General features: G+C 37.2%; 1 protein-coding gene across 1 annotated transcript; it reads right to left on the bottom strand.

The window, feature by feature from the left end:
• Window positions 1–25,951: 25,951 nt before the first annotated feature.
• ZNF804B (zinc finger protein 804B) lies at window positions 25,952–134,936 on the bottom strand. The gene is made up of 4 exons (XM_047694364.1): window positions 134,862–134,936; window positions 133,964–134,107; window positions 34,687–34,817; window positions 25,952–29,615 (listed from the first exon to the last, which is right to left on the bottom strand). Exons 1-4 carry the CDS (start codon window positions 134,934–134,936, stop codon window positions 25,952–25,954), a joined length of 4,014 nt encoding a protein of 1,337 aa, XP_047550320.1.
• Between the last annotated feature and the right edge of the window lie 9,243 nt (window positions 134,937–144,179).

The raw sequence follows: 144,179 nt of genomic DNA, 5'->3' as shown, positions 1-144,179 counted from the left end.
GCAAAAGAATGAAACTGGATTAACTTTTTAAACCATACACAAACATAAACTCCAAATGGATTAAGGTCCTAAATTTGAGGCCTTAAACCATAACTCCTTAAAGAAAATATAGGCAATAGTCTCTTGGACATCGGCCTTACCAACATTTTTCTAGACATGTCTCTTCAGGCAAGGGTAGTAAGAGCAAACAAACAAAACAAAACAAAAACAAAAACAAAAAACCCAAACCCAAACAAAAGAAGCAAACAAAAATTATTGAGACTACACCAAAATAAAAAGCTTTTGCATAGCAGAGGAAACCATCAACAAAACTAAAAGGCACTCTACTGAATGGGAGAAGATATTGATATTTGCAAATGATATATCCAATAAAGGGTTAATATCCAAAATATAAAGAACTTATACAACTCAACACCAAAAATAATAAATCCAATTAAATAATGGATAGAGGAGGAGGAGTCAAGATGGCGGAGAAGTAGCAGGCTGAGACTACTTCGGGTAGCGGGAGATCAGCTAAATAGCTTATCTAAAGATTGCAAACACCTACAAATCCAATGGGAGATTGAAGAGAAGAAGAACAGCAATTCCAGAAACAGAAAATCAACCACTTTCTGCAAGGTAGGACTGGCGGAGAAGTGAATCCAAAGCGAAGGGAAGATAGACCGCGGGGGGAGGGGCCGGCTCCCGGCGAGCGGCGGAGCAACGGAGCAAAATCAGGACTTTTAAAAGTCTGTTCCGCTGAGGGACATTGCTCCAGAGGCTTAACTGGAAGCCCAGGCGGGGTCAGCGCGGCCTCAGGTCCCGCAGGGTCTCAGAAGGATCGGGGGTGTCTGAGTGTCGCAGAGCTTACCGGTATTAGAACGGGGAAGCCGGCTACAGAGACAGAGCCGAGGAGTGACTCTCAGCTCGGGGTTGCCTTGAACCGGTCGCAGGCTCGGTCAGCTCGGAGCGTGGCCGGAGGCCAGGGTGGCGGGAGTCATTGGGCGCTGTTCTCTGAAGGCACACTGAGGAGTGGGGCCCCGGGCTCTCGGCTCCTCCGGGCCGGAGACCGGGAGGCCGCCATCTTCATTCCCGTCCTCCGGAACTCTACGGAAAGCACTCAGGGAACAAAAGCTCCCGAAAGCGAACCCGAGCGGATTACTCAGCGCGGCCCCGGGTAAGGGCGGTGCAACTGCGCCTGGGGCAAAGACGCTTGAGAATCACTACAACAGGCCCCTCCCCCAGAAGATCAACGGGAAACCCAGCAGGACCAAGTTCACCTACCAAGGAGAGCGGCGGAATTCCAGAGGAGAAGAAAGCAAAGCACGGAACTCATGGCTTTCTCCCCATGATTTTTTAGCCTTGCAGTTAATTTTTTTTTCTTTTTCTCTTCTTCTGCTGAATTTTTTTTAACTTTTACCGTTTTCTTTTTTTAACGTTTTTTAAATAGTTTATCTAATATATATATTTTTTTCCTCTTTTTATATTTTTTCTTTATCGGCTTTCTTTTTTTTAATAGTTTTTTTTTTTCTTTCTTTCTGAACTCCTTTTTATCCCCTTTCTCCCCCCTCACAATTCGGGATCTCTTCTGATTTGGCTAAAGCATATTTTCCTGGGGTTGTTGCCACCCTTTTAGTATTTTACTTGCTCCTTCATAAACTCTTATCTGGACAAAATGACAAGGCGGAAAAATTCACAACAAAAAAAAGAACAAGAGGCAGTACCAAAGGCTAGGGACCTAATCAATACAGACATTGGTAATATGTCAGATATAGAGTTCAGAATGACGATTCTCAAGGTTCTAGCCGGGCTTGAAAAAGGCATGGAAGATATTAAAGGAACCCTCTCAGGAGATATAAAAGCCCTTTCTGGAGAAATAAAAGAACTAAAATCTAACCAAGTTGAAATCAAAAAAGCTATTAATGAGGTGCAATCAAAAATGGAGGCTCTCACTGCTAGGATAAATGAGGCAGAAGAAAGAATTAGCGATATAGAAGACCAAATGACAGAGAATAAAGAAGCTGAGCAAAAGAGGGACAAACAGCTACTGGACCACGAGGGGAGAATTCGAGAGATAAGTGACACCGTAAGACGAAACAACATTAGAATAATTGGGATTCCAGAAGAAGAGGAAACAGAGAGGGGAGCAGAAGGTATATTGGAGAGAATTATTGGAGAAAATTTCCCCAATATGGCAAAGGGAACAAGCATCAAAATCCAGGAGGTTCAGAGAACCCCCTTCAAAATCAATAAGAATAGGTCCACACCCCGCCACCTAATAGTAAAATTGACAAGTCTTAGTGACAAAGAAAAGATTCTGAAAGCAGCCCGGGAAAAGAAGTCTGTAACGTACAATGGTAAAAATATTAGATTGGCAGCAGACTTATCTACAGAGACCTGGCAGGCCAGAAAGAGCTGGCATGATATATTCAGAGTACTAAATGAGAAAAACATGCAGCCAAGAATACTATATCCAGCTAGGCTATCATTGAAAATAGAAGGAGAGATTAAAAGCTTCCAGGACAAACAAAAACTGAAAGAATTTGCAAATACCACACCAGCTCTACAGGAAATATTGAAAGCGGTCCTCTAAGCAAAGAGAGACCCTAAAAGTAGTAGATCAGAAAGAAACAGAGACAATATACAATAACAGTCACCTTACAGGCAATACAATGGCACTAAATTCATATCTCTCAATAGTTACCCTGAATGTTAATGGGCTAAATGCCCCAATCAAAAGACACAGGGTATCAGAATGGATAAAAAAACAAAAACCATCTATATGTTGCCTACAAGAAACTCATCTTAAACCCGAAGACACCTCCAGGTTTAAAGTGAGGGGGTGGAAAAGAATTTACCATGCTAATGGACATCAGAAGAAAGCAGGAGTGGCAAACCTTATATCAGATCAATTAGATTTTAAGCCAAAGACTATAATAAGAGATGAGGAAGGACACTATATCATACTCAAAGGAATTGTCCAACAAGAAAATCTAACAATTTTAAATATCTATGCCCCTAACGTGGGAGCAGCCAACTATATAAACCAATTAATAACAAAATCAAAGAAACACATCGACAAGAATACAATAATAGTAGGGGATTTTAACACTCCCCTCACTGAAATGGACAGATCATCCAAGCAAAAGATCAACAAGGAAATCAAGGCCTTAAATGACACACTGCACCAGATGGACATCACAGATCTATTCAGAACATTTCATCCCAAAGCAACAGAATACACATTCTTCTCTAGTGCACATGGAACATTCTCCAGAATAGATCACATTCTTGGTCCTAAATCAAGTCTCAACCGGTATCAAAAGATTGGGATCATTCCCTGCATATTTTCAGACCACAATGCTCTAAAGCTAGAACTCAATCACAAGAGGAAATTTGGAAAGAACCCAAATACATGGAGACTAAACAGCATCCTTCTAATGAATGAATGGGTCAACCAGGAAATGAAAGAAGAATTGAAAAAATTTATGGAAACAAATGATAATGAAAACACAACGGTTCAGAATTTGTGGGACACAACAAAGGCAGTCCTGAGAGGAAAATATATAGCAGTACAAGCCTTTCTCAAAAAACAAGAAAGGTCTCAGGTACACAACCTAACCCTACACCTAAAGGAGCTGGAGAAAGAACAAGAAAGAAACCCTAAACCCAGCAGGAGAAGAGAAATCATAAAGATCAGAGCAGAAATCAATGAAATAGAAACTAAAAAAACAATAGAACAAATCAACGAAACTAGGAGCTGGTTCTTTGAAAGAATTAATAAGATTGATAAACCCCTGGCCAGACTTATCAAAAAGAAAAGAGAAAGGACCCAAATAAATAAAATCATGAATGAAAGAGGAGAGATCACAACGAACACCAAAGAAATACAGACAATTCTAAGAACATACTATGAGCAACTCTACGCCAACAAATTTGACAATCTGGAAGAAATGGATGCATTCCTAGAGACATATAAACTACCACAACTGAACCAGGAAGAAATAGAAAGCCTGAACAGACCCATAACCAGTAAGGAGATTGAAACAGTCATCAAAAATCTCCAAACAAACAAAAGCCCAGGGCCAGACGGCTTCCCGGGGGAATTCTACCAAACATTTAAAGAAGAACTAATTCCTATTCTCCTGAAACTGTTCCAAAAAATAGCAATAGAAGGAAAACTTCCAAACTCATTTTATGAGGCCAGCATCACCTTGATCGCAACACCAGACAAGGATCCCAACAAAAAAGAGAACTACAGACCAATATCCTTGATGAACACAGATGCAAAAATTCTCGCCAAAATACTAGCCAAAAGGATTCAGCAGTACATTAAAAGGATTATTCACCACGACCAAGTGGGATTTATTCCACGGCTGCAAGGCTGGTTCAACATCCGCAAATCAATCAATGTGATACAACACATTAATAAAAGAAAGAACAAGAACCATATGATACTCTCCATAGATGCTGAAAAAGCATTTGACAAAGTACAGCATCCCTTCCTGATCAAAACTCTTCAAAGTGTAGGGATAGAGGGCACATACCTCAATATTATCAAAGCCATCTATGAAAAACCCACCGCAAATATCATTCTCAATGGAGAAAAACTGAAAGCTTTTCCGCTAAGGTCAGGAACACGGCAGGGATGTCCGTTATCACCACTGCTATTCAACATAGTACTAGAAGTCCTAGCCTCAGCAATCAGACAACAAAAGGAAATTAAAGGCATCCAAATCAGCAAAGAAGAAGTCAAACTATCACTCTTTGCAGATGATATGATACTCTATGTGGAAAACCCAAAAGACTCCACTCCAAAACTGCTAGAACTTGTACAGGAATTCAGTAAAGTGTCAGGATATAAAATCAATGCACAGAAATCAGTTGCATTTCTCTACACCAACAACAAGACAGAAGAAAGAGAAATTAAGGAGTCCATCCCATTTACAATTGCACCCAAAACTATAAGATACCTAGGAATAAACCTAACCAAAGAGACTAAGTATCTATACTCAGAAAACTATAAAGTACTCATGAAAGAAATTGAGGAAGACACAAAGAAATGGAAAAATGTTCCATGCTCCTGGATTGGAAGAATAAATATTGTGAAAATGTCTATGCTACCTAAAGCAATCTACACATTTAATGCAATTCCTTTCAAAGTACCATCCATTTTTTTCAAAGAAATGGAACAAATAATCCTAAAATTTATATGGAACCAGAAAAGACCTCGAATAGCCAAAGGAATATTGAAAAAGAAAGCCAAAGTTGGTGGCATCACAATTCCGGACTTCAAGCTCTATTACAAAGCTGTCATCATCAAGACAGCATGGTACTGGCACAAAAACAGACACATAGATCAATGGAACAGAATAGAGAGCCCAGAAATGGACCCTCAACTCTATGGTCAACTCATCTTCGACAAAGCAGGAAAGAATGTCCAATGGAACAAAGACAGCCTCTTCAATAAATGGTGTTGGGAAAATTGGACAGCCACATGCAGAAAAATGAAATTGGATCATATCCTTACACCACACACGAAAATAGACTCAAAATGGATGAAGGATCTCAATGTGAGAAAGGAATCCATCAAAATCCTCGAGGAGAACACAGGCAGCAACCTCTTCGACGTCAGCCGCAGCAACATCTTCCTAGGAACATCACCAAAGGCAAGGGAAGCAAGGGCAAAAATGAACTTTTGGGATTTCATCAAGATCAAAAGCTTTTGCACAGCAAAGGAAACAGTGAACAAAACCAAAAGACAACTGACAGAATGGGAGAAGATATTTGCAAATGACATATCAGATAAAGGGCTAGTGTCCAAAATCTATAAAGAACTTAGCAAACTCAACACCCAAAGAACAAATAATCCAATCAAGAAATGGGCAGAGGACATGAACAGACATTTCTGCAAAGAAGACATCCAGATGGCCAACAGAGACATGAAAAAGTGCTCCATATCACTCGGCATCAGGGAAATACAAATCAAAACCACCATGAGATATCACCTCACACCAGTCAGAATGGCTAAAATTAACAAGTCAGGAAATGACAGATCCTGGCGAGGATGCGGAGAAAGGGGAACCCTCCTACACTGTTGGTGGGAATGCAAGCTGGTGCAACCACTCTGGAAAACAGCATGGAGGTTCCTCAAAATGTTGAAAATAGAACTACCCTATGACCCTGCAATTGCACTGCTGGGTATTTACCCTAAAGATACAAACGTAGTGATCCAAAGGGGCACATGCACCCGAATGTTTATAGCAGCAATGTCTACAATAGCCAAACTATGGAAAGAACCTAGATGTCCATCTACAGACGAATGGATAAAGAAGATGTGGTATATATACACAATGGAATACTATGCAGCCATCAAAAGAAATGAAATCTTGCCATTTGCGACGACGTGGATGGAACTAGAGGGTATCATGCTTAGCGAAATAAGTCAATCGGAGAAAGACAACTATCATATGATCTCCCTGATATGAGGGAGAGGAGATGCAACATGGGGGGTCGAGGGCGTAGGAGAAGAGTAAATGAAACAAGATGGGATTGGGAGGGAGACAAACCATAAGTGACTCTTAATCTCACAAAACAAACTGAGGGTTGATGGGGGGAGGGGGTTGGGAGAGGGGGTGGGGTTATGGATATTGGGGAGGGTATGTGCTATGGTGAGTGTTGTGAAGTGTGTAAACCTGGCGATTCGCAGACCTGTACCCCTGGGGATAAAAATATATGTTTATAAAGCTGTAAAAAAAAAAAAAAAAAAAAGAAAGAAAGAAAGGATGAATACCCAAGTTTTGTAGCAACATGGACGGGACTGGAAGAGATTATGCTGAGTGAAATAAGTCAAGCAGAGAGAGTCAATTATCATATGGTTTCACTTATTTGTGGAGCCTAACAAATAGCATGGAGGACAAGGGGAGATGGAGAGGAGAAGGGAGGTGAGGGAAATTGGAAGGGGAGGTGAACCATGAGAGACTATGGACTCTGAAAAACGATCTGAGAATTTTGAAGGGGTGGGGGGTGGGAGGTTGGGGGCACCAGGTGGTGGGTATTGTAGAGGGCACAGATTGCATGGAGCACTGGGTGTGGTGCAAAAATAATGAATACTGTTATGCTGAAAAAATAAAAAAAAATTAAAAAAAAATAATGGATAGAGAACAGGAAAGACATACAGATGGCCAATGGATACATGAAAAAATCTTCAACATCATTAATCATCAGGGAGATGCAAATCAGAACCACAATGAGATATTGCCTCCTACTAGAAAGAATGGCTAGATCAAAAAGACAGGAAATAACAAACGTTGGTGGGGATATGGAGAGAAGGAACCCTTATGCATTGTTAGTGGGAATGTGAATTGATGCAACCATTGTGGAAAACAGTATATAAGTTCCTCAAAAAGTTAAAAACAGAAATACCATCCAATCCAATAATTCCACTACTGGCTATTTATCCAAAGACAATGACTACACTAATTCAAAAAGATATGTGTACCCAATGTTCATTTCAGAATTATTTAAAATAGCCAAGTTATGGAAGCAACCTAGTGTCCACTGATAGATGAATGATAAAGAAGATATGACATGTATAACAATGGAATATTACTCATCCCTAGAAAATAATGAGAACTTGCCATTTTTGACAACATGGATGGACATAGAGAGTATTATGCTAAGTGAAAAAAATATGAAGAGAAAAACAAATGCCATGTGATTTCATTTATATGTAGCATTTAAAAAACAAAACAAATGAACAACAACAACAATAAAAACAAACTAAATATAGAAATAGAATAATAAATACAGAGAACAAACCAGTGTTGGCCAGAGGAGAAAGGTGAAGGAGAGATAGGTGAAAAATGTGAAGAACATAAAAAGGTACAAACTTCTAGTTTTAAATAAAGTCATGAGGCTGAAAAGTACAGCATAAGAAGTAGAGTCAATAATATTGTAATAACTATATGGTGACAAATGATAACTGTACTTATTGTGGTGAGCACAGCACAGTGTCGAGAACTGCTGAAACTCTATATTGTATACCTGAAACTAATGTGACATTTTATGTCAATTATACTTCAATTAAAAAAGAAACTTTATTGTTTATTAAAAAAACTTCTGTTAAATTTGCATCATTGTAATTTCTGGAGTCTAATTGTTATGATAGCCCAGCATTCTATAGAGTGTGGCACTGAGTCAGCACAATTATTATTATTTATTTTTTTTGAGTCAGCTCAATTATAAAAAAAAACCTAGAAGTAAACTTTTTATTCCTCCTCTTTTACCAATAGAACATCAGACCTACGTTTTAAGTGACTATAGCTGTCACACTTTCTTCTGGAAAAAGAGTTTCCAGACTTAAGCTTATTGCATTATAGTTTGAGTGTGTCTATTTTACCATTTACTATATTTCCTTAAACAAATAATTTGAGAAAATAAACTTATAAAAAGCATCATATGGAATAGGCTACTGCTTAAATAAAACATAGCATGTAAACAAAAACTCGTTATTATTCGTGCTAGTATATTTATGTCATGGAGAATGAGAACCTTTAGTAATTGCAAGTGTAGCTAACACTTGCAGAACATTTATTGCACACCAGTTACTTTGGAAGCATTTTTACTTATACCGAACCACTTAATTCTCATAATAATTTTGAGATATTGCAAAGACTTTTGACACCAACCACCTACAACATGTCTGTGAGAGACATCACAGAGGAAGGGCACAGTCCTCCCCAACATTGTCCTCCCTTCAGGCATCAGTCCCGGGGTGCGGGGGGCCTAGGTCATTCTTACTTCTGACCCACCAAAAATTCAGAAATTCCTACTACCTCCTCAAGTTCAATAAATTGCAAGAATATGAGGAATACAATGGCAAGAGACAAGATCCTAGATTGTATTTGATTCTTAGTTAATTAGACGTTTGGGTAGGGTATAAAGTATAACTATGCAAGGCAACAATAAAAACATGAAGCATGATGACAAAGGCATGACACTCTCTGTAGCCTATTGAAAAAAAAGAACTACAGGATCTCATAAATGTACTCATTTCATGTAAATTTCCAAATGTATAATATAACTGTATAGTCACATACAAAACATAGGAACTATAGTTAAGAGAATTAAAAAAAGAAATATGAGGTAAATGATAGGTAGTTCCTGACTTTGCTCCCCAGCAGAAAAACTATTCATGCACAACACAGCACTGGGAGGACCTTAGAACACAGAGTTGAGGCTGAAGCACACCCCCTGCTCCAGCAAGACCAAGACAAACTGCATTAGAAGGTTAAGAAGAGGAGCTCCATTCTGATTCAACTGCCCCTCCTACAGTCAAGAAGAGTACCATGCATGGTTCTCCCCTCAGACTATGGTTCCTCCAGAGGAGAAAGAGAGCACAGGATAGACATTCAGCTCCTGGTCCCCACGTTGTGGGTTGCTTCTTAGGAACACCCACTTTGGTCTCACCCCATGGGGACTGCAGGAAAATCCACGAGACTTGACCATAGGGAATCTGGCTGGGATAGAGAAGTCGGGGGAGGGACTTGAAATGACCAGTCCTCAGATTTTAGCAGACTGGGTTCCTACCTGCCGTGCTCATGTACGATTCCCAACCAGCAGCTTCTCGTCTGCAGAACCAAGACGATGGTGCAATCTGACCAGGAAACGTGGTGGGGAGCAGGCTTGCCTGAGTGAGGTCTTCAAAGAACTTTGCCAGCTCTGGAGCCCTGTCAGCCATTTCCCTGCCCAGGCAGTGTTGCTGAGTCATAGTCTGGCCCAAGGCTGAGGGTAGCTTCTCAGAAAGCCTGATGGGGAACAGCTGGAGGCTGCATAGCCCAGCAGTGCTTGCGCAAAGGGTATGACAAGCAGAGCTGACCATCCACAGAAAAAAAATGCAGTGGCACCAAGCGGCCAGGGAACTTGGAGACTGGGTCACTTGAGTCAAGAGCACAATCTAAAAGCTTTGCTGGGCTTGGAGACCTCGCTGGCCGGCCTCAACTTGGCTAGGGAGCTAAATCCTAGCCCGGACTACAACTGAATAGCTCCCAGCCTCTCCTGACCAGAAAGCCTGACTGGAAACACCTGGGAGGCTGCTCGGGGCTGACCTCCAAGTCCTGACCCCATCAAAACACTGTCAGATCTAATCAACAAATTCAGTCAGGTTGCAGGGTACAAAATTAGCATAAAAAATCAGCTGTGTTTCTATCCAACAATGAATTACCTGAAAAAGAAATAAAATGATCCCATTTGTAGTAGCATTAAAAATAATTATATACTTAGAATTTAATATTTAGAATAAAAAAAAAATCCCTGGAATTAATTTAACCAAGGATGTAAAAGATCTCTCTATTGAAAACCATAGACATTGATGAAAGAAATCGAAGAAAACAAATAAATGGAAAGGTGTTCATGGATTGGGAAAATTAATATTGCTAAAATGTCCATACTATGGGGTATCGTTAAGCTCAGGGTATGATCCCAGCCCCACATCCAGTTCCCTGCTCCTTGGGAAACCTGTTTCTCCCTCTCTCACTCCCCTTCCTTGTCTTCCTTCTCTCACTGTGTCTCTGTCAAATAAGTAAATAAAATCTTAAAAGATGTCCATATTACACAGACTTCTATAGATTCAGTTCAATTTTATCAAGATTTTAATGGCCTTTTTTAGGAAGGCCAGAAGTAGAAAAAAATCCTAAAAATTACATGGGTCCACCAGAGACCCTTAATAGTAAAGCAAGCCTGAGAAAGTAGGAGGCATCACACTTACTGATTTCAAGCTATATTATGTAGCTGTAGTAACCAAACAATATGGTAATAGCATATAAAACATAAAAGCAGACACAATGACGGCACAGAGCCAAAAATTTAGAAATTAAACCATGCAAGTATGGTCGGCTAATATTTAACAAGGGAACTAAGAATACTCAGTGGAGAAAAGATGTCTTTTCAATACTTGGTGTTGGGAATATTGGATATTCTCATGTAAAAGAATGAAACTATTCCCCTATCTTAAACCATTCACAAAAAAATAAACTCAAAATGGATTAACAACGTCAATTTAAGACTGGAAAACTATAAAACTCTTAAAGGGAAACACAGGGAAAAAGCTCCTTAACATGAATTTTGGCAATGATTTTTTAGATGATTCTTAAGCCACGAACAGTAAAATAAAACATAAACAAGTGGGGCTAAGCGAAACTCAAAAGCTTCTGCATAACAAATGAAACCGTCAACAAAATAAAAAGACAACCTATGGAATGGGAAAAAAATATTTGTAACCTATGTATCTAATAAGGGGTTACTATCAAAAATATAAATAGAACTCCTACAACTCAATAGCAAAAAAAAAAAAATTAATCCAGCTAAAAATATGCAAAGGACCCCCTAGGCATTGTTCCACAGAAGTTACACTAATCACCAATAAACAAGTGAAAAGATGCTCAACAACAGGAATCACAAGGGAAATGCAAATCAAAACCACAAGGAGATACCACCAGGAACCTGGTAGCCACCATCAGAAAGACAAGAGGCAACAAGTGCTGGTGTGGATGTGGAGAAAAGGAGACCTTCGTGCACTATTATTTGGATTGCAAATTGGTACAGCCATTCTGGAAAACAGGAGGGAGATTCCTCAAAAAGTTAAAAATGGAACTACCATATGATCCAGCAATTCCAATTCCGGGAATATATCTGGAGGAAATGAAAACGCTATGTCAAAAGGTATCTGTACTACCGTGTTTATTGCAGCATTATTTACAGAGTAGCCAAGAGGTGGAAATAACCTAAGTTGTTTTTTTTTAAATCTTTTTGATTGGAATCTTAAAAGAAAAAAAAAAGAAAGAAAAAGAAAAACCAAACTCATAAAATAAGAGATCCTATTTGTTCCCAGATGTCAGAGGTGGGAGGAGGAAGAATTAGATGGACCAAAGTTTCAATTATAAGATAAATACATACTAGGGATGTAATGTACAACAGGATGACTACATTTATGCCTGTTATATGAGGTACATGGAAGTTGAGATAATAAATCCTAAGAGTTCTCATCACAAGGAAAAAAAAACATTTTTTTTTCTATCTACACAAGATGATGAATGTTGACTAAACTTATTGTGGTAATCATTTCAAAATATATGTAATTTAAATCATTATGCTGTACACCTTAAGTTTATATGCTACTGTAAGTCATTTATATCTCAATAAAAATGGAAAAAACAGGGGCGCCTGGGTGGCTCAGTGGGTTAAGCCGCTGCCTTCGGCTCAGGTCATGATCCCAGGTCCTGGGTTCGAGCCCCACATCGGGCTTTCTGCTCAGCAGGGATCCTGCTTCCTCCTCTCTCTCTGCCTGCCTCTCTGCCTACTTGTGATTTCTCTCTGTCAAATAAATAAATAAAATCTTTAAAAAAAAAATGGAAAAAACAAAAATAAAAATGAAATTTATAAGGAAAAATCCACACACCAACATTTTTTTAGTCTTAAGTTACCATATCATTATGGCATAATAATAGTATAGGTGGAATAATGATAGTAATAGTAATAATAACAATTGGCAGAAGAAGAAAGAGTTGAATAAATTACAGCACATTACTGTAAAAAATGTTAATGTATTTCAGACCTTGATAAAACTTACTGGAATGCAATTAGGGAGTGTACAAAAACAAACAAACAAACAAAAAATCCAGTAGTATATGTGGGGTTTAATCCCCATTTCAAAGAACTGAACTTATATAGGTAATGATGGGAGAAAAACTACATTTATGAAAATGTTCATTGAAATGCATCATTTACATTAGCATAAAGCTGGGGACAGTCTAAATAACAGTAAAATGGAGAATGGCTGTACAAGTTATGGTATATTCACTCCATGGAATTTTCCATGTAATTTACAATGCTGATTAAGAAACAACGTAGCATGAAAGAGTTATAATAGTAGGTCAAAATAAAAAAAAGTAGGATACAAAATCACGAGTTAAACCATTATTCTAGAGCTTGACAATCTTGGCATGGCCAAGTAACGTTTTTATCATTCTCATGGGTGTAGATGGGACAAATAGATTGTGACTATTGTCTTTTAACCTGCTGGTTGGCTATGGTTTGCTACACTCTTTCCTGCTATCTATCCACACATCCTGATTGAGGAAACGTGAGTAACGCTGGCAACTTTTGAATTAGCTAACTCTATGAAAATATTTAAATTCTTTTCTTTCTAAAATCTTGATTAATGACAGGTTCCTCAAATTGCCACCTGAGCTCATCACCTTGTAATGAACCCTGTCCCGGGCACGGGATCCCACATCCAGACCCAAATGGACAAAGTAATAGCGTGGTCCCAAACACTCAATCTTTGAGAATTTTTCTCCCTATCACAGTGGGTTACTGAATTCTAATGCAAATACCACCCCCACAACCTCAGCAGGCAGATTAAATCCCCATCCATCAGTCAGGGTTCAGAAATCATTTGCTTCTTTGAATTTGACACAATGATTGTGAAAACTCAACTCTGACAGGATTGGCATGTGAGGAAAATTGATGAGGGCAGAACATCTAAGAAACAGAAGGAGAAGAGGCATGCCCAGGATGGGTGCTTCAAGGACATGCCAGAACTCAGCCCGAAGCCCTGAAACATCTCTATCAGTAATGACAGAACCAACCCCTTGCTGCCGTCAAGGTAGGACAGCTTAATTTGAAACAAAGAAACCAAGGCTGGTGCTGCAATTCAAAGTATGACCTTCCAAGGAGAAACACTGAATATGGACCCAAAAGACACCTTTGCCTGTGAAACAAGGATGCCAAAACGTCTCATTTATCAGCTACAGTTTATTGATAATAAATTCCTTGGGGCGGCTGGGTAGCTCAAGTCAGTTGAACATCTGACTCTTGCTTTTGGCTCAGGTCATGATCTCAGGGTTGTGAGATCAAACCCTGCAATCGGGCTCTGCACTGGGCACGGAGCCAGCTTAAGATGTTCTCTCTCTCCCTCTGCCCCCCCCACCACACACTCTAATAAAGAAATCTTAAAAAAAAAAAAAAAAGCTGACTAAAAGGTTGCCAACTATCAGATATGTAAGAGAAGGGACTGCTCATTAAGGGCATATGAAACAGTCATGCCCTCATAATAACAGAAGCTAGTTAAACTGAATAGCAACAATCCTGGAACGTCTATCCTCTTAATGCAATGAAATTTCTCTGGAGAGTTTGCCAAACGCCAGAAGTTTGCCTCATACAAAACTGCTTTTCTAAAATCGAGATCTCAAAAGACCAACTTCAACTCTTTTCTCTGAAATCAGATTTCTTTTTTTCCACCTTCTGGACCCCCATTGATTGTTGCCAACAGCAGTAGGACTCTAACTGTAACTAGGTATCTCTGTAAATACATCATCAGACCATATGCCATTATTCTCTCTTCTGTGCATATCCATCACGTCTTAAATTATTCAATAGCAACAGACTTCGCACTAGTGTAGTCACAAGATTCCAGTCTCAAAGTCAAGATATGCTTAACAGGAGGACACTCAGAAAATTCTCTGAAACCCATTGAAAAGAGATGTGTTTTTCTCAACCCATCATCTTTCTTTGAAGGAACTAACCAAACAGGCAATTATCTTTAATTAACCAGACAGTAATGTCTTATCTTACACTGTTTCATGAAATAGACCAAATGTGGTTTTGGGAACAAGACTTCAGTACAAATACTAGCTCTCCCATTATGCACAGAGGGATATTAACTTCTTTAGCACTGAATAGTATTTATCCTAACACATAGTTTGATTTTTATTTTTCTCTCCCTACTAAAATGTAAGCTCCATAAAAACAGAGCTTTTTGTCTGTTTCTGTATTGGTGTATCTGTGTCTTACATCTAGTGGCTATTTTATGCATATTAGTAGAATGAGTAAGTCACTCTCCAGAGAATTCCAGCTTGCCCTACCATATGGAGAGAGGGATAGGAACATTATGTATGAGGAAGTAGAAATACGCACCCAAAAGATATTGGTAATACGGTCCTTGACAGGATCAAACATAATTCTTGAATTTATAGAAGTTATATGGTAAGCACTTTTACAAATCAATGTAAAATTTAAAGAATGTTTTAACACTTCATTCATGTCTGTAAATTTCACATCTTTAAGGAAATACATCATGACCTATGGGTGATTTAAAAATTAAAATAACAAAATAACAAGAATTTTGTCAATCAATCAAGATTTTTTTTTTCACGTTTACCCTTTGGTTGAAACTATAGGCTTTAATTTTGAAATCATAACCTATTTAATAAATCACATCAAACTTGGCACACTAAATAACATTGTCTCAAATCAACCGGAAAGCTGAGAATCTTCTTCAAGGTCTGCATTCATTATATTACTCAACAATTATTTATTGAGTGCCTAGTATGTTCTCAGTATGAGTCTCAGAAGCTAACGAAAAAAATGTATTGAACAAAAGAGGAAAATATCTTTCTCCCATAAAATTTCTCCTTTCAAAATTTTATTTAAGATGAAATTTTAAAACAGGTAAACAAAAACATACAGTAAATGCATAATAGATTAGTATGGTATTAATTGTAAGAAAGAATTCAAAGTGAATGGTATGAAAAAGTAAAGTAGACAGTCTTTTTTTTTTTTTTTTTTTAAAGAGAGAGAGAGAGAGTGAGAGCATGCATGCACACACGTTTGAGGGGAGGGACAGAGAGAGAGAGAGAGAGAATCCCAAGCAGGCTCCATGAACAGGAAGGAGTCCGACAAGGGGCTTGATCTCACAACCTTGAGATCATGGCCCAAGCTAAAATCAAGAGTCAGAAGCTTAACTGAGCCACCCAGGTACGGTGGTAGTAGATATTCTTTTTAGATTGGATAAGAAAAGCCTCTTAGAGGAGGTTTTATTTTTTTTTTTTTTTTAATAAACAGATGAATGAAAAAAGGGAAGGAGTTATGAAAGTGGCTTTGGAAAGAACATTCTTGTCAGAGAAGACAACAAATGCAAAGGCTCTGCATGGGAAATGCTTGCTTTGTTTGAGGAACTACAAGATCAGAGACAGATAGAGGCAATGGGAGAAGATGAATATAGGTTTCAACACAGCATAATAGGTTTCAACAAAGAATACATCTAAAGAACTTTTATTTTATTTATTTATTTATTTATTTATTTTTTTTGACAGATAGATCACAAGCAGGCAGAGAGGCAGGCAGAGAGAGAGGAGGAAGCAGGCTCCCTGCTGAGCAGAGAGCCCGATGCGGGGCTGGATCCCAGGACTCTGAGATCATGACCTGAGCCGAAGGCAGTGGCTTAACCCACTGAGCCACCCAGGCGCCCCTAAAGAACTTTTAAAATGGGAGAAGATGAAGTTGTAGAGATTATCAGAGGTCAGATGAAATTGGATCTTTAAGGCTGTTGTCAAAACATTGGATTTTATTCTAAAAATAATGTGAAACTATTTAAGAGATTTTTTTTCTTCAGGATAGCACTCTGTCTCCACTCTGTGGATTGGTTCCTAGAAACCAGAGATCCAGAGAGACCAAGCAGGAGGGTGTTGCTATATTACAGGTGGGAGAAGATGGAGTATACTGAGAAGGTAGCCATGGACATGATGAGGTCAGATTCGGGTTATATTGTGTAGGTAAAACTGACAGGTCATGCTGATAGGTTGGTGATAAGATGTGGGATGTGAGACAGATCCAAGAGGATGCTCAAGAGTTTAACATGAGCTCTTGGGAGACTGATAGAGCTCTTTACTGATATGTGGGGCCCTGAGGAAGGAAAGGATTTGAGGAAACAAAGAGATCCTTTTTGGACACCGATCTCCTGATGACTAGTCAACATTCAGTGGAGGTTTGAGTGAGTTATCAAATAAATAAATGCAGAAACTAAGGGAAAGTCGTACCTGAAGATATAAAGTTGAGAATCATCAGGGTATAAAATGTTCTTTAAAGCCTGATACTAAATAAGATGTGTGTAATAGAGACAAGACAATGTCTAGAACTAAGCCCTTGGGTTACTGCAACATTTAAAGATTTTACTTATCCATTTTAGAGAGAGAGCATGAGCAGGGAGGAGGGGCAGAGGGAGAGGGAGAAGCAGATTTCCAGATGAACAGGGAGCCCCGCAGGGGCTTGATCCCAGCCCTCTGAGATCATGACCTGAGCTGAAGGCAGATGCTTAATCCAGTGAGCCACCCAGGCACCCAAATTAGGTAGAGTTAAGTACCTAATTAGGTAAGAGTTAAGTAGAGTAAGTTAGGTAAAGAAACTTTGAGCTTTGACTGGATGAAATCAATTCATTGTCCTAAATTGAGAGATTGGTAGTCAACATTAGTGCATGAGATAAAGATACAATAAGGATAGAGGTCCAGATGAATAATTCCCCTAACTACTCAAGGAGTGAGTAATTTAAAGAGGGAGTAACTTAAAGAGGGAAAAATCATATCCCAGTTATTTCCTAATGAACTATTTCTATGAAAAATTTTCCTCTTTTGAAGACTTGGAAATGTGGAAGAAATCTATTAACCTCCAAACAATAAGTAATGACAAAGGACAAGAGTTTACAAGAATGTCTTGATGATGAATGAAACAATCCATGATATCCTACTAACATCCAGTAAATGAGGTAGAACAACACATAATATCCTACTAAGATCCTGCAAATGAGGGCAACGGTAAAGAAAATAAAGAAAGAAGTTAAATCATGTTCCCGCCCTATTGGTCATGCTTGATTAAAAAGATTTCCTAGTGAGTTGAGTCCTTCTGGAACAAGAACTTATTGGTGTTATTAATTAAGGTATTTTCAGAATCTACATTAAAATTATAAATTTGAAGAATACCATCATGTCTGTCTTATCACTTACAGAATGCATTCCAGAAACTAAACTTTGTTAGAGCATTTCAAAATACTGTTTGTTTTTGAAGCTACAAGAAACAGAAGAACTTCACATAGTATTTGCATAATAGGTTTCAACAAAGAATACATCTAAAGAACTTTTAAAATCATATTTATTTTTAGTTTGAGGAAACAGCTTTATAACACTAAATTTTTAAGAAATAGTCTAAGAAATCCCAGCCTTTAAATATATAATATAAATATATACAATAATAAATAAAATGTTAAATGCATTTTAAATTCAGTAGTGTAAAATACAGAATATTTCCATACCATTTTGCTTTCTATTTCGTTTTTATATTTGGTATGTTTTTGTTAGAAATGCATGACTAATACTCTTATACCATTAAGCATTTTATTGAAAAAAAATATTATTGCATTGAACTACAGTCCGAGTATTTATCTAATAACCTAAAAAAGCTACTTTGCATGTACAATAGTGCAATTTACTTAGCCACACTATAATTTAAAAAAAAAAATTTTGTACGGAGAATACAAAATAAAATTATTGGATGTTTCATATTGCCAGACTATCATTGCCAGTTTAATTACAAAGTAAATACTTTAAATAGAATTGAATTAGGTAGGAATTTTTTTTTAAATGGCTACATAACCAATTTACATTATCAACTATTTTATAATCTCCCACAAATAGAAGAAACTGACAATTTTGAGCATGGTGGGAAGGAAATCTTTCTTGAAGCTGATTGTTTCCATAAGTGAGTATGTTTTGAAAAACACGATTTTGAACCCATCTTTTGAACAAAGATAAAGGTCTACAACTAACGACTAGAGTATATTCATTAAGGACACACAGTGGCATACACGTGTATACATGTATACACACATGTATTTTTTTTTTTTAATATTTATTTATTTGACAGAGAGACACAGCGAGAGAGGGAACACAAGCAGGGGGAGTGAGAGAGGGAGAAGCAGGCTTCCCACCAAGCCGGGAGCCCGATGCGGGGCTCGATCCCAGAACCCCAGGATCATGACCTGAGCCGAAGGCAGACGCTTAACGACTGAGCCACCCAGGTGCCCCTACACACATGTATTTTGTATTTCCAATTTTCCTGCTTTGTGTTTCTGCCAAAATAATGTTGCTATTTAAGAAGGGCAGTGGGGGCGCCTGGGTGGCTCAGTGGGTTAAAGCCTCTGCTTTCGGCTCAGGTCATGATCCCAGGAACCCTGGGATCGGGCCCCGCATCGGGCTCTCTGCTCGGCAGGGAGCCTGCTTCCTCCTCTCTCTCTCTGCCTGCCTCTCTGCCTACTTGTGGTCTCTGTCTGTCAAATGAAATGAATAAAATTAAAAAAAAAAAAAAAGGGCAGTGAGGTGCAAAAGGAAGGGAATTAAGAAAGTGGATTGGGAGGTTGCCCTCCAATACAAAGCTGCATAAAATGAAAAAAAGACCCTTTGGCTTATCTCTCCAATATTGGTTTATTCTAAACCCTACCGATTCAGCCACTGCTTCCATTTTAATATAGCTTAATCCAAAGCAATACAACAATCACCTTCAAATGTCTACCTAATAGAAGCAGTGGATAATATTTTTGCTGGAATGAAATGATAACCTTTGAAAATCCTCTAGACCCAGGTTTATTGGCTGGGAAACTCATATTTTAGTAGGAAACTCCTATCTTATTGAAGTAGTTTCAGTCTGAGACACAAAGGGAAGTAAACTCTTTTCTCTATTACTCTATGGAAATGGTCACTCACTTGCTTTTTAATAATTTTTCTATTTTCCAATGACAGCACATGTCTCTTCAGGAGTTCACTCATTTAAAGATTCAGCATTAAATCTCTTCATGAGTCCTGCTAAGCCAGAGATAAGCACTAGGCCAATTTTGCCCCTAAGTACATTAGCTACATACACTGATGTGTGAGATTTGGGTTCTTTCTATTGTGCTTTTAGAAAATTGGATTTGACATTTACGTAATTTTTCTTCAGACTGCTTAACCATCTTTCTGAAAACTTGTGGGGAAATTTTTAGGGAAAATTGAAAAACGTGCTACCTGTTGGAGATCACCAGCGATGTTATTTCACTAACAAGGAGGCAGCGAACTCCCCACACAGGCTGGAGGGCGTGTGAATGTTTCCCTCATATGTATCTAAAACACTGGGAGAACAAGCAGTCCCCTATAGGCTGGACCATATTCATATCTCCCATTAGCGTTCCAAATGCTTGAAAAGCGTGATGTCTTTGGATCGTTTAAAAGTATTATGGTCAAGGTTAGAAGCCACGTTGCTGCCTTCACTGGAAACCGTGCAGGTAAGCAGCAACTTCGTGCACTAATGAAATAAACAGCCCAATCCAGCAATGCGATGCCAAGTACTTTCATTGATTAAATACTCCATTCAATGCAAAAGCTTTATAGGATTTATTTCTTTGAATATATTTCTATTCAGGGAGAACGGGGAGATTCTAAATCCTGGCAGAAACCAAGCGAAAATATAAACCGTTAAATCCATGTTCTATAAATGAAATCAAAAGTTTAGGGGATCTCTCTGAGAAATGTCTAAGGAAAAAAAGAACAACTCTGGGGACTGGGAACTTTCCAAATGACTTCCTATATTCTAATCATTTCTTATGTTTTGTGACATAACATATATAAACATACATAGAACATATGTATTATAAATATTAAAAAAACATACGAACTCATAGAGAATCCCACTGTCTTCTTTCTTGCTGAATTTGGTACGGAATTAAGAACATGAACTTCCCTGAATTTCCTGTTCTTTGTACAAGGATTTGTTTTGTTTACCCATACCCCACATTCAGGAAGGCTATGTATCGGCGGACTGGTTCTTAGTGTCTCAGAAAAATATATAGCGTGCATGTGCATATGTGTCTATACATGTGTGTGTAAAGATCTCACAGACTCTTTTAAAACATTTTCAGTTTTTAATTAAGCATTTATCATTTAAGACAGATACCAAAAAGTACTTCAATGAGCCAAAGGTGGAAAAATAATCCCATAAAGGGAATTGCTCCATAAATATCAGACTATGGCCATAACAGCCATTGGATGCTGAAAATCAACTGCCAAATAATTGTGTAAATGAAAGGAAATAATCCTGAAAATATCATCCATCACAATGACACTTTTTTAAAAAAAGGATCCATTTTAGAATTTAATGTATATTTAGAATTCTATTTCATTTTCTTCTAGAGTGTGTTTCACTTAAGTAAAAAATAAATCGTTCAGGCCCATGCTCACTAATTGTAAGAAAGTAAGAGTTTGGCTCAGAATATTCTCCATAGCAGCAAAGGCATTTTGAGTATTATCAGAAGAAAAAAAAAATAGTCCTAAACTAAGCACTATAAATCAGCCACCTGAAATTTGGAAATTATCCTAGAGGATAATTGAATAGGTCATTGTTCACAAGCAAAATTCTAGTAATCCTATTCCAAAAATCCTTAAGCATTTTACTCAACCAAATTCGCAAACATTCTTGAATATTTCAGTGATGGAAATTTTACAACTTTATACAAATAATTTGTCAAGATTTTCTTCATGTTGAATCAAAAACTACCTATTTGTAGTGTGTACCTTCTCCACCCTAAAGAGAATAGAGATGATTTTCCACAAACACAGCTCCATGCTGCTATCCAGATATCTAAAGTTAAGAAGGTTAATTCTCATTTTCTTTCCTCACCAAGTGTTCTTTTCTTTGGAAAATACATATTAGTCTTTGTTTTCCACATGGCATCTACCAGGTTCTGTTCTATAGAACATTAGTTCCATGAGATGGTCCACAGGGGGTAAAAAATGTCTCTGACATTATTATTTTTGGAAATTCAATATAGTCTATCCTCCTCCTGGAAAAGTCTGGTAAATATTGCCTGTCAAATGGTCTGAGATACATTGAAGTAACAAAATAAGCCAAGTAACCCAACACCCCCCTGAAATATATGAAAATGGATTTATGTCAGTTAATTTTTGTTTATTCACAAAAGTCATGTTATTTGTGAATCTAAAAACTTAAGATTGATTTGGTGTCCTAATTAGTCAAAACTGCCATTTATGGACACAGTTCAGTTTACCAATAGCTCTCTTAAATTGTGGCCCAGAACAACACTGAGTTTTCCACAAGTGGTGTATTTTTTCCCCAAGTGCTAAAAAAAAAAACCCTTTTTCCAATTCTGTATAATCCCTTTAATACAATCTAATGCCTCAGGACTTTTTCACCAGACTTTCCACATCATTGGGTTATATGGCATTTATAATCTACTATGCCCTTCATATTATTGATGAATTGGAATTAGGCTCTATGTATATAAGATTTTTTAAATTGAACATAAATATAGGATCTAACATCTATTCATGCTAAATTGAACCTTTCAAATTTTGCCCTATTTTATGTTTTTAAAACCTTTTCACATTGTATTTTGCCATTCACTACATTTGGTAGTCCTCTTGGGTTTGTGTTTTCCTCCTCTTTGGTACATATTGTTCCATGATTTTGTCCATGTTTTATGAAAGTTTATATGACAGAGTATAAATACAAAGCCTTATAATCAATCCCTACAACCCTCCCTCCAGTTTGGAATTAATCTGTTTTACTACTCTCTGGATATAGTTGTTTAGCTGTAAAACACGTTTATCACACAGTGCTATTATCTGTAAGGATAATTTTAAGAATCAGAAAATGTCTCTGGGTAAAACTTCGCATGTATTTTACTATTTTTTGCCCCAACCACTCCACCACAATGTCTCCAGTCAAGGCAACAGGGGAGCACTACATAATTGAAGGAATCCTTAATTTTCTGTCCTCTTGTTAAGTCAGCAACATGTGACAAAATCGATTATCCTTGCTTCTTTGAATCATTTTTGTAATTTGCCTTATGTAGTCCTGATGTTTTCCTATGTAACTTGAAGTTTCACCACGGTTTCATTGTCCTGATTTTTTCCTACATCACTTGAAATTTTGTCATGTCCTCATTTCTTAGTTCTTTCTTCACATCCATTCTTAGATGTAAATTCTAAGGGGCTCAGTCTGGAAAACTTTATCTACCCTACCTAGCCCTGATGATAGTACACAAGCCGATGGCTTCTGTAGACTTACTATATGTGGATGATTCCCAAAAGTGTATTTCATTTTCACACCTCTACTCAAACTTCACACCCATATTTCCAACTACCAACTCGTATCTCCACTTCTATAATTTTAGGAATCTCCAACAGAGTATTTAAACTGACCCTCTCCTACCCTGCCCCTCCCACAGTGCCCCGCATTTCCATCCACAGTAAATCCAACCTGGTGCAAAGACTATTATGTCATTTCTAATTTCTCTCTTTGTCTTACACCCTATACTCAATATGAAGCACACTTTCCCAGGTCTGGTGTCACGATAAATCTAGAATCTCAGCAGTTCTCAACATTCCCGCCAGACTATGGCTGAGCACATTACTTTGTTCTCTTGTCTGCCTCCAATCTACTAATCAGCCGCCCCATCCCCACCCTGACTCTCCTGGAGATTATTCACAGTGAAATAACCAAATGACCCTGGTAAAAATCCAAGATGAAGCAATCATGTCTCCCCTGTGGCAAAATTCTCCAGTAGCTTCTCATCTCTCAGTAAAAGCCAGTCATTCTAATGGTGGACAAGATCCTACTAGATTATCTTCCCCAGCAGTAAGCAGCAAGCAGAAGCAAAATATTAACTTCTTTTGATATTTCCAATAAATGAGATATTAAAAAGACATTAACCTAATCTCTGTTCATTTTGACTCATAGATGTATGGCACTTTAAAAATTATTCTAATGTTTCCCCCATTCAGTTTATATTGGAATGTTTAAAGGACTGTTTTTCTCCTCATTGGAATATTTTGTAATTGTAGATTTCCACATGTGATGTCACAACTTATAATTTCTCACTCTGTGGTATAAGTTATCTCTTATTTAAATGGTGAAGTCTCTTTCCCAAAGCCCAAGATAGCATAGCCGGAGAACATTGTCATCACTGATAATACAAGACAGTCATTTCCATGCCATCAACTCATATCAATCTGTCCTTGTTAGTCAAAATGAAGTGCTCAATAGAGATTTTCTGGTCTAACCTTCAGAGAGATGAAATTGTCACAAAGACAATTACAAAAATTAATCAGATACTTTCTTTTTCCTAATAAGATTTTAGTGTGTTTCCATAATTACTCTGTCTTGGCTGTATGTCAACTTTATAATCTGTTTTAAGAAATTGTCATCCACATTATTATTTTTTAATCTGCTGGTCCAATTGTTTTTTTTTATAATAAATATTCTATTTATTTTACTTCCATTACATTCATCCAATGTTTCTTAATGTTCTTTTATAATGATTTTTATGATGTTCCATGCAAATACAGAGGGCTTTTTTTGCTATTTGATGCCTTTCCTCTACTTTTCAATTTTTTTTCAGGTAAGTTAGACATTCCTACTGCCATATCTCAGTCAAAATCCCCATCCTGCAACTTTCTGATGATATCTAGGAAACTACATAAATTCTATACATTACAATTTCAAAATCATGTTATCTCCTTTCTCTGTCTTTGCCTATCTGTCTCTCTCCCTCTCTCTCCCCAGGATCAAAGATATCCTTTCCTAACATTTACTAAGAATTTATGCTTTCAACTTCATTTTCCTCACCTGTACAGAGGAATGATAACATTCATCCCAAAATACATTTGTGAAGATTAAGTAAAATAACAGAAGAGGTGTTTAGCCTGACTCTGCCTGATGCACTAGAGAATTTCAGTGAAGATGGCTGTCTTCCCTATGAAACAAGGCTGAAGAAGATACCCATCTCATGTAACAGAAACACTGCCATCATCCTACATGCAGGAGATGGCCGATCACTCCATTTCTGTTTAGCTGATTTTCTCTGAAACTTGTATTATAGGAAATGTGCGGTCATACCAGTTTTTGTTTCATTTTATGAATATAAAATAATAACTCTAACTGGAGAGCCATTCAGAATACTGATGTAACAAATGTGATTCTGTGGGCCAGGAAACATTTTTGAATAAATATTTAAGATCACTTGCAAAACTATGTGAACAGTGATTTTATTCAGCACCATTCACTGTGTTTTACTGATATCTACTACAATTGAGTAAAATACACAAAGTAATTTATAAGACTTTCTCGATAAAGATCATGTAAAAATTCTGACACTTCCAAATGTTCATCTCTCTACTTATACATAATTTTGGGTGAACACAGTAAGATTTGTTAAGTAGAAGAATAAAGAAAACTTAATATTTTAATCCCTGTAATGTTTGAAAGATTAAGCAATATATTCAAAATGGTATTGAGTGTATTTTATTTTTTATTTTGCATTATCAAATACTAGTGATAGCTTATATATGTTTTCTTATACAAAAATTAAATATTCTTAATTTTAGATGTTGATGACTCTTACGGTTACAAAATTCTCTTAACACAGATGTATGTGAAACGAAGATAACCCAACTTTTCACGGAAACTCAATGATACAATCTGTGTAAAGATTGGTTTTCATTGAAGAGTAATTTTCAACTTGAATTAATCCGAAAATTTCTTGCCATCTCTTATTTCCTATGAAAATATAAATTATTTTAACTGAAACAGATTATATTGATTGAAAGCTTGGTCAGTAGTTAACCATAGGAATTATTTTTGATAAACAGTTTAATTCACTGACCTTTTATTATTACCTGATGCATAAAACCAAATGTGTGATCCATTCATTCACTCGTGCAGCAAACACCTAGAACATACAATATTATGTTCCAGTTTATTTTCTTTGTAATATCAATGACCTGCCTGAATGTTTTGTTATCATTTTAAAATATTGTGTGAGAATTCATCCAAATATACCTTTAACACATTTCCCTCTACTCTTCCACAGAGTTACTTTAAATTTGCTCTGTTATTTATTCAAGTTAAAATAAATTCTTAAAATGCTCCTGTTTTGATATTGGCAATTCAGTTCAGATTTGTATACTGGTCACATTTTGAATTGGCACCAATATTTAAAATCTTAATAATAATCAGATAGATCACTTTAAATATACCATTTCTGTAGGTAGTGACAATGTGTTTTATTTATCCGCAAGAGGGGCTTGGACACCTGTTAGTTCAAGTGCGCTGATACATTTAAGGCCTCTTTCACTCCATTTAACGGTTGCATCTGACTGGAGCAAGAATGATGGCAAAGATCTTGACCTTGAAACACCGGTTGGATTAAAGGGTTCAAGTGGATGATGGAAGCAGTGGCGGGGTTTAAGTGAGGGCCAAACAACGTGGGGATCAGAGCGGCCGAGGGCAGGGGCTGAAGTGTGATGTGGGATGGGTGGAAGGGAGCAGTGGTGACCAAATGTAGGGGGTGGCCCCCTAAGAAAGTGGGGTGCGCTGGGATGATCGTGGGAGTCAGAGGCGAAAATGTGAACGGAGTGAAATGTGGCTGGGGAAGAGGATGCAGATGAGCTATGGGGAGGGGGCCGCCATGGGAATTTAAGGAAGCAGAAACAGCAAAATGTTGCAGGAACGTGTGGTGGATGGTGGTGATGGAGGCATGCTGGTGAACCGGGACCGTCTGGACGGCCGAGGCCGGGGAGAAGGCAGTTGGCCCTGAAGCAGGCAAAACTCGAAGATGCTTCGACAGGAGCTGTTTCTGCATGTGCTGCTGGGCTTGTAGCTGGAGGAGCTTGTATTTATCTATTTCTTCCGGAGAAAAAGTGATTGGCTGTTGAATTAAAGGGGGCGAGCTGGATTTATGGCACACTTCTGATTCATCTTCTACTTTGTCATGCTTCTGCATAGTTCTGTCACAGTAAGGGTTTATGTTTCCCTCTCCATGATTCATAGGCAGGCTCACATCCTCCAAGTCTAGTTTTATCTGGTCCTCTTTGGTCTCTGTTGAATCAGTAACACCAGTGTATCTGTTCGATGGAAAAGCACCAGGGAAATCATTTGGTACTGGGTCACGGCTCTGAATAAAATGCTGGACTTCACTAATTAAAGGTTTTACTTGTTCTTTTGTTGTTGGGTTCTTTTTCATGTTTGGTGACTGAGAATCTGCTACCACATGAATTAGACCTTTAGAAAGATGGTTATCACAATCAGGATCTCCTAAAACAGCGACATTATTTGTCGGTGAACTTCTGACGTGGTCTTTCTCTAGAGTCCTTTGAATCGCACTGCCTTGATCATTCATTTTTTTACTTGCGATCTGTGTTTTTTCAGACAAAGGCAATGCTGGTGGGTGACAGCCCAGTGGTGTGAATTGAATTGTGCATTGAATTTGTGAATGAGCCTCTGATTCGTTTTTGTGATTCTTTGAAGAGACCTCAAAATTAGTTGATTGTTCCTGACACCACTTGGCTTGCACTCTTTCTAAAAGACTTTTGGCTGTCAAGGGGGTCCTCTCTCCTTCCGTCAACTCTGTGGTTTCCGAAGGGCTGCTGGAACAGTTTCTTAGAAGGCAGCTGATGTTCCCAGAGTGACACTGCATGGAATTTACTTTTCCCAGGTCACAAATATGAGGGCTGTCCAAAGACTCTTGACTTCTCTTGCTTTTGTTTAAGCAATAAACACTCTCTCCTGAGTAAGAGCCCCATCTGCCTCGCCGAGGTCCCTGGCCATGTGGTGGCTTTTCACTGTTCCCAGGACAGGACAGCTGTGAGCTAGAATCATAGTGGGGGATTCTCCTGGATTTGGTCCCTGAAAACTGCTGCTGATTTTTGCCTGGTTTAGGTCTTTGTCTACAGCGACCATATCTATGTGTGGAGTATTTTTCATTCTTAGCCGATTCCCACGATCTGCAATTCCGATCTCTCTGTATTTCAGATGGCAGGCAGGTGCCCTTGGCCATCTCCTCAGATGGGCAGAGGCAGCTGTGTTTTTGATGTCTCCTTTTGTGCCCTTCAGAGGAGTTGTGTTCCCTTTTGCAAAAGAAGAGCAAATTACCTCGGCCATTCCCCCTGGACTTAGGACTTGAACAACCACTTCTCAGGCTGGATATGCTGCCGGGGCATGTGTCTGAAGGGCTAGAAAGTCTAGTCAGAGACAGGTTTGGGGAATCTCTCTTGAAAGTTTGGTTTCTACATCCGGAAGTCCTGTGGGTCATGCCCGTGTGGTTACTATTCAAAATTACACTGAAGTCCTTCTCATGACCACCGTGACCCCTTACTGGGTAAGAACTAGAATTCCAGGTGAACTGATTTGCATCTTCAAAATCTGAATGAGGATTGCGAGGAATCAGTTTTGGTTTCTTAGTCCTCGAGATGTAAGGAGAAAAAGCTAGGCCCTCACTTGCTTCATTTAGGACGACCCTTTGACAGCTTTGCCAATGGGCCCTGGAAGGTTCCTTAAGTTGCTTATCACTATTATTGTTGTTTTCTACACAGTTCTTCAGAGAGATATCAAGGTAAGCAGGCACTTCAGGATTTTTCATTTCCAAATCACTTGCGCTAAAATTATGATGATTCATATTTGGCTTAGAATCATTGCAGCTCAAATTATATTTTCTCTGGAAATTTTCCCAATCTGGATTAGCTATCATCATCTTTGGTTTCGGAGACCGATCACCTTCCTGGATCAATTTTTGTTGGTCTTCGGTTAAACCTGAGACTTGGCTCTGTATTGTTGTCTTCATTTCCGAGGGCTCCTTCATCAATTCTGTTTTTAGGTCCTCTGAATCATGGTCACTCTTTGCGTTCCGAGAAAGCTTAAAATCAAAATACAATGGGTTGCATCCGTAAGAGATGCAGGGCTCTGTTTTTGTGAAGAGCAGAAGTTCCGTAGGCCACTGGAGAGTGGTGTGGCCATCCTTACTTTGTACGTGGAGAAAAGGCAATGGTTTTGACTTCGTATCGTGGGGACACACGTCTCTTACAAGGCTCTGTACATTTTTGCTAACTCCTTCTGTTTCATCTAAAGATGCTTCTCTCGTCTCCATTCCGGAGTCGGGAATCAGATGCACTGTACTGTTTTGCTTACTTGGTGCCAGTGATGGAAACTCATCCAGACACTCAAATATCCTGCCATCACTGTGCTTGTAAATGTTTGGTAGGCTGGAGGAAGCTCTTGCTTGGCATGAGTGATGAATGCAGTTTTCTGAAGAGTTCTTCAGTGTACTTCTAGTTTCTTTTTCTCTGCTGCAAGGAGTCAAATCCACACCCGAAAGATGAACATCAGATTTAGAGAATGAAGCATGAATGCCAATCGAATCTTCTACAGTTTCATCAATAGAGTCATTTTTGTCTTGCAGGATTTGAGAGGTTATGGAGAAGGTATTGTGTAAGACACTTTCCAGATGGCGTGGTGTGATGTTTATATCTTTTTCCTTAGCGAGCTGCGTATTCTCATTTGCAAACCTGCGGCACTTGCATTTCTCCGCAGTTTGTTTTGCTTTGTAGGTGGGTGACTTGTTACAATCGTGGCTTTCCTCTGTGTTCTCACTGAAAACGGAGGCTGAAGATTCTAATTTCAGATGCACTTTTTTGGAAAAAGAAAATGATACTCCTGTCCTGTGGTTTGCATTGCTGAGATCCGAAGAGGTTTGTGGTACCCGATTTCCGAACAAATAACGTCTGTCCGTTTGCAACTGGTGTCGGTTTTGCATGGCAGACCGCTGTTTATCGGCAATGCTTCTGGGCAGATTCTTTCCTTTAAGGAGAAGAGCGCTTTTCATGCACGATACCTTCCTGCCATTCTTAACTGGGAAAATTCCTTGCTGGAGTTGCTTTTCTATGGCTATCCTGGGAGCTTTGTATGCTGGTCCATTTCCAGAAACACTGTAAATACAATAAATAGTTACATGACTAAAACATTAGATTTGAAATTTTATCTATATGTGAACATTTGTTAGAGTTTTTATGATGAATTACTTTATTTATGAAAGATAACTATTTCAACGTGTTTATACAACTCGCAACACCCATGTTTCAGAGTGGCTGTTTCTAAAATGCGTCACTGAAGTGTGTTCTTTTGAAATTAGCAAGAAACAATAGCAGGTGACTATCTTACGCTTGTGCTGCAGAAGAAATTAAAGTGCTGCATTTACACCCCAATAGGTGTTCTGCAGAACCTATGGGGTTTTTTTTTGGATTTAACATTGTTTCACAAAGAGTTTTTCAATCAGTGACTTCACATTAAATAAGAAATGAAAGGGAACGAAAAGTCACTTCCAACGTGACTTTTGCCTTTTCGTGTAATGGCTACCAGTTTATAATGTTTGTTGCCTCTGTTTTAAAGTCCCTCCTGTTTGCTTCCCTTTGAAACAGTGTGGCTAGTTCTTCCTCCTTGACTGCTCTATTCTGACCAATTATACCGAATGCATAATAAAGTAACCCACATCTACAAGCCATAGCTTGTACAAGCCACATCTCCATAGCTTCAATTATTTAGAAATCTTTTCTTTTGCATCTTCCTCACCTAAATATTTTCTACATTTTATGCATATATCTGTTTTATCTTTTAACAGCTTTGTAGACATTATTCATTCCGCTGAGTTTAAATTAGTAATTTAGTCAGAAAACTGGAAACAACAGTAGCATAAGAGATGAAAGTCTTTAGGTTAAAATTGTCTCTTTAATGTTCTGCCTTAAAACTACAAAACAAGGCCTTCCTGGGGGGAGGCCAACACAAATCACACCATTTATCTAATCTTTTTCTTTGACTTGGCTTTGATGTATGTCTGTTTGCCTTTTCCTAGTTTAGGTTCTTATTTATTTATTTTTTTATTCAGTCATTTGTTACCTGAATATACAATACTAAAACGAGTGATATCTTTTCCATATGTAGCTTCGATTCTAATGGAGAAGTGTGTTTTCTGAGCCTTCCTCTGAGAAACTCTTTCTTGTTGCCTTCAGTTATGACTATTTGGCCAATTAGTATACAACTCTGGAAGAACATTCCTTTTGTCTACCAAATTCCATATACTTTGCTTTCTCATGTTTACATGTTTAATATTGTAGAAAAATACTTAGCCTCCTTTTATTCACTTTTGAAATGAATCCACTGAGGCACTTGTATGATTTTGCAATTTTCCTTTTCACTTATGTATATATATTTATTATATTTCCAATCTATAATGTATTTTTATTACATTTGCTATCGAGGATCTATTTTTATTACTATTTATTATTATTATTTTTATTATATTTGTATATATTGATATATATATATCTTTTACTATTGAGGATCTATTTTTATTATTTATTATTATTATTATTTTACTGTGTATATATACCTATACATATATGTATGTGTGTGTGTATATATATATATATATATATCAATATCACATTTTGCCAGACCATAGTTACAGATTGATTTCTTTGGGTTAATATTTGCTAGTACTGCTGGGTACTTCCAATTCAACTTCTTTAGTTCGGTTTTATTTTCTTCTGATTTCTCTGATTACTGCTTCTTCCCTGCTTAGCTTTTCATCCTGGAATTTACATGTTAAGGCTCTCCTGAATATATCTGTTAGGTCTTATTATTTATCTCAGTACTTTAGTGTCTTTAGTGTATTTCTCTTGTTCAGAAAGAACTTCTTGCTTTTAATTTCTATTTTACCAGTTCAATTTTTTACAATATCCAATCTATCACTTACTATGCCCATACGGATTTTAATTTACAATAGTTTCAGCCACCATTCATTCTTTAATACTTTCAGGTTGTTCCCTCTTCATAAACTAATGGCCGTAGCTTTAGAATTACAGTGTTCTCTTGACTCTGGTGGAAAATAAATTTTTGAAAATTTCCAGTAACTGTTTGATAACGAAAACTTTCTTCTTATTCATCACATTAACCTTCTTTTTTTGGATCATTTTTAAAATGCTTTTTTAGAGGGGGGGTTTAGGCGTATTCAGCATGAGGAATGGAAAGGAACACCCTAACATAGGGCACCTGTTGTGATGTGTACTGGGTGTTGCATGCAAGTTGCTAAATTCTACTCCTGAAACCAATACTATATACAATATGTTAACTAACTAGTATTTAAGTAAAAACTTCAAAAAAGAAAGGAAAGGAACACTCTGAGATAGCGTATGGCTTGTTAAATATTTCTTTCAAACATAAAGGGAAATAGATAGCACAGAGATTAATCACAGTTATTGGTCTTCTAAAGTGCCTGCAGTCTGGGGCTAGAAGGATGAGGCCCGGAGAGAGCCACAGCTCTGGATTTTGCCTCAGGGCCAAAGAGACACTTTAGATTAAGTTGCAGCTATACTTCTGCTGAGTTACCTTCTCTAGGAATGTCAGTTAGTCTGATAACATCAGCATGTAGCAGAAATTATTTCAAAGGTCTGGTGTATGAATATTATCATTCTACCTCTCATGATTCCATCATGACTCAGATATTTTACTATTTTTATATTACTTCTATTTTTCCCTTAATAATATTTTTGCTTATTATTGTGGCACTATTTGCGTGTTTTCTTGCTTTGATTTATGTAAGCCTAGATGTTCTTTTCTGTATTGCTATTTTATTTTACCGTTTATCTCTCGAATGTGTAAGCTTCTTTCTTTTATATTCTTTTAAATATTTTTAGTCCTCTTATTGTCTTTGTATTATATTTTGTTCTTGTCCCTACTTCTTGTTCTTGCTTTATAATCCAATCTACATTTATAATTGTTTTTACAAGTATTAGCATTTTACCCTCATTATTAATCTTTTCTACCCACTAAGGTATGTGCTTTAAATTCTTTATCCCATTTCTTTCTACAGTTTAAATTCCCTTATCTTAAATCTGGTTTATTTTTATTACTTTGGAATAATCCCACTTTTCTATCTTTGTGTTTTTCAATTCTATTATTTTAATAGAAATTTATGCCTTTTAACTAAGGGTTTAATTTTTATAGTTATATTCTTATTTATGATTTTACTTCCTTTCCTAGAACTTCCTTTAGTTTCTTTCTATATTTTTTACATAATTGTTTTTATTTATAATAAAAAAATGACTATACAGGTACCCCTTCATTCTTATTAATTGATTATCCATTCTAATAGCTCTCCCAAAATTCTAACTCTTGGCAACTAAACACATGCACAATTTAATTATCTTCTGTGCAAAAGTGTGCTTTCCCATATCAAAACAACATAATTTCTTTCAATTATATAATATCCTAATGTCCCACATTATCCAGCTCTTATATAAGGAATTCCATTTTTTCAGAGTCAATGGTCCTATAATTTTTGAATTTTGGAAAAATGTCCATATCAATATGCACTATAGTTAAATTTATACATAGTAGAAGTTCACAAACAGAATGACTCTCCACCCCCATATGATAACTAGGCTGGCTGAGGAACCAGGTTGTGTTGAATTACACAAGATATGGCCAAAGTTGACAGCCCTTCATAAGCTCCATTACCAGTTTTCTGCCATCATTTTTTTTCATCAGTCTGATTCGAATATTCTTACTACTAGTAAATTCTCCTCCCTTCTCTATAGGATCATAGAAGAATTTTCTTGTTATCTGAATCATCCTACTTAGAAGCCTTTGTTATGAGAATAATGGACAGAGAAATGTTGTTCATTGTTGGCAGGTGGAAAGCTCAGTACCAGTTATGTGTCCTGTTTCTATGATTATAGAGGACCTCGAACATGCACTTTTATACTAACCTCACCTCTGGACACATATTTTTTCAAACTTTATTTTTTTTAAAACCAAATTTCTCACTGAATTTTTTCATGATCATCTTTTATGGATTTTGATAAGTTAATTAAATTAGTCTAAGATAGCTACAAATATAAGAATGTATTTAAGGTGAATACTGTGTTTTTACTCATAAATTGATCCTTCAAATAAATATTTTCTTAGAATCAAATTTGAGCTCTAATATTTTATAGTACTCAATAATTCGAGTCATTCATTCCCAAATTTCTCACATATTGTTTTTCATTTCAACAACAGCAGTTTACATTGTGGCACGGAGCTATAAATTTCACAATTCAGGGGCGCCTGGGTGGCTCAGTGGGTTAAGCCGCTGCCTTCGGCTCAGGTCATGATCCCAGGTCCTGGGTTCGAGCCCCACATCAGGCTTTCTGCTCAGCAGGGAGCCTGCTTCCTCCTCTCTCTCTGCCTGCCTCTCTGCTTACTTGTGATTTCTCTCTGTCAAATAAATAAATAAAATCTTAAAAAAAAAAAATTTCACAATTCACTAGGCTGCTGTCAACTGCATTAATTACCTACATTAGGTGTTCAACATTATGATTCATAGGAACACAAATCACAACCAGCAAATTTAATTGAGTTCCAGGTAACAATTGCCTCACTTTGAAACATTTGGCAGTTCCAAGCTTCTGCAAAACAGCTATTTTTAAGCTACAAGGATGTATTAGTATAACGTGTTTTATAATTATCAATTTAAATGTCACGGTGTGGTACTTTCAACCTCATTAATTACATCTTCTTTTGTCATCTGGACAACGGTGGCGCTATTTATTCCAAGTTCAGGTGTGTACAGGGAAATGTACAGATTTCTTTCCTCCCCAAAAGATGCACTGTTCTTTATGTTTTTTTAAAATTATTATTATAAAACTTAAAATAATTACTTAAGAGCTATACGGGTCCATTTAAATCAACTGGACAGAATAAAGACCAGTACATTAGAGTCATCCTTAGATAATTTCATTAAAGTGCACGTAAAATTAACAATATTGAGAAAGAAAAAAGTCAGATACGAAAGAACTCATGAGCGTTTAACTACTAGACCTCTTTGTCCCCAAATGTATCTTTTGATTAATTACAATTTGTTTACATGTAACAGTGGATCAAGCAAATTTATCTTTGACATTTTCCTGATGACTGAAGGGAGTTTTGAACCATCCCATCCCAGACACCTCTAATTCTTACCATTCAGACTGTTGTCTTAACTCGGCCAGCTGGTGAAGCCTTTTAAGTGCTTTTTCTTGTTTCTTCTCATCTTTCCATGACTTAGAAGCTACGTTTCGAGCAAATTCCCGTTGCTTTAATTCCTTCAGTCTCTATGGACAGAGAAGCAAAACAGAAAGTGTGCTATAAGTAATATACTTTTCTTTCTCATCCATCAGCCTCCTTCTTCAAGTTTGTCCCGGGTGCAGAGGTGACTTTCTGGATAGACAGAGTAAAAAAAGTGCCTTTTCCATCGATGTTATTCTCTTCTCCAAGATGAATGTAGTTGTCAGCTTATTTATCAAAGCTTGTCACAATGACTACAGAAGTGTGCTGCCAAGCTGAACCCCAGTTCTTGTTGGGACCACCCTGGCTATCTATCTGCAGTCATTTAAGTGCCTGTGAAAATGTAAGTCAAAAAATGTGTGATATGGGAATGGGTGAAGGGAGACGAGGTTATAGGGTGCACTTTCCTCTCCACATTAACCCCACCCCCTCACTTGCAAAACATACCTACTCTTCTTTGTGAAAATTGATACTATTAAATACACTTGGTGAAATGAGCTTGTTTCATTTAAGAGCATCTGTTAAATTGTGAAAGACTTAGTTCAAAGGTCTAAATAAGATTCTTAACTCCTTTTTTTCCTGGTGGAGGTATTTACCCAATGCAGATTTCTACATCCTATCCAGGAGGATAAAAATGGGTGAGGGATTTACACTCAGGATAGATGCTTGGCCTTGCTTGATTTAAATTAACCTGCCACTTCTTTTAATTAATCTTTTCTCAAAAACAATTGGCTTACATGCAAATTGGATGTTGCTCATTACCTGTTTGGATTTCCACTTCCGAAGTGGCCACTAAGCACACCTAATGAAATTGAACAAATTGAGAAACAGCCACAATCAAATGAGCCTCTTGAAGTTTGGCACTTAATCCTGAATTGAGAAGATATTTGAAGATTAGTTTCTCTTAACCCATGCAAAGTGATTTTAAACTATCTGAAATCTATATCCATTTAATTTGTTTTCATTTTCTGAATCAGGTAGAGAAGATAGCTCCCAGGAACGGCAAAAATCACATAGCTCTCCAGTGAGGCCCTAATGCAGGAATGGACTATTGCCCACCTCTAAATCAAGAGCTCCAAACTTCAATGACCATCAGCTCTTTCCTAAAAGGGGACATGCTTATGAGAGAAGGTGATCAGATAACCACATCTGGGCTAAGTATCTGAAGAAGGAGGCAAGACCAACCTTTCAAAGAGAGGATATTTCCAAGCACAAAGAACAAGGGGTGCCTGGGTGGCATAGTCTGTTAAACATCTGACTCTTGGTTTCAGCTCAGGTCATGATCTCGGGTTGTGAGATCGAGCCCTGCGTTGGGCTCTGCTTGAGGTTCTCTCTCCCTCTGCCCACCCCTCCCAGCCCTCTAGCTCTCTCTCTCAAATAAATAAATAAATAAATAAATATTTAAAAAACATAAAAGAGTTTCACAGAACTAGAGACAGACACAGAGGGAACATTGGAGGCTTTTAAATAAGAGAGAATTATAAGAAATAAAAGTATGGCCCATATGTAGAAAAAAAACAAAGCAAAGCAAAACAAAACAAAACAAAAACCATTGACAGTTCTCTAGAGCTGATAAACAGCAGAGTGTCTAAACCTTAAGAGATAGCAATGGTCAGAAGGGAGAAAGGCGTTTAAAATCTCCAGTCCTATTTGCCCTCCTGTTCACTCTTCCTTAGCCTCCCTATACATAATAATCTAGTTGTTTTTTTTTTTTAAGATTTTATTTATTTATTTATTTGTCAGAGAGAGAGAGAGAGAGAGAGCGAGCACAAGCAGGCAGAGTGGCAGGCAGAGGCAGAGAGGGAAGCAGGCTCCCCGCCAAGCAAGGAGCCCGATGAGGGACTCAATCCCAGGACCCTGGGATCATGACCTGAGCTGAAGGCAGTGGCTTAACCAACTGAGCCACCCAGGCGTCCTAATAATCTAGTTTTTGAAGTGAAAGCTTACCTTATGAACAAAGATCTTCTGGAAATTTTTCTACACAATTTAAAAGCCCACATAAATACACTATATTTATTTAATATTTGATATTACTCATATATAAAACCTGGATAGCCTAGAAGAGGAAATGTATTCATTTGCTCACAACAACTGACACTTGATTGGAATCTTGTTTGAAGCTTCCAGGTATGACTCTGTTTCTTTCACGAGCATCTCAGATACCCAGATGGCACTGTCTCAGAGTTAAAGAAATGATTGAGAATTCTGTCTTATTTACCCAACAACACATACTGTCAACTACTACTATATAATAGGGACATCAAATTGTCAAATCAATAATTTTCCCTTCAAGGAAGACAGACAAGTAAATAGATATTTTTATAAGATGGTATTGAGTTTCTCAATGGGGGTAGACACAAAATGCATTCGAAGCACAGAGGAAAAGTTAAGACAGACTGGAGAGGTAGAGATTTGTTGTGTTAAGGAAGTCAGCAAAGTTAAACTGTGTTTAAGGAACACAGAAAACTGAAAGAGATTTTGTTTAAAGACATCTAGCCACAGATTTGGCTTAGCAAATGCTGGGTGCTCAAGTCTGCACAGAGAAAAACCCTAGAGATCTATGGAGGGAACCCCTCAAATTTTCAGCAGTCTGAATTGCAGTGAAAAGACTACTCAGAGCCCGGAAAAGGGCCACCTGAAAGAATCAACGGCCCCAGTGCCTAGCGTTCATACAGAGTCAGGAACAGCACTTGTTCTCATCAAGGAAACTGGAAAAAGTCATGGAACAGTGAGTTTAGAATTCAGAGAAATCTTGGGGCATCTGGGTGGCTCAGTCAGTTAAGCATCTGACCCTTGATCTCAGATCAGGTTTTGATCTCAAGGTCATTGAGTACAAGCTTTGTGTTGAGCTCCATGCTGGGCATGAAGCCTATATGTAAAAAAAAAAAAAAAAAAAAAAAAAAAAAAATCAGGAAAACCCTGCTTCAGTAGACAATAATTTGCTATGGATTGAACACTAACTTGGATTTGCCTGGCAAACCATAAAAGCAAGAAATCCAAGTGTAAATCTGACTATAAGTAACTTAGTTGCATTTCAGAACCAAATTTAAAGAAATTTATATGAATACAAAAATACTCAGCAAGAGCAAGGAGAATTTGATAACATCTAATATCCAATCAAGGACTATCAGGCATGCAAAGATTATCATGAAAACACAGCCTAAGATGTGGAAAATAATCAGTTGAGACCAATAAAGAACTGACACATGTTAGAACTGGCAAAAACGTACATTAGGACACATAACTATATCCTGTGAGCTCAAAAATTAGATAAAAGATGGTGATCAACTGGACAGTTGCACAATCTGATTCTCTGAAAAAGGGAGAGGGAACATTTGCAAATATAATATAATATATAAGTTTTCCAAATTTCCTGAAAACTAAAAACCCACAGATCGTCCTCAAAATCTCAAGCACAAGAAAACTATACCAACACTTGTTATTATCAAATTTTTATTTTTATTTTTAAGGGTCATTTATTTTATTTTTTCTACAGTGTTATGTTAGTCACCATATGGTCCATCATTAGTTTTTGGTGTAGTGTTCCATGACTCACTGTTTGTGTATAACACTCAGTGCTCCATGCAATCCGTGCCTTCCTTAATACCCGTCACCAGGCTCACCCATTCCCCACCCCCCCCTCTAAATCAGTAAACCAGTGGAATTTTTTTTAAACATCTAAAGAGAAATGACATATTCTTACACAGCACAAAGAGTAGGATGGCGAAAGAGTTCTTATTGGAAACAATACAAGTGAGAAAGCAGTGGAGCAACATATTTAAATTTTGCGAAGAAAATTAAAAACTTCTCAAAATAAAATTTTATACTTAGTGAAGATATCTTTTTTTTTTTTTTAGAGATTTTATTTATTTTATTTTAGAGATAGAGAGCATGAGCAGGGGCAGAGAGATGAGCGAGAATTTCAAGAAGACTCTGCTGAGCAGGGAGGCCGACACAGGGCTCAATCTCATGACCCTGAGATCATGACCTGAACTGAAACCAAGAGTGCGATGCTTAGCCAACTGAGTCACCCAGATGCCCCCCAAACTCTTTTTTTAAAAAAAAGATGAAATAAAAATATTTTAAGACAAGAAAAACTGGAAAAATTCAGGAACACAACCACAGAGTATGTTAAAGAATATCACTGGGCAAAAGGAAAATAATATCAGATAGAAATGCACGTCTAGGGGCGCCTGGGTGGCTCAGTGGGTTAAGCCGCTGCCTTCGGCTCAGGTCATGATCTCAGGGTCCTGGGATCGAGCCCCGCATCCGGCTCTCTGCTCGGCAGGGAGCCTGCTTCCTCCTCTCTCTCTACCTGCCTTTCTGCCTGCTTGTGATCTCTCTCTGTCAAATAAATAAAATCTTTAAAAAAAAAAAAAAGAAATGCACGTCTAGCTGTGAAGTGTGTAAACCTGACGATTCACAGACCTGTACCCCTGGGACAAATAATACATTATATGTTAATTTAAAAATAATAAAAAATATCTTACAAAAAAAAAAGAAATGCACATCTACACTAAAGAATAAATACCAGAAATAGTAACTACAGGATAAATAAGACATATGTCTTAGAATTTGAATATATTTAGACCATGTAAGCAAAAATAATAGCTATGTTTTAGGGAATTTATAACAAATTTATAATTAAAATGTTTGACAACAATAGCACAAAATCCAAGGGGGAGAAATAACAAATATGTTGAAAGATCTTATTAAATACATGAAACGGTGGAATAACAATTGAAGGTAGACTGTGATCAGTAAAGAAGTGCACAATATGCTCTATGGCAACCATTAGTATTAAGAAAACAATGTGTTTTAGCCAATAGGATAACACAGAAGATAAAGGAAATCACTACATTTATTCAGTCAGAAGGCAGAAAGTAAGTAAAAAGGAAGGTAAAATAGATGGGACAGTTACAAAACAAATAGCAAGGTAACAACTAAAATCTAAACATATCACTAATCAAATTAAATGTAAATGGTCTAAACACTGAAATTAAAAGTTAGTATCATTTTGGATTAAAAAGTAAGCTCCAACTATATGTTGACTACGAAAACAAACTTTAAAATACAGATACAATGGGTTAAAAGAATATAAAAAGATATATTATGTCAACACAGTGAAAGAAAGATGGGAGGGCTCAATTACTCAAAAGCAGAGTAGATTTTAGAGCAGATTTATTACCAGGAATAAAAAAGGATTATTTCATAATTATATGGAATAAATAAATCAGAATGGCAAAATAAGCCTAAATGTTTCTATACCTAATAACAAAGCTTCAAAATACACAAAGCAAGAATGGATAAAACTACAAAGAGAAAAAGTTAAATCCACAATTACATTAGGAGTTTTCAGTGACCTTCCACCAAACAATAGAATGTTAATCTCAAATACCATACTTCTGGAAACGGTTACACCAAGGTGATCATGCCTGTTACAAAAGACCCTTCCAACAGCTGACTTGTCTAATGAAAAGAGAACTGCACAGATAAGGAAAACTTCCAAGGATCAAGGGGTCAAATTTTGCCAACTTCATGGTTTAGCTTGGGTTTTTCTAAGTTTCTACTTCTCTTCTCCCATTCTAATAAAAACTCACTTCTTGAAACAATGGGAGGTACTAGAATTGTCAGTAATCTTACTCAGTTTAAGCAGAAGACAAACCAGTTGGGAATAAATAAAAGTTCTTTGAGGGTATATAGTGGATCGGTACTTATCAAGAACAGCACAAGACAAACATATTTCAGGGAAAAAAAGTTGCTACCTCACACATTTATAAAGAACAGCAGAAAGCTCAGCAATCATTGCTTATCAGCAGGGACTCTGGTTGAATTGGTTAGAGCAGGTGAGTCTGAAGTTCACTGGGATGGAGAGTAAGGAAGATAGAGAGTAGCACCTAACAATAGGGAGACAATAAAACAAAGTGTCTCATGTCCAGAGGTGTTGATGGTGGACAGCACAGTACAGGGGTTAAGAGAAAGATTCTGAAATCAGTCAGACCTGACTTTGTATCTTGTCTCTGTCACTCACTAGCTTTGAGTCTCTAAGAAGGTTACTCAGTCTTCACACACTCCAGTTTACACACTTGTAACATGGCAAACTATCACTATTTGCCATGGCGGTTCTTGGAATTATTATTCGAATTGGGAAAGGTAAAAGTTAGTATCAGTTTGGGTACTCGCACAGCACCTGATACATACAAATGCTCAATGAGTATGAACTATGATCACTTCTAGAGGTCAGGAATGGTCAGATTTCATGGATCTTTGGGAAGCAACATAAATGAAAAGCCCTCGATTTACCTGGCAAAGGGGAGCTATTGAGAAAGAACACCTGATTGATATTTTTACTGAAAACAGAGTGTTTGAGTGGTTTTCATCTGGGTTTTACAAAACTGGTAGGTATAGTCTTCTCTACAGGAGAAGATAGGAAAAGGAAGCATGTTCCTTACCCTTGTCTTGAACAATTTATGTTTCATTGAACAAGCAACATGCAATTTCTGTAAGCCTATGATCTTTGTTACAGAAGAAAATTATAAATTTTGGATTCAAGTATGATTTTTTGGGAGACTTTTCTTTGACAGATTTTATTTGAAGTTTGCTCTTGGGTATTATTATTATCTAAAATGGATCTCAATCAGGAAAGAGGGTAAAAATATTTCCTAGAGGGAAATGGAGACAACTAGTTCATGTCCTTGTATTTTGCAAAGGAATTTAAAAGAGAAATTGCAGAACAGATGGTCTTCCTGGTCCTGAAGAGAGGCTACCTGCCATGGTCCTTGCCCAGATCAAAAGCAATTTAATAAAAGACAGATGCAGGGGTCAAGTTGAAGGAAGTAAAGCAGTCCTCACATATCTTCTCCAGTTTCACAAGGTATTTCACTCGCTCTGAACAAAAAGTAGCATAAGGCTTATGGAGATACAGCTGCTAAAACAAACTTATGAAATATTTGGAATTTAATTTTTTTCTCAGCTTCATTTTAAAAGCACAAACTAAGCAATCTTTATTTCCCTACCTGCCAACATGAATGCTTGGCACATGCATTGCAAGTGGAATTCAGCTGTGAATAAATAAATGAAGAGGCAAATTGATCAGGTCAGTGAATCTGTGTGTGCTTGGAATGGTAATATCCCCAATATTATTGCGTACCAGTCAGAACACGCGTGTGAGCCTCTGCCCACGCTGGGAACCGCTCTCCATTCACCTTCACTGGAGCAGAACAGCACGTGTAAAATAGATTTACTCATGTGTATCTACCTTTTTTCCTCTCTTAAATAGAATAATTCCTTCCATCCCTGCACTTTCATCTGTAGATCTCAGGGTACTTTGCTGGCATTCATGATTTTCTTCACAGAGGAGCAAAACCCCAATGCAAAAGGTCAAAATTTATTAACCTCAGTTTAGAGATGAAGAAACAAACATAGAAGGCTAAATGGCATGATCCACACCAAAGCAGACACCCAGCCAACAACTGTGACTTGAAAACAGAATGTCTGATCCTCACGAAAGGAAAAGTTAGAAAAGTTTATGTAAAATTCTAGACATTTCTAATAGTTCCATTTTGTGAAATTAAAAGTCTATCTAGTTCTTAAATATTGTTCATTGTTTGGAAATGTTTTTATCAAAATGATGTGGGCGACATTTATAGATAATTAAGAATAACCTAAAACAGGAGAGGGCATAATTTGAACAATAACATGATCAAGACATAAGAATTAAGTTATATGAAAAGTCTTTATTATTTCTCAGAAGAATTCTATTGTTAAAATGGGACTTCCCTTATTTTTTGCTTTTTTTGCGTGTTGTCTTTTATGTGATCTGGTAGCTATACAAACACAGAGAGTGAAATGAACTAAAATATTTGAAGGTCTCAGACCGATCTTCTTAGAAGATGCAGTCTGGGCTACTCACCAGGACGAGTTCTCTGCTGTGTTCCAGAATGAATCCCCTGGTAGAATTTATTCCACTGAGGACCAGCGGAGCCGCAAGCAAGCCAGAAATAGGTGAGAAGAAATGAACCTGGAGCTGATACTCCGCCCCCATTCATTTCTTCACAAATGTGAAGTTAAATACTTTCCAGCAATACCCGGAGGATTCTTCATATCATTGCTGAACTAGAAATTGCTGGACTCTAAATATAATTGTTGATGGTCAGCCCACTGTGCTGCGACAGACAGGACCTAGAGATTCCTTGTTGGGTCATTTCTGGTCTCTTTCACTGGCTAAGCCCAATATTTAGGAGAGATATGTCCAGGAAGGAAGATACTGCTTATAAGTGCGAGTTTGGGGATGTTTGTAGATTCTAAAATAACCTAAAAATGTGGCTACAAAAGGACATTTCTTTGTAACCCCAATACCCTGAGGTACCTCTGTGGCTTAAGGAGGGGAATATACTCGGTATGTAAAGTATATGCCCCTGACAAGACACCATGCCGCCCCCTTCCAAGGCTCAGGATCCCCTGAGAAGTCCTCAAACAGCAAACAGACAGCTCTGGTGTTCCCCTTTTCTTCTGAGAAGTTCTGTTCATCCTCAAGCTATTAGAGTCAGGATTTAAGTCAATTGTGATACAAGGTGCAAACATTTATCGCATTTTTAATGGTAGGATTTATTTATTTTCTGTGCCATGGCAAAAAATTTGTAGTGCTTTTGTGAACCACATTGTATCAGGCAAGAATATAGCCAATAAGATAGCAACATCAATATGTCCAGTGATTCTTGTGAAATGATTAGCAGCATTGTAAAGGAAGTGCTTTGGTGATGAGTGAATGGAAATTGCTTTTCAAACAGATTTAGTAGTAAAATTCAAGGAGCTTTTAATCCCCACCCTTCTCCGTGAACACATATTAGAATAGTATTAACTCCCATTAAGTGTCTGCAGGAAGTGTCTAGGTATGGAGAAAGCCAGCATTTCTGGAATGAACAAATAAAAATTCATTAATTAAAGGTTATGACTAGTATAAACATCTGATTAGATTAATGCTTAGTTAATAAGACCTGAAAAAAATAATTTTGCATTCCAAAATGTAGATTAAGAATGTTGATTAAGAAAATCCAGACACTTTTTCCTCATGCCACAGTGTCTGAAAACTGCAACTATTTCTATGGACAAAAAGTAGAGAGTGTCAGAATGTTTCAGAAGTTCTTTTTATAGCCTAGTATGTCAATTATTTGTAATTTAATTATTTATATTTAATTATTTGTAAAATTTGTCTTTAAAAAGTGTTATTTACGCCATAAAAACGTTCAAATAAAGTTTACAAATCTCTGTGGTTGAGAAACACCTCCAAGTGTCAAAATGTAGAGTCAGAATTGTTCTCAGAGGTTAACACGTTGAAGTATCAAATAGGTTAAGGATATTTTGGAGATCCCTAGTCAACACGTGGACCAGAATGAGGCCTTAAGGGAATTTTTAAAAATTTTTTTTATTTTTTTATTAACATATAATATATTATTAGCCCCAAGGTACATGTCTATGAATCGCCAGGTTTACACACTTCACAGCACTCACCATAGCCCATACCTTCCCCAATGTCCATAACCCAACCACCCTCTCTCTACCCGCCTCCTCCCAGCAACTCTCAGCTTGTTTTGTGAGATTAAGAGTCTCTTATGGTTTGTCTCCCTCCCGATCCCATCTTGTTTCATTTATTCTTTTCCTACCACCAGAATCCTCCATATTGCCTCTCCACTTCCTCATAGCAGGGAGATCATATGATAGTTGTCTTTCTCTGATTGACTTATTTCGCTCAGCATAATACCCTCTAGTTCCATCCACGTTGTCGCAAATGGCAAGATTTCATTTCTTTTGGTGGCTGCATGGTATTCCATTATATATATATTATATGTATATAATATATATATACCATATCTTCTTTATCTATTCATCTGTTGATGGACATCTAGGTTCTTTCCATAGTTTGGCTATTGTGGACATTGCTGCTATAAACATTCAGGTGCATGTGCCCTTTCAGATCCCTACATTTGTATCTTTAGGGTAAATACCCAGTAGTGCAATTTCTGGGTCATAGAGTAGCTCTATTTTCAACTTTTTGAGGAAACTCCATGCTGTTTTCCAGAGTGGTTGCACCAGCTTGCATTCCCACCAATAGTGTGGGAGGGTTCCCCTTTCTCCACATCCTTGCCAGCATCTGTCATTTCCTGACTTGTTAATTTTAGCCATTCTGACTGGTGTGAGGTGGTATCTCATTGTGGTTTTGATTTGTATTTCCTTAAGGGAATATTTTATCTGTTTATTTCTGAAGACCAAGAGAATTAAACACATTCTTTTCTGGGAAAGTTTCAGGAAATAAATTATCTGCACTGAGCCCTAAAAGTCTAAAAAGGAAATCTTAGGAAAATCCCATGGCAAATCTCTCTCCTCCTGCAGACCGTGTGGTTGCTGTCATGATGCCATCTTTATTTAGCAGATTGTTATCTGCTCTGCAACAGTATTTCCCAGCTAGGTGCCTCCTTCACGGTTACCTGTTCCCCATTCAGATCCTAAGGAAAACTTGACCTGCTGCCCTCTGACCCTGCCATCCTACTGCTTCTCCAAGAGCAACTCCTTATATTGTGACATCTTGTACAACCTCACATTATATTGATTTTCAAAAGCTCTTTCAATTTCTACTGCATCCTCCTACTCTTTCATACCTGAGTTTGGGGTCAGTGACACCTGCTGCAGGATTATTTAATTCTGAACATACCTGCTAATGAAGACTGTCTTAGGACAGGGAAAGTGTTTTCGAGGACTCTTCAATTTCCTAATCGAATGCTATTTTGAAATAGAACTGTCTTTGAGAAGAAACTATTAAAACAGAGACAGAAACAGAAATGAGACATTTATGAAATTAGACTCTGGTGCAAAATTAAATTTTGGAGCATGTTACACAATAAATAGAGATGATATTTTGAAGCTAAAGCTACCAGGGTTCAGATGGGCTGTGTGTGTCAGACATTTGGCTGCAGTGGCTTTATCTTATAAGGTTAATTTTACTCTCATTCAAGAATCTATACTCAAGCATTTAGCACAGTCCCTACACCTTCTCTAGAAAGGCCACACCTCAATTTCCTTTCAGCTTGGAGTTCCCTCCAACCAAGACATGTGGCTTTACCATCCCAGCTGTAATATGCTCGAGAAATGTCAGACATCAAAACATCAAAAACATGGTAGGAAAAAAGAAGAGCGAAGGGTAAAAGCTGACTCTGTACTTTTTTTAAAGTCCGATAAACAACAGCTTTTTGGAAGCTGCTCTGAGTAGACTTCCCTTGTATATCATTTTGCTAGAAGGATGCCACATGCTGTTAGCATTTACATCAGGAATATGGCGAATCCTGGTTTTCAGCGAGGCATACCGGCACCCACTCGAATCAGCCCAGGCTCTATTAGCAAGGAGAGAGCGCGGAAGGGAAAATGACTAGGTAAACACAGCGTCCCCTCTACTAAATTTGCTAAATGTTGGCACAAGGCATGGCCACAGTGAGTTTTCAGCTAAGGGCACTGCTTCTTTTCAGATATAAAATTCATCTCTACAAGCTCTAAGCCACTAGGGTGAGAAACAGGATACAGAGAAGTTTCCAGACCATTTTACTCTCCATTCTCATAAAAGCCTAAATTTAAAGGCATCAATTCTCTTAAAAGATTTGAAATTGATTTACCACTTTAGTGTATTGAATTAGAAGCAGAGGTCAGCAGGCTAAGACCCCTGGGTCAAACCTGGCTCGGCTCTCTGCCTATTCCTATAAATAAAGTGATATTGAAATACAGCCATGCCCCTCTGTTTACATCTTGTCTCTGGCTAATTTCATGCTAAAATGGCAGAGTTAAGTTTTTGCAACTGAGACCAGATGACTTGCAAAGTCAAAACCATTTGCTGTGTGACCGTTTCCAGAAAGTTTGCCAACCCCTGTGAAACTACCCTCTTCCTGTTCAAGATGAAGGAGGTGGTTCGTTCCATATTTACACACTACATGGGATGTTCTCATAGAGAGAAACAACGAGATCCAGGGAAAACAGGAAAACAGGTACTACTGGGAGAAAGACAAATGGTATTTGGAGGAAAATACCAGTTTTATTTAATGGACAATAATAAACATACAACACTGAATGCAAAGCTACCACTGGTTCCGGGATAACTTCGAACATTCCAATGAAGATGTTGACTTAGCTTTAACATTCCCAGTTTCCTGTGGGAAGTCTCACTGAATAGAGCCTAACTTCGTTAACAAATCAAGTCCTGAATATTCTCACTGACTAGGATCCCGCAGAGCTATTAAATGCACAGCTAATTTTCTGAACTCAACAGATTGAGTCATTTTTTTTATTTCAAGTGTTTCCCTGATAGAGCTCCCAGAAAACATTAGGCAGTTACAAGATTCGTGGTCTTTCCTACACTTTGCCTATCTTTGCATGGAGGTACTGCTGAGGAAAGAAATGAGGAAAATGTGGATAGTCCCGTCAAGAGTGTTTGGATTCTCCAAGAATAAAGAGCATCATATTTGAATAACACTGAAAAGACTCCCTGGTTCTGGGGCAGGGGAGTTTTGTAAGCAAAACTGATAAGTAATCTTTTAAAATTCTTTTATCCTGTTCCTGTTTTTCAAAAGTATAATGCCACTTATTAAGTGCATTGTGGGAAACTCATGATAAATGCCGCATTGCTAACTGCAGAAGGCTTGGGAAACTAAGGAAGGTCTTAGCTGACTATGTACTTGAGAAAAAAATAGATTTTAGGCAAGACTGTGGAAGCATCTCCTTTGATGTGACTCTTGATTTCTTTATCTTCTTAAATAAACAAAGTGTTCATTTATTTTTGGAGTACAACTTATCTTAAAATTTATCATTTCCTAGACTATAAAAAACAAGTATTTCTTTAATTATTTTCTCAATAATTAGTGACTCTTTGATAAGCAAATACTCTGACTAGAAAGGTATTATTTTTAGAGATTTTATTTATTTATTGAGAGAGAGCGCACAAGGGTAGGGGAGGCAGAGGTCGCGGGAGGGAAGGGCAGAGGGAGAGGGAGAAGCAGACACACCGCTAGCTCGGGGGCTCAGTCCTCCAGAGTCTAAGGTGGATTCTTAGACTGAGCCACCTAGGCGCCCCAGAAATACAGTATTTTTAAAATCGAAATTATTTGAACAAAACTTGATCAACATCCATAGTTGCTACCACTGAAAAATAGCATATAAGATGTTCTTTCTATTAGTGATTGCAAATGTTCTTGAAAAATACTCCACAGAAATGTATTATTACCACTAAGATCAAAATTATACTTTAATTTGAAGTGACAAGACACTTCACAAACTTCCAAAACACTGAAAGAGTTGCATTGTTTGCAAATTGGCTACTCTCCGATATTTTAGTAAAGTATGACATTTAAGCAGAGCATAAGCATAAGTGCATTTAGGAAAATTTATAATAGTTGTGTAAAATTTGGCCAGGGTTCAACTGACTTAAAATTTGATGAATGCTATTCATGATTTCCAAAATATTACTACAACAGAGGAAATTTTTAGTTGTGTCAATGTTTTTTGTAGGACTGTACGCATTATTCATTTTGTATTTTAAATCTTCAAAGATATTTATTACACAAAACTTTGAGGTTGAATGCAGGCACACTAAGAAGGCTGCTTAGATTTACTAGGACTTTTAAAAGGAAAATAATCATAAAGAAATGTAATGTAACCATCAAAGAGACGACAGTTTTTCAATTATCAAACTAATGAAGTCATAAGGTTTTATAATATCTGGTAGCATTGGGTATGTGGGAAAACAAGCACATCATTCGTTCACTCTCGGTGTGAGTTACAGACTGGAGCAATCCCTTTGGAAGGTAATTTGGCAATAGCGATTACATTTCTACATGTACCATCCCCCTGACTCAGCAATTCTCCCTAGAAATGCATCCTTCAGATATAATTACATATTTGAACAAAGGCTGTTTTTTGTAATACTGATGGAAGTATGTTTAGAAAAAAAGAAAGAAGCTGTATAATTCTTAAGTCCTTGTTCCTAACCACTACTCAAATCGCCTGTGGTAGCTTCCTTTTGGGAATGATACACAGTTTTAACCATGTCTGTATGCTAGATTATTTTCTATTCTTTTTTATGGAAGTCTCTTCCTTATACTTGATCCAAAATTAGTCAAATTAAAGTTTTAAAAGAAGTTTAAAAAAAAAAAGAGAAGTCTACCGTACTACTTTTTTGTTGCCTTAAGAAATATTTGAGTATAGAAAAGAATTCATCCAATTCAGGGCCTAAAGAATCCGTGGCCTTGAATTTTACTTTCTTTTTTTTTTTTTTAAGATTTTATTTATTTATTTGACAGACAGAGATCACAAGTAGGCAGAAAGGCAGGCAGAGAGAGGGGGAAGCAGGCTCCCCGCTGAGCGGAGAGCCTGATGCGGGGCTCGATCCCAGAACCCCGAGATCATGACCTGAGCCAAAGGCAGAGGCTTTAACCCACTGAGCCACCCAGACACCCCTGAATTTTACTTTCTTAAGACCAGAGTCAAGTGATATTATAGTCTTTATTCTCCAGAAGCTTTTAACTTTTCTATAAAATAAAATAAAATAAAATAAAAGCATCAGTGGAGATGAGGGTGTTTCAAGGAATTAAAAATTAAAATGTTCAACACTGAGTCAAAGTAAAATGGAAATAAGAATTGGGCAGAATAAGAGCAGGGCGAGAGATGGTAAGGTCAAGGGTAGGATTTTGGCCTTGGTTAAAATATCATGGAGTTCTTTCTATTCTCTTCCTTTGAAGTGCCCAACTGGCTGTTACATTCAGATCTCCAAAAAATATCACAAAGATACTATTTTAACGGAATAAAATATTTAATGTGATTATGCAATGAACTGAAATATGTTATTGAGGTGAAAACCATCCACTTGACATCTGAATCAGTTGTTGATTGGGGACAAATTTTGCCTGGAGATGAACTCTGTTTGCATCATTCAGCTATCAACAGCTCTTTAATGATGATGTTTCTTTAACCCTTATTTCATTTAACCTAGTTTTAATTGAATTCCCTAAGCCTTATTAACCATAGTAATTCAAAATTTGGACAAAAATATTATTAAATTTACGAGAAGTGGTCATTTTAGAAGGCCTAAATTTTCCTAAATAAAGCCATCTAACCATTAGTTGTTCTACAAAGTACTAGAATAACACAGAGATCACTAAAAAGCACACATTGTTATTTAGTACAAATAAATAGGTATGAAACCACAAATGCATAAGTTTCACAGGAACCTTCAAATAAATGCAAGTGGGCTAAAAAATAGCTTCCTTCAAAAATTAATACCAGAAATAAAAAATGTGAATATATCAAATACTCTGCTGAAGACTGAAGCCTTATCAACAAAGCCTTCATTTCCTTTGAGTTTAGATAATATTTATGTTTATCAAACTTATTATCATGTTGAAAAATTGAAAACAATCCAGAAGTGCAAGTATAGAAAATTGGTCAAATAAGTTATGATACCAACCATTGATAGAACACATGCCACCAAAAACATGTATGCTGAGGGAGAACACTTAATTACCCTGGAAATGTAGATTGTGACAGATCGACCATTTACTCAAATATAACATTCTGCTTCCTTCCTTCCTTGCTGACATTATTTTTTTAAAATTTTTTGAGGTATTACCTAGAAATTTTTCTTTCTTTTTTATTTGAGAGAGAGACCAGAGCTAAAGAGAGAGAACATGAGCTGGTGGGAAGGGCAGAGGGAGAGGAGAAGCTGACTCCCCACTGAGCAGGGAGCCCAACTCAGGGGCTGGATCTCAGGACCTTGGGATCTCGACCTGAGCTGAAGGCAGATGTTTAACTGACTGAGCCACCCAGACACCCCTGCAATTTCTTGACCTCAATTTCTCGACTCTGGTATTTCCATGATCATAAATTAACTCCTATGATTTGGCCATAAGAAACTCATAAGAGACTCACTTACCACGTTCAAATCAAGTTGCCTAGTGGCCACTATATTCTTCCTTGCAGTGTTTTAATATATTAATTATATTATTGTTGCTTATTATTATTATTTTAATTATTAATAATATTAATATATTAAAGCAGGGCTGACATCAACGTACTATGTATAAGACTCAGTTAAAAGTACAAGTGCTTTAAAAAAAAAGCACAAGTACTTTATGGATACTAATTCCTTTTATTGGCACAACAAATCTGTGCTATAAATGTTGTTATTATCATGCCCATTTCACAGATGTGGTAAAGACAGCTAGAGGCAGACCAGCTTAGAGTGTGGCTTGAACCAGCCAAACTATGACTCGTAACGCAAATCTATCTTGCAAACCAATGGAGGGACATTCTTTCTAGGTGAAAATACGTTCTGCTTTTTTGAATTTTTAATTCTGCCTTTCTTTTCAGAACTTTTTTCGCCTTTCCCTTCAGATGTAGGAACATGAGATCTAGGCAGGATGCAGACCATGTCTTTTGCTGAATGCTATTCTGCAAGTCAGGGGCCAATAAGGACTTGGACTTAGACTGGAGGTCTCTGCTTTAGAAACCGGTCAGCTGCCGAGTCTCTGGGGTGGACACTTTAATGCATCCCCACAACGGAGTTTCCAAAGGGGGCAGCTTTTGCTGAAATACAGTCATTATAATCTAGTAAGAAACAAGTTTGAGGGGACGCCTGGGTGGCTCAGTTGGTTAAGCAGCTGCCTTCGGCTCAGGTCATGATCCCAGCGTCCTGGGATCGAGTCCCACATCGGGCTCCTTGCTCATCGGGGAGCCTGCTTCTCCCTCTGCCTCTGCCTGCCATTCTGTCTGCCTGTGCTTGCTCTCTCTCCCTCTCTCTCTCTGACAAATAAATAAATAAAATCTTTAAAAAAAAAAAAAAAGAAACAAGTTTGAGGGCAATGACTTTAAAGAGACTGAATGAACTTCAGTTCCTCTTTAGAATTTTTAGCTAACAAACATTCTTTTATGTCCACACATGTGCGCATGTGCATATACACTCCAAAACATACCACCCTGTACTTTAATTCTTACCATAATTATGTTTGTGATATAGAAGACAAAAATTTTACAGCACAGCCTGCACAAAAAGGAAGATTTTATTCAGAACTCTTGCAATAGGGAAGAGAAGCTGAACACAAGCCCACTGAAACAAAAGGGAGGAGGATTTGTCAGTGGCTGGGGTGAGGTCATGGAGAAGAACCGCAGGACATATCACGAGGTCTCTCAGTGTTATTAGGCCATCTGTGTCTGCTAATTATCCCTTCTTGATATTCGGTTCCTACCCTCCCACAGAGAATGGGAGATAGGAGCTCTATGCCCTTCAGTAAATACATTCCAAAGGTATGCTCCCATGTCCTGAGAGAGACATTTTGGATTGTGGAAGCTTTACATTTCTAAGTGACAAAGAAAGAATGTACAGTTGCAAATGTTCTAAAGTAAGAGCTCTAAGAAAAGGAAAGTCAGGGCCCTATGGTCAGGAAAAAGCAGTCTAAAGTTTAATCAAGCTGAGGAGAACCTGAAGGCCATCTTGGTCAGGAGAGAGTTTGGAAAATGTGTGTAGGAAGAATTAAGGCTACGTATTACCCTTATTTCTTAACAGAGATGTCTATTAATATTTTGGTGTTTGCCCTTTCAGTGATTATGCATTGCTTATTTATAAACATAAATTTTGTCATACATGCAATTTTATAGTCTTTCCCACCCAATTCTTAGGAGAGCCATGGAAAAAGTAAACCCAGGTGAAAATCTGTCTATAATGATTGCAACAAAACAGCAACAATACACCCACATGAATAATGAGATTTTTCACATGCCAGTCATTATGGTAAATCCAGTACTTAAATAATCTGATTTAGTTTTCCCAAAAAGCTTTTAAGTACTATTCATACCCATATCCTACTTTTTTACATGAGGAAATTGAGTCTAAGAGATGCTGAATAACTCGCTCAGAATTATATGACTAATGATCAGTTTTACAGAACTTATTTAGTTTTATAGGATTTAGCTGCCTCACTCCTAACGCCTAGCTGGTAACATCTATTCTCTATTTTCTCTGATAGATTTTTTTTTTATCTACTTTGCAACTTTTCATTAACTCTTTCTTAGAATCATGACATTGCCATCTTCACAGGACTGGGACTTTCCAATTATATTTCAGAAGTTTTATTTTCCTACTCCACATAAACTGTAGTTTATAAAACATACATCCATGAAAGCTTTGAAATATTCATTTGGGATTTAGCGTCTGAAATTTAGAATGTTTCCGTGCCAGCAACATGGAAGCATCTGCTTTCTCTGTGGTTAATAAATGAAACCTCTGGAATACAAATCAGCTTCAGAAGAATTATTATTTACCAGGGTAAGATTACGATCCAGGAAGTATCTTTGTTATTTTTCCCACATGCATGTGACTTACTGTAAGAAAAACCAATTATGCTCTTTACCATAGTCCAGTTTAGTGATTCCCAACTCAGGTGTACTGCAATCCAGGGGGCCTTAAGAGAAAGCTCTCAATGCTACCACATTTCTCAGAGGAAATGAGTTTGAATTCACTTTTAAATAAGTCTGATTCAGCACTGTGAGCAATATGGTGTGAAATTCAAGATTATCAAGAAGTGGTAAAAATAACTGAGCACTATCTGGGTTGTTACTGCTATCCTGTGTGAGGCAATGAGCAAGGTGCTTTGGATGAGACAAGATGAAAATATGGCACACAGCAAAGAGCATGCAGAGGGAAAGGAGATCTGCACATGGTCTTCAACAGGAATGGTTTACTTAGTAGCAAGGGAAGCTACTAAAACTAGGGATGATTTCTTGGAAAGGCACAGGGTATCTTACTCACAGACCTGGCAAGAAGTTTAGGTAAGCTGAATTATGGAATGACAACAGCAACAAGAAAGCAATGAAAAAGATGATTTTATCTGTCAATAGAGAATTGCATCCCATCTGTGGGCACACAAATGACATTCTTCTGTCCCTGTTCAGCATGCCTTTCTCTATTTCAGGATGTATTAGACCTGAGAATGGTCCATCTAAACTGGCTCTACCAGTAGCCTGGTACTCTGTACTCGGACTCTGATTTTGAAGTCACGGAAGGCAAGGATGTGCCTAAAAGAACGAGGGCCAAAGTTTCATCCAAATCCAATTACCTGTGACAGAGTGGGTGAGAGCTTTGGCTTAACTCTCATTTAGCAGGAGTTGCAGGTACAAACAATGTTATAAGAAAGGACATAAGCAAGTTCCCTAAGAACTGCACGTAAGGCAGAGGAGAAAATGTTCAGCACAGGAAATTACTGTGCATTTGGTACATACACAATCTTAACAGACAATGCGGTGTGCTAAGTATTCAAGAGACATAGATGCACTCTTAGGATAGTGAAAATGTAAAAGATTATTTGTAGTCATTTATATGTATATGTATACATGTGTATATATACACACACATATATGTACAATTGTAACATGTGACATCATATTCTGATAGTACAAACTGAGGTCATGGGTTTTTCAGATAGAGTTATAACATTTGAAGTGAGGGTTAATAAAGATATTGATACCTATCATTAATTCAGTACCTAATTTATGCGAAACGCTGTTATGAAATGCATTCATGTGTTATATATCATTTCATTTTCAGAGCAACACTATTTTTCCCCATCCTAGAGGAAGAGCAATTAGCTCTTAAAGAAGATAAGAATTTTTGGAGATCACACATCTAATAAGTAATAAGGTAAGATTATAACCCATGTTTCTTAAACAAATTCTCTTAATCACTATGCATTACTGTCACTGCAAGCCCTGAGGATGTTTTTGGAGAGATGGTATCCTAAAAATGTCATTTGGAAGACTACAGGAGCAAAGGAAAGAGGATGGTAAAATTCTGGAGTACTCAAAGAACACAGAGGAGATATTTTTAGCTGAAACATGGGAGGTATAAGAAGAAAGAAACTAATCCTGGAAGACAAATCTGGCCCTGAGCATGATGGGTAATGAAAACCATGTTAGACAGGAGAAAAAATTAATTGAAAAATTCTTGAGGAAAGTGTGACTCCCCTAAAATGTGAATAGGGTGGGTCAGGAGAAGAAAATAACGAGTCATGAGATGTGATGAAACTATTGTACTATCCTGTCAAAATCATCTACTACAGTCCACTTTGTTTAGTTGATGTAAATAATAAGCATCTTGCAGCCATTCAGGAATGAATGAACTATGTAGCCAAGAGATCAGCTAAACTAATAAGGTGAAAAACTGTCAAAATAAGTGAGCTGAAAGCTTAGGGTATCTATTACTGTTTCTTTTCTATCAGTTATTTCAGAAAAAAAGAAAAAAAATACAGAAAAATACCATTCTCTGAAATTCTGTGCCTAAATGCCAGGCAATTTTTCTCAACTCCCTATCCATCACCAAGTCCTATTTGACTTCACTCCTAAATTATAGCCTATGTTAATAGTTTTTTTTGTCTCCAATGCTTCTCCTTAACCCAGCCATCATCATATCCTCCTTGGATACCGTAATAACTTTCTAGCTAGTCTCACAACTGCCAATTTCACCCTCCCTTATGTCCCTGGTTCACAAAGCAAACAGAGCAATCAGTTCAAAAAAATCTTTTAGATTTTTTTTAAAAAATATTTTATTTATTTATTTGACAGAGAGAGATCACAAGTAGACAGAGAGGCAGGCAGAGAGACAGAGAGAGGGGAGCAGGCTCCCTGCTGAGCAGAGAGCCCGATGCGGGACTCGATACCAGGACCCTGAGATCATGACCTGAGCCGAAGGCGGAGGCTTAACCCACTGAGCCACCCAGGCGCCCAAAAAAATCTTTTAGATTAAGCCTCTTACCTTATTAAAATTTCTCAGCGGTTTACAAGTGATCTCAGACTAAAATCCAAACTCATTGGACAGGCCTGTGATACTGTGATATAGTGATTTATAAGAAATACACATTTGGTGTTCATTCATAGTTTCTGGCTTATAGCTCCCAAAACCTTTGGAGTTTTCTAAGTGTTGAGAGCGGTAAAGGTCTCTTTTGTTATGTAAAGGAAGTTACTTTTGGGCTTCACCTATGGATGGGGGCTGGTTGCCAGGAAAACTAAACACAGGATTGGAAGGTTGGAACTTTCAGTCCCACCCACCTGACCTCTAGGGAGGGGAGAGGGACTGGAGATAGAATCAGTTACCAATGGTTAATTATTTAATCAATCATGCCTATGTAATGAAGAGAACAGGGTTAGAAAATTCTGAGTTGGTGAACATAAAGAGCTTAGGGAAAATGACACAGGAGGGGTCATGCAAGCTCTGCTCCCTTTCCCTACATGTTGCCCTATCTGCTCCTGAGTTATATCCCTTTTTTTAAGGTTTATTTTATTTTTAATTTTAGAGAGGGAGGGAGAGAGAGAGAGATCACGAGCAGGAGGGGCAGAGGGAGAGGGAGAGAATCCCAAGCAGACTTGCACTTAGCACAGAGCTTGATGTGGGGCTGAATCCCATGACCCTGAGATAATGACCTGAGCCAAAATCAAGAGTCAGATGCCCAACTGACTGAGCCACCCAGGCTCCCCCTGAGTTCTATCCTTTTATAATAAACTAGTTTTCTAGTAAGTTTCTGAGTTCTGTGGCCTACTCTAGCAAAGAAGTTATGGAAACTTTGATTTGTAGTCAGCTGGTCAGAAGAACAGGTAACAATATGGATTTGGGGTTAATGTCTAAATTCCAAGGAAGGGGTCATGGGAATTTCCAATGTGTAGCTAGTTAGAAGCACAGGTAACAACCTACTTTTGCAAATGGTGTCTGAAGTATGTGGGGAGAGTCTTGTAGAACTGAACCCTTAACCTGAGAAATCTGAGAGATGCCACCTCTGGATAGATAGTGTCAGAATGGACTTGAAATGTAGATGTATGGAGCATTGATTATTGAAATGTTGGAAGTCCAAGAGCCTCACTACTCCACACTGAAATTGAGTTTAAGAACACTAATAAAATACTATACATGATTCAGACACTCTGTAATTTCCTAGCTTCATTTTTTATCATTCTCCTTATCGTGGCCCCCCATTCTATTGTTCTTCAGCTATACTGACTGTCTGTTATCTAAATACTCCATAAACTTTCCCAAATCAGGAACTATGCCCTTGCTGGAGTCCTCTCGTTTCTTCTTATTTGACCAATGTATTCTCATCTTTAAAATCAGGACCATGCTGTCAGAGAGGTTGAACCTAACCAATAATTTAAAACAACTTCCAAATTTCCAACTCCTTCCCTAATTATTAATACATCACAGAGGAAGAGTATTCATTAACCTAGAAAGAGCAAAAGCTGTTGCCCAATGTTCAAGATCAAGGGAAGGACATGCACAAAGATCCATAGGTAAGTAAAGAATACCTGTAAGGCTAGAAAATAGATTCAAGTCGAGTAGAGATAAAAAGTGGGAGAAAGTAAGAGATGAGATAAGAGTGGTAACTGGGATATGCAGAGCTTTTTAAACCATCAGAAGAAGTTAGGTTTTATTTTGAACCATATAGTGGTTTATGAGAAGGTAATGAAGTGTTTTAAGCAGAGGACTGTGGCCATGATTGAATTTTGGAAAGATGAAGGGTATTAGTGTAAATAAGGGGGAAAGGGAAAGGGAAGACCAGAGACAAGGAAACTAACCAAGCAGGAGATGATGGTGTCTTGCTATAAAATAAGAGGCAGTATGGGGAGGCACTAGCGGAGGGAAATACTTAGGCTACAGAATGAATTGTTAGGAGATTACTCACCAATCAGAAATCTATTTGCACTCTTGACACTACTATTACCAAAACAAATCGTTTATTTCAATGAGATATATATATATATTTTTTGTTTGTTTTTTTTGGTTAAGACAATTATTGGTTTAATTAAATGAGTAACTCTATTCTTATCATAACGAGAAGGAGATATTCTAAAGAGTTTGATACATTCATTTTCAAGGGCTAAAAGGGAGGAAGCAGTTAACTCTCATCTTAACCCTTAGGGAAGCTAAAACAAGACATTATTTCAGTTACTGGGGACTTGAGAGCAGTGTGTTGGATCAGAGGTGTTTAATCCAAAATGGTAACTAGATAGTCCCCAGATGAGCAAATTGCTGAAAGTTACTCAAAATTATGCAGCTGAATCTTTTTGTTACTGTTGTTATTTTGGAATTTTTTCACATTTGACTTTGAAGTTTCAAAAACATGATATCTCATTTCTGAAAATGCTTCCAGTTAATATATATAAATAAAATTTAAAGCAGAGTCAGAAATTAGAATACTAGAAAGGAAGAAGAAGCAAGTATTCCCATTGTAAAGATCATTACAGATTTCAAGAGTGACATCACCCAGATGATAACAGGGAGACCTCAGCCTCTAACCCCCCTGCAAAGATCAACAATTAGATAGCTATCCAAGAACAAAAATAGCTCTGGGAGAGCTCTAGAGTCCACCCAAGAAACTTCAACATAGAGAACAAAATACTTGAGAAAAGCTGCATAAAAAAGAAGGACGGACAGCTTCATTTTCTTTGCATTATCCAGCTGTCATTGCTCAGTGCCAAGAAGGGAACCCCCAGCTAGGAAGAGCCCCACACACTGGGAAAAGGAGAGCGTGGTAAATGAGCCACTTCCCCATCATAGCTGAGATGTATAGAACAAGCTAGGGATAAGGAAAAGAAAACAACAAAAAACAGGGGTTACCAATAATAGCCATGAAAGATTTAGACACCAAAAACTATAAGACAATGAGGAAAGAAGTGAAGAAGACTCAAATAAAGAGACAGATACTTTGTGTTCATAGATCAGAAGAGTTAATATCATTAAAAAGTCCATGCTAGCCAAAGCTATCTATAGAGTCAATGTGATCCTATAAAAAGCCTAACGGGCATTTTTCACAGAAATAGAAAAAAAGTAGTTTTAAAGTTCATATGGAACCACAAAAAGACACACATAGTCAAAGCATTCTTGAAAATGAACAAAGCTGGAGATGTCATACTTCCTGATTTCAAGCTGTATTATGACACTATAATAATCAAAAATTATAGTACTGGCATAAAAACAGACTCATAGATGAATAGAACAGAATCAAAACCCCAAAAAATGCATGCACACATGGTCAACTAGTATTTGACAAAGTAGCCAAAAGTACTCAGTGGGGAAAGAATAGTGTCTTTGACATATGGTGTTGGGAAAAGCATATATTCACATGTGAAATAATAAAATTGGATTCCTATCTTATGCCACTCACAAAAATTAACTTGAAATTGATTGAGGATACAACTTCCAGAGGAAAACACAGCGGAAAGCTCCTTACCATTGGTGTGGCAATGATTTTTTGGATCCGACACCAAAAGCACAACCAACACAAGCAAAAATCAAGTTGGGACCACATCAAGTAAAAAGCTTCTGGGTAGGAAAAGAAAAAAAAAATCAACAAAATGAAAAGACAATCTATAGAATGGCAGAAAATATTTGTAAACCATACATCTGATATAGGTATTAATATCTAAAATATATAAAGAACACATACAACTCAATAGATGCTAATCAGTAATTGTCAAGGAAATGCAAATCAAAACTTCAATGAGCTATCTCTTCACACCTGTTAGAATGGCTATTACGGAAACAAAAAGAGAGAACAAGTGTTGGCTAGGATGTGGAGGAAAGGGAACTCTTGTGCATTGTAGGTGGGGATGTAAATTGGTGTAGCTGCTATGGAAAACAGTATGGAGATTCCTTAAAAAAATAAAAATAGAGGTTTCATATAATCCAGCAGTATCACTTCTTGATATATATCTGAAGGATATGAAATAATTACCTTGAAAAGATACCTGTACTCTCATGGTCATTGCAGTAGTATTCATCATAGCCAAGACATGAAATTGACCTAAGTGTTTATTGATGGATGGGTGAATAAAGAAAATGTGGTGTACATCTACAATGGAATATTATTTATCCATAATGAAGAAGGAAATCCTGCCATTTGTGACAATATGGATATACCTTGAGGGCATCATGCCAAGTAAAATAAGTCAGAGAAAGACAAATAGTGTATGTCCTACTTATATATGAAATCTAAAACTGTTAAACTCATAAAAACAATAGAATGATTGTTGCTGGAAGCTAAGGGGTGGAGAAACTAGGAAGTCACTGGTCCAATCATACAAACTTTCAAATATAAGATGTTCCAGGAGAGCTAGTGTATAGCATGGTGATTAAAGTTAGTAATACTATGATGCATACTTGAAAGTTGCCATTGAGTACAGCTTTCATGTTCTCACTAGAACAACAAGCCAGTAATTATGCGAGGTGAAGACTATTAACTAACCTTATTGTGGTAAACATTCACTATAAATAAGTAAATACACACATATATGTATGTATCAGATTTACATTGTACACCTTAAACTTACACAATGCTATATTTCAATTCTCTTTCAATAGCTATATAAAAAGGATCAATAAGGTTTCAATCTTGAAACAACAAGAAAAAAAATAAGGGTTTTTTTTTAAATTGCAGATGAGAAACCAAATCAATTTTATGGTGGTAAAGTAATATGTTCCAGATACCTGGTATTTGGGCTGTCTAACTGGATAATATAAAGTAATAGAATCCCTAGAGTAAGGCATGAATAGTTGGTCAAATAGACAATCTTTCTTGAATATTAATTGTCTCAGTTAAGCTTGTCATGAAAACTGGAGAGCAGACAATTAACTCTTAAAGATCTTAGACAAGGATGTAAAATGCCAGCAATTTATATAATTGGTAGGCCATAAGCTTGGAAAAACAGAGAAGTAGAAAGAAGGGGTGAATGTTTATTATGAAATCTGGTAAATCTGACTAGAACTCTTACCAAGTTATAGGTGTGTTTTCTGTGAAAATGAGTCATTAGGATACTCTAGTCTAATCCCTCATTTTCTTAAGTAGTTCCTCTGGAATTCTCTGGAATTACTCCAATTCTAAAACAAACCACTTCTGGAATTTCTTTTTTTAACCTGTTCCAGACCTGGCAACTCTCACACATAGCTGGTAGGAATGTAAAATGAACCAACCATTTTGAAAACAGTGTTGTCAGGTTTTTGCAAAATTAAGCACATATGTACTATATGATACCGCAATTCCATCCTTAAATATTTCCTCAAAAGAAATAAAAATACATGTACATAAAATATAAGACAATTTACACCAAAAGTTTCAAAGCAGCTTTATCATAAAAGGCCAAAGGGGCAGGGAGCAGACAGTTTCCAAATAGTTTAAACTGTACTCGACAGAAGAGAGGATAAATTGTGATATATACAGGAAATGAAATACTTTGCAGTAATATAAATTATAGAGAATGAGTACCTGCAAAAACATAGATGCATTACCAAGTCGTTGCTCTGAGCTCAAGAAACCCAACACAAAATAACATATCCTGTATGTTTCCACTTATAAGGACAGTTGAGACAATAGAAATGTTCTCTAACTTTATAACAGTGTTGATTATAGATGTATGGGTATTTGTCAAACTCATTAAATATGTATATAAGAATATAACCTTAAAAAATAACTGAACAAATAGATCATAGGTTAACAGTATTTCAGATCAGAGGAGACTAAAGAGACATAAGGGGATGGGAAATTAGTGTTCATTTCAGTCTTAAATTTCCTGACTTTATAAGTCATGTTTATGTGAGATAATGTCTTTACTCTCAGAAAATGCACAATGAAGTATTTAGAGCTAAAGGGGCATGGGAACTCCAACCTATTCTCAAATGATTAGAAAAAATTACATCTATATTTCTACAGAGAAAAAATAATAAATAGAGAAAAGAGAAAAAAAGGTGAATCTAAGACATATGGGAGATCTTTGTACTATTCTTGTAAATTTGAAATTATATTAAAATAAACTTCCCCCACACCCCCCCAAGAAAATAAGTAATAAATATGCAATTGCAATTTCAAAGTTCTATATGGTATATAAAATATGGCAGAGTTAAAAACCTAAACCCTTCCAGAAACCATTTTACAATTTACCTATCATAGATACAGCAAAATCTCAGACAAGCTTCTGTGGATTGAGCTTAATTTTATGGTTAGGTTTCCAGAACTAACATATAACTGGAGTGAACAATTAATTTGGGAGAATAGATTTCAAGGGTGATGACTATAACTCAGTATAATTGATAGGAAGCGACTACCTTCTACTTAAATATGAAGACCAGTTGCCTCCGGAAATAATTTATAGTCCCTAAAGAGAAAGCATTTCATCAACACAACACAGAGAAACACATGTATTTCTAATTTTATTACCCCAGAATAGCATGTGTCCAATTAGTTGAACTTAGTATGAGGCCATAAAAATGAGTTATAGAAAAAGGGAATTAAAACATAGTTCTAGTATATACTATTTGAAATTGTCACTTGGTCAGGCAGAGCAACTGACTACTATACTAATACAATGATATTAAAAGATTTAGATACATGAAAATATTAACAACTTAAGAGCTTTGTTAAGTGTCTTTTGTTTGGATCTTAGCCCAATTCTACACAAATAGCTATTAGCTAATACAAAGTAATAAAAGCTATAAGTAGTCATATTTGACTCTTAATTGAATTCTTAACAAAGTAAGTACATAAAAAAATCAATATTAAAATAGTTGAGGCAGAAACCCATGCTCTCCTCATTTAAGGTAGGAGAGAGGAATCTTGAGATAACAGCTCATTAAGGACAAAGCTGTGTGGCTGTAAAAAGTGAAAGATAGTTCTGTGCATCCAAACATTCCCTAAAGATATACCTTAAGCTGGTGTATCTTAAAATAGGTCTCTTTCAGCCCTTGACTATTACAAAGCATATAGATTTTAACACTGAAAATTAGATGAAAAGAAAAAGATCAGGAAAAAATAATGGAAATCTATTGAGATGACAGTAATATGACCAGAGTCCTGTTTGTTTTATCCCAAACAGTCTAATTTTAAAATATTACTTGATTTAATAAACAGGAAAGTTTAGTGTTCTAAAAAAGCCATATTTACTATAAACAAAACATATATTTTAAAAACCTTGAAGGATGCCTGGGTGGCTCAGTCATTAAGCAACTCCCTTCAACTCAAGTCATGATCCCAGGGTTCTGGGATGGAGTCCCACATTGGGCTCCCTGCTCAGAGGGGAGTCTGCTTCTCTCTCTGCCCCTCCTCCCACTCATGCATTCTCTTTCTCTCTCTAATAAATAAATAAAATCTAAAAAAAAAACCCAAAACTTGAGATTGATTCAAATTTGCATACTGTTAACATAATCTGTTTTTCATTCTGCCCCAAATCCAATGAAATGAGAGAATTGTGATTTTATAAAACACTGTTATTGATAACAGTGGAAAACCAACAAAACATCTGACCAACTCAGGAAGATGAGAAACAGAGAGAAATCATTCCACAGGTGATGGGAGCACAAAAAATTTGCAGAAAAAGAGGACCTCCAAGGTGAGAAAATTTCTAGGTCATATGCAAAGTAAGAATCAACAGGAGAATTTCAAGAGTGAATCACTGCCAAACTTCAGTTTCAGCAAATGTTCTACCCAATATCTTATACTGAATGGGGGGCAGCAAAGATATTTGTTCCTGCATCAAGAACGGGGTTCAGGTGCTGACCACAGAGATGTAAAAATGAGCCCAGAAAGTTACTGGATCTGAGAAGAGGCAAGAAGCTCTCACTTCCCAAATAAAAATGATCAGAATTCTCAGATGGTAACACATTGTGATCTACAAAATTACCAGAGGCAGGCTAAGACACATTGAACTACAAACCATAGACCAGTCAGCAGGAATTCTCAAATACAGAAATTATATGTTGCCAAGAATAGTCAAATAGTTGAGGAAAATTAGCACCATGAAACTCTTCACACAGAAGAACCTGAGAAAACACACTTCTTATTATCAAAATCGGTTACTAGGCTACAGTGGAGCAGCCTTATAAAAGGTCTGAGGGGAAACGATTTTAAATCTCAAATTTGGTACTTGGTTAAATTAGCATTCACTTGCGAGGGCAAAATTCAACTATTTTCAAAAGCATCTGAAATTAAAATCTAAAATGAATTTCCAGCTTCTGTTTAGAATGTAGAAATCTGGCAAGGTCATTGTGTCCACCAACCACAAGAAAAGACCAGAAAATCTCAGTAAAATGAATTTCCTTTCATTTCCTTTCTGATTTGTTTTGTTAGCAGTGTCTTTATTGTATTAGATTCATATGGCTGCTGCTAGGAACCACTAAAAATTAGGTGGCTTAAAACAATAGAAATATATTCTCTTATAATTCCGGCAGCCAAGTCTGTAATCAGTTTCACTGGGTTGAAATCAAGGTGTTGACAGAACCAAAATCCTTCCACAGGGTTGAGGGGAGAACGTGTTTCTTGCTTCTTCTTATTTCTGGTGGCTGCCAGCATGCCTTGGTTTGTGGCCACATTACTCTAATCTCTGGCTCTATGATGACACAAGAGAGGAATCTTCCTCTCCTATGTCATTAAATCTCACTGTCTTCCCTTATATAATTCCCATACAATTATATGTATCAAGGACCAACCCTGACAATGCAGAATAATGTCCCCATTTCAAGATACTTAATCAAATCTGCAAAGTATTTGTTGTTGTTGTTCTGTTTTGTTTTTTGTTTGTTTTATCCAGATAAGGTAACAATTACTGGACTTGGGGATGAGGACCCGATACTGACATTTTGGGATACCATCATTCAATCTCCTACACTTATCATTTGATTTCTTCATTGTTTGGGTATTTTATCTTGAGGCTCACTGGGAGAGAAAAGTCTTTGTGTTTGTTGTTGTTGCTTTCTTCTTTGTCTTTGTCAACACTTCTTGTTCATCACTTCTTAAGTTACCTGTGCTGGGGTTTTCCATCCTAATCAGGTCTCGTGATGGTGACTGGCTTTTCAGTCTCACTGCAGTCTTTGCATTACTAAGGGCCCCTGCATAGTTCCCAGTGAGTGGGTAGATAGTCTCCCTGGCTAACAGCTTGGTAAAAGCGATAGCCCCAGTTTGTGCTTTGCCACTGTTTCAATTATGCTTGTTCAGGCTCTTTATTTTCTTGTGTGTGGAGCCTACTCCAGCGCCATATTTCAAGAGGAGAGTTTCAGAATCCATCTGAGTGGACTGCATTCTCTTTAAAATTATGGAACTAATTTTACCTGCTTTAGCATCCATGGCCTATCAGGACTATGTCATCCTTGTGTTTCTGGTCTATTTCCAGACTACAGAGATGTTTATTTCATTTAGAACCTTGTTACATCACATGTTATGTTGTCTATGTGAACATCATGCTTGACTTTGCCATATGTTTGAAGCAGAGTGTGGTGTCATAACCCAGACCTACGATGTCATCTAGACAAAGGATTCTAGTTATTTTTATCACCTGTGGTCTTTAATAGTCTTAACTTGGGGGAAAAGAATTAATATGGATTTTTCACAAAGTATTCTAAATTATCCTGCTTGAAATACATTCATGTTGATGTTAGGTATGCATTTCCTTAAGTGTTTCATTATAACTCAGCATTAGTTATGGACATTTAAAATGTTATCATAGCATTTGAGAAAACAGTGGTAAAAATCTAGTCCTTCAGAAGTTGTTTAGACTCTCACATAAAAAAATTAACATAGAGCTATTGCTTTCTCTCCCCTGGAAGCCAAATAAAAGATTACGAACTAACATTTGAAATTCAATTGGATAATAAATTTATAATCATGCCAACCTCTCATAACATGCAGATCTTAAAGTATCCCTTAAACAAATATATTCTATAATACAAATCCATGGGCACGAAGATATATGATTAGCTACACAGTACACAATTCTGCCACTACATTCTCAAGATCAATCATGAAGCGAAAGATGCAGATTGTCACGATATTTTTGAAGTTTACTACAAGATATTAATGGTTGAACAAAGATTAGATATTATATCACAGATATTCAAATGTAAGCATCTTGAAAGAATTCTCCTGTGTATGTTTCTGATGTTGGGTTTTAGCTTCATATAGGACTGATAAGACATGCATACATACATACCATTCAAACACAAGTGCACACATTAGTACTAAACTGAAAAAGTCAATTACATTTGTCAACCAACCAAAATTGTTTTACATTATTTGAGTATATATTTTTATGTTTCTATGCAATCAAATTAAGGTTATATATATATTCCAAATACACACACACACACACACACACACAAATGCACAAAAATACAGACATAATATTTTTCAGAAGGGAGATAAACAACTTACAAACACTGCTTTTGTGGCTTAGCAAATGCTATCTACATTGTTCAACAGAGTGAAGTGATAAAAAGACTGAGGGGTGTTGCAACATCCCATAGTTCCAAACAAAGTACAAATACACAATAAAAAGTTCAAAATAAATAAAGTTCAAAAGCAAGTTCTCCAAATATTTTAATACTAGTTTCAAAATGAATTTAAATATAGTCAAATGTCATGTTAAAGGGGTACTATGTTATAATCAAGTTTTATTATAATTATAGGGTTAAATTCTTAAGATTTTATTTTGACTGTCAAAATGTATTTAAATCTTTTCTCTTGAAACATGCATAAAATAGCTTTTAAAATATATCTCAAATTTATCTCAGGGTTTTTGATTGTATCATACTCTCAAAAATAAACATACATTTTGTTGTGAACTTGAAATTAAGTTAGCATTTATGTTTAGTGACTCTCCCCCATAAAAATACAACAGAGCTTTTGGAAATTTATATTCTTGGCCAATGTAACACTCAACTTCTAATTACTAGATGTGAGTATATCCAAAGTCTTTTATGTAAACAGGTGAGATATATATAGATATAGATATAAAACTGCACATTGGGTAATTTATGCGAAGCCAATAGATCACTTTTAGAATGTCTAGTAGGTACGGGTAAGCCTTCTTAGACGGTGGGGAATACATTAGCAACAGGAACGAAGAATAATTTCTATCCTCATAGAGTCTACTTTCTGTGGGAAGAAGAGAAAAAAAAATAAATCATTGAAATATATAGCATAAAGTGATAAAAACTGTAAAAAAAAGCACTAATGTAGGAAACAAGAGATGTGAAGTAACAAAGGGGTAAGTTGTGAAATTAACAGGCAGTGGAGAAAGGGCCTATTGTGAAAGAAAGAATTCAATCCAAAATCTGAAATAAATAAGGGAATTAGCTATGTGGATACTGGGGAAGAGCATTCCAGGCAGAGAGAACTACAAGTGCAAGAGTCCTGAGGGCAGTGTAGCTAGAAGGGATGTGTCTAGAGATCAATGACTGAGAAGAAAGCAGTAGGAGGGGGTGAATCCTTGTCAGCTTCAGCTTCTACTTTGAGAGCAATGCAAAAGAGCTAGAGGGGTTTTTTGTTTTGTTTTGTTTTGTTTTTATTTTCAGCATAACAGTATTCATTGTTTTTGCACCACACCCAGTGCTCCATGCAATCCATGCCCTCTCTAATACCTACCACCTGGTTCCCACAACCTCCCACCCCCCGCCCCTTCAAAACCCACAGATTGTTTTTCAGAGTCCATAGTCTCTCATGGTTCACCTCCCCTTCCAATTTCCCCCAACTCCCTTCTCCTCTCTAACTCCCTTTGTCCTTCCATGCTATTTGTTATGCTCCACAAATAAGTGAAACCATATGATAACTGACTCTCTCTGCTTGACTTATTTCACTCAGCATAATCTCTTCCAGTCCCTTACACCAGTTAGAATGGCCAAAATTAGCAAGACAGGAAACAACATGTGTTGGAGGGGATGTGGAGAAAGGGGAATCCTCTTACACTGTTGGTGGGAATGCAAGCTGGTGCAACCTCTTTGGAGAACAGTGTGGAGATTCCTCAAGAAATTAAAAATAGAGCTTCCCTATGACCCTGCAATTGCACTACTGGGTATTTACCCCAAAGATACCCCAAAGATGTAGTGAAAAGAAGGGCCATCTGTACCCCAATGTTTATAACAGCAATGGCCACGGTCGCCAAACTGTGGAAAGAACCAAGATGCCCTTCAACGGACGAATGGATAAGGAAGATGTGGTCCATATACACTATGGAGTATTAAGCCTCCATCAGAAAGGATGAATACCCAACTTTTGTAGCAACATGGAGCTAGAGGGTTTTGATTCAAATATTAAGTATGATTTTACTATTCTTTTGACAATAGCCGAAGTGGAGGATGGGCAAGAACAGAAGTAGACGGACAGGGTATAACGCTACTGCAGATCTTCAGACCAGAACAGGGTGGTAGCCAAGAAGGTGGACATGTTTTCCTGATTTCATGACTTGTGAGAGAGAACTCAGTTTTGGATCTTAAAAGTTGGAAGCAGAACTTTCTACTTTCTGAGAAGGGAATGACTCAAGGAAAAACAGGTTCTGAGAAGAAAAAACAAAACAAAGCTTTTCATCTCTTTTAAGGATATTTTGAGATGCTGCTTAGAGATCCAAGTGCAGATACCAGTTGATTAACTCACATAACAGTTTGGAATCAGAAGAGGAGCTCATTCTAGAAGCATCAGTTTGGAAGTTTTCTATTCCCTGTCTCAGGGAGACCAGGAAAACTCACCAAGGGACTACATGTAGATAAGAGAGAAGGGTCCATGGCTTGGGGGTCAGGACATTCCAACAGTTAGAGGTTGGGAGATGAGTAGGAATCCACAAGTAAGACTGAAAAAAGAGTGGTCAGTGAGAATGGAGAGAAATCGGGGTAAAGCCCAGTCCTGGGAGGGAAACTCAAGTAAGTAAGTAAGTAGATAAGTAGGAAAGAAAGGCAAATGGAGGAGTTAATAGAAAACTTTGGATGGAGGTATAGACGTTTTCTGACTGGAGTGAAAACAGAAGTGATCACAGAAGCAGCCTGGTAGGTTGTGAGGTGTTAGGAATTTGGGGAATTTCACTTTTAAGTGTATCTATTTTCTTACTTCAGTAGAAAAAAATGTCATCAGTGGACAATGAAGACTAATGAGGTAGTGCTGGCAAATTTAGCAGGGAGAGGTCACCTGTCGGAGAGGGATAGCACATGAAGAATAGACTTCTCCTTGACTACTCTTTTTGACCAACACACAGATTTGGAAGATCCCTATTTGGGATATTAGGTGTAGAATGTGGTGAAGAGGGGCACCTGGGTGGCTCAGTGGGTTAAGGCCTCTGCCTTCGGCTCAGGTCATGGTCCCAGGGTCCTGGGATCGGTCTCCGCGTCGGGCTCTCTGCTCAGCGGGGAGCCTGCTTCCCTTCCTCTCTCTCTGTCTGCCTCTCTGCCTACTTGTGATCTCTGTCTGTCAAATACATAAATAAAATCTTAAAAAAAAAAAAAAAGAATGTGGTGAAGAGCTTAAAAAAAGGAAAACCTTTCCTTGAGATTAATATAGAACCATAGCTGATATGGAAAAGAAACTGCCTCAAATATGTAAAGGCATTTTTATCATTCTTCAGAGAGATGCCAATATTTTGTTTTGTTTCTTCTTTCATGTTTTGTTGGTTGGAAATACTGATGACCTAAGAAGTGAGAATTAAATGGGAGCCTGAGGAAAATGTGAATTTCCACCCAAGACAACCGCCCTGCAACTGCAAATCAATAAAACATTAACTATTTGAGCTTTTAACATGTGGTAGATGTCAAGGTGAGATTTGCAAAGGGGGTTTCGTGAATAGGAAAAATATTCCAGAATAGTAGATTAAGTTCCATTTATATTTTTCAGTTGTCAATTTCCAATCACGTTACACTTGGCAAATGGGAAATATCAAACTGAGCAAACTGAGAGTTTCTGGGCGTAAATATTTGTAAATTGTCTAATGTGGATAAAATTCTAATACTGAATTAGAACCTGGTCACCTTAAATAATTTGAAGTTGGAAATTAATTGTAACAAAGTGAAACATTTAATCAATAACTCCACCTAGCCATTTGCACTTGCCTTTCATCTGTAATCCAGGAGATGTCATTAGAAATCCTGATGAAATCATTCTTTCAAAGAAAGAAAAGAAACTTAGTGCCTTTTTTCCTTAGACTTGGCATGATTTCCATTTTGATGGCTGTTTTGTCTCCTGTTGCCTCTTTGTAGTTAGTAGCATGAGGTCACTGCTTTAGTCTGTTCTTTGAAGTTGAATTTTTCTTTTAAACTCTAGTTTTAGTAAAATATCCTCAAAATTACTTTCAGAGCTTTGCTTACTTATGAAGACACAGTGCTTAGGGTTTTCTAAAAACTGATTAATTACGTTTTTATAATTAGGTACATGTGAGAAGTTGTCTTTTAAACAGCCAAAACATTTTTTAGAATCATAAGAAAGGACTGTTTTTTTTTTTAAATTTTTTATTTTTTTTAAAGATTTTATTTATCTGACAGAGAGAGATCACAAGCGGGCAGACAGGCAAGCAGAGAGAGAGAGAGGAGGAAGCAGGCTCCCTGCAGAGCATAGAGCCCGATGTGGGACTCGATCCCAGGACCCTGAGATCATGACCTGAGCTGAAGGCAGAGGCTTAACCACTGAGCCACCCAGGTGCCCCCAGGACTGTTTTATTTTTTAAACCTGAAAGGTATACATGCCTTTGAGAGGCAATTTAACAGTATTTGTTTTTCTCTGCTTCACAAACAGTGTCAGAAAACATGAAGGCAGTGTAAATGCAACATTTATCCAAAAACTGGGGAGTGGATAAGTGGAATTGGAGTTGGCCTTTCCAAAGTTCTGAGTTAATTAAATGCGTTTTGTTTCCTTGATCTGATGGTGAGGGGTATACATATATATTGTTCCTTTAAAAAACAACAACAACAACAACAAAACCTTCCACCTATGATCTAAGAGAGAGAAGGAAGAAGATGAAAGAATTTTTCCTTGTACAATTCTCAAAGAGTTGTTGTGTTAAAAATAAAGTTCAAAGGATCATTTTAAGAGTGACTGGGAGATAGAGGGTTCGATGTAGAGGAACACAGAGCCACAAAACTAAATAGTTATTTTGTGGAATATACTAAAAAATCATACTCTGAGAAGGTATCTGTTGTTTTGAACCCTGCCTTCAATCTCAATTACCTTTCTTTGGAATTAAACACCACTCCAATAATGAAACCATACATGTGTGCTTGTATTTTTTTGGTTCCTGATTTGTGTTATTTATACACATTACATTTATAATTACATACAATTACATGTGGTAACATTAGGTTATCACATCATTAAAATGTACAGTAGTCCCTCCTTGTCCATGGAGAATACTGTTTCAGTATTTCCAGAGGATGCCAGAAACTGTGGATAGTACTGAACCCTATATATATATAATGTTTTTTTCCTACACATACGTACCAGTGATAAAGTTTAATTTATAAATTAGGTATAGTAAGAGATTAATACCAGTAACTAAAAATTATAATTTTTATAATTATAATAATAAACGTATTAAAAGCTATGTGAATGTCTTTTCTCTCTCTCTCTCTCTCAAGAAATACGTTCTTGTGATCATGTGAGAGGATAAAATGGGGAGGTGATGAGAGGAAGGAAAGTGAAGGATAGGCATTGTGACATAGTGTTGGGCTACAATTGACCTACTGATGATACATTAGAAGGAGGATCATTTGCTTTCAAACTGTGACTGACTGTGGGTGATTAAAACTGTGGAAAGCAAAAGCATGAATAAGGGGGTACTACTATACATTTCAGTTAATAAATTTTAATTGATTTTCAAAAAATAAAATAAAATAAAACCTTCATTTTTCCTGTGAGAGCTCAAGGCATAAATTTTTATCCCATCTTAGAAAATATGAAATTGGGATGCCTGGGTGGCTCAGTCAGTTAAGTATCTGCCTTTGGCTCAGGTCAGGATCCCAGGGTTCTTGGATAGAGTCCAGCATAGGGCGCCCTGTTAAGCAGGGAGCCCGCTTCGCCCTCTGCTTGCCACTCCCCCTGCTTGTGCTCTCTCTCTGACAAATAAATAAAATCTTAAAAAAATAAAGAAAATATGAAATCAAAGATAAATTACTATCTAATTCATTCATTCCTATATGTATATGAGCATATACTCTGTGTCAGGTATTTTCTAGGCCTTATGACCTAGTAAACTGAGTAGGAATTCAAGTGGGAAACAATATTCCTGGTAGAAGCAACAATATGAGCAAAGATAGGGAGATGCTAAGGGGCATGACATGTTGGAAGAATGGTAAATACCTCAAGGATTAATGAAATATGAACATGTGGTTGGAGAAAAAACAATTAATGAAGACAGTTAATTGAAGAACTTAATGCTAAGGTATTGAAACCTTATCCTATAAGCAAAAGGGACACATGGAAGTTTTTTAAGGATCTTCAGTTTCCTAAGACAGCTTGGTCTGGCAGAAAACTAAATCAGGTAGCATTATGCCTGCTGTCTGGAATGGGGGAGACAGGAGACTACAGACACATCAGGAAGTTATTGGAATAGTTGAAGGAAGTATGACGATAAAATTGTTTCAATGTTGATGGAACACGGAGGATGGATTCTAGGGACATCTAAGATTTGCCAACATATTGCATGTGCACATGAGAAAGAGAGATGTCAGACTGGCTCTGTTCTTCCTAGGTGTTTTAAATGAAAATTTGGTAAAGTCATGAGATTAGACTGAAACATAAGAAGAGGAGGAGATTTAAAGTAATTATAAAAAGTTTGATTTTTGATATACTGTTCTTTTATATATGTTCCTGCTGACAGGGAGGAGGAAATGCAGGTTTGTACTTCAGGATACTATTCTGGGCAAAAGATACAGAATTTGTTCTTATTGTCACTTAGGTATATTCAAATCCACAGCAAATAAATCAGGCACAAAAGGAGATTGCACACTGGGATAAAATAATAGAAATCTGGAGAACACTTATTTAATGAAGAGATAACAGAAGAGCAAAGGAAATTTATTCAAAAGCAGGTATGAGTTAGTTACATAGGATAGACATGTGTTACAAAGACTAAAGAAGGAAACAGATCCAGGAAAGAAATAGTCTTGAAATAATGTCAAAGACAGTGTGATCAAGTGCTATGAAGAAAGAAAAGTGGCCACTCATTTTAGAAAAGATGGTGTCTTTAATAAACATAGGAGGAAGACTTTCAGTAGACTGTTGAGCCAAAAGGTTCATGACAGCAAGATGAGTAGCAAAAGGTAGGTGAAATGAAGGTCAGAAAAAGGAGGTCATCTGCAGAAAAGGAGATTAATTTCATAGGGAGAAATACAGGAAGGTTAAGAAACAGAGGTATATAGAAGGCTCCTGTTGCTTGCATATCCTTTCTTCTCTTCCGGTAATAAAGAAACCTCCTTCTATTGGAAAATGAATTCCTTCTCACAACCATTCTGTTTGAATCTGGCAGCAGTTCTAACCCAGGGCACTTTGGCTGGCTCTAGCCAACCAAAGTCCTCTACTGTCTGCAGTTTCTGGCTTGGAGCAAGAAGGCTGAAAGCCACACTGGGTTCCATGTGGGACTAGACCATATGTGGTAGAAGTAAGTTTGGCCAACACATAGAAGGAAATAAAGATATAAAAGAAAGATGTTTTCATTTGAGCTCCTGGATACAGTTATGTCAAAGACTAGCTCTTTCTTTGGTCTTCAAATTTGTGAGCCAATAAATTTCCACATGTATTTAAACTAGTTTGATTTGTCATTTGCAACCAACAGGATCCTGATACCCTAGCTGGATGTCAAATAGCTACCATAAATAAGGTAGAATACACAAAACAAGGAAATTTTGGTGGATGGAGTAATTTCACAGAGGAGGAACGTGGGAATCTAATCACTAGCAAGTGGGAAATATATTCTTTTTTTTTTAAGATTTATTTATTTATTTGACAGAGAGAGACACAGTGAGAGAGGGAACACGAGTAGGGAGAGTGGGAGAGGGAGAAGCAGGCTTCCCACTGAGCAGGGAGCTGGATGCAGGACTTGATCCCACGACACTGGAATCTTGACCTGAGCCAAAGGCAGACACTTAATGATTGAGCCACCCAGGTACCCATGGGAAATATATTTTTAAATAGAATGGGGGGGCATTTCATAGTCTCAGGGGGCAAAAAGATGAACAAAGTATCTCTGGCAACAAAAGGAAGGGAGGGAATACAAGGACATAAAATAGGATTTAAAACACTTGAGGAATGATAATAAGTTGGCCAATTTATTCCAGGTAGCCAATTCTTTAATTCTAAGAAAATTCCCTTTCAAATAAATAATATGCCCAATTTAGGAGCATACTTCCATTCCAATTGATTTTTAAGATATTGATGCAATATCTTAGCATATACACTTCAGTAAAATTCTTTGCACTCCCCCCCCAACATACGCGTGCACATGCGTGCGCGCACGCGCGCACACACACACGTATTACCAAAGTTTTGAGCCATTTTCTCCTGAGAGAGAGATCTATATTTTTAAATAATATATCTGATGAAAACTCTGCTTTTCACAACACAGTAATTTTGGAACCAAATAAACATAATGAGAAAGGATGTGTGGGTCAAGTGACAAATGAAGTACAAAATCTGATTCCCCATAGTGGAAATAGATCTCACCTTGAAATTAACTTAGAGATAAAGATTAGCAAGACATCTGTGGGATGGTGGTTCATACAAGAGAGAATTTAGAATTACTTGGACTATACTTACCACTTCGGTTTCATATGAATTCTCTGATTAGAGGAACTCTATGGAAACTCTACGTTAGAGGAAAGAATGCTATAATTTTTCCACCTGTATCTTTGTAACTGTAAAGGATCAAAGATAAGTACCCCTCCTTACTGAGGTATATTTACAGTCAATGCTACTTTCAGACTTGGGTGTCATATTATTTATAATATACATTAACTTCCAGCAGTGCAAAGACTCAAAATTCTGAAATGGAAATATGACCTTTATCATGAGCTGTCTGAGGACAGAAAAAAGAGAAAAAAATAAGTCAACCTGGTTGCTGGACTGGTAATATCAGAAATAGCAACATAGAGGTGTTAGGCCAGCTACTCTGGTGGCTTGTTAAAGACAAATAGGCAAGTTGCCCAGCAGAGGGATAGAAATGGCCCTATTCCAGAGGTCAGTGAAAGCCCTGACTGATGTCTTCAAGAATCTATTTGGGGGGCGCCTGGGTGGCTCAGTGGGTTAAGCCGCTGCCTTCGGCTCAGGTCATGATCTCTGGGTCCTGGGATCGAGTCCCACATCGGGCTCTCTGCTCAGCAAGAGGCCTGCTTCCCTCTCTCTCTCTCTCTGCCTTCCTCTCTGTCTACTTGTGATCTCTCTCTGTCAAATAAATAAATAAAATCTTAAAAAAAAAAAAAAGAATCTATTTGGAAACCTCAAATCCTCTGACAAAGAGTGGGAGGAAAAGAATCTGAGCATAGACAATAGTATAACCCTTGCATCAATTACTTGTGCTCATGGCTGGAGAGAATCCATAAGACCCTCACCTCTTCCATTAGCCAAGATGTGTGCAGTAGAATGGAGTGACCAGAGGTCTTCTCCTAAATGGATAGCAACGTGGGAACTTACTCTGAGTCCCTACTAAAAATTAATGTAGCTGCACCCACTGGAAGACTGGTTTCCATCTCCACCTGAAACTACTGCTGGAAGTTGGCGGGGGGGTGGTCAAGGAAAAAACAGATGGTGAGTGACATTGCAGATGGAAGATATATTACTCCTGTTGTTTCTATTTCTTAATTAAAGTGGAAAAATAATTTGTATTTTCACAAAATGTTTGTTTTCTTAGCACAATCATTAATGTTGTATCATTTTATCCTTTCAAATTACCTTATAGGAGAAGTTTCTGTTTCAGATAAATTTAAATGGGATAAAAAATAAATTCCAGCAATATAAGAAAGGACAGGATTCTATCTGTTTGTGTTACTTGAAATACAATCTGTATAGCTGGCATTACTAGCCTTTGCCAATTAGGGTCCAACCTAAACTTTTTCCAACAACTGCATTTGAACACGGGCTTCAGCTTGACCGCATGGGAACCCGGGATTTGGCTCCTTCCTATCACCTTAGTTCCACCGCGCTCCTTTACGGTTTTCTTTCCACAGCTTGAAACATTCTTTTTGTCCTCATTTACTATAATAATTTATCAAAATTCACAAACATACAAGTACACACTTGCCCTTTGACTTTTATTCTACGCTCTTGGAAAACAGATTCAGGCCAGATGCTGCCGTTCTCCTGCAGCCTGGCCATTTGGCCCGCATCAATCACGGCAATCTTTCTTCTGACTGGAGGTGACCTCCCTATGCTTCCCAGTCCTGTTCTTGAGGCAGCCCCTACAAATCACTAGGACATGGTGATTGAGATAAAGACTATTTATCATTCTAGATACGATTTACAACCCACACACAAGAATAAAATAATTGCTTAATCAGGTACAATGATATGATAAAGAAGGACACACAAATAACTTCTTGACACAGAAGATATTCTGTTCTTTTCATTGTTTGAATAGAGAGTGCATTCACTAAAACCGGTAACACACAGTAACAGGTTTAGAGTAGAGAGAGGTCAATGTCAAAGATAAAGATTAAAGTGTGAGATGTCCTTGGATTATCCTAATACAGATATGTGTGGGGCAGTCAGACATTCCAGACTGAAGCCCCAAAACGAGTTCTGACTTAGGAGGATATACTTCAGAGTCCCTGGTGTGAAAACTTCAGAAAAATCATAGGTATGGATGAGGTCACCCAGAGATCAACAAAGATGGAACCTTAAATAACAGTCCTGATATTGAAGGAGGATCTGGGGGAAAGAAGCCTCTATGTGATCAAGAGGGGACAGTTAGCCAACCAGCAGAAACACGAGGGGAAACTGAATAGAAATTGAATCTCCACGCTGGGGGCAGTGGTCAGAGTCTAATGCCAGAGCGAGGTCAATTGAAGTAAGAATCAAAAGTGAAAGCCTATTTAGGCTTTGGGAAAGTCAAGGGCACTGGCACTGTTAGCTTTCAGAAGTGCATCGGGGTCCAGAGAGAGATTGTACCAAGTTGAGATATATGATGCAGAAAGGACAGTGACTGCAGGCTACTCTCTCTCGGAGATCGGCTTTGACACCAAGATGGAATGGAGGGCAGAAGTTGGAGGATGATGTATTCAGCCCGAAAGAAATTTTTTTATTTGGAGGATGCTTGGCCACGTTCATAGGCAAAAGGAAAATCTCTACTAGATTATAAGGCTGGGTCAGTTAATAAAGCAGAAGCAGGAGTGAAAGAGGGTCACTAATACAAAGCTAGCTCCCCCTGTAAGAGGGACAAAGGAGGTAGGTGTGGCTATAAATAAAAATACACTTGTAAGGGATGAAGAGGAAATTGAGGGAAAAAACAATTTTCTCTGTTAGGTAGGAGGCAATATTTTCTGGTGCTAGGGATGTTGTGGGTATTGATGGAGCATTCATGGAGGAGAGTATCTGTGTTAGTTTTCTGGTGCTTTCCGAACAAATTACCCCAAATTTGGTCCCTTTAAACAACGGATATTTATTCTCTCAAAGTCTGGTAGCCAGAAGTCTAAAACCGAGGTGTCAGCGAGGACGCTCTTTTTCTGACAGTTTAGGAAGATTCCTTCCTTGCCTCTTCCAGCTCTGGCAGTTCCCTGGTTTGTGGCTGCAGAATTCTAATCTTTACCTTCATCTTTATGTGACCTTTTCTTCCTTCTCACTGTGTGCCTCTTACAAGGACATTAACCAGATTTAGAGCCCATTTACATAATCTAGGATGATCTGATCTCAAGATCCTTAATTAATTGACATCCACACAGAACTTTAATTTATATATATATATATATTTGTTTGTTTATGAGGGAGAGTCAGGGAGGGAGGGGTAGAGGGAGAAGGAGAGAGAGAGAATTCTAAGCAGGCTCCACGCCCAGTGGAGAGCCCCATGCAGGGCTGGATCCTAGAGATCCACTGAGATCATGACCTGAGCAGAAATCAAGTCAGATGCCCAGCCCACCGAGCCACCCAGGTGCTTCCAAAACTTAAAAAAAAAAAAAAAAAAAGTCTCAATCACAGGAAAGGGGTGTGGGGGGACATATCTTTTTGGAGGTCACCACTTCAACCCACTATAATATCTGCTGAATTCTGTTTCAAGAAGGAAGACTTGAATACATTTTATAATTTTCCCCTACTTCAAATTCATAGACATGATTTTATCATATATAAAAATAGAGTCCCATGCAAAAACTGAAAGGAGTCAGTCTAGATGAACTGGAAATTCTAGAAAATCCTTGAGAAATAGAAAAAAGAAAAAAAAGCCACAGAGCAAACCCCAGTGGCAAACTGTAAAAGCAACATCTTGATGGTCTGTGCTGGGAGGGCATGGAGCCTGTGAACATGAAGGGAGCAAGGAGGGACAGCAGAATTATTACTTATGTTGTCATAAGCCGTCAGATAGGTCACCCCCACCAATGGAAAGTTCTCTGGGTAGAAACGGTAAGCAAAGGAGTTTAGGAAAAGAGAAGCAAGCACACACATATTCTAAATGGCTAATATTTTGTTGTGAGTACCCCTTGAAAAATTAATTGCTAAGGGATGCTGCTCTCTTAATCACTAAAAAGAGAAGAGGCACACATTAGCTTATATGTGTTTCTCTGAACAAAGAGGAGACTATCATACAGGATATCTCAATTACAAAGATAAGTGCACCAATAAGAAACAAATATTGAATAGAATCCTGAAAAAGAGATGGACAAGCTAGTCAATGGAAAGCTTACATGTCATGCATGTCAAGAGTCAACAGCCATCAGAATAGAGTTATAGAAAGTACATTTAATATATATTTAATATTAATATCTACAGGGAGATACAGGAAGATATCACACCCACAGCAAGAATAGGTAATTGTGAAATAAGAAATGAGTAGAGATTTTTGAGAAGTAGAAATACAGTTGTTGAAATTAAAAAAAAAAAAAAAAAAGAACCCACCATGATTATCCAGACTAGAAAGGAAGATGGATACACCTGATAAACACCTAAATGCCCTGCAGCACAAAGCCAAGGCATAAGTGTCCAGGTAACTCCAAAGAATATATTGATGGAAGATATGAGACAGACATAGAGAATGAATGAAAAATTTGCACATGTCTATAAAAGTAATCTTAGTCATAATGAAATCAAGCACTTCTTCACTACTGAAAATGTGCCAAGAACTGATCTAAGCAATTGACATTATACTAATTTATTTAGTCCTCACAACTAGCCTTTGAGGAATAGAAGTTAGTGACTCACCTAAGTTCACATGGCTAATAAATGGAGAAGCTGGGAAATGAAACTTTGCAACCAGGCTCCAGATGGCAGCCAGTCACCATCAGGTTAAGCTGCCAGACCATGAAAATAATAAACATTGACAGGAGACCTAAGTGAATAAGTGATAGTATCCTACGGAGCTTCTCTGAGGACAAAAACAATTAGAACAGAAGATAAAACAAATGACCACAACAAACCCATCTCTAGTCCATTTTCTTTTCTTCTCAGCATTCCAGAGTTGACAAGGAGGGAAGAATGTTGTGTGTTTGGGTAATTCATGAGGTATTTCCATGCTTTAAAAGATTTTCTAAAACCACCTTCTTTAAAATCAGGGTTAATTAGCAGAGTATACCTAAGTCCTAAAGTTGTATTTTCCAAAAATATGTCTAGTTACTCAACATGAAAACACAAATACAAGCAGTATAATGAGCCCAGTGAGAGTGAGTCAGAAGAAAGATTCCAATGACTAAGGAATAAAACACTATCCCTCACTATAAAGAAGTCTATAAATTTTATTATCTTTACCCGTACTTGAATCTCCAATTACAAAGGGTATCACGTTGCCAATGGAATAGGTATTTTTTCAATCCATTTGATGTTTCTGAAATTATTTTGTTTCAGTGCAACTACAGGCACATCTCTTTTTATGGTGCTTCACTTTCCTGCATTTCACAGATAAATTGCATTTTTTACAAATTGAAGGTTTGCAGCAACCCTGCATTGAGCAAGGCTGTCAGCACCATTTATCCAGCATTCACTCACTTCACGTCTGTGTGTCACATTTTGGTAATCCACACTGTATTTCAAACTTTGTCATTATTATTAAATTTGTTCTGGTAAACCATGATTGTCTTGGGGCACCATGAACTCATAGAAGACTACAAATTTAATCAATACAGATTGTGTATGTTCTGACTGTTCCAACTACCAGCCATTTTCCCATTTCTCTCCCTCTCCTCAGACTTCTCTACTCCATGAACCACAACCATATCAAAGTTGGCCTACTATAAACTCTACAATGGCCCCTAAGTGTTCAAGTGAAAGGAAGAGTCACACATCTCCCATGCTAAATCAAAAACTACAGATGATTAAGCTTGATGAGGAAGGCGTGTCTGAAGCCAAAATAAGCTGAAAGATAGGCCTCTTGCACCAAACAGTAAGCCCAATCATGAATGCAAAGGAAAAATTCTTGAAGGAAACTGAAAAGTGCTAACCCAATGAACACACAATGATAAGAAAGTGAGACAGACTTATTGCTGATATAGAGACAGGGTGTGTGGACTGGAAAGATCAAAGCAGCCACAACATTCCCTTAAGCCAAAAACTAACCCAGAGCAAGGCCCCAGGTCTCTTCCAGTCCACGAAAGTAAAGAGAGATGAAAAAGATACAGAAGAAAAGCTGGAAGTTAGCAGAGTTTGGTTCATGAGGTTAGGTTTAAGGAAAGAGGCCGTCTCGTTAACACGAAAGTGTAAGGTGAAGCAGCAAGTGTTGAAGTACACACTGCAACGAGTTATCTAGAAGGTTTATCTAGACAAATAATGAAGGTAGCTACACGAAACAACAGATGTTCTGTGGACACACAACAGTCTTCTATTGGAAGAAGATGCTATCTAGGACTCTTAGCTACAGGGGAGAAGTCAATGCCCGGCCTTACACTTCTTGTGTAGGGGGTAATAATATAGCTGGTGACTTGAAGCTCAGTTACTATAGCTCAGTTACTATTCCAAAAATCCTAGGATTCTTAAGAATTATGCTAAATCTATTCCGCCTGTGCTCTATACACAGAACAAAATCCTTGAAGGATAGCGTATCCACTCACAACAGGTTTACTGAATATCTTAAGCCCACTGTTGAGACGTACTGCTCAGAAAACAAGATTCTTTCAAACTGTTATTGCTCCTTGACAATCCACCTGGTCACAGAGCTCTGATGGAGGCAGACAATGTCATGAATGTTGTTTTCTTGCCCCTTGACATAACATACATTCTGCCAACACAGTCATCCACCCATGGATCAAGGACCCCTTTTGAGGTTCTAGTCTTATTATTTAAAAAAGACACCTCATAAGGCTACAGCTGCTATGGGTAATGATTTCTCTGATGGATCTGGGCAAAGTAAATTGAAAACCTTCTGGAAAATATTCACCATTCTAGATGCCATGGAGAACATTTGTGATTTGTGGGAAGAGGCCAACATATCAACATGAACAGGAATGTGGGAGAAGTTGAGTCCAAACATAAGGCACGACTTTGAGGGGATCAAGGTTTCAGCGGAGTAAGTAAACACACGTGTGGTGGAAATAGCCAGAGGAAAAGAATGGGGAGTGGAGCTGATTGTGACCGAACTGCAATGTCATGATCAAACTTCACCAGATGAGCAAAGAAAGCAGTTTCTTGAGATGAAATCTCCTCCTCGTGAAGATGCTGTGCAGACTGTTGAAATGACAGCAAAGGCTTCAGAATATGACCTAAACTTAGCTGATCAAGCAGTGGCAGGGCTTGTGAGGATCGACTCCGATTTTGAAAGAAGCTCTACTTTGGGTCAGACGCTATCAAACAGCATCTCATGCTACAGAGAAATGGTTCATGAAAGGAAGAGTCAGGCAATTAGAGAAACTTTCCTGTTGTCTTATTTTTAGAAACAGCCACTCCAGTGTTCAGCAACCGTCAGCCTGATCAGTCAGCATTCATCAACCTGGAGGCCAGATCTTCCACCAGCAAAAAAGATGACGACTCACTGAAAGCTCAGATGATGGCTCTCATTTTTTAGCACTAAACTACTTTTTAATTAAGGTATGTCCTTTTTTAGACATAATGCTATTGCACACTTAACACACTATAGAGTAGTGCAAACATAACTTTCATATGCACTGGGAAAGCAAAAATTATTTTGACTCACTTTGTTACAATATTTGCTTTCTTACATTGGTCTGGAACTGACCCTGGGGTATCTCTGAGGTATGTGTGTATGTAGCCAAAATTAATTATACTATCATGTCATTATTATACAGAGCATCACTGCCATGAGCAAATGTTCATTTTCTGTTAGCCCAAGAGAGCAGGATCCTGAACAATTATGGGGAAAAAAAGATATATTCTGATGTGGTATTATTCAAGGTTGACATATTTGGACAGCATGACTTTATAAGGCACTGAGGTCTATATAATGTACCTGAAAAAGATGCAGGGCTTCTCAATAAAAAAAAAAAAAAAAGTACTTAAAAATGAATATAATATTTCTTTTCACGTATAAAGGAAATTGCTGTTAGCATCATTACATGTGACTATTTACACAACACAACAAGCTATGGGCATTAGACACATGATGAAATTAGAATTGAGAGATTAGGTTTATAAAAACTAATAGGAACTGGAATTAGGCTTCCTGCCCCATGTTCTTGCCACTCCACCATGAGATACAGCATTTTACTTCAGAACAACCATGCAGAACTTTACATGCAACATGCTAATTTTGAAGCAAATTTTAAAAGACTTGATAGAACGATATTCGATAATTTCCTTTAGGAATTAATTCCAGTATTTAACGCCACTGTGTAATTGAGGGAAATTTCTCCTGCTACAGGAGAGAATCCAGCCTCTTAGTTCAGGTTATTATGTGTGTTTTTAATTAAACTCAGCACAGTTGATGAGAAGAAAACATCCTAAAATTTGTTCTTTAATGAGCCATGTTATGGAGCGCTAACACCCTCAGAGCTATAGCAACTTCTCTAACTCAATCACCTCGCCCACAATGGCATCTGAAATTTCATATACGTTATTTTTTTAATTAAGTCTGATATCTAATCAATTAAAAGTAAACTAAAATTAAATGTACACAGTTCAGAGAATATTAATTTTAAAACATGTATGAAATTATCACTGGATTTAGTTTAAAGTTTTTTATTATGTTAGTCACCATACAGTACGTCATTAGTTTTTGGTGTAGTGTTCCATGATTCATTGTTTACCCAGCGCAAAAAATCCAGTGGTAACTGGATTTAAGCAAGTGAATACTATCTATCAGCGGCCAGCCGCCTAAAACCTCCGTTTGAATGAACTATGCTACTGTCCTAAAGAGTGTATAAACCATCCACTTGACTTTCGTTATTACTTGACCATCTATGTCTGTAAGCCCAGATAATATGTGGTTGCCTCACAGGATTTGGATATTTATGTGAATGGAATTCATACCATGTGCATTCTCCCATAAGTTGGCTTTATTTGCTTATTCTGATGTTTTTGAGGCTCATACGTCTGACTGTAGTAATGATAGGATGTTTATTTTCAATACTTTATAGTACGTCACAGTGTAAATGGACCCTCAGTACATTTTGCCATCCACTCTTATTTAAAAAGATTTATTTATTTATTTATTTATTTGACAGACAGAGATCACAAGTAGGCAGAGAGGCAGGCAGAGAAAGAGAGAGGGGGAAGCAGGCTCCCCACTGAGCAGAGAGCCCCACGCAGGGCCTCATCCCAGCACCCTGGGATCATGACCTGAACTGAAGGTGGAGGATTTAACCCACTGAGCCACCCAGGCGCCCCTTGCCAGCCACTTTTGATAGCATATTTGGGTTGTTTGCAATTTCTTGTTATTAAAAATAATTTTACAAGAATTTATCCTGATGAATATCTCTGGAGGCAAATATAATGAGAAGTACTCTAGTCTGTATGCATGGGGATGGATTTGCTTGGTCACAAACATACCTGTGCCAAATGACTGGTAGTAAAAATCACTAAAGGATTTTTTATAGTTTATATTTACCCTATCATTAATATTGAGTGTATTTTTAACTTTTGAAATTTGGGTTTGATTTGGAATTGGGTTGTGTTTTAATGTCAAGATCCCCACTTTTAAAAGCTTTTAGAAAACAAAGTTATGAAACATTTATATTTCCTCCTCTGCACAATGCCTATTTATGTCTTACTCATTTTTTATGAATTACCTATTCTGTTTATATTTTGAATACTAATTATGTGCCATTTATAAATACAAGAAATCTTTTACACATTATTACTTCTATTTTCCTTCTCTGTGCAGTTGTCTTTTGATAAACATAGGTTCTTTCCTTTTTTTCTGTCATGAACATTATCAATCATCTTTTAGGCCATGTACTTTCTATTATTTGGTTAAACATTTTTCTTTCACCACAATCATAAAGATATTTTCTTATAGCTATACAGGTTAAGTCTTCATCTTTTTAAAGGATTTATTTATTTACTTATTTATCTGAAACAGAGAGATACAGAAAAAGAGAGCATGTGCAGGGGGGCAGGCAGAGGGAGAGGGAGAAGCAGACTCCCTGCTGAGCCAGGAGCCTGACATGGGACTTGATCCCAGGACGATAGGGTAATGACCTAAGCTGAAGGTAGATGCTTAAAAATCTGAGCCACCCAGGCGCCCCACAGATAAGTCTTGAATTCATTTAATATTTATTGGGTACAGTGTGAGGTAGGAATCAATTTCATTTAGCTATTCTAATACATGACCAAATTTTCCAGTATTATTTATTGAATGGTCTCTCTTTTCTCCATTGACTTGCAACACCTACTCTTCTATAAATCAAATTTGCATTCATGGATAGAAGGCTTCCTGGGCTTGCAATGTTAGTCATTCATTTACTTGTCTCTCTCTTCATCAACTCCACTATGTATTTTTTTTTAAAGATTTTATTTATTTATTTGACAGACAAAGGTCACAAGTAGGCAGAGAAGCAGGCAGAGAGAGAGAGAGAGAGGAGGAAGCAGGCTCCCTGCCGAGCAAAGAGCCCGACTCGGGGCTCGATTCCAGGACCCTGGGATCACGACCTGAGCCGAAGGCGGAGGCATTAACCCACTGAGCCACCCAGGTGCTCCAACTCCACTATGTCTTAATCACTATAATTTTTAATAAAACTTGGCGCTTAAAAGGAAATTTCATCATTTTATTTTTCTTCTTTAAAGTGGCCTAGCTGTTTTGGTCTTTTACTCTTTTATATAGAATCACTTTTCCACATTCCACAACGAATCCTGCTGAGATTTGTTTTTGTTTTCTAATTTGAAACCATATCTTAAGTTGATTTTTAATATACAAGATTTAATATACAAGAACACATTGTTTCTTTACTTTCACTTGGTTTTTTAAAATATATCTCTCAAAAAATAAAACATAAAAATGAAAAATAGCTTTCAATATAATTGTATATATTCTTCTGCTGGAAGGTTTGTTCATCATTTGTTAGTCTAATTATGAAGTATTTTACATTTTTGATGTTAATAATTTTATGTTAATACAGTCATAATTCTCCAACTGATTTTTGCTGTTGTAAACTAAACAGTAAATGTTTCCTTTTGAATATTGTTATCAAGTAACATGACTGATTTCTAAATTAACTCTAATATTATAAGTTCAATTATGCTGTCTAGTTATAATGACAGTATTGTTTCTTCCTTTCCAATTCTTATACTTTTTTTCCCCCTTATCTCAAGACATTAGCTAGGGTCTTCAATGCAATGTTAAATGGAAATTGTGCTAATGAGACCCACTGGCTTGTTTCTTGTTTCTAATTTTAAAGGACAGTTTTCAACATACACCATTAATATGGTGTTCATTGTGTTTTAGTAAGAATCATTTACTATGGGACACCTGGGTGGCTCAGTCAGTTAAACATCTGCCTTAGTCTCAGGTCATGATCCCGCGGTCCTAGGATCAAGTCCCACATTGGGCTCCCTGCTTAGCAGGAAGTCTGCTTTTCCTTCTCCCACTCCCCCTGCTTGTGTTCTCTCTCTCTCTGTCAAGTGAATAAAAATAAAAAAAAAATAAAAAAAAAAGGATTCATTTACTATGCTAAGAAAGTTCTCTAATGTTTTTAGTTTTCTAAGGATGCTCATTCTCAATGGATAATAAATGTATAAACTTCCTCAAAGTTCTTCTGTAGGAATAATGAGGTGAATTACATTAATTCATTTTCTAGTAATAAATGGTCTTCACATTCTTGGCATAAACCAAGCTTACTTTATGCTATATGTTTTTGTTTTATAAAGTGCTAGATTTAGATGCAAATAATGTACTCAGTATATTTGTATCTGTTCATGAATCATTTTTAGATTCTAATTTTCTTTTCATTTTTTATACTCTTCTGTTTTTGTTGTAAGCCTTTTTTTCTATGGTCTGGAGGAGTTTGCATAAATTGAAATTATCTGAAAAAAATATATGTTGCAAACCACCTGGACCTGGTATTACCACAATGAGATTTTTTTTCAATGTGTCTATTATTTTGATGGTGATAGAAGCATTCAGATTTACCATTTCTTCTGGAGTCCGTTTGGATGAGCTGAGTTCTTTTAAAATTCATTCATTTCATCTAATTTTTATTTTTTAAAAAATTTTTTAAAAGATTTTATTTATTTATTTGACACAGAGAGAGAGATCACAAGTAGGCAGAGAGGCAGGCAGAGAAAGAGAGAGAGAACCAGGCTCCCCGCCAAGCAGAGAGCCCAATGCGGGGCTCAATCCCAGGACCCTGGGATCACAACCCGAGCCGAAGGCAGAGGCTTTAACCCACTAAGCCACCCAGGCGCCCCTCATCTAATTTTTAAATATATAATTAGATTTCATCTAATTTTTCAATCTGATTTCATCTAATTTTTAAATGTATAAAGTTTTTATAATATTCTTTTATTAGTTGCATAGTGTTAGTAGCATCTTTTGTTCGATCTATTTTGTTTTTCAAAGTGGTATATTTTGGGTATCCTTTTTATTAATCATACAGAGATGATAGATTTCATTAATGTATTCAAATAGCACTTTGGTTATGTTGATCTTCTCTGTTATAGTTTTATTAATTTCTACATTCTATGTTTCCGTTTTTTGAATTATCTTTTTAAATGATCTAGCTTTTAATTCAAGTTGGATACCTGGCTTATTAACTTTTAGCTTTATTTCTATTCTAAATTAAACCCTTAACAGGTGCCTGGGTGGCTCATTCAGTTAAGCAGTCCATTCTTGATTTCAGTTCAGGTCATGATCTCAGTGTCCTGGAATAGAGCCCCAGGTTGGGCTCTGTGCTAAGCAGGGTGTCTGCTTGAAGATTTTGTTTCTTCTTCTCCCTCTGCCCCTCCCCCAACTCATGCTCTCACTCTCTCTCTCTATAATAAATTAAATTTATATTTAAATATATTTAAATTTATTTTAAATATAAATTAAAAAATTAAAAAAACCTCTTTAAGTACATGCCAGAAGTTTTGAAATGTAGTAATTTCATGTTTATTTAATTACAACTAAATACTTAATATTTCTTTAATTTTGATGTTTTGATTTGTGAGATTTTAGATATAATTTTTTAATCTCCAAGTATGTGAAGTTTTCTAGTTGAAAGTTATTATTGATTCCTAATTTAATTCCATTGTGATTGAAGACTGGCCATTTTAATTCCTTCTGTTTAAACAGTTACAGTCTTTACATCTTATTGTTTTAGTGATTACCTTAACTATTTTAATATGCACTCTAAACTAATGAAACATTACAACGATTGTATTTACTTTTCTACTGAACAAAACACTTTATATATTTTAACTCTAATCATACTCTCCTACCTTACTTGTTACCTTTGCCTTGTATTTTAGTTCTATCATTTTACTCCCACATTTGGAAGGTATTATTACAATTTTAGATATTGATTTTTCTTAGAATTTATGCACATATTTCAACACCTTTTCTTCCCAATTTGTTGTTATATTTCAGACTTTACTTCTTTTACCACTTTTCTTACATCTAAAATTCACTCATTGGAATTTAAATTTAATGTAGTAAAAATCTATAGCTAGTAAATTCTCTCAATGTTTATTTTTTCCCCCTGAAAATTGCCTTCATTTGTCCCTGATTCATCTTTTTTAAAGATTTATTATTTATTTGAGAGAGAGAGAAAAAAGTGAGGAGGGTAGGGCAGGGGCAGAGGGAGAGAATCTCAATCAGACTCCCCACTAAGAACTGAATCCACCATGGGCTCCATTCCAGGACCCCAAGATCATGACCTGAGTCAAAATCAAGAGTCAGCTGCTTACCCAACTGAGACACCCAGCCATCCTATTTGTCCTTTATTTCTGAAAGATAGTTTCACTGCATCTAGAGTTCTAATTTGACATTTATATTTTTTCAATAAGGCAATAATATTTCATTGCCTCTTGTCCTTTATTCTTGTTTCTGAGAAGCCAGATATTAGTCAAATAGCTGTTCTTTTCTCAGTAAATTGTATTTTTTCTCTGCTTGCTTTTATGATTTCTCTGATTGTTTTGATGGCTTTAAATCTGAATTTCATTTTATTATTTGCTTGGGTTGTTTTATTTCTACTACTGAGAAATGTCTTTTTCAATAATGTTGAGAAATTCTTATTTATCATTTCTTTGTATATAGATTTTTCCCCCATTGCCTATGGTATTCTTTCTAAAATTCCAATTAGATACACCTTAGATTGTCTCAATCTCCTCATTGTCTTGCATTCTTTTTTCATATTTTCTTTTTCTTTAAAGATTTTATTTATTATTTATAGAGATCACAAGTAGGAAGAGAGCAGGCAGAGAGAGGGGGAAGCAGGCTCCCCATTGAGCAGAGAGCCTGATGTGGGGCTTGATCCCAGGACCCTGGGATCATGACCTGAGCTGAAGGCAGAGGCTTTAACTTACTGGGCCACCCAGGTGTCCCGCTTTTTTCATATTTTCCAGATAGAACTCTCTATGATAAATTCTGAGTATTTTTTTTCAAGTTCATTTTTCCAAATCTGTTCATCTTTCCAAATCTAGCCAGATCATGGCTAATAATAATTATTATTATTATTATTATTATTATTTCTAGAAGTTTATTTTCCAACTATTCCTGAATCTCTTTTTGTTTGTATTTTCAAACTTTTCCTTCATTACAAAAATCCTAGCCATAATTAAGTTTATAATTGGTGTGTGGTATTTCCAGTTTTATATCTTGATGGGTATGATCCTAATGTTTGTTTAACTCTCATTCATGGCAACCTTTTGCTATAGTAATAAGGACTTTTGTCCATGACATTTTCATTCTCCTCAGACCTTTATCTTGGGTACTATGTGAGACCAAAGTTTAAAGTTGCCATTCCTCTAGAAAAGAGAGTCATTACCTATGTAAGTTGCCTAGCATGATCTTAAAATAAGTAAATGTGAGATTCTTCATATCATAAAACTGTGAATTACAATCCACGAAGGACTTTTCTTTTTCTTTCTTTCTTTTCTTTTTTTTTTTTTTTTTTAACTCCCTACTCCTGGTACCATGGTATGATGGACAAGTTTCTTTGGACTATTTTTGGCCCATACTTTACAATATACTTGAATTTTGCCACTTCCCTCATGCTGCCTTCCCCTCACCACCACCACACAGAGGATGGGGAATGTTAAATGTTAAATTCCACATTTATCTTCTGAATTCCATACCTTAGGCACTCCCAGTCTTTATCTTTTGTCCCCAGGTCCCACAAAGCCATTTTTAAAAAGGTCAGGTCTCCAGAATTCCACAAAATTCTTCAGGGGAAGACTAGCTTGATCCTCACTTTCCACTCAAGAGTTCCAGCTTTCTTCACATGCTGGCATTTTTGGATTTCCCATTTTGTCAGTTCTGACTTTCCTTCTTTCAATTATATTATATACAAATGAAAATAATGAAATAATTTAAAAAGTGTAGTAAAAGAGGAGTTATAATCTTTTTCCCTCTGAGTTTACTATGCAATAGATGTGTTAAAACTAGTTAAAATGTAAACACTTTCTAATTGACACCATATGCATTTGGAAGTATAAAAAGCTGTTCAGACATTTTACACTAGATAAATTTGCCTTGAAGCATTGTTCCTTAGTTTGCCTCTCCAGTTTTTATTTAGCATGTGAATTTTTTTCTAACTTAGGTATAACTGACATACAACATTACAACAATTTCATATGTACAAGTACCACATGGATTTCTGGCTCCAGAATAAATTGACATTGCATGTCCAATAGCAATAGGAAGTTGAAGTTAGAAAAAAGCCAAATTACTATTTTTTTCCTGTTAAGCTTAACATAATGGCTAAGATTGCATTCCAAATTTCCCTTGAAAATATCACAGAGATAGTTCTTCCTTTATGTTTCCTTAATTGCAAATTAATAAAATTCTTAGAATAATCAGCTTTTTAAAAATCCATACAATATCATTTCCCAAAATGTAGGGTTGCCTGGCAAAACAGAATGCCCAATTACGTTTGAATTTTAGATGGAAAATGAGCTTTTTTTTTTAGTGTAATTATGAACCATGTGATATTTTGGGCGTTCTATACTAAAAAGTATTTATTATTTCTATGAAATTCAAATATAGCTAAGCATTCTATCTTTGTTGTTGTTGTTATTATTTGCTAAAAATAACAACCCTACCGGTATGGCAGTGTCCTATACTTACATAATATATATGTACACTTTTTCTACTGTACCAGTAAATTATGTTCCCATATCCTTTCTTAAATGTTGAGCTGGCCCCAAGTGATTAATTTTCTTATTTGTAACAGCTTGACCTCATTTATGTTTTAGTCATACATTTAAGTTTATTCACAGGGGCCAATTTCTGCAATATCAAGAGTAATGGGAGGGCTTCTTTTAATTAATTAACAAGAATTTTACAAAAGGCCAGGTGTTTATATTAGAAGATTAATGACTGCATTAATTGGATTGCATTTTGTAATTCTGCAGAGTCAGTAAGTAGGATTCTCAAGCACTCAATTCACACCTATTAAAAAGAAAACAAGGGCGCCTGGGTGGCTCAGTGGGTTAAGCCGCTGCCTTCGGCTCAGGTCATGATCTCAGGGTCCTGGGATCGAGTCCCGCATTGGATTCTCTGCTCGGCGGAGATCCTGCTTCCCTCTCTCTCTCTCTGCCTGCCTCTCCATCTACTTGTGATCTCTCTCTGTCAAATAAATAAATAAAATCTTTAAAAAAAAAATAAAAAAAATAAAAAGAAAACAAAAACTTCTCTCATGTGTGTCATCTCAAATATATATGATATAGACTATATGTACCACATATATCCACTATATATATCACATATCATATAACACATGTGTACACCATATAATCAGATATACCATATATTTCATCTCATATATATCCTTACGATAGCCAAGTCTCCTAATGTATATGAAAAGTTTGATTTTTTCACACAATTACTGTTATATTCTTTTTTTAAAATTTTTTAAAAATTTATTTGACAGAGATCACAGGTAGGCAGAGAGGCAGGCAGAGAGAGAGGAAGGAAAGCAGGCTCCTTGCTGAGCAGAGAGCCCGATGTGGGGCTCGATCCCAGGACCCTGGGATCATGACCTGAGCCAAAAGCAGAGGCTTTAACCCACTGAGCTACCCAGGCGCCCCCAATTATTGTTATATTCTTAATACAAAAATATATAGCTGGCAGATTTCACCTATGATCTTCATCATACCTACACAAGTAGGTTCAATAAAGATCCAAGAATATATAAGCTTTATATATCATCCAAGAAATAAAATATATGCTAGCAGGAATATCATCTACAAACATGGGTAACCTGAATTTCATACTATGTGTCTCTTCTCAACATTCAGATTATGCCTAAATATCAAAATCTCATGCCGAGAACCATTGAAAAGTCTAGCAAGCATTTTATGGGTGTGTGTATATATGTATGTGCATGTGTGTGTGAATACAATGACGACCCTTTATTTTTCTAAGACAGGCTTGAGCAGATCAATCCATTGTTTAGGCATTAGGAAAACACAGCTAATTTGTCCTTGGTATGCAATTACGAATGTATTTATGGAACATAAATCTGAGTGCCACTTATAAAAGTAAAGATTATCATTAGAAGGGGATTCAGAAATCTAGCACAGCCCCCTCACTGTCCTGAGGAGGACTGAAGCCCTGGGATGTTACCAGTCTCCTGGTGCTCGTGCCTATTCCCCCAAGCCTGGGCTGCTGGCAGTCGCCCAGGTGTTGTCTTCCTCTTATAAAACTTTTGACATCTCCTACTAGTTCACTTAAAGTAGAAAGGTTTGTGAGATAAGAATAAAATATACTTTTCAAATTATTTCATTCATATGAAAAGACTGTCTTTTAGTTTCCAGTTTGGTTCACTGCGTTCACTTGAGAACAAAATAAGTATTATCAGGCTGTTAAAAGGTACCACGATATTTCACAGACTGGAAAGATTTTAAATGTTAGCCAACCAGGTTACATCGATGAGTGCCAGATTAAAAACCACTGTATTTATTTTTAGGGTTTGTTTTTGGGTGTTTTTTTGCTTGTTTTACATACATGCATTTAGTGAGGGTTAGTATGGTTTTCTTAAGAGCATATAGAACTTTGTATGGACAGAAGAGGGTTTGAATCCCAGCTCTCTCTTTTTCAGTATTTGGCACTACTGACATTTCCCTTTGTGTAGAATAGCTCTCTGCCTTCACACACTGCTGGCATTTCTCCATTCACTCTGGGGGATCTATATAAAAATGCTGATGCTTCCTTCTTTAGCTAAACTTAAACTGTTGGGAGCTCCTCAGGGCTGGGTGCGAGGCTCTTTTTTTGATTCAGTAGTTTCTCCCAGGTGATCTTCTGACTTAAACTATATTTAAATGCTGGTGACTTCCTGGAATCTTGACCTCTCATTCTAAGAGTCATCGCACATGTCCGCATAGACACTGAGCTGCACAGCTTGCTGCCTTTGGTCTATGATGTACAACCTGCGCAACTGTACATGGAAGCCCTCTCTGAGATCTGGAACTCCCTATATAAGTGCAAATTTAGTAGAACCACTTGAAATGACTCACCGGCACTTGATTGGCACTTAGATCTTTAGATCCTTATCTCAGAGTGAGAGTCATGGCTTGGTGAAAGTTTACAAATACAGCTCCCTACTCACATACTCTCTCTAGTTACCTTGGTGAATTACAACCATGTTCTGCATATACTTAGCTTTCAAGGAAAAAACCTAGTTTCAATATACTGTGATTGCTCAGTATGTAAGTTTCCGTCAGTTATCAGTGTAAGGTAGGTTTTCTCTCTGGGAATTACAGGGAAGACCAAAAGTATCTGGAATATTCCAAGTGCATAATAAGTATGTGTTGAAAGAAACAGTCAACAGATGAAAAAAACTGACACCTTGGGGTTCTTGAACCAGCAATATGACACATCAAGACCTGAGAGACAGACTGACATGGTGGACCTCGCTGACATCTCAGATCTTCTAGCTTTTTCTAGTACTAAAAATGTGATGCTGGCCAACTCAGAACATCAAAAGGCTTTGTTAATAAATGCAAAAACTCAAAAGGTCAAGGCACAGTGCAGGCCTATCTTTTGGACTAGAACAGGATCTGAGTCAAAATCTCAGTGCTTTAGGTAAACTCTGTTACCTGAATTTACCCCAAATCTTAGCAGTTCACTGGGATAATGATGAACAGTATTGCCACAGCCCTTGCTCTGGTACCACTTTCCAAACTAACACGTATTCATGGTTTTCAGAGCCGGATGTTTTTCTTTTGACTCTTCTGGAAGAATGAAAACGTAAGTCTATGAACAAAATAAATTATTCTCTGCTAGTAAGTGGGTTGTCATTCATTCTAAGGACAAAATTCTGATAGTATGTTTTTGTAATTTCTTATACAATGAAATACAAAGAATCATCTTACAATAATTTGGCCATTACTAACAACTATGAAATTAACTGTCCCAAGGGCTTTTCCAATTTAAAGAGGGTTAAATTGCTCATTTGCATGTTGATTAGCGTTCACTTTAAAAAGTGCAATTCCTCTGCATCCAACATTTAATGATAAACTTAGCATATCTAACCATTAAATTTAAAGGGATCACTACTTGGTTTATTACATATTTTTGGATAATAAGCTCATTATTTCATACTATCTCCAAATATTAAAACTACTGATGTATTTCCTTTCCTTGACATAAACTTTTTTTTTTTTTCCCCCAGGATGGCAGGTAAAAAATTTCACAATAAAACCTAACTGTCTTTACAAATGTGTGGTTTTAAAATAAAGAATGATGCAAAATGACATTTACAACTGGAATTTGTTTCTGTAATGCAAAAGCAATCATTGGCCTGTGTTCAGTGGCATTTGATAATTTAAGTTTTTCTCCTGCAGCACTGCTATAATACACAGTTATTTAATGAGAAAATAAAGAACATTATTTAACCCTTCATCAAACTCTTAAACTCTACATTTCAACATTTAGAATATCAGTGCATAATTAAGTAATAACTTATTACAAACATAACAAAAATAATTAAATGGAATTTTCATGTTATATATGCTTTAGAAACAGTAAGCACCTTGATAACTAGGGGTTTTGGTTTTTACTTAAGCAGAGATTAAATTCAAATATTGTATAATTTTTAATTATCTAATTTTATTTTATTATAGTGCAAGAGATGAGCTAAAGACTTCTTGTATTTAGAGTAAAAAATATTCACAGTTTATCACCAGCAAGTTCTATATTGGTCATATATTGGAAATGAGGGAAATATGATTAATTGCTTAGTGGCATAAAAGTGGGGTTGATAAAGGAGAAAGTAGGTAATTATCTGTATCCATTTGAAGCAGTGGCAGAGCCAAATATTCTGTAACTATACAGATTCATTCAAACCACTTGAAGATCCAGCGATAACTTATTTCCACCAATACACATAAATGTAGCCATTATCTTACAGTTCAGTGTCTATATGTACTCAATACTCTTCTAGGTGCTGGAGATGCAATAATAAATAATCTAATCCCACCAATTTTGGATAAAAATGAAGTTAAGAGTTAAGTAGAGGGGTGCCTGGGTGGCTCAGTGGGTTAAAGCCTCTGCCTTCGGCTCAGGTCATGATCCCGGGGTCCTGGGATTGAGCCCTGCATCGGGCTCTCTGCTCAGCAGGGAGCCTGCTTCCCCCCTCTCTCTGCCTGCCTCTCTGCCTACTTGTGATCTCTGTCAAATAAATAAATAAAAGCTTAAAAAAAAAAGAGTTAAGTAGATTATATGCTCTGAGAGGAATAAGTATTGGGCGCCATGACAGTTGCTAGTAAAGGGATTCAGAATGCTTTGATCAATCAGGACAAGCTTTGTAGGGGACCTACAAGATGAGGAGGAAACAGCCTGGTGAAGAGAATTTGGTGGAAAGTGTGAAATATCACAGTGAATCACTCTTCTAGGGGGAAAGTTTAAAAGAAAAAGAGAAAGATGGGTTCTTCCACAACCTTTCACCGAATATCATCCTTCTTCTCTGCAGTGTTTGTAGTGATTCAAAAGAACTGTGGGAAAAAGAGACTTCCACTGGAGGAATATAAATGACTGGTGATAGAACCATAGACAGCGACATCAGAGAAATAAGTGAACTCTTCATAAGCAACCCTCACGTTTTGTCACACTGAGGACCTCTCATATGGCTCTGTCCATCTAGTGTGAAATAACTCCTCTTACTGAACTACAGAGGAAAGAAAATTATATCTGGGAGAGAGTACTTAGCAGTAAAAGGTAACATTTCTTTTTCTTTCTTTCTTTCTTTTTTTTTGGGTAACATTTCTTTTAATTAGATGTGATGTTAATGGAGTATACACTGTAAGCCAGGCTCTGTAGTTATTCAATTCTCTCCAAATCTAGGTGTTTTTACTCCTTAATACATGAGAGACCAATACTTGCAAGAATATTCGTGAAACAGACTCTGTGATAGGAGCTGGAGGGCAAAGAGCATATTTGGGAGCGCTGGGAAAAGCTGGCGGGGAGTGGGGGCACTGTCCAGAGAAGGGACGAAGGCCAGTAAAGGGTAGGCTAAGAAACTACCCTCATGAACAAGCAAAGCTTCATTGCATAGAAGATCCTCCAGAAGGGAGGACTCCCATGTCTCCAGAATTCTCCTGTTAATGGAGATAGGGACTGGAATATGTAAGCTCAGGAGAGTCATTCACTTGGGATCCCTGGGTCTGGGATGGTGTTAGTCCAGCCTCTTACCGCTTATACATAAAAGCCCCCATAGCCTTCTGTGGTTTCAGGCGGAAAAATGAAAACAAACCACTCAGGCACAAAGATTCAGTCACTGCGGGCTGGGAGAAACCCCGAGAACACTGAAAGCGCTGAGTCATGGGGATGGGGCACTGACACCATCTGCTACAGATATGGTACAGTGTGGAATAGCCATTAAAAACTAAATAAGCAGAGGGGTGCCTGGGTGGCTCAGTGGGTTAAGCCTCTGCCTTCGGCTCAGGTCATGATCTCAGCGTCCTAGGATAGAGCCCCACATCTGCATAGAGCTCTCTGCTCAGCAGGGAATGCCTGTTTCCCCCTCTCCCTCTGCCTGCCTCTCTGCCTACTTGTGATCTCTGCCAAATAAATAAGCAAAAGCTTAAAAAAAAAAACCAACCCTAAATAATAAAGAAAGCATGACTAGGAACGAGTTAAAATGAGGTGAGTCTATAGTGCCTTTAAAACAATATGCCAAGCACATTTTGAAACACTAAAGACCCATCTTCTTAAAACCAGTGGCTAAAGTAATTACACATTACAATGAAATAGGAAAATTTTGAAGTGCTGAGCAAGAAATTACGCTCTGCGCCCAAGGTTTGAGATTGTGGTCTAATATTAATAACTTGGAGTAGAGAGTTGAATAAGATGAATATGAAATTAGAAAAAAAGTCTAAGTTTAGAAAAAAAAAGTAAAAGCAGTTGAGATATACCAAATATAAAATGAATGGTATATGCAGAAAGTATAGAACTATGTCAGTTATAAATCAAGCAAGAGGTCAGTTAGGAAAAAAAATCACTTCTAAATTATAAATAGCAGACATTACTTATTTATTTAATTTAAAAAATTTTAGCAGACTTTATTTCGAGAGACAAAATATATGGCCAATGTATAATGATTTCTCACTTAAAAAAAAAAAAAAGTACCCATAAGACTTAATGCCAGTGGCACAAAACACACACTTTTTACAGAAAAAGAGCAGAGAGAAAAGGCCTTTCAGCTGACCATGGGCTTCATATAAATAATCATAGGCAAGGCTCACATAACCATGAGGGAATTTATAGATATATCCCTTCTAAAAATACTTCAGAATTAACTCACAAAAATTGGAGGGAAATAAAGTGTGTGTGTGTGTGTGTGTACTTTATATATATATATATATATATATATATATATACACTAAATATATATTCTTTACATATATATAAAGATTCATATATAAATCTTTATATATATACTTTATATATATATATATTTTTTTTTTTTTTTTCAAACGAGAGAAAAAGGCTAGGTTCTGTCAGTACTAACTAGAAAAATGACTTTGGAAAATTCTTGCACACCTATAGAACCTAGTTTCCTATTTACAAAATGATAGTTTGCATGTGACAGTTTATAGGGTAATGTTTTAAGAGGGAAGCCTTCTAAACATACTAGTAATTAGAACCGGAACATTTATTCAATATATTTGTAATTAATAAATTGTTACTTCATCTCTATTAAATAAAAAGTTTATGGTAAAAAGATGGAGAAGTATATATTTTAACTTAGAATTTAGATATGATCTATAAATGTGATACTGTGCTCGCCTCAAATTAAACACTCAGTGGATATGAAGAGAACATGTGTCTTGAAAATGGTCTCAATAAACCAAATATTTTCAATACAATTTTCAAAACCACTAGAATAAAAGCCAATCTGCTACATTCTACATATATCAAGAAACTCCATGTTGTCAGAAGATTAGTAAAAGTGTAAGTAAAACTTGTATTCTCCATGTCAGTGTATCTCTCTAACATAAATAAACTGATCTGTGCGTCGGAGCCCCTCTGGTCTATCCCAATTACCAACCCCAGAATCGGTGATTCAAAAACAGCAGCTTACCTAGCAGAATGCTTTTAAAGAGCTTAATTTGATATTCAAGTGATACATAACTTACTGTATTCACAAGCACCATAAACCAGCCAGCCCCATACATCTGACGCATTTTAAAAAGAACAGGATTGAGAACAGGACTTTAAAAAGTTGAAGTGTTTTGTTCCTCTGAAGACATGGGAAGGGCAGAAAAACCACAATTTGCCAAAAAGCTGAAGAAAAAGGAGGAATAAGGATATAAACCAGTCTTGCCCCTGAACCCTCGCAGACCAGCCCTCTCCCAAGGCAGAGAGCCTCTTCGAAGAGAAAAGGTAGTTTTATAATAAATAATATTGTGGTTTCCACTTTGTTGCATGATCTCCAGCTATGCTCGTGTTTGGCCTCTGGTGATCCACATATACCCACTGCCTAGACTTTGGGCATCCCCAAACTCACTCAATTCTGTCCCACACAAACCAGCCCCTTACCATGCTTAGAGCTTCTGCTCATGTCTTGTCCCCACCTCTACCAGCATCTTGGCCTTGAAGGCCATCAGATGACCTTCATGTAGAAGCTCCATCTTCTACATTTAGACCCAAATAGATCCAAGCAACAACAGCTGTTTTCAGATATATAAAAATCCTAATTGTACGGAAGTGAGTAGATCTATAGTGTGACAGCGGAAGGGAGAACCACAGCTATTACAGGCAGACATCCACAGAAGGTAAACGTGGGGCTCAGTGAAAAAGATCTTTTCTAACAGCCACGGCTGCTTAAAAAATAGACGGTTACCCTGTGCCAGTCTGGAAACTCAGGTCTGTCTCCTTAGTCCCAGCCTCAACCACTGCTAGGGCAGCTTCACTTCCCTAACACTGTTGTCTCCACTGGGTCCCATTTCTCACCTTTGATCAACATCACTAGCTCCTTTCTCCGTCTGTGCTTCGGGCTTCCTGGGAGCCACTGGAGAAAGACAGGGCACTGCAGTGACTAACCCAATACAAGTCTCAGTCAGCAAACTGTATTCCAGCTCTATTTGCCTCCTGGCAACATTTTTATTCAGTTCACAGAGATTCTCTAGTTCAGTGGCTTTTGGAATTTTTTTTTTTTAATTATACTCCACAGAAAGAAATCCATTTTATGTCATGACCCAGGATCTTCACATCTATTAACTGCAACAAAATTTTATGAAACAAAGTTTACTCCTATAAAATGTATTACATTCTAAAATTTTCTGTTGTATTTGATTTCGTTTTTGAATATACTAATTGCAACCCACTGAAGTGATTATACGATCCAATAATGAATCACGACCTACTAATGGATCATATAATTTTGTTTGGAAAAGTACTAGCTTCATGACTTTGGCATGTATGTTCAGTCAATGATTCCTACTAAAGTCAAGATAAGTCATAAGTGTATTCATCTTTTTCTTCTACATTTCAAAATAAGCATTTGATGAACATGCTTTTACTGATGCTCTTGTTCTCAAGGCTCTGCCCCACTCCCTCCTCTCCAAATCTGCTCTGCTTTGTTTTGATCTAATCCCACTTTGCCTACTGAAAACATTTTGTTCTATCTTTCCCATTCTCCCCGTCTCCAGCTGCCCTCATATTTTGAATCTCTTTCCCCCACTTTGTTCTTCTCCCTATAGAAAGATTTGTTCAGGTCACGTCTATTATATTTTGACAAATAATGAAAACAGCAACAAAAACTTCCTTTGAGTCAGCTTTCTGTGAAAAGAACCTATTTTCTTAACTCATCATTTCTCCGTTAATTACTCTTGCTGAAACTTGGTAAGTGGTTTTAAACTCTTTATTCTTGCTATAGCTTTTTGTGCTTATGTTTTCTGTGCCTGGATTGGAAATGCCTTGAGAGCAGCAATAGGATATTATAGCTCTTTGGTGTATAACTTTCATGAATCATCAGGGGGAGTGCGGGCAGCAATTAGCAGGCCCCAGATGACTGGAATAGCTGGAAAATGTCATGACAGGCAGTTCTCATGGCCTCAGATTCTCTGGAACATATGCGACTCTGAACCGAAGATTCTATAGGTCTTGGGCATAGAAGCCACTGACTACCTCACCCCTGTTTTTCTGGATTGTTCTCATCCCTGCACCTCCTGACTAGAACTAGGATACAACACAAAGAGATTTGTTTAGAAAGTCAAAGTGAGAAAAATAACATTTTGTTTGGAAATGTGTAAAGTAGTTTAGCATGAATCATCTTGACATCATCATGACATCAGGCTTGCTAGTGAAGGGGGCATATCTATGAGCCCCACTTCACATCTGAGGAAACAGAAGGGATTCATTGAGCTAGAAAGATATGGCTCAAAATACAAAGATGCAAAGTGATTGAGTCAGGACTCCAATGGAATTCTAAGTGTGAAAGCTTGGTCTCTGTCCTACATCTGGGTTCTTCTACAATTAGGAATCGAATACAAGCAGATTTTCTTCTAATCAACTATGTATATAAGTATGTGTTTTGAAAATGATAGTTTCCACATAAATAATGAACTATAAATGTTCTGGCTATTCTTGTTCACGAATACTTATATTTTGAGATCTCTCCTAAATTTCTTCACCATTACTCTTTCCCTATGGGTCTTTTATAGTTTTCAGATAAAGAACTGAAACTAAAAGAAATGATGTGACTTCCCCAAATTCTCACTATTCACTAGTGGTGGGGTCATAGTTTTAGATTCACATCTAGCATTCCACCCACTTTCCCATACCACCTTTATGTCCTTTACAATGTTAAAATCCTTCTTAATGTTTGGGCTATGAAGTCTGAAAAGTAGATTAGAATTTTAAAAATTAATTAAAGAAAAACATTCTAACCCTAAAAACAAGACTACAAGATTCTAAAATCTAATCAGAGCATTTTAATGGAACTGCAGAAAATATACTATGATATGGAATTTACTAATATAAGCCTCATTCATTTTCTTATAGCACCAACTCTAAAATCAAAGAAAATTATTTTATAAAACTAAAATAACATATGGTTATATATATATTTTATTTTCATATACATGAATATAATATCACTTATTTTTTAAAGATTTATTTATTGGAGAGAGAGAACAAGAGTGGGAGAGGCAGAGGGAGAGAGAGAGAAACTTAAATAGACTTTCCACTGAGCACAGAGCCCAACATGAGGCTCCATCTTAAGACCCTGAGTTTATGACCTGAGCTGAAATTAAGAGTCGGACACTTAACCAACCAAGTCACACAGGCGCCCCTACACATAAATGTACTTTTATTATTATTATTTTTTTTTTTACTTTTTAAAAGATTTTACTTATTTGGCAGAGAGAGAAGGATAGAGTAGAAGCAGGGCAAGCAGTAGGCAGAAGGAGGGTTGTGGGGGAAGAGGAAGGCTCCCAGCTGAGCAGGGAGCCAGATGTAGGGCTTGATCCCAGGACGCTGGGATCATGACCTGAATCAAAGGCAGATGCTTAAGCGATTGAGCCACCCAGGTGCCCATGAATGGAATTTTAAATCTCATTTCAATTTAGAACCCTGAAAGACTTATAGTTCACCAAGAAATGAACATAATAAAGTGTATATTTCTAATAATACTAAGTGGCCAGTTGAACATCATATATACTTCAGATAGACTAGAAAGTTCCACTTTTAATTATCTCGAGAGAGAATCAATTTTTCCATCTGTATGAATGGAACTTTTCTCTATATTCATGAATTGCATATTGATCCTGTTCTCCTTCCTTTCAACCTCCATGGAAAATTTTGTAACTCTCATAAAATTTGGCTTAATATATTAGAATTATGTGTATGGTTGTCTTCTCCTGCTCTTCTCACCTCACTTCTCTAGGCCTCTCCACATGAGCCTAAAACTTCATCAGTTTCAAAAATGAAACCAGAACAGTTGGTTGTCGTGTATATATGAGCTTCCTGAAGACCAGAGACACATCTTACTCCAATTTTCCTCTTGAACCACACTGGGCAGATCTCTGCAAATGATAGGGGCTAAATAAACATTGGTTGAATTTAATGAAACTTGAAGGCTGAACTATAATTATTTACTCATGGTCTTTAGCAAATGCAATTAAACTCACTACACATTATAACTTGATTTGTATTTGAGAAGGTACAAAAACTTAGGAGTCAGCTGTAAAAGTAGACATGTGGTTATAGAATGAATAAATCATGGGAATAAAAGGCACGGCATAAGGAATATAGGGAATATAGTCAATGATATTGTAATAGTGTTGTATGGTAACAGATGGGAGCTACACCTGTGGTGAGCACAGCGTATGTATGAACTTGTCAAATCACTGTGTTGTTTACCTGAAACTAATGTAATACTGTGTGTCATCTATATTCAAATCAAAATATTTCTTTAAAAATAGATATGTGATTACCAATTAAAGATTCAGAAAGAAAATGGTTTTACAGAGTGGTTTCAATTGCAGATATTTAACATTTCTATTTTTTTAAATAAATATTTAATTAGTACCTATAATTATTATTTTTTTTAAAGAAAAAATAATATTTATTTGCAATATAAACAAAGTCCCGTTGCTGGTTCGGGATATATATATATATATATATATATATATATATATATATATATGTATGTAGGGTCACAAATTTTCCTTCATAAGGTCATAAAGCAAAACTGGCCACCCTCTTCGCATACTCTCACGTACACAAATCTGATGCATCTTTTTAATTACCTATAATTAAACATTTATTCTGAGTGCAAAGACATTGTGGAAAGTGTTAAAAGAAAACCATTTCATTTCAGTTCAGACAATAGTTTAACTCCTCAAAATACTTATTTTGGCCCAAGTTAAAATTCCATCAGGATTTTCCTGCACAAGAAGAATACATTTGATAGCCATAATTGCTTTTTAAAAGACTGTTGTAAAGAACAGGTAGCTGTCACTGTTGGTATTATGGCCAATTAAGTCATTTTTTCGATTATATGTCTTGATCCAGAATGTCTTTGTAAAGGGCAGCTTTTACAGAGCTCAAATTATGCACATCAGCTTATTCAGAATTGAATCTCAAATGCATTTCAGTTTCCTTAATGATGCATAGAACATATGGACTTCCATAAGGTCTGAGGATCATTCAAAATTTCAATACAGATTAACCCATATTTATCACCATTACTTTATGGGAAAAATCTCTTTTTGTTTATGTTCCTTTAGCTTGAATCCACAAAGACTTAGGCTATGAGGGACGAATGAAAGCACAGTGTACTTGCTCTGCTAGTACTCATTCAAGTTTTACATCTCAAGAGTCTTTCAGATTCAGACTTTTCTGTATTTCTCTAGACAGATCAGGAGCCAATTTATAGTAGAGTGAAGGAAGTTTTGATTATCTTTTTAATTTTTAGCTTTGTCATTTGATGATATTTGGTAAGCCAGAAAACTGAAACCACTCATTGAAAATAGGAAGATAAGGATTCTATTATACATATATTTTGAAAAGCTTTTTTCTTTTTAAAGATTTTATTTATTTATTTGACAGAGAGAGATCACAAGTAGGCAGAGAAGCAGGCAGAGAGAGAGAGAGAGAGGGAAGCAGGCTCTCTGCCGAGCAGAGAGCCCAATGCGGGACTCGATCCCAGGACCCGATCATGACCTGAGCCGAAGGCAGCGGCTTAACCCACTGAGCCACCCAGGCACCCCTTGAAAAGCTTTGTTTTAAAGGTAGTATTTGTTAGGTCAAACAGTGCTCTGAGCAACTTTAAGATGCTATTTAATTTTATGGAAATCCTATGAAGTAGGTATCATTTACTGGTCAAAGAGGTTATGTAGATTATTAGATCTAGGGTTAGGACCTACTCTGATTATAAGATCCTTAATTACTCTGGACAGAGGTCATAGTAAATTTAATACACTTCCTCTCATTAGGCTGATTATAATAAAACAAAAGTGATTTACCCAAATTAAAAAAAAAGAAGAAGAAAAAGAAGAAGAACCATGAGAGACTATGGATTCTGAAAACCAATCTGAGGGGTTTGAAGCAGCGGAGGGTGGGAGGTTGGGGGAACCAGGTGGTGGGTATTAGAGAGGACACGGATTGCATGGAGCACTGGGTGTGGTGCAAAAACAAGGAATACTGTTATGCTGAAAAAAAAAATAAAATAAAATAATTTAAAAAAAAAAAGAAGAAAGAAGAAAAAGAACTATCACCAAACAATAATTCCAAACAAAAAGAGTAATTTTAAGTTTATATACTTCAACCATTAATGAGCTTATATAGGCAGACCCCTGAATATATTACCAGTGGTTCCAGGTCAGGGCAATAAAGTGAATATTGTCATAAAGTGAGTCAAATGGATTTTTTGGTTTCTCAGTGCATATAAAAGTTATGTTTACAGTATATCATAATTAAAAAAATACTTCAGTGCTAAAAATGATAGCCATCAACTGAGCTTTCAGTGAGTCATACTCTTTTTTGCTGGTGGAGGGTCTGACCTCTATGTTGATGGCTGCTGACTGATCAGGCTGACGGTTGCTGAACACTGGAGTGGCTGTGGCAATTTCTCAGAATAAGCCAACAGAAAATTTCCCCTATTGCCTGACTCTTCCTTTCATGAACCATTTCTCTGTAGCATGAGATGCTGTTTGATAGCGTCTGACCCAAATTAGAGCTTCTTTCAAAATCGGAGTCGATCCTCACAAGCCCTGCCACTGCTTGATCAGCTAAGTTTATGTCATATTCTAAAGGCTTTGCTGTCATTTCAACAGTCTTCACAGCATCTTCATGAGGAGGAGATTTCATCTCAAGAAACTGCTTTCTTTGCTCATCTGGTGAAGTTTGATCATGACATTGCAGTTCGGTCACAATCGGCTCCACTCCCCATTCTTTTCCTCTGGCTATTTCCACCACATGTGTGATTACTTCTTCCACTAAAGCCTGATCCCCTCAAAGTCGTGCCTTATGTTTGGACTCAACTTCTCCCACATTCCTGTTCATGTTGATATGTTGGCCTCTTCCCACAAATTACAAATGTTCTCTGTGGCATCTGGAATCACCATTCAAAATCCTTTCCAGAAGGTTTTCAATTTACTTAGTCTGAGTCCATCAGAGAAATCATTAGCTACAGCAGCTCTAGCCTTATGAAATGTATTTCTTAAATAATAAGACTGGAATCTCAAAAGGGGTCCTTGATCCATGGGTGGGTGACTGTATTAGCAAAATGGGTGTTAATTCAAGAAGCAAGAAAACAACATTCATGTCACTGTCTGCTTCCATCAGAGCTCTGTGTGACCAGATGGATTGTCAAGGAGCAATAACAGTTTGAAAGAATCTTGTTTTCTGAGCAGTATGTCTCAACAGTGGGCTTAAGATATTCAGTAAACCATGTTGTGAATGGATACGCTATCTTCCAGGGTTTTTTGTTGTTGTTTTTGTTGTTGTTGTTCTATCTATAGAGCACAGGTGGAATAGATTTAGCAGAATTCTCAAGGACCCTGGGATTTTTGGAACAGTAACTGAGCATTGGCTTCAGCTTAAAGTCACCAGCTGTATTAGCCCCTACACAAGAGTGTCATCTTGTCCTTTGAAGTGTAAGACCAGGCATTGACTTCTCCCCATAGCTAAGAAAATCCTAGATGGCATCCTCTTCCAATAGAAGACTGTTGTGTGTCCATTGAAAATCTGCTGTTGAGTGTAGCCACCTTCTTTAATTATCTTACATCTGGATAACTTACTGCGGCTTCTACATCAACACTTGGTGCCTCACCTTACACTTTCATTTAGAGAGTTGACTTCTTTCCTTAAACCTCATGAACCAAAATCTGCTAGCTTCTAACTTCTTTCTGCAACTTTCTCACCTCCTTCCCTTTTCACAGAATCAAAGAGAGTTAGGCCTTTGCTTTGGATTAGGCTTTGGCTTAATATTTGAGAATGTTGTGGCCAGTTCAGTCTTCTGTTCACACCACTAAGTCTTTCTTCATACCAGCAATTAGGCTTTTGGTTTTCTCATCATTTGTGTGTTCACTGAAGTAGTATTTTTAATTTCCTTCAAGGACTTTTCCTTTGTATCCATAACTTGGCTTACTATTTGATGTAAGAGACCTAGCTTTCAGCCCATCTTGGCTTTGGACATGCCTTCCTTACAGAGCTTAATCATTTCTAGCTTTTGATTTAAAATGAGAGATGTGCAACTCTTTCTTTCACTTGAACACTTAGAGGCCATTGTAGTGTTATTAATTGCCCAACATCAATATTGTTGTGTCTCAGGGAATAAAGGAGGCCTGAGAAGAGATGGGGAAATGACCAGTCGCTGGAGCAGTCAGAGTACACACACAACATTTCTTGATTAAGTTCACTGTCTTAGGTGTGGTTCATGGTGCCCCAAAACAGTGACAGTGATAACCTCAATGATGACTGATCACCAGTCACCACAACACATACGTTAATAATGGAAAAGCTTGAACTATTGCAACAATTACCAACATGTGACACAGATACACAAAGTATGCATATGCTGTTGGAAAAATGACACCAGTAAACTTTTCAACACAGAGTAGCCACAAATCTTCATTTGTAAAAAAAAAAAAAAAAAAAAAGAAAAAAAATGCAGCCTCTGTGAAGGAAAATAAAGAGAAGCACAATAAAACATATTATGCCTGCCTTTAATAATTCCATTTGAGAACAAGCTCTTTATGTTATCTAAATATGTATTTTGTAGCTTATTTGGGGATATAAGTCAGAACATATCACTTGTTTTAAAACTTTTAAGATTATTTACTGAGATGACTTTATGGCTACATCAAAGATGCAGCTGCCTTTCCCCAAACAGATATGAACTCATTTTTAACAGTTCTATGTCTAAAATTAATAGAGTCACTTTCCAGGATAAAATATTAATGTTTTTATTCTCTGCACTGGAGTAGATACAAAACTACTTCTTATGAAAAATGTTAGCCCTGTTTTTCAAGTGTTCTTCCAACCTACCCTTCCACAGAAGCCCATCTCCACAATGCAACAAAAGCTTACTTCAGCTTTGCTTCTTTCATAATAAGAATAAAGCACAGAGGTATGTCTTTTCTCTGCTTATTAAATGGCTATATTCATACTTAATGAGAAATCCTGAGATTCCTGGATGTGCAATACTTACCAAAAGAGGATTTCACTCTGCATTTATTTTTCTGCCCAGATTACTTTGTAAATCATACAACTACATGTCTTTGTACTCTGGCACAATTTTATCAGTCTTCCCATAGAATTAACGTTAAGAAAGCCATCAGTATAGTTGGTCTAAGCATTCTGGATTAGTGAAAAATCTTTTAGAAAAAAGAGATTATCAAATCTGTGAGCTGAGCTTTTTTCATAAACTCCTTTTTATGCTTTTTTAAAATAAATATTTTATTTACTTTTTTGAGAGAGAGAGAGAGAGAGAGAGAGCATGAGTTTGGGAAAGTGGGAACAGACTCTGAACCTGAGCCAAAGGCAGAAGCTTACTGACTAAGCCACTCAGGCACCCTTTTTTTTTTTTTATCCTTTTAATATTCATAGAATCAGTAGTAATGGGTGTTTTTCATTTTTAGTATTAGTAATTTGTGTCTTCACTGTCTTTTTTTCTTAGTTAGCCTATCTAAAATTCTATCAATTTATTGATCTTTTTCCAGAACCAGTTTTAGATTTTATTGACTTTCTCTACTCTCTCCCTGTTTTCAATTTCATTGATTTTTGCTCTAATTTTTATTTCTTCTCTTCTGCTTGCTTTGGACTTAATTTGTTCTTTTCTCTATAGCTTCCTAGGGTGGAAGCTTGCGTTATTAATTTCAAGTCTTTCTTCTCTTCTAATATAACATTCAACAACATAAAAATGTTTTGTAATCTCCACTTTGGTTGCATCTCACAAATTTTGACAAACTGTATTATATTTTCATTTAGCTCAAAATATTTTAAAATTTCTTTTTGAGCCTTTCTTCTTTGACTCATATCATTTAGAAGTGTGTTGTTTAATCTCCTGTTATGCGGATATTCCCAACTATCTTTCCATTATTGAATTCTGGTTTAATTCCATTTGATCTGAGAACAAATTTTGTATGACTTCTATTTTTAAAACGTGGATGTTTTTAATGACCAGAATATGGTCTATTTAGGTAAATGCTTCACATGAGCTTGAAAAGAATATCAACTGATCAAGCTGGTTGATGGCACTTTTCAGTTCAACTATCTTTTTTTTTTTTTTTCTAACATATAATGTATTATTAGCCCCAGGGGTACAGGTCTGTGAATCTCCAGGTTTACACACTTCACAGCACTCACCAGTTCAACTATCGTTTTTTGTTTTTTGTTTTTTTTTAAGATTTTATTTATTTATTTTACAGAGATCACAAGTAGGCAGAAAGGCAGGCAGAGAGAGAGGAAAGGAAGCAGACACCCCATTGAGCAGAGAGCCCGACTCGGGGCTCGATCCCAGGACCCTGGAATCATGAACCGAGCAGAAGGCAGAGGCCTTAACCCACTGAGCCACCCAGGCACCCCTCAACTATCTTTTTAATTGATTTTTCTGCCTGCTGGATGCATCAATTACTGATAGAGAAGTGTTGGCTTCTTCAAGTTGGTAGAAGATTTACCTATTTCTCCTTGCATTTCGTTCAAATTTGTCTCACATCTTTTGATGCTCTATTGTTGGGCACATACACATGAGGTATTGCTATGTCTTCTTGAGATTTAACCTCTTTGTCATTATGTAAAGCTGTCTTTATCCCTGATAATTTCCCTGTCTTTGAAGTCAGCTTTGTCTAAAATAAATATACCTACTCCAGGTTTCTTTTTTTTTTTTTTTTAAAGATTTTATTTATTTATTTGAAACAGAGAGAGAGATCACAAGTATGCAGAGAGGCAGGCATAGAGAGAGAGAGGAGAAAGCAGGCTCCCGCTGAGCAGAGAGCCTGATGCGGGCCTCGATCCCAGGACCCTGAGATCATGACCTGAGCCGAAGGCAGAGGCTTAACCCACTGAGCCACCCAGGCGCCCTCCAGGTTTCTTTTGATTAACATTAGCATAAGATATATTTCTCCATTACTTTACTTTTAAACTATATGTCTCTTCATATATAAAGTGGGGTGGGAGGGATGGGGTGGCTGGGTGATAGACATTGGGAAGGGTACTACTATGGTGAGTGCTGTGAACTGTGTAAGACTGATGAATCACAGACCTGTACCCCTAAAACAAATAATACATTGTATGTTAATAAAAATAAATATAAAAAGTGAGTCTTCTGAACAACACGTAATTGGGTCTCTCCTCCTTTTTAAATGAACTCTGACAATCTGTTTTTTAATTGGCAAATTTAGACCATTAACATTTAAAGTGATTATTGATATAGTTGGATTAATATCTGCCATACTTGTCACTGTTTTCTAGCCATTGCTCTTGCTTTTTGCTTATGTTTTGCTTTTGTCTCCATTCTTTTCTGCCTTCACTGGTTTCAGTTGGGTATTCAACAGGATTCTATTTTTTTCTTCTCTCTTTGCATATCAATTATACTTTGTTTTGTCTTTGCTCCTTTTAGCAGTTGCCCTTGATTTTGGGAAAAAACAAACAAACAAACAAACAAACAAACATTCACAACTAATCCAAGTCTTCTTTCACACAACACTCTTAACACTGTATGGGGAGTACACATATCCTATAACGCAGTGTTTCAAATCCCTCCTTCTTGCTTCTTAGAGAATTGCTGGCATTCATGTCCCTTATCAATAAGCTATAACCACTGAAAACATTGTTGACAATATTTGAAACAAATGGTTATCTGTTACATCAATTAAAAACAAAAAATATATATACACATATATATATATATGACTTTATTTCACCTTCATTATTCCTTCTCTAATACTTTCCCTTTCTTTATGTAGATGGAGTTTCTGACAAACATACTTTCTTTCCTTCTGTAGAGTATCTTTTTTTTTTTTTTTAAAGATTTTATTTATTTATTAGACAGAGAGATCACAAGCAGGCAGAGAGGCAGGCAGAGAGAGAGGAGGAAGCAGGCTCCCCGCTGAGCAGAGAGCCCGATGCGGGGCTCGATCCCAGGACTCTGAGATCATGACCTGAGCCGAAGGCAGCGGCTTAACCCACTGAGCCACCCAGGAGCCCCTAGAGTATCTTTTTTTAAAAATTTATTTATTTATTTATTTGACAGAGAGAGACATAGTGAGAGAGGGAACACAAGCAGGGGGAGTAGGAGAGGGAGAAGCAGGCTTCCCACAGAGCAGGAAGCCTGATGCGGGGCTCACCTGAGCGGAAAGCAGATGCTTAATGACTGAGCCACTCAGGCACCCCTGTAGAATAACTCTTAACAGTTCCTTTAAGGCAGGTCTACTGGTGACAAATTACCTCAATTTGTATTTGTCTGAGAAAGTCTTTCTTCATTTATTTTCTCTTTGTCTGATTTTCTGCAGTGTGAATATGATACACCTAGGTGTAGATTTTTATATTTTCTCTAGGATTCTGATTAGTGTCTCAGAGCTTCCTTGATCTATAGTTTAATGCCCATAGTTAATTTTGAGAAATTCTCAGTGATGATTACTTCAAATATTTCTTCTGCTTGCTTGATTGCTTTCTCTCTCTGTCTGTCTCTCTCTCTCTTATCATTTAGGTAATACCATTATAAGTATTTTATATCCTTTTTAACTTTTCCGCAATTTGGGGGTTATCTGTCTTCATTATTTTTTCTCTTTGCCTTCCAGTTTTGGAAGTTTTAATGGGCATTTTTTTTTCAAGTTCATTGATTCTCTCCTTAGCTTTGTCCAATCTATTGATGAGTTCCTCAAAGGCATTCTTCTTTTCTGCTGCAGGTTTTAAATTTATTACTATTTATAATATTTCCTTTGCTGTTTTATTAGTTTCCATCTCTCTGCTTACATTACCTACCTGTTCTGGTATGTTGTCCACTTCTTCCATTAGAGCTATAAGCATAGTAATCATAGTTGTTTTAAATTCTCAGTCTGATAATGCCAACATCTCTGCCACATTTGAGTCTTACTTGAATTCTTTTTCTGTCTCTTCAAACTATGTTTCTTTGTGGTGTAATATGTCTTGCAATATTTTCTTGAAAGCCAGACAGGATGTATTGGGTATGTGAAACTGAGGCAAATATGCTGTTAGTGTGAGGTTTTATGTATATTCAGTTAGGGATTTGGCTATTTTCTTTTCTTGAAGCTATTATTTCATCTTTCGCTAAAATTTCATCTGATGTCTATGTATTTATCTCCCCTATTGACTTTGGGTTTCTCTAGAGACTTCTTAAATAAGATTGGAGATACACCATTCTTTCTGCTGTATTCCTCCACTACTCTGCAGTTGCTCTACTGATGTGGTGGTAAGGTGTTGGCAGGAGGAGGTGAAGTGTTCTATACTCCTGTGACTATCTCTCAGCCTTTTTTTTGTGACCTGTTGGGCTATAACTTTCTCAAGTGTTTCTCAGGGCTGGCCTCCTTCTTCCCCACCATCCTTAGTGGAGACAGGAAGACTGAAGGAGCAGATGGGTATTTCTCTCCCCTGAGGTTGGCAAACAGGTTTTTTTTTGTTTTTTTAACTTGAGGGAAATTCTTGTTAAGAAGCCCGGAATGCTCTGACCCATTTTTAAATGGCTACTTTTCCTCTCCCCCTACCTGAAGCAGAAAGGGATTTTTTTTCTCTCTTTACTTTAAGAACAAAATAGGCTTCCCGGAGGTAAAATTTATAAAAGCCTAGTGGCCTGCTTAAGATGGCCCTTCCCCACATGAGTTTTACCTCAAAGTTATCCACAATGAGTCTCCAGCAATTTCCTGTTTATAGATTAGGTTTCTGGACACTCCTAATTGTTCCCTCAAAATTCTCACATTTCATTGTTGCTAAGTTGTAATTTTCTATATCCACCTGCTCCATTTCGGGGGATACAATTTGCCCTGTAAACCTCAGTTTTCTGGTGGATCCAAGAAGAGCTGTTGATTTTTCAGTTTGTTTAATTTTTATCTGGTTGTGTGCATGGGAGTGACAACTTTGAAATTCTGTACCTACTGGTCCAGAAACTAGGAATGTGTACTTATTTTTACATCTATAAAATACACAGTACTTAGTACAAATGATTTTTGAACAAATGACTGAAAGAGTGAATTACTGAATGAATGCCATATCCAATAGAATTACACAGAAATAAGAAAGAAATAATTAATTATAACTGATTAACACATCATTCTTTGCCTTCTAGTCTCTGGCCTTATCAACATTTGTGGGCAGTGAGTTCTAGCCTAACCTACAGCTATGCATTGTTTTAACTATTTGATTTTAATGGGATTTTAACTTTATCACTTAAATTACCAGATTAATTTATATATTTATATATTAATTTAGATACTTATCACTTACATGATCAGATTAATTTATATTTATACACACACACACATATTACCACATAATTTGTATATATTTCCATCTTGTGCCAGATACTTAACAGATAATATTTAACGGATAAGGAGAATAATATTGCCACTTGTAAATCTTGAACAATGTGATAATAGAAGCTATCATTAAATTCATTCAATATGGAGTTGTCATAATATGCTGAAGTACTATGCCAAGAAGCTAGAATGTAAGTTGAAAAAACTAAAAAAAATATAGGCTAGGAAAAGTAAACCTATAGATCTGCAAATGCAAAAAGCATATACATGGTAAAGAACCAAGATCTGCTGTATGGATTTTCATGATATCTGACATCTGAAATACATCAAGTGAAATTGCTGAATTGTGTTCAGAAAGTAAAAAGAGCCCAATAGGTGTTGTGGCTCTAAGGATCCATTACTAGCAGCAAATTATTATTATTTCTTTTCTCACTGGCAAGTCTCAGCTTGAGATTAAATCAAATGACAGAAAGTTGTATTTAACTACAAATTTACACAATCATAATTGCAGAGATATAAGATTTATTATTAAAAAAAGTTTTGGGGTACCTGGGTGGCTCAGTTCATTCAGCATCTGACTCTTGATTTTGGCTAAGGTCATGGTCTCAGGGCCATGAGTGTCCAGCCCTATATCAGGCTCCATACTCAGAGGGGAGTCAGCTTGAGAGTCTCTCTCTCTCTCTTTCTCCTTCTCCCTCTGCCCCCCCATAAAACTCTCTCTCTTAAATATTTTTTAAAAATATATTTAAATATTTTTTTAAAAAGGATTTATTGGGGCTCCTGGGTGGCTCAGTTGGTTAAGTGACTGACTTTGGCTCAGGTCACAATACTAGAGTCCTGGGATCAAGTCCCACATTGGGTTCTCTGCTCAGCCGGGAGTCTGTTTTCCCGCTGACCTCTCTCCTCTCATGCTCTCTCTCTCTCTCATCCTCTATCTCAAATAAATAAAATCTTTAAAAAAAATAAAAAAGATTTATTGTTAGAGGTCCTCCAGGTTAGCCTCCATTTGAAGAAATTATCCCTCAAATAATATTCTTAAGAAATAAGCCTTTAGCTTCTCTTAGAAAGCAGACCTTGTACAATATGCCTCAATCTGCCTTACTGAGCACTTAATATATGCTAGGCCCTGGGTTAAGATTTTCATGTATTTTTTCATTAATTGTTACTCTGAAAAATAGAGTTTGGTTCTATATTACTAAGAAACAAAAGACATATTGGACTACAGAGGAAGGAAGGAAGGGAGGAAAGAAGGGAGGGAGGGAGGAAGGATGATAGAAAGGAGGGAGGTAGGGAGGAAGGAAGAGAGAGGGAGGGAGGGAGGATATGCAATGGAGCAGACAAGGCAGACCAACTGCCAAGGGGAGGGCAGCTGACAATAATCCACCAAACTTTTGCTAGAGAAGTAAAACTGGAGAAGTGGAGGTTGGGACTTGAAATAAGAAAACCAGTTAAAATTTACAAAAGAGCAGACAGGCCAGGATATCCTCTAGCCTAGTCTGGCAGAAAATTGAGGCTTGCTCTCTGGAGATACTGAACCAGGTAGGATTTAGTCTTAGGAACATCTGATACAGCTTAGGGCTAAGCTATAAAACCATTTAAAATAAGAAGATTAGGTGGAAATTTGCATACAAGTGAGATTTCAAATTTCTTTTCTGTCCACGACTTCCAGAAGCTTCATAGATATTGACACTTGGAGGTCACTCAATGAAAAAAAATAATTAAAAAAAAAAAAATACTGCCCTGTCACATCATACTGAAGGTTGCCATCTGCCAAACTCAGCCCATACACATATATTTTCCAATAAAATTTTTGGTCCCTCAGTTATAAATAGGAATGTCAGTAAATAGGCAAGTATTACAAAATATTTGAGGAATGCCTCTAGCATGTGAACTGTAGATCAAACCAGATGTGCACTTGTTTGCTTTCTCTCTCATTCTGTCTCTATTTCCCCACACACATACACACAAATACAATATGAAATAATATTCAGTAGAAAAATTAGAAGATGGAGGAGGAGTCAAGATGGCAGAGAAGTAGCAGGCTGAGACGACATCAGGCATCAGGAGATCAGCTAGATAGCTTATCAAACCATTCTGAACACCTACAAATCCAAAGGAGATCAAAGAGAAGAGCAACAATTCTAGAAACAGAAAATCGACCACTTTCTGAAAGGTAGGAGTGGCAGAGAAGTGAATCCAAAGCGACAGGAAGATAGACCATGGTGGGAGAGACCAGCTCCAGGCAAGCGGTGGAGCAATAGGGCACAAAATCAGAACTTTTAAAAGTCTGATCCATTGAGGGACATCACTCCAAAGGCTAAACTGGGGTGAAGCCCATGCGGGGACAGCATGGCCTCAGGTCCCACAGGGTCACAGAAGGATCGGGGGTGTCTGAGTGTCACAGAGCTCGCAGGTTATTAGAGCGGGGAAGCCGGCTACAGAGACAGAGCTGAGGAGTGAGCTCTCAGCTTGGGGTCACCTTGAACCGTAATCCATGGCACAGGCCACTGCTCTGTGAGTGGGGTCTGCACAAGATCCGGGGAGAACCCCCCAGGAAGAGCTCAGGGATCTGTGGGGTTCAGAGACTCCAGGCGGAGCTGTGCGCCAGAGACAGAGATGCTTGGTCACAGGCTGGGTGAGCTCAGAGCACAGTTGGAGGCCAGGGAGACGGGAGTGATTGAGCACTTTTCTCTGAGGGCACACTGAGGAGTGGGACCCCGACCTCTCAGCTCCTCCAGGTTGGAGATTGGGAGGCCGCCATTTTCATTCCCGTCCTCTGGAACTCTACAGAAAGCATTCAGGGAGCAAAAGCTCCCAAAAGCGAACCCAAGCGGATTACTTAGCCTGGCCCCTAGTAAGGGCGGTGCAATTCCACCTTGGGCAAAGACACTTCAGAATCACTACAATAGGCCCCTCCCCCAGAAGATCAAGAAATCCAGCCAAGACCAAGTTCACTTACCAAAGAGAACAGTGGAATTCCAGAGGAGGAAAAAGCATAGCATAGGATTCATGGCTTTCTCCCCATGATTCTTTAGTCTTGCAAAGTTAATTAATTTTTTTTTAAAGATTTTATTTATTATTTTGTCAGAGAGAGAGAAGCGAGAGTGAGCACAGGCAGACACAGAGGCAGAGGGAGAAGCAGGCTCCCTGCCAAGCAAGGAGCCCGATGTGGGACTCGATCCCAGGACGCTGGGATCATGACCTGAGCCGAAGGCAGCTGCTTAACCAACTGAGCCACCCAGGCGTCCCAAAGTTAATTAATTTTTTAATTTTATTTTTTTCTACTGCTAAATTTTTTTTAACTTTTACCCTTTCCTCTTTTAATGATTTTTAACTAGTTTATCTTAAAAATACCTTTCATTAAAAAAAAATCTTTTTTGAACCTTTATTATTATAGTCGTATTTTATCCTTCATTGTATCTAACTTTATTTTTTGTATACACATAGGGTTTTTTCTTCTAAAAAATTTGGGGTACAACTCCTTCTAATAGATTAAAATACACCCTAAATCTAGCACTAGGCTTGTTCTAGTCTCCGGCCCAAGCAAATTCTCTCCACCTTCTTTTTCTTTATTCTCCTAACCAAATTACCTTATCAACTCCTTCTTTAGAAATTAAGAAAATTTTTTTTCATCTTTATAGTCATATTCCATCCCTTCATTGTGTTTACCCTTATATATGTTTTTCATTCTTTAAAATTTTGGGAGGTAGTTTCTTCTAAGAGACCAAAATACTCCCAAAATTAAGTGGGTGACCCTGTTCTAGTCACCAGTCTAATATATATATATGTATGTGTATATTTATACACAGACACACACATATTTTTTTCTTTATTTGTTTTCTTTATTAATTTTTTTTTCTGAACTTCTTTTTACCCCCTTTCTCCCTCGCCATGATTTGGAATCTCTTCTGATTTGGTTAAAGCACATTTTTCCTGGGGTCTTTGCGACCCTTTTAGTATTTTATTTGCTCCTTCATATATTCTTATCTGGACAAAATGACAAGGCGGAAAAACTCACTTCAAAAAAAAAAAAAAAAAAAAAGAACAAGAGGCAGTACCAAAGGCTAGGGACCTAATCAATACAGACATGGGTAATATGTCAGATCTAGAGTTCAGAATGACGATTCTCAAGGTTCTAGCCGGGCTCGAAAAAGGCATGGAAGATATTAGAGAAATCCTGTCGGGAGAAATAAAAGCCCTTTCTGGAGATATAAGAGAACTAAAATCTAACCAAGTTGAAATAAAAAAATCTATTAATGAGGTACAATAAAAAATGGAGGCTCTTACTGCTAGGATAAATGAGGCAGAAGATAGAATTAGCGATATAGAAGACCAAATGACAGAGAATAAAGAAGCTGAGCAAAAGAGAGACAAACAACTACTGGACTACGAGGGGAGAATTCAAGAGATAAGTGATAACATAAAACGAAACAACATTAGAATAATTGGGATTCCAGAAGAAGAAGAAAGAAAGAGGGGAGCAGAAGGTATATTGGAGAGAATTATTGGAGAGAATTTCCCTAATAAGGCAAAGGGAACAAGCATCAAAATCCAGCAGGTGCAGAGAATCCCCCTCAAAATCAATAAGAATAGGTCCACACCCCGTCACCTAATAGTAAAATTTACAAGTCTTAGCGACAAAGAGAAGATCCTGAAAGCAGCCCAGGAAAAGAAGTCAGTAACATACAAGGGTAAAAATATTAGATTGGCAGAGGACTTATCCACAGAGACCTGGCAGGCCAGAAAGAACTGGCATGACATATTCAGAGCAGTAATGAGAAAAACATGCAGCTAAGAATACTATATCCAGCTAGGCTATCATTGAAAATAGGAGAGATAAAAAGCTTCCCAGACAAACAAAAACTGAAAGAATTTGCAAACACCAAACCAGCTCTACAGGAAATATTGAAAGGGGTCCTCTAAGCAAAGAGACACCCTAAAAGTAGTAGACCAGAAAGGAACAGAGACAATATACAGTAACAATCACCTTACAGGCAATACAATGGCACTAAATTCATATCTTTCAAAAGTTACCCTGAATGTAAATGGGCTAAAGCCCCAATCAAAAGACACAGGGTATCAGAATGGATAAAAAAACAAAATCTATCAATATGCTGCCTACAAGAAACTCATTTTAGACCCAAAGACACTTCCAGATTTAAAGTAAGGGGGTGGAAAACAATTTACCATGCTAATGGACATCTAAAGAAAGCTGGGGTGGCAATCCTTATATCAGATCAATTAGATTTTAAGCCAAAGACTATAATAAGAGATGAGGAAGGACACTATATCATACTCAAAGGGTCTGCCCAACAAGAAGATCTAACAATTTTAAATATCTATGTCCCTAACGTGGGAGCAGGCAACTATATGAGCCAATTAATAACAAAATCAAAGAAACATATCAACAATAATACAATAATAGTAGGGGACTTTAACTCTCCCCTAACTGAAATGGACAGATCATCTATGCAAAAGATCAACAAGGAAATAAAGGCCTTAAATGACACACTGGACCAGGTGGACATCACAGATATATTCAGAACATTCCATCCCAAAGCAACAGAATACACATTCTTCTCTAGTGCACATGGAACATTCTCCAGAATAGATCACATAAATCAGGTCTCAACTGGTATCAAAAGGTTGGGATCATTCCCTGCATATTTTCAGACCACAATGCTCTGAAGCTAGAACTTAATCACAAGAGGAAATTTGGAAAGAACCCAAATATGTGGAGACTAAATAGCATCCTTCTAAAGAATGAATGGGTCAACCAGGAAATTAAAGAAGAATTGAAAAAATTCATGGAAACAAATGATAATGAAAACACAACTGTTCAAAATCTATGGGACACAGCAAGGCAGTCCTGAGAGAAAAATATATAGTGATGCAAGACTTTCTCAAGAAACAAGAAAGGTCTCAAATAACCTAACCCGACACCTAAAGGAGCTGGAGAAAAAACAACAAAGAAAGCCTAAACCCAGCAGGAGAAGAGAAATAATAAAGATCAGAGCAGAAATCAATGAAACAGAAACAAAAACAAAAACAAAAAACAAAAAACAACAACAAAAAAATCCAATAGAACAAATCAATGAAACTCAGAGCAGGTTCTTTGAAAGAATTAATATGATTGATAAACCCCTAGTCAGACTTATCCAAAAGAAAAGAGAAAGGACCCAAATAAATAAAATCATGAATAAAAGAGGAGAGATCACAACCAACACCAAAGAAATACAAACAATTATAAGAGCATATTATGAGCAACTCTACCAACAAATTTGACAATCTGGAAGAAATGGATGCATTCCTAGAAACATATAAACTACCACAACTGAACCAGGAAGAAGTAGAAAACCTGAACAGACCCATAACCAGTAAGGAGATTGAAACAATCATCAAAAATCTCCAAACAAATAAGTGAAACCATATGATAATTGACTCTCTCTGCTTGACTTATTTCACTCAGCATAATCTCTTCCAGTCCCATCCATAGGGGAGATGGAGAGGAGAAGGGAGTTGAGGGAAATTGGAAGGGGAGGTGAACCATGAGAGACTATGGACTCTGAAAAACGATCTGAGAATTTTGAAGGGGTGGGGGGTGGGAGGTTGGGGGCACCAGGTGGTGGGTATTGTAGAGGGCACGGATTGCATGGAGCACTGGGTGTGGTGCAAAAATAATGAATACTGTTATGCTGAAAAAAAAATAATGAATACTGTTATGCTGAAAAAATAAAAAATTAAAAAAAAAAAAAATCTCCAAACAAACAAAAGCTCAGGGCCAGACGGCTTCCCAGGGGAATTCTACCAAACATTTAAAGAAGAATTAATTCCTATTCTCCTGAAACTGTTCCAAAAATTAGAAATAGAAGGAAAACTTCCAAACTCATTTGATGAGGCTAGCATCACCTTGATCCCAAAACCAGACAAGGATCCCATCAAAAAACAGTATTACAGACCCATATCCTTGATGAACACAGATGCGAAAATTCTCACCAAAATACTAGCCAATAGGATCCAACAGTACATTAAAAGGATTATTCACCACAACAAAGTGGGATTTATTCCAGGGCTACAAGGTTGGTTCAACATCTGCAAAACAATCAATGTGATACAATACATTAATGAAAGAAAGAACAAGAACCATATGATAATCTCAATAGATGCTGAAAAAGCATTTGACAAAGTACAGCATCCCTTCCTGATCAAAACTCTTCAAAGTATAAGGATAGAGGGCACATACCTAAATATTATCAAAGCCATCTATGAAAAACCCACCACAAATATCATTCTCAATGGAGAAAAACTGAGAGTCATTCTGCTAAGATCAGGAACATGGCAGGGATGTCCATTATCACCACTGCTATTCAACATAGTACTAGAAGTCCTAGTCTCAGCAATCAGACAACAAAAAGAAATTAAAGGCATCCAAATTGGCAAAGAAGAGGTCAAACTATCACTCTTTGCAGATGATATGATACTATATGTGGAAAACCCAAAAGACTCCACTCCAAATCTGCTTGAACTTGTACAGGAATTTAGTCAAGTGTCAGGATGTAAAATCAATGCACAGAAATCAGTTGCATTTCTTTACACCAACAACAAGACAGAAGAAAGAGAAATTAAGGAGTCAATCCCATTTACAATTGCACCCAAAACCGTAAGATACCTAGGAATAAACCAAACCAAAGAGGCAAAGAATCTATACCCAGGAAACTATAAAGTACTCATGAAAGACATTGAGGAAGACACAAAGAAATGGAAAAATGTTCTATGCTCATAGATTGGAAGAACAAATATTGTGAAAATGTCTATGCTATGCAAAGCAACCTATACATTTAATGCAATCCCTATCAAAATCCCATCCATTTTTTTCAAAGAAATGGAACAAATAATCCTAAAATTTATATGGAACCAGAAAAGACCTTGAATAGCCAAAGGAATATTGAAAAAGAAAGCCAAAGTTGGTGGCATCACAATTCCGGACTTCAAGCTCTATTACAAAGCTGTCATCATCAAGACAGTATGGTACTGGCACAAAAACAGACACATAGATCAATGGAACAGAATTGAGAGCCCAGAAAAGACCCTCAACTCTATGGTCAACTAATCTTTGACAAAGCAGGAAAGAATGTCCAATGGAAAAAAGACAGCCTCTTCAACAAATGGTGTTGGGAAAACTGGACAGCCACATGCAGAAAAATGAAATTGGACCATTTCCTTACACCACACATGAAAATAGACACAAAATGGATGAAGGATCTCAATGTGACAAAGGAATCCATCAAAATCCTTGAGGAGAACACAGGCAGCAATCGCTTTGAACTCAGCCACAGCAACGTCTTCCTAGGAACATCGCCAAAGGCAAGGGAAGGAAGGGCAAAAATGAACTATTGGGACTTCATCAAGATCAAAAGCTTTTGCACAGCAAAGGAAACAGTTAATAAAACCAAAAGACAACTGACAGAATGGGAGAAGATATTTGCAAACAACATATCAGATAAAGGGCTAGTATCCAAAATCTATAAAGAGCTTAACAAACTCAACACCCAAAGAACAAATAATGCAATCAAGAAATGGGCAGAGGACATGAACAGACATTTCTGCAAAGAAGACATCCAGATGGCCAATAGACAAAAGAAAGTGTTCCACATCACTCGGCATCAGGGAAATACAAATCAAAACCACAATGAGTTACCACTTCACACCAGTCAGAATGGCTAAAATTAATAAGTCAGGAAATGACAGATGCTGGCAAGGATGCGGAGAAAGGGGAACCCTCCTACACTGTTGGTGGAAATGCAAGCTGGTGTAGCCACTCTGGAAAACAGCATGGAGGTTCCTCAAAAATTTGGAAATAGAGCTACCTTACATCCCAGCAATTGCACTACTGGGTATTTACCCCAAAGATACAAATGTAGTGATCCGAAGTGGTATGTGCACCTACATGTTTATAGTAGCAATGTCCACAATAGCCAAACTATGGAAAGAACCTAGATGTCCATCAACAGATGAATGGATAAAGAAGATGTGGGGTGTGTGTGTGTGTGTGTGTATACACACATATATATACATATATATATGTATGTGTATGTGTATATATATCTATATATATATACACATACACATACATACATACACAATGGAATACTATGCAGCCATCAAAAGAAATGAAATCTTGCCATTTGTAACGACGTGGATGGAACTAGAGGGTATTATGCTTAGCGAATAAGTCATTCGGAGAAAGACAACTATCATATGATCTCCCTGATATGAGGAAGTGGAGATGCAATGTGGGGGGTTCAGGGAATAGGAAAAGAATAAATGAAACAAGATAGGATCGGGAGGTAGTCAAACCATAAGAGACTCTTACTGTCACAAAACAAACTGAGGGTGACTGGGGGGAGGGGGATAGGGAGAGGGTGGTGGGGTTATGGACATTGGGGAGGGTATGTGATATGGTGAGTGCTGTGAAGTGTGTAAACCTGGTGATTCACAGACCTGTACCCCTGGGGCTAATAATACATTATATGTTTATAAGAAAAAAAATTAGAAGACAGAATTCTGCAAATCTCTCAGAATGTTGACATAAATACCAAAGCACTGAAAATAGTAAGAAAAATAAGGAATTTAGAAGATTCATTCAGGAATTCTAATATCCAAACAAGAGAATTTGAACAAGAAGAAAGAGAGCACAAGAGGAAATTATCAAATATACTATTAAAAAATTCCCAAAACAAATGATATGACTTTCTTAATTGAAATATTCCATGGAATGGCCTGCACAGTAATTGAAAAGTGACTCACACCAAAGTCACTGTAGGATGTTAGCATATCAGGAGTCTTTGGAACACTGTGTATGACCCTAATTCCCAGACTTCACATGTGGCATTCCCTCTGCCTGGAATAGTCTCCCTCAGATAACTCAGTGGCTCCCTGTATCTTCTAAGTTTTGCTTATTACTGTCTTTTCTTTAAGGTCTTCACTGAAATCCCTAATTAAAATTCTATTTGCCCAGAGCACTCCCCACACACTACATTCTTTAATTTTCCTCCAAAGCACATAGGTCTATCCAGTGCTCTATATATCTTATTATTTCTATCTCCCTTTTCTGTTTTTCTGCACTCGCTACGATGTCAGCTCCACAAGGATGGAGATGATTGCATGGTTTCCTACTCCTGGTATATGGAACAGTATCTGGCCCATAGCTGGCGGTAAATACATGTTTGTTATGAGAAGAAATGATGAAGAGACATGTCTGAAAGTTTTCAGAAAGAGAGGATTGGGACTGAAAATGACACATCACTTTCAACTACAACATTAAAAGCTGAAACCTGGTTGAAAAATAAATCAGGAATGAGAGTAGAATAAACACATTTACTTTTACTGATAGACACGGGCCCCCAATTTTTACCTTGTGTGTGTAGAAACCTTGTAGAGACTAGGTTCTACCAAAAGGAGGAAATAAGATATGGGAAGTCATGAGATCAAGGAAATGAGAAATATAATCTTGGAAAGAAGCAAAAGCGGTCACAGGATGATGATAAAAAGCACAATAGCTGTGCAGCAGGAGTGGAGTGCAATCTACTTGGACGGCAGCCAAAAGACAGAGGAGTCTACTGCACATTTCTCTAAAATAAGAAGGAAAAAAAAAAGCAACCGATCTATTGCCCCATGTATCTAATGTTTTTCAAATCAAGACTTTGTTATTACATATGGTAGATAGTTCAGAGATAAATTAGTAATAGCCATTGACATAAAACTGAGCAAATATAAGACTTAGGCAATTTCTAACTCCAGGAGAAAAGAGCTGTATAAAAAAGAAAACATAATCATAAGGTAATCATAGCACCTATGAAGCTCCAATGAAAAAACAATTTACAAGTCACAATGATATAAATTCTGGGTATTGACTTAACAACACAATAAAAGATAAATCTTTATGGAATGACAAGATATAAGTGAAAATGTGTGAAGGCAGAATAATATGTATAATACAATCACATTTTCTGTTTACATTATATACAAAAGTTTATGATTCGATGTAAATGTTTAGAAATTTATCTAAAAAGATAGGGACTAAATTGTTGCTATATACTTTTACTTATTGTTTTCTACTTCTGTGATCTTTAATTTTTGTTGTTTTTTTATTTGTTTGTTTGGGTTTTTTTATTTATTTATTTTAGAGAGAGTGGGTGGGGGAGGGACAGAGACAAAGGGAGAGAGAGTCTTATGTAAACTCCATGTTGAGTGTCGAACCCGACATGGGGCTTGATCTTATGACCCTGCGATCATGAGCTGAGCCAAAACCAAAAGTCAGGTGCTTAACCAATTGTACTACCCAGACCCCCATTTTTAATTTTTTTTTAAAGATTCTATTTATTTGACAGAGAGATCACAAGTAGGCAGAGAGGCAGGCAGAGAGAGAAGGAGGAAGCAGGCTCCCCACTGAGCAAAGAGGGAGATGCGGGGCTCGATCCCAGGATCCTGGGATCATGACCCGAGCCAAAGGCAGAGGCTTTAACCCACTGAGCCACCCAGGCACCCCTTCATTTTTAATTTTTGATATAAATAAGTATTCATGGGTACCTGTGAGGCTCAATTGGTTAAATGCCTGCCTTTGGCTCAGGTCATGATCTCAGGGTTCTGAGACTGAGTCCTGTTGTAGGCTTCCTGCTCAGTAGGGAGTCTGCTCTTTCCTCTTCCTCTGCCCCTCCTCCCTGCTTGTGCTCTCTCTCTTTCTCAAATAAATAAATTTTTTTTAAAAATTCTTTAAAAAATAAAGTATTCAAGCATTCCTTTTAGTAATTAAATTTTGTGTGAAATATAAACCCAAAACACAATTTTAATTTTTACATAGTAGTCCACTCTATATGTATCACAATTTAGTCATTTTCTTCATTGTATGTTTAGAATGCTTCCAGTATTTTTCTATTTTAAACAACCTTATGCATAAATCTTGAAATTCATTTATTTTTCTAGAATACATGCCAGATGGAATTGTTGATAGAAAATTCCCATTTTAAAGCTTTTGATAAATAATCCAAACTGAACATCAAAAGACTAAAACACTCTATATCCTCACAAGGAAGGTTTGACAGTATTTATTTTCTCACTTCTTGTCAACAGAGGGTAGTAACATTCTTTTATCATATTTGACAGCCTTAAAAAAAAACTCTCCAAGTTTGTGTTTAGTTGATTATTAGTGATATAGACCATGTGTTCATGTGTTTCAAGGCACTGACAATCTTTTGAATGCACCCTTTCTCACACTTTCTCTCATTGTCACTGGTACAGAGGGTCTGATCATCTCTCGTGGGTCTTAGCCTCATATCTGATCACAGAGCTAAGCTCTTTCCTTCTGTACCATCCCTTAAACTGCTTCTAGGTTTATTTTGCTAAATCACAAATCTGATCGTTTCATTTGCTTGCTTAGAAGCCCTTGAAGACTAGCAATTTTCTACAGAATAACATCTAAAATTCTTAAAGGGGCACACCACCTCAGCATTTATATGAGCTCAAATATTTTCTAAATTATAAAAAGGGTTTTTCATGACAACATTTTTTCAGTAATTACAAATAACTTGGGACTGGGGGGGGGGTTCCCATCTTGTTTACTACAACATTTACCTTTCTCTATTTAAGAAGTGATTAAGGAGTGACATCACCAAGATGGTAATTAAAGTTGTTCCTGATTTTCCTCCCCTTTATAAGAAAAACAGTTAGTAACTATTTAAAAACAAGATACCACAAAGAGAATCCTGGAAAATGGGAGTGAAGATGAAGCACCCTCCACACCTCAGAGACCAAGCTGACCACATTAGAAGAAGAAGAGAAGCAGCTACACCTTGACGATATGCCCCTCCCCCAGTCCAGTGAAGCACCACGTGGAGAGATCTCTCCTGAGCCTCTGGTTCCTCCAAGGGGGAAGGAGAACCTGGGAGGGACAACCAGCACCCACAGCATTATTGGTCACTAACGAGAGCCCCAAATCTGATCTGGCCCTGCAGGTACTGCAGGGGAATGTGTGGGCTCAGCTACTGGGAATGTGAGAGGGGCTAGCAACAACCAGCGCGTAAGTCTTGGCGGACCCAGTTGAAACGCCCAAGAAGTAACCCAAAACTAGAGGCTTTGCTCATTTGTAGCACCAGCTCAGTGCTATAATCTGGCCAGGGAACTCTGTGGGGTGCAAGTCTTCCTGATGTGCATCCTCAAAATGCGGAATTTTGCTGGTCCTAGACTTGGTTTGCCCAATCCAGGCAGGGAACTGAGTCACATCCTCACTGTTTGTACAGAGTGTCTCCAGGTTCCACCTGACCACAGGGAATGGCCACAACTCCCTGACACTGTACGGCCCAGTGATGCTTGAGCAGAGGTGCTTGGCCAGAATGGAGAGCCCCCAGATCAAACCCAGTACAGGGCATACGGGCAGAGGGATTAATTCATAGCCAAGGCTGAGGATACTCCCTGCTCTTCTCAATGGGAAAGCTTGTTCAAGAAATTTAGAGTTGCCTGAAGCAAGCCTTTCCCTGCCCATCCAGGCAAGGGAGCTGAGACACAATTCTACTGCTAGAAGAAAACAGGAGGAAAGCTCCTTGACACGGCTTTTGGCAATGATTTCTTTGATATAACACCAAAAACACACGCAGCAAAATAAATGAATAAATAAATGTGTAAGTAAGTAAGTAAGTGGGACTAAATGACACTAAAGTACTTCTGCACAGCAAAAGAAACCATCAACAAAGTGAATAGACAACCTATGGAATGGTAAAAAAATATTTGCAAACCATATATCTGATAAAAGGTTAATATCCAAAATATATAAAGAACTGAATCAACTCAATAGCAAAAGAACCCAAATAACTCAATTTAAAAGTGCACCAATGGGCACCCTGGTGGCTCCATTGGTTGAGCGTCTGCCTTCAGCTCAGGTCATGATCTCTGGGTCCTGGGATCAAGTCCCACGTCAGGTTTCCTGCCCCGCAGGGAGCCTGCTTCTCTTTCTCTCCCTCTGCCCCTCCCCTACTCATTCTCTTTCTTTCTCTCTCTCTCTCTCTCTAATAAATAAATTTTAAAAATATGCACCAAGGACCTGACTAGACCTTTTTCCAAAGAACGTATGCAAAAGTCTCAACATCCTTAGATAGTAGGGAAATGTAGATTAAAACCACAGTGAGATACCATCTTATGCCTGTTAAAATGTCCATCACCAGAAAGACAAGCAGTAACAAATGTTGGTGTGGATGTAGAGAAAAGCAAACCTTTGTACACAGTTGGTGGAATTGTAAATTGTTGTAGCCACTAAGGAAAACAGTGTGGAGGATCCTTAAAAAGTGAAAAATAACACTACCATATGACCCAGCAATGCCAGCTCAGGAACAATATATTAAAAAACACAAACTCAAAAGATAACTGCACTTCTAAGATCATAGAAATATTATTTATAATAGTCAAGACACAGATACAACTTAAATATCCATGGACATTACATAATGGAATATTATTTTGTCACAAAAATGAGAAAATCCTACCACTTCTGATGTGGATGAAACTTGAAGGTATTACACTAAGTGAAATAAGTCAGAAAAAGACAAATATTGTATGATCTCACTTACATGTTAAATCTGAAAGCTAGAAAGATAGAAAGAAAGGAAGGAAGGAAATTAAGAAAGATAGATCAGAGTTGCAGTTACCAGATGTGGAATGGGGGAGAGGAGATTGGAGGAAGATGGTCAAGAGGTATAAAAGTTGTAAGATAAATAGGTACTAGAGATATAATGTACACGATAACTATAGCTAATGCTGCTATACAATACATATACTAGGGGCACCTGGGTGGCTCAGTGGGTTAAAGCCTGTGCCTTCGGCTCAGGTCATGATCCCAGGGTCCGGGGATCAAGCCCCGCATTGGGCTCTCTGCTCAGCAGGGAGCCTGCTTCCTGCCTTTCTGCCTACTTGTGATCTCTGTCAAATAAATAAATAAAATCTTTAAAAAAAAGAAAGAAAGAAAAACTGCTAAAAGAGTAAATCCTAGGAGTTCTCATCATAAAGAAAAATTTTTTCCTCTTGTAATCATTTCACAATATATGTAAATCAAACCGTCATGCTATATACCATAAATTTACACATTAATATATGTCAATTATTTCTCAAAAAGACTGGGAAAAAGGAAGTAATTAATCAATGGTGGATGAATATACTAATGTAGGTGAGAGGGGCATGGTCAATTACAGGAACTTATTCTGTTACTCATTCTTTTTAAAACATATTTATAAAATCATTACTATTGAGGTGCCTGGGTGGCTCTGCCATTAATTGTCTGCCTTTGGCTCAAGTCATGATCCCAGGGTCCTTGGGGTCCTTGGGGTCCTTGGGGTCCTTGGATTGAGCCCCATGTCGGGCTCCCTGCTCAGCAGGAAGCCTGTTTCTCCCTCTCTCAATCCTTCTGCTTGTGTTCCCTCTCTCACTGTATCTCTTTTGGTCAAATAAATAAAATCTTTAAAAAAAAGTCATTACTATGTGCCAGACACAGCTGTACATTTGAGAGAGACAGAGGTACATGGCCAATAGAACCAACAGTCCTCTGCTAATCTCTTTGTGGAACTAATGGCAGGCAAGAGGGGAGAGGGTTAAAAAAGTCAAAAGGAGAAAAAAAATTGTTTTTACAGAGTAATAAGCAATGGTGTGCTGATATACCAACACTCTGGAAAAATGAAACAAAACCCAACAAGCGCTGTTTGTAGTGCCTGGAGATTTCCCATCACACACCATGGCTGATTTCAAGCTACTATGTTTTAAGAACCACCTCACAGACTTCTTATATGTGGAACAAGTGGCTCTGGAGAGCCAGTATAAGTCCAGCTCAACCACCACCGAGTGCTGACAAGGTATTAAGACTTGGAGAACTGACAACTGGCCACTTGAGGTAGGGCGCGAAGGAGAGAGCCCTCAGAGAAGGGGACACTGAGCTACCACACAAACACAGAAGAAGAACCAGGAAGTTGAGGGTCTGATGGAAGAGCACTGCAGAGCGATATATGCCAAATGCCTTAAGGTAGGAAAGTACTTGGCACACCTAGGATACAGCAAGAGCCAGAATATAGATTTTTAATTTATGTTTCCGTCAGGAGACAACCTTAAGATCAAAAGCCTCTTAGCCAGGGTGAGAGCAGCATTTTAGCAACGCTGACTGATGAGTCGGAACCCAAGATCAGCTCTGGGTCTTTTGTATTTTTTTTGCTGATGGAGTTTCCAGTTGCTGCTGGCTGATTCCAGGGGGTGGGCAGTGGGGGCAGTGAGGAATATATAGACCAGAAACCTGGGTTTATAGAATGCAAAATATAAATAGAGATAAGTAGTATTTAATTTTTACCAACAAATATGTTTCTGAGAATTTCCATTCTAGTTGGTTGAGTTTATATTTCTTCAATCTTGCCAATCCTACAAATTAACCAGAACTTGAAGTTTTGTTGATACATTAAGAGGGCTAGTAACTTAAACATACTATGCTGAAATATATTATCAGGCTAATTTGGGCAGTATCTGGAGAAAATATAAATCTTATTGTAGGAACAAAGCAAGGTGTAAGTGGACTGAATTTCTCTAGCAGTTTTGGGTGTCTTTTCCTCTTGGAGACAAGATAGCAAAGATGACTCTGTTCTGTTATTTTATCCTGTGCAGGTAGAGCTGGGGAGAATCCAAAACAATATTTTAAGAATGAATCAGTTGGAGTTCCAATTCAGGTTTGACAAGTGAACAGCTCCTCCTGAGTGAAAATAAATCCAATTGTGAAGCAAATGAAGATTAGGAGGATTAAATGTCACATGTGGAGGATCTAAAAGTGGATTTGTTTTTTATTATTGAAGATATTTTTATGGGTTATTTGTATGGGGATCAGGCTCCTTTGTTTTTTTTCTAAATTGAGATGGGCCAGGATGTCTCTGGGGCAGGAGAGATTTTTGCTGCATGTGAAGACATGTGGTTTTCATTTCCGTATTATACACTTGCAGCTCACCATCTTGAGAAAGGAATTATGACTTGTAGATAGTCTCACAAGGAATTAGTTGTTATTAACATGTTAGTTATATTAATAGTTACACAACTGTCTTCCTCCAAGTAAGTGTAGTTTGTATATATATTCAAATTGTTTAGTGGCAATGTTCAATATTTACATGGAATTATAAGAAGTTCAAAGCAATAGTGAACACAACTGAGTTATTTCCAAAAATGTGAGTTCTAGGAGAGTTGGGCTGTCAAAGCTAGAAACTAATTTTCCCCTTGTTGAATAAATAATAAAAAATCAGCTTTTTTACTGATAAGCTATCCTTCTCTACCAATAATACCAAGAAATACCTTAATTTTTGATCAAATTATAGAAAAATAATATAAGATGCCCAATGGAATTAATGAAAAGCTATGAATCTCAGACTATTTTACTTTATTCTTTAAAATTATGTATTGACTTACTTCTTTAGACTTACAATATACCTCTGAATAATAATAATCTTTATAATAAAATAACACAATACTGCTATTTAGATATAAGACAATATAAAAGCTTTAGAAATCACTTACTAAACTGAAAGATCCTAAATAATTATAAGAATTCAGATTCCCCTGTTTCCAGCTCTCTGCTGTTCTATTAATGAATGACAGAATTAATTTCGTGTGAATTTAGATTCACTTCAGAGTGTACCCAAAAGACCATCTTGTTGGAAGTTCAACAGAAGAGGCCAGATATTTTGTCTGATTCCACATGGAAAATAAAATTATAGAAGCTATTCATATTACTCAGACCAAAAAATACTCTCAGCCAAATCCTCACCACTATCATTATAATCATCCTCACAATCAAGAGGAGCCCTTACTGAAGCAAGAAGCAAATAGACATATTTAGCTTTGGAATTAAAAAAAAAAAAAAAGACTTGCATGTTTTACTTTAGTGCATACTTCCTTTTTCTGTACATAAAATTCAGTTTCATTTAAAAGGGAAATTGTAAACTCAGCTTCATTTAAAATTCAAGTTATTGTCAAAATTTGGGGCTAAAAGAAATCTTCAGATGAAAGTATTTGAACATTACCCAAGAAAGCAGTCTTCTAAGGTCTACCACAAATTTAATTATTCCATTGTTTTCCAAAGTGGGCAGCTTGGACGAAATTCTGCACAATGTTAATAGATTTTGATCAAAGAGAATTTGGAAAATGCTGTTAAATCTGCTTACCATGAGACTTCAGCTCTTTGAATATCCAGATATAAATTGTCAATCTATTCATTAAATACGCAGGAGCATATGTTGAAATACAGCCATGAAATGGGAGGGCATCCCAGGCAGAGGGGAGATTATGAGCCAAGATGAGCAGGTGGGAAAGCATAAGGCATCTTTTGAGAAACTGTAGGGAAATTCTGGAGTTGCAGGAGATAAATCTGGAAATGGAAGGAAGAGCCAGACTGTGGACGTTTTGAATTGACAGACTAAGTAGCTCAGACTTTTGAAAAAGTCAGTCATCACACAGTGAATGTGGTAGTTTAGGAAGATTAATTCAGCCATTAAGTGGATAGCCTGGTTTGGAGGAGGGAAAATACTGGAGGTGGGGAGTCCAGTTCAAAGGTCCTAGCAGATTCAACAGTGAGATTAAACATGAATGGTGAAAAGAGATTGCAAAATGAAGAATGAGAGCAAGATCTATTGCAAAAGAAGAATGAGTGAAATGAAATACAGTTTCAAGGATTTTTAAAGAGCTCCTCATTATAATGACGGTGACTTTAGCGGCCATAGTGAATCCCTGGCAGTTTCTCTGTGCTCGGGTCATGCTTTATAACTGCCGTATGTCCTGATAGAGGTTTTCTATCAGACAGGCCCTACCATCCTTGACTGTGTGGTTGATTTCTATTCATTCTTAAAAAATTCCAGCTCACTTGTCTTCTCTTCTTTCTTAAATCAGTTTTGTAGGTTTTCTTGGTATCTTAGGTATGTAATTTCTAGAACTCTTAAATCAATGTATTTTAAAGAGGGTTGACAGGTCTGTCTCCCCAGTTAGAATGCAGGCTCCTGGAAGTCAGAAACCAAATTGGCCCATTTTTCACAAGTAGCACAATAACACATATTTGAAACTCAATCACTGTTTGGTGAAGGAACATACCAAGGAATATTAAAATGCTGGTAAACCTACAGAAAAAGAAAGAAAGAAAGAAAGAAAGAAAGAAAGAAAGAAAGAAAGAAAGGAAGGAAGGAAGGAAGGAAGGAAGGAAGGAAGGAAGAAAGAAGAAAGAAAGAAAGAAAGAAAGAAAAAGCAAGCAAGCAGGCAGGCACAGATGAAATAAAAGAATTGAGGAAGGTGGTTTTTTCAACACTTCAGAAAGTCAATGGAAATAAGACTGAAGAAATTAATAAAAAGGGAAAAGTGATCAGGCAGAATTTCAGAATATAAGGGAGGCTATGGCACATCAGTCAGATGTGGAGAATTCATCCCCTTCATAGTCCAAATATTTTCGGCAGTTTGAAAAGATGCCCTGTGCTCTTCTATTTCCTTGCCTTCGATTCTTGTGTTTCCACGTGAAGGATGCCATCCCATCCTATCCCATCCCATCGACTTAAGCATGTTTAGGTACAGATCAACTGTAGCTATCCCATGAGAACTTTCTCTGGTTATTTATATACTATATCTATATATACACGGAGAATTTGTATGTATGCGGCCTAAGACCACCTACATAAAATCCTCTGGGAGTGATTCTTATAGGGAATTATAGGGATTTCTCATTATAGATATAGTTCATCTAATAGATGACAAGAGGATGATAGAATTAGAATCATCATTTTACAACTCCAAATGAAGTAAGGGATTTAAACAAATGATCATCTATGACTACAGAAACCATTAGTGGAAAAATGTAAGTGATGGACTTGATGGGTGGATCACACTGGTAGCATCTAAACCCATTTCCCAAACTTACAGTCCTAAAAATAGAGACAACTAGACATCATATGCTTCTTCATGGAAGGATACAAAATCCCTTGTGATATATTTTTGCCAAGGAAAAAAATATGAACTGGAATTTGTTCAGATCTCTCCGTGTAACAATCAGTTTAAAAGAAACACAGAAGACAGAGAAAATGAAAAAAGACAACACTGGGTTGCATTCAGCAAAACCCTGAATACATCCAGTTTTTTCAGCAGATAAATTGCAAGAGGTCAAATGTAAAGAGGGACTGGAAAACCTATAGTTTAAATATATATTAAACTTACAGACGTGTCAACCAAAAGTGTGGATGTTTTTGGAGCCTGATTTTAAGAAACCCAAATTTAAAAATCATTTATGAGACAACTAAAGAAACAAGATCACCAACTGATATGAAGATACTACTGTTATTTTTTAGGTCTTATAGAGGATATGTTTTTAAGCCCCATTGTCCATCTCGAAACAAGTTTAGGCAAAATAACATGACGTCTGGAATTTACTTCAAAATAATACATGGTGGTGGGGGATGGGGGGTGCAGGGTGGGGGCAGAAAGGAGATCAGAGTTGGAGTTGGATCATAGCCTCATAGTTCAGTTTTAAATATCCTTGGAAAATTCCATGATGTATGATTTTAAAATGCAAGTTCTTGGGCCCCCACAGAACTATTGAATTATAATTCCCAAATGAGAGTCTGGGCATCTGTGTTATTAAGTTCCAAAGTGATTATGATGCACAGTAAGATTTAGGAATCACAGTGCTAAAACAGTTTATTTCATGTCCTTGCTCTTGTCTGAGAAATATGACCAATTATAGATACACACTATGTCTTTAAAGATAGAAACTGATTCCTTGCATCTCTCAAGGCCAAATATTTTGGACGCAGTCAGTAAATACTGGCATTGTTAGTCAAAATATTTATTGTTGTTTACTCTGAATAAATATTTTAGGTCTAGATTATACAAGACTTACCCACACATTCCAAGATATCAGGTCCGTTCAGCATCAGGAATGTGCACCTCCTCACAGCTGTTAGCAATAGTCCTCTGGCCAGGTGGGATTTCTGTCTTAGGGGTATTTAACACTCCCAATTCATAAGTGGCCAATATCTCCATACCTCATGCAACAAGGTTAAAAATCTAACAGGATAAGATTAACAGCCTCCTCTTTCATGGAGAGTTGGAAATAGAGAATATTAGCAGCCGTGTATAAAATATCTAAACTGATTATGTATATATATGATCTCTTTAGAAGAAGGAATGAAGCATTTCTATCTGAATTACCATACAACTTAGCCTCCCTGAAATTTGTTCGTTTGTTCATTTGCAGTGGTTCATCTATCAAGGAACCATTTTGACTCTCTTAAGAGGGTATTCTTAATTACTTTTCCCACAGTCCTAGGATTCCCTAAACCTCAGAAGTTTTGAAAGAACCCTATAATCGATTCTGCCCAGTGTTCTGGTTCTGCCACTGACTACTAAGTTGGTTTTAAATAGGACACTCTTTTTACTGGGTTCAGTTTTCCCCATATGTATAATTCTCAAATAAGTATCAGTCTACTTTTAGACCATCTTTAAATTCACCTATGGGTTTATGATACTTCTAGGAAAAAATATTTCACCTGACCTTTAAACAGAAAACAACCTTTCAAGAAAAATAGTAAATAAATAAATAAATAAATAAATAGTTTCACCTCTGTATCTTAGATGACAGTAAATAAGGCCAAATACGTACATTCCATTCTGAAGGTAGAAATCTAGGAATGAGAAGTATTTCCCCCACTTTGGCTTACCTGCTTATGAGCGTGATCGTAAGAATTAATATGATTGTCAAACTCCTGGTGCTTGTGATACTGCTTGTCACATAATTCACAGTAAAAGTTTGCCTTTACATCTTCCAAGGCTTTTGCTGTAGACTTCTCCTTTTCTGGAAAATCCTTTAAAGAAGGCAAACAGGTTGGTTATATTTCTCTCTAATAGCATAACCAGATCTCATATTAATCAAGCTGTTATTTAATTTTTCTGTGACTGAAAGAATACGGTGAGGCTCATCAGTGTTTGGAAATTCATGGCACTCTGGAAATAACTTTCAGTTCAGCCTTATTCCTAACTTATCAACAAACACATAATGAATTCTCTCAAAGAAGCAGAACACTGGAGCATCTGCATGGCTCAGTTGCTTACGCGACTCTTGATTTGGGCTCAGGTCATGATCTCATGAGTCATGGGATCAAGCCCCAGGTTTGGGCTCCCCATTCAGGGACAGTGTGCTTGAAAATTCTCTCCTTCTGCCACTCTCCCAACTTGCATGCTTGCACTCTCTCCCCGCCTCTCTCTCAAATAAATAAATAAATCTTAAAAAAAAAGACAAAAAAACCAAAAAACCCCACAACTGCAGTCTGATCATTCTCTTTCAATCCATCCATTTTCAGATTGTGGTTCTGCTGACTCACCACCATTTCCTCTGCCAGTCCAATGACCGATCTCAAACACAAGCTGCCACTATATCCTTGGAGCACCTATTACTATGAGGTCTCTACTGTAATATTTACTAGAGACATTGATTACATTGTTTTATATCCTTCATCTACTGCTTCATGTATTTTAGCCTCACTGAAATTTTCACTGTTGGGACTTGCTATTCTCAGCACACAAAGTCTATTCCCCCTAGTTAAATTAGTGAGTTCTTACTCCTTTCCCAACACCAGCTCTTTGTTCCCTCTGGAACGCTTTCCCATGATTTTGCCAGGAGGACGAAGCCTCCATTTTGTTGCTTGTTACCAAACACATCTATGACCATTCATAAACACTTCTTCTTCTAATAATACCCCACATATTTCTGTGTTCCATACAATGCCGTCTTCAGCCAATGATCTATCTACTCCATATAGTCTCCATGGGTGACCCTCATTCACACTACAGCTAGATTCTTATTTATCTGTGGACTCTAACTCCGGGATAAGCTTCTTCTATAAGCTTCAGTTCATGCTAGATGCTGCCAATGGGTTTACCACATATTTTTCAAAACTATTACCCTTACAGTTATGACTGTGCTCTATCTCAAAGAGAGTTCTGGCCACATCATTCCTCTGCTTAAACTCCTCCTGAGTAGGAGAGAATATAGTCACAGGTATTATAATAGCATTGTATGGTGGCAGATGGCAGCTATACTTGTGGTGAGCACATATATAGGGATGTTGAATCGCTATGTTGTACACCTGAAACTAACGTAACATTGGGTGTCAACTACACTTCAATTAAAAAATAATAATATAATCCTCTTGAATTCTCTCATTGCTTGTAGCATAATAGTGATGAACTACTAAGCATAAACTATGTGTCAGGTATTAAGCTAAGTATGTGATGAAATGTTTCATTTATTATTTCATTTATTCATTTATTATGAATTATTTCATTTATTATTCATTTATTCCTCAAATCAACCTTATAAAATAAGTTCTTTCTTTAAAAAACTTGTAAGTTCTTTAAAAAGAGTTCTTTTTTAATTTACAATTTACAGATCTATTAATCAGCACTTAGAATCACACACTTGTGGTCACTGAGTTAATAGGAGAGGGAATTTGAACTCAAATAACCTATGTCTAGCTCCCTTGTTAAGAAATAGCTGTGCTTTACCATCTCCCTTAAGGTGAGTCCTCCTGATAGACTATACAAACTCCCTCCTACCTCATGACTGTCACATTGTATTAATCCATGCTCCTATATTATCTCCTCTACTTCTATCACTAGACATGTTACATGATATTAACTCATCTGTTTTCATGTCTATAGATCCTCTGAGGGCAGGAATTGTTTTATCTGTTTTTGCATCCACAACATCAAAATACTGTCGAGCACAGAGTTACCTATATATATTACAAATATGTATTACAAAAATTAATGGTTAACAGTAGCTCACATGTTCCTGTCTCCTCCCATCATTCTGCCTAAATCCCATGCCTAAATAAAAGAATGACTGGTGCATAGAGGATATCAAGTAAATATGCATAAAAAATGAATGGACAAAATAAAGGATAGATTTTAGTTCTGTTTCTCTGAAATGACTAACCCTCTACAGAAAGAAATCAGGCCATAAATCTAAATGTCAAGACCACTGCAGACCAGATAAGAAAGCAAGCACAGGGAAGAGGGGCAGATTATCACAGGGCTAGGTGAAATGATGGAGCAATTAATTTGGACATGGGAACATGATGATTCAAGCCCAAATATAAGATGCTAACACACATGGCATCAAGGCAGAAAGGACGTGAGTATCATTAGCAAACAACAAAACTAGACCAAACATCTACATTGCCTATCTAAGAGAATTAAAGCAGGAATTTGGTAATATTATTGGCTGATGGGGGAATAAAAAACTACTGACAGGATGTAATCAGTAATGAGAATGTGGGCTTCAATATAAGGACAAAAATCCAGTTGCTCAAATAACTGAAATAATGGCTTGTAAATGTCGTCACTTAAGAGTTGAGGCAGAAGTACAACATCGAGATAGAGCTAAAGCTTTGGAACTACAAGCTTACAATCAGGGGAAAATATTAGTTCTCTTCCCATCTTACTCACTAGGCATTTTTTTAACATGTCCTTTACACATTGTGTGCAATTTCAAAGACTGGATTGGAACTAGGGACTATTCATGTTAACCCACAGTTTTTCTTCCTTTATTATAACACTGGAATAACAGCCTTAGAAAAGCGACCATGTGCCTTGGACATTGAGCACCTGTGCCTCAAGGCTCAAAAGTGCTTCAGCTTCATTAACCAGAGGCGGGGTGGCAATTAAGAATTCAGAGTGGCTAAAAATATACTTTCATATTATTACAGATTATGTAGAGGATTTTATAACAACAGCTCACTGACCAGGGGTGAGGCTCCTTCAGTTACTCTTGGTATCTTCATTTAAACAGCATTTATCTCTAAAACAACCTTTAATTATGACATTAAATGAATTTCAGTATAAAATTTTGCAATTATAACGGAGTTCTACCAACTTTTTTGCCATCTCCCATGAATGTTCACATTTTATAGTCATCAGACTAAATTATATACCCCATTTCTTACTTCATTTTTCTTGCCAGGAAATGGTGCTGCTATTTCCATTTTCCTTCCTTCTAAGGGATTAATGATATTCCCCAGGATATATTCTAGTCCCCTTATTAAGAGAGGAGGAATACACACATGGGATATAAATGCCATTAGCAAAGCATACATACAGAATTCACAATCCAGTGTGTCTATCAAATCCAGAAGTTAAAAGCATAAATTTAATAGCAGGTGACTGGGGGTCAGAAATGGGGTAGCTGAGACCTCAGAAGAGAGATCTCAGGCACAGGAGAACATAAGCCACAAGTTGGGTAGGGCTAGAGGAATCAAAGAGGAAAGGAAAAAAAAAAAAAAAAGCTTCCTTAAGCATCTTTGGCAAAATTGAAAACTGAGGTTAGAGCTATAGTTGACTTTCATTAAATGAACCATCACCCAGTGAGCCAGAATATCAGAATATGAGGTGGGCCTCTTCTCAAGTGTGGAATTGGAGCTGAGTTGGTCTGTATGTACCAGAAGGCTGGAAGTTAAGGGCTCAGTCTAGTAGACTAGTAAGGATGGTATCACATAGTCTAAGTCTACCATTTAGAAGAGGCAATTTATGTTTAGTAATTTTGTGAGTTCTATCAAATCAAGCAGTGGTAAAGCAGGGCACATTTTCCACTGTGTCATGCTGCTTCAGCCATCCATCTAACCACATACTCATCCAACTAACCATTAAGTACTGATACATTCAAGAATTGCTAAAATTAGAACTATCCTACAATCTAGTAATCACACAACTTGGTATTTATCCCCAAAATATGGAAGTACTAATTCAAAAGGATATATGCACCCCATGTTTATTGCTGCGTTATCTACAATAGCCAAAATATGGAAGCAGCCCAGGTGTCCATCGGCAGATGAATGGATAAAGAAGAACTGGTACATATATACAATGGGATATTACTTGGCCCTAAAAAATGAAATCTTGCCATTTGCAACATGGAATGGAGCTAGAGAGTATAACGCTAAGCAAAAATGTCAGTCAGACAAAAACAAATCCCGTATGATTTCACTCATATGTGGAATTTAAGAAACAAAACAAGTGAACAAAGAAAAAAAAAAGAGAGAGAGATATTGACAAACCAAGAAACAGACTCGAGTACAGAGAACAAGCTGATAGTCACCAAAGGGGAGGTAGAGGAGGGATGGGTAAAAGAGGTGAAGGGGATTAAGAGTACACTTATCACGATGAGCACTAAGTAACATATAGAATTGTTGAATCACTATATTGTACACCTGAAACTAATACAACATTGAATGTTAACCATACTGGAATTAAAACTAAAAACTTAATAAAAAATAAAAAGCTTTTGTTTTGCACAGCAAAGGAAACAATTAACAAAACCAAGAGATAACCGACAGAATGGAAGAAGGTATTTGCAAATGATGTATCAAATAAAGAGCTAGTATCCAAAATCTATAAAGAACTTATCAATCTCAACACCCAAAGAACAAATAATCCAATCAAGAAATGGGTAGAGAACATGAACAGACATTTCTGCAAAGAAGACATCCAAATGGCCAACAGACACAAGAAAAAGTGCTCAACATCACTTGGCATCAGGGAAATACAAATCAAAACCACAATGAGATACCGCCTCATACCAGTCAGAATGGCTAAAATTAAGCAGTCAGGAAATGACAGATGTTGCTGAGGACACGGAGAAAGGTAACCCTCCTACATTGTTGGTGGGAATGCAACCTGGGGCAGCCACTCTGGAAATCAGTATGGAGGTTCCTCAGAAAGTTGAAAATAGAGCTACCCTATGACCCAGCAACTGCACTACTGGGTGTTTACCCCAAAGATAAAAATGTAGTGATCTGAAGGGCCACCTGCACCCCAATGTTTATAGCAGCAATGTCCACAATAGCCAAACTATGGAAAGAGCCTAGATGTCCATCAACAGATGAATGGATAAAGAGGATGCAATACACACACACACACACACACACACACACACACACACAATGGCATAGTATGCAAAATCTTGCCATTTGCAATGTGGATGGAACTAGAGGGTATTATGCTGAGTGAAATAAATCAATCAGAGAAAGACAATTATCATGTGATCTCTCTGATATGAGGAATTTGAGAGGTAGGGTGGGGGGGTCAGGGGGGAAGGGAGGGAGAAAATGAAACAAGATAGGATCTGGAGGGAGCCAAACCATAAGAGACTCTTAATCTCAGGAAACAAACTGAGGGTTGGGGGATGATGAGGAGGGATAGGGTGGCTGAGTGATGGACACTGGGGAGGGTATGTGCTATGGTGAGTGCTGTGAATTGTGTAAGGCTGATGATTCACAGACCTGTACCCCTAAAGCATATAATACATCATATGTTAATAAATAAATTAACTCACTAAATAAATAAATGAAGGTTTGTTATTTAACAACAAAAAGAGAAACTCTTCTAAATGTCAATTTCTTAAAGGGTCTTGACCTCAGAAATTAACAGTCTAAGAGGGGACAATTACATGTAAAATGTTAAACAACTATAAAGTGCAATAGAGTGATAATCACAAACTGCTACGGAGCATTACCTAGTTTGGACTGGTTAAGAATTAGAGAAATTAGTCAAGTGGTTTTTTTTTCCTCTTTCTCACATAGCAGTAGATACATTGTCAGCACTCAGAATGCCTTGCCTTTTCCTTAAATGACAGGACACTTGCACTGGTCAAATAACTTGGAAGGCAACTTAAGATGACATTCGTTCCCTGAAATAATTACACAATCTTTACATATAGAGAGACACAGAATAAATATGAAAGAAGTAAAAATACCTACCTATTCTCAGTATCAATAAATTTCAAAAAAATGAAAAAATGAATAAAATTCACGATAATACACTTGACACACAAGACTTAACATACAATTCTATCATTGACTTGCTAGTTATTCAAAGTTCTCTTCTCATACTTTGTCTAAAAGAAGGGCCTTTAGAAGCTTATTTAATAGAAAAAAATAGCATTTATAAAGTGAAAGAAAGCTTCGTGTTAACTATTCTCAATGATTCATTAAAAGGTTGAAAATGAATTATAAATTGAATATGACAGTTATCTTAACAAGAGTCATCTTTAAGACATTAGGTATTGCCAGTGGGCATTTTATGTTTCAGTTCAGTAAGAATTTTGTAGTAATTAGTTATTTTTAATAATTAATATTTTGGGTGCAGGGAGAGAAAAATGTACTTTCTTACACCAAGAATTTTACATTCATGCAAATAACAGGCATGTCTTTAATGTGGCAAGAATGCTGCCTAGAGTAAGGCATTTAATTAGAAATATGGGTGTTCTGCTCCCAAATTATTTTATTATTGTAATGATGATTACACAGTAACACCCACTGAGCTTTCACTGTAAACCAGAAATCTGCTAAGCACTTCACACTTGTTAACTCCCTTAATCTTCACAATAACCTTATGAAGTATTACCTATTATTATTCCATACAAAGATATGGAAGGCAAGGCACAGGCTTGTCTAGAAACTCGCTCAACATTGAAAGGCAGAAACTAGATTAAGAATCAGATTTGCCTGACTTCAGAGCTATTAATCACCACGCTAAAGGCTGCCCCAATTACTTAGCCTTCATCCAGATGCCACAAAATTTCAAGCTGCCGCTGTTAACTTTTTGTAGATTTGGGATGATGTAGAGGCCCTAGTTCCCAGAGAGAGTAAGGGGAGCAATTACAATTTTAAAAATCTATTAAGCTCTTAAAGCTGAGAGATAGGCACTAGGAAAATACAAGGTGGTCGTCTTGTTTCGAGCGGTTGTGAATATGTGTCCTGATTATTAAAAAGGAAGAGAAAAAATCAATTGCTCTTCTTCATATCTCCTTGATGGTAATACCAGCTCAGAGCTTTGAGGATTGAATTCATATTCTTTGTATGAAAGCTCACATTCGACCTTTCACTGTTGTGTGTAAGAGATTGCTTTAAGAATTCTAATATTCCCCAACCTGTTCTATTATAGTGTCCCAAATAAAATCTTGCTTCAAACGGAATGCTTTCCTACCCCCGATTAAGTGGCAGTGAAGCCAGAGAAGTCTTTTTGGTCCCCATTGTCTTCCTGAATCTCTGCCATAGACTGGGTAATGGAAAACTCACTTTAGAGGGCTTCATTCACTTATTTATTTTATTTTTGTGATAGGGAAAAATTATTCCTTGGAGACTGATTAGCTTGAATCTCAGCCTCTCTCTTCTAGCAGTTTCAGTTAGTCCAATATAAATTAAAAGGAATAATGAGTGGCTTGCAGGTTTGTTGTGAGTATAAAATGAGTTTATTTTTATGGAAACAGTACAGTGCATGGTAAAAGTAGGAACTTGATGTCCAGAGACTCTGTGTGCGTATGTGTGGGTATATGTGTGCATGTGTGCATTACTATACGTATGTGACACCAAAAAATTGTTTAGAAAACAGTACCATTCTCCCATAAGTCTTCAAAGCAACTTTGATTTTCTGATGGAAATTTGAGCAAGTGAGAGGAGTGCTTCTCATCCTCACCCCACCATCTCATATGAAAGCCCTGTCAATCCCTGCTCATAAATGTAGATTTGGTGACATAATTAGGATTTTCAGATGTCTTTACCTCATGATAATTGCTTAACTTTTGGACTTTTTTGGAATACCACACACTGTCAAGAGATCCTCATATGTGCTCAGTTAATATTAATATCACTAATATTGATTTTCCTAGAGACGTGACTGGCTTCTTTTATAGAAAGAATGGTTTTTGCATTATATAGCATCTACCATGGTACTTGTTACATCGAAAAACTCAATAAATACTTGTGGAATAAGTGAAACGAATAAATTAAGAAGCAGAGAATGAGGGATGCCTGGGTGGCTCAGTTGGTTAAGCGACTGCCTTTGGCTCAGGTCATGATCCCAGCGTCCTGGAATCGAGTCCCACATTGGGCTCCTTGCTCAGCGGGGAGCCTGCTTCTCCCTCTGCCTCTGCCTGTGCTCACTCTCTCTGACAGATAAATAAATAAAATCTTAAAAAAAAACAAAAAACAAAAAAAGAAGCAGAGAATGCTATTCCCACTACATAATAGATAGTGTGGCCTGCCCGAGCAATGTATGTCTACCATGAATGAAACTGTTGAGATCATAGTAGAATAAGCAGATAAGTATGATCCTAAACACATGGAACTTGAAGATTTTAGAACTTTTTTTAAAATGTAGATTCTGAGGTCTAAGGAGCTTATTGAAGAACTACCCTAAACAAGGAAGGGGAGTTCTGCACACAGATTCACAAGAAGATCTACAGATTCTTGACTTTTAGTACTCTCCCCATTTTGCCATCATCCACTCTCCTCATTACAGCTCATTAAGAATCAAGTGTTGGTTTCCCAGACATGAAATGGAAAACGACCAAAGTTATACCTTTACATCAATGCCCAGGGAGGTGTGATGCCAGCCACTTCCTAGATTGGAAAGAGAGCTTCCCCCTCTTTTTAACAATTCATTTAAGGTGCTCAGATTAGAAAATAAATACAACCACCTTAAATATATGAACTTGCCTCTAGGTAGCATGGTTTGGAGACAATGCGGCATCATTTCTAATTTGGACAGAAATGACAAATTTCTGACTTACTGGCAAGATGGCAGAGCGATGATTGCGTTTCTGCTCATGAAGTAATAATTAAATACTTAAAGTTTGCTTGTATAACTGCTTATTTTGGAAAAGCTTCCTAATTGGCTGCATTTGAATGGAGACTATTTTTGAAAAACACACGCATTTCCACTAGAACCACTGTTCATCACCATTCTACACCATCACCACCATCTTCCTCAGCATAAATGAGTATACAGTTCTTCCACCAGAAAAACAATTTAGAAAGAGAATAAGGCAGTTCCAGATGCACCCTGAGATAATCATAACAGTAGCTATTGCTTCATTGCTTACGTGTGCTTGTCTGCCATGGAGGCAAAAAGGGGCAGGTATAATTTTCAGATTGCTTATTGATCGGATAGAAATGCTACAATACACATGTTTTAAAGGTCACGAATTGGTTTGTGGAGGTTTTTAACAACCAATGAAACAGCAAAATGCACATAAACTGATGAACCTTGCTGGATCCAGTGTAATATGAGCTCATCAAGGTTCAAGGACCACCAGTCTCTAGTGGAGAACATTCCAGCGCTCATCAATAAAACTAAACAGTACACTAGGGTTGGAGAGAAAAAGGATGCATGAAAAGATATGTAAATTAACCCAGGGTCAGAGAAGTGGTTGAATCCATTCAATAGCAGTTCTTGGCCTGCTAACACCCGTTAGTGAAAACATGAGTGAATAAATACAGTGAGCGAAAGAATAAATACATTAGATTTCTTTCTCACTTTTTGCCTCGTTATTTACAGTGCTAATGGGGAGAGAATTGGAACGCCTGAGATATGCATGGTGTCTCAAAACCCACATAACTGTACAACTCAAGAGTGAACCCCAATATAAACTATAGACTTTGGCCAATAATAGCATATCAGTATCAGTTCAGGAGCTGGAACACGCTAACCCACCACACAAATGCAAAGTGTCAATAACAAGGGAGATGAAGTTTAAAAGTTGAGGTTACATGGGAATTCTCTGTGCTTCCTGCCCAATTTTCTGTAAACCTAAACTGCTCATGAAAAAATAGTCCCTTATTTAGGAAAAAAAAAAGGATACAACTAAGTCACAATTTAATAGTCCTACCTTCACTGAACTCAAAGGCAAATAATGGATGGTGTGAGAATATTCAAATCCATGCTATGTTATGTATATTGCTGAGTTTGAGGAAGGCCAACTGACAAATGCGAGCTTCTTTGTAGGGAGAGATCTTGAGACCCTCAGCTCACCTCTGTCATTTTCCAAGCAACAAAGAACAGCCCTTTCTACCCTCCCAGAAAAGCATGACCTACAATCAT

The sequence above is a fragment of the Lutra lutra genome, chromosome 11 (assembly GCF_902655055.1).
Source record: "Lutra lutra chromosome 11, mLutLut1.2, whole genome shotgun sequence".
Lineage (NCBI taxonomy): Eukaryota > Metazoa > Chordata > Mammalia > Carnivora > Mustelidae > Lutra > Lutra lutra.
Note: the sequence above shows the minus strand (reverse complement) of the source record. Positions and strands in the feature narration are given on the sequence as shown.

Excerpts from the sequence above, each read along its gene's own strand:
- ZNF804B (XM_047694364.1), bottom strand. The coding sequence starts at position 134,936 with ATGGAGGCTTCGTCCTCCTGGCAAAATCATGGGAAAGCGTTCCAGAGG. Across the intron at positions 134,108-134,861 it reads GAGCTGGTGTTGGGAAAGGA|GATTTTCCAGAAAAGGAGAA; the intron begins GTAAGAACTCAC and ends CCTTCTTTAAAG. Across the intron at positions 29,616-34,686 it reads TTAAGACAACAGTCTGAATG|TGTTTCTGGAAATGGACCAG; the intron begins GTAAGAATTAGA and ends TTGTATTTACAG.